General features: G+C 38.8%; 3 protein-coding genes across 9 annotated transcripts; 1 reads left to right on the top strand and 2 right to left on the bottom strand.

Moving 5' to 3' along the window:
- Positions 1-1,005: 1,005 nt before the first annotated feature.
- On the bottom strand, positions 1,006-60,037 carry B3GLCT (beta 3-glucosyltransferase). 6 transcript variants are annotated; one of them, XM_062567149.1, is made up of 18 exons: positions 59,834-59,920; positions 54,486-55,162; positions 51,767-51,828; positions 51,114-51,222; positions 49,159-49,198; positions 46,832-46,975; positions 38,152-38,261; positions 25,789-25,865; positions 23,568-23,679; positions 21,265-21,401; positions 19,434-19,497; positions 14,541-14,672; positions 13,557-13,626; positions 9,196-9,309; positions 7,065-7,164; positions 5,538-5,657; positions 3,070-3,214; positions 1,006-2,560 (listed from the first exon to the last, which is right to left on the bottom strand). In XM_062567149.1, the coding sequence occupies exons 5-18, from the start codon at positions 49,175-49,177 to the stop codon at positions 2,393-2,395; spliced, it is 1,512 nt and encodes a 503-aa protein (XP_062423133.1). In that variant the 5' UTR covers positions 49,178-49,198; positions 51,114-51,222; positions 51,767-51,828; positions 54,486-55,162; positions 59,834-59,920; the 3' UTR covers positions 1,006-2,392. The 6 variants fall into 6 exon arrangements, with proteins under 6 accessions (XP_062423133.1, XP_062423127.1, XP_062423129.1 ...); XM_062567143.1 differs by lacking the exon at positions 51,114-51,222; XM_062567145.1 differs by lacking the exons at positions 51,114-51,222; positions 54,486-55,162 and having other exon boundaries at positions 59,834-60,037.
- A 19,462-nt stretch (positions 60,038-79,499) lies between these two features.
- Positions 79,500-104,245, top strand: HSPH1 (heat shock protein family H (Hsp110) member 1). 2 transcript variants are annotated; one of them, XM_062567150.1, is made up of 18 exons: positions 79,500-79,808; positions 81,205-81,262; positions 84,526-84,666; positions 86,488-86,610; positions 87,801-87,900; positions 90,888-91,021; positions 91,514-91,758; positions 92,660-92,888; positions 93,920-94,026; positions 95,425-95,558; positions 98,110-98,315; positions 99,109-99,240; positions 99,981-100,118; positions 100,529-100,654; positions 101,191-101,298; positions 101,416-101,535; positions 102,695-102,856; positions 103,380-104,245. In XM_062567150.1, the coding sequence occupies exons 1-18, from the start codon at positions 79,702-79,704 to the stop codon at positions 103,578-103,580; spliced, it is 2,571 nt and encodes an 856-aa protein (XP_062423134.1). In that variant the 5' UTR covers positions 79,500-79,701; the 3' UTR covers positions 103,581-104,245. The 2 variants fall into 2 exon arrangements, with proteins under 2 accessions (XP_062423134.1, XP_062423135.1); XM_062567151.1 differs by lacking the exon at positions 99,109-99,240 and having other exon boundaries at positions 79,501-79,808.
- Positions 104,246-105,819: 1,574 nt separating this feature from the next.
- On the bottom strand, positions 105,820-125,525 carry LOC134144290 (WD repeat-containing protein 49-like). The gene is made up of 22 exons (XM_062583126.1): positions 125,502-125,525; positions 124,523-124,569; positions 122,577-122,694; positions 122,259-122,328; positions 118,839-119,082; positions 117,929-118,034; positions 117,137-117,288; positions 116,627-116,733; positions 115,455-115,557; positions 115,283-115,362; positions 115,140-115,194; positions 114,066-114,111; positions 112,830-112,889; positions 112,175-112,337; positions 111,388-111,483; positions 110,623-110,681; positions 110,265-110,406; positions 109,638-109,677; positions 108,907-108,995; positions 107,580-107,770; positions 106,087-106,187; positions 105,820-105,994 (listed from the first exon to the last, which is right to left on the bottom strand). The coding sequence occupies exons 1-22, from the start codon at positions 125,523-125,525 to the stop codon at positions 105,820-105,822; spliced, it is 2,268 nt and encodes a 755-aa protein (XP_062439110.1).
- Positions 125,526-144,179: the final 18,654 nt, after the last annotated feature.

A 144,179-nucleotide genomic window follows, 5' to 3' on the forward strand; every position in this document is an offset into this window, starting at 1 on the left:
CCTTTCTCTTGCTTTGCCTTAAATTATACCATTTACACGCCCATTGATTTTTATTAGAAACATTTATACTGTTGTCCAGGGCTGAGTTGAGCATGAACAGAATAATTTCATCATTAGGTTTCAGATAATAACAGCTTTGCTCTGCCTTCTAAAAGTAAATGTAATACAGAAAGTCTCGCAGCTTGTTTTCAGAAACTTTCTGCAAATCAAGGTTTCAAAATCTCATTTTTTGTCCATGGAATAAAAGGTCATTTCTGTCATGTTGCTGCTGGGGCTAGGGTTGTATATTATTAATTATGTCTCTCAAGTTACATTGAGTTTTCAGGACAGAGAAAAGTCAATTATTGCTTCACTGTTTTCAAAACTATTAAGGCCACAATCGGAAGTCTGCTTTAACTCTACTTTCCCTAATATCTACACATTCGTCCAAAATTCCTGCAGTAAAAAACCAGGAATAATGGTAGCAGAAAAGATGGACTTTAACCAGCTACTGTATTGGTTGTGTCAGAAGAAAACATCTAAGGAAGCAAACAAGCAAGCAAGCAATGTAAAACTGAGTCAATAGCTCCCAGCCTCTACATAAAGACGGAATCACACAAGAGCAACACAGTATGGATCCCAAACTAATCAGCTTTGCCTGAGCTATTCTGCCTCCACAGAGCCCAAAGAGATGCGAAGTATCACCAGTTTTCAAGTTGGAAGTGTTTCAACTACATGACAAAACCTTTGGAGAACTTGATAATGATATATATTTGTGAGAGCATCAAGATTCCCAATCACATATGAGGAGCCCACTATAAAAACATTTTTCATTTGCACAAAACCAGAGACTAAAAAATTTATCTTATCTGGGGAAATACGCCAGGACAATGTATGGAAAAAAATAAAATGCTTAAACTAGCTTTTAGCACCACTGACCTTAGAATATTATTCATCTGACAAAATTATGATATGGGTGCTTAAAGAACTCTGTACTGTTTGCAAAGAGGAAGAAGGCAAGAAACATTAAACAAGTACGTTTTTATTCAGCTTTCAGCTCTCACAGTTCTAAACAGCAAACACAGTTAATGATACATCCATGGTACCAGAGAACAAAGCCCTAGTATCAGCAAAATGTCTACTGTTTAAGGCACTGATAGTGGGAAGAAAGAAGAAAAAACATGACATGGATTACTCCTCTTTAATCAGTATTTGACTCTATTGTGAATACGTGCTTGCTATTCAACGGCTTAAAATTCAACAAGCTCCATTCACAAACAAACATTTATATAACTTCAGCTATTACTGAAAGAAGAATCAGTGACTCCCCTATTTAGATCTGAAACAAGTATTGCATTACATTGGAATGGAATCAAATTCTAACCTACTGATAAAACAACACAAACCACAAATGACTTCAGCTGTATGGCTTTAAGACCCTGTATTTGGTTACAATATAGCAAGCAAAGTTAGATAACAGTATACAAATGTCATATACTGTTGTCTTAAAAGGAACAGTTTTACAGTATAAAAATTAGTTTAGAACATACTAAAGAGATTTTGTACAGTTTTACAAGACTGAATTACACAAAGAAAAAATCAAGAACATTTTAAATATGAATCCCTCTTTACATGTTCTGTGCATAAAATTACTCAACGATATAAATTAGGAATATTGCAAACTTTTTAAAGTTGGCATCCACATACTATGGAAATGCACACAGAAATACTGAAGTGTTAGTTCTTCAAAAATCCTTAACAGTTACATTCATATTTGCCAAACAGATACACAGTGACATAGGTTTCTAAAGGAGCCACAGTGACCTCTTATGGCCACTTGAAAAAAAAAAATCTCAGTCCTTTACCTTTTTTAGATTTTGAATGTCACTTTCCTCACAGATGCTAATCCACTTCAAGGTACAGTGGTGCATGCTTGGTCCATCTATCCCATGAAACTATAGCATTTCTGTTTGAAATGAGTATTCAAGGAACATAGCCTTCAGTCTAGCTCCTAGTCACATCTCCTTTCTGAATTACCAAGAATCTGGTCCAGAATAGTTTAGAGAACTGTTTTCTGAAGCAAGAGCCATGTTCAATATTAGGCAATGAAGAACTTCAGCTTTTCAAACAAGGAGAAAGAAAATGTAAATTGATGATGTCTGACTCAAAGTTCAAAACTGAACATAGATAATGTTGTATGAGACATTTTAAAAAGAAATCAAGCTTAACGAAAGAAATTGAAAAATCAGTTAGGTGCCTTCTTCCATTGCTCTGAATCAATGTTTTGTTCCTGTTCGTTATAGTATCTTCTATGTCATAAACAGTGAACAATATGAGAAGAACACAAAGAAATCATAGTTAGTGACTGTCTCTCATCTGCAGTACATTAATCAAAAGTTAAATTCTCTGCTGCTTATAAATCCTCCCTGTTATATCCAGCTTTCTTTCCATGAAGGGAATTTTTTGTGTTTGGTGCCAGCCATGTGAAATATACCTTCACTGGATCAATATTCCAATGCTTGTGAAATGATACTGGAACTTGGTGAGAAAGGTAGTCTTTTGGATAGTCCATTGGCCGTGCCTAAAATAGAAGGATAAACCAAAAACACAACTACTCAGTGCTGAAAAATGATTTTCAGAGCAAAGTATCACCACTCACTATCACAACGCAAGTTGGGTAAGTAGAGATGATTGATAAAATATGTCACAGACAATACTCCATTATCTGAAGGAAAAAAAAGATTGTTGTGTATTTTTCCCCCTGCTCCTCAGAGGCTGTGTCACAAGTATTTAAAGAGGTGGCTCCTAATTACATCTGATACCCGAAGTGCCACCTGTCTGTTTTTTGCAATATGCATTCATAGGGGAGTTGAAACATAAATGTACTGAAGCATTGTCATAATCCATGCTTTGAAAATATATTTATTTGCTTGATCATACATGCTCTGGAAAAAGATGAGGTACAGCAGCAGTATCTTGGCTACAATTATTAAACATTAGTTTACTTCATAGTATTTACAAGTCCAATTTTAAGTGTATACTTAAGAGAATGAAATATATTTTAAATACTACTGAAAATAACACTCTGACCTGATGGAAGAGTGGACTATGTGTTATCGGGATTCCTAAGCCACTGAAGCACATCCCAAGGACCATATCATCAGGAGCATCCATGCTATAACAGCGGCATTTACTAGCAAGCAGTTTCTGGACAGCTATTCTGCTGAAAACCATCCTGAAAAATAAAAGCAAATGAAAAATAAAAGACAACAACTAACACAGCAGCCAGAAAGCTCTAAGTGATATCGCCAGGCTGAATATTGCTAAATGACAGAAAAATGCAAGATGAAATACAGCCCTCTGGTGCAACATATCTGACATTTCAGAATTTGACCATTACCGTTAGAAGCATTTTTTGAAATCTAAGTGCTTTATATAATGAAAATTAATTATGCTGTTAACAATCACATAGCTAGTCACCATGTTTACTGCAGCTAACTATTCCTAGATCTGTTCAGGACTTCTAAAGGGAGGTTCTCCTCTATCTTACTCAAATATATTGTCTGGTTAGTTATCATGTGCAATTAAACATGATCATGATCTTAAATTCAAGAGCTGAGGGAATACACTCTTGTCTAGTATTCTGTAGCCACCTCTTTTCTGAAGCTTGAAGGCATCACCCACCCAGTCCAATCAGAATATAGAGATTAGATTAGAGATTTGAATGTTGGGGGCAGCTGGGCCTGTTTAGCCTGGGGAAGAGAAGACTGAGGGGGGATCTTACCAATGTGTGCAAGTACCTGAGGGGAGGGTGTCAAGGGGATGGGGACAAACTCTTTTCAGCTGTCCCATGTGACAGGACAAGAGGCAATGGGCAGAAACTGAAGCACAGGAAATTCCACCTGAAGGAGAGGAGGAATTTCTTCCCTGTGAGAGTGATGGAGCACTGGCACAGGTTGCCCAGAGAGGTTGTGGCGTCACCTTCTCTGAAGATCTTCAAGGCCCGCCTGGATGCAACCCTGTCTACCATGCTCTAGGTGACTCTGCTTGAGCAGGGGTGTTGGACTAGATGATCTCCAGAGGTCCCTTCCAACCTTACTGATTCTATGATTCTATGATACGGTAATCTAGCTATTACAAATTAAACTGATGACATCAATACTCTGAAATCACTACACAGCTTCATAAACTCATTTACTACATGATAATCCTTCAGTTGAAACCGGGACACAGCACAACTTGTATAAATACCAAAGCTAAGGGAAAAAAGACTGATCAAAGAATATTGTTAGATTAATATTCTAAAAGACTTTATAACCAGCACTGCAACTTTGAAGACTATTTACTGCAAATATCATTAAAAAAAGAAAGCACAAAGGAAAGTCATATTTCAGTATTCAGATCAAAAACAGAGAGAATTAGCTAGAGCCTTGAAAAAAAGGTTAGAACTAGTGACCAGCATGTGTTGTTACACACAATATATAATGTATATTGCACACCTTTGGGAAATACAATTGCTACTTTATTATCTGCACTGTGTCCTTTCAGCTAAATGGAATTTTTAACTTAAAACTAATTTTGAAGCAAGTTAAAATTAACTTTGAAGCAAGATGGAAGCAGATGTCTTTATCTGCTTAAACCTGAGAATGAAAATAATCACCCAAATTCCACATCTATAAAACAGAATAGAAACTAAGAGATAAACACTAAAAAAATTACAGAAATATACAACTGGTAACTGGCAAACATACCAGCACAAAAGAAAGGTTTATTTCTTAACCCAAGTGTAAATGTTAGCTTAAAATACTTAAGATCTTGTGCAACTATGCGTAAGATAATGAGAAGACTAGTCAATTCGTCTTAATTTATTCATGGATGGATAAGAAAACTAATGAATTATTATAGTCATTACTTTTCATGTAGGAGGAGAGTAAGGATATTGAGATCAGGTAGTTCCAAAGCCATACCACTTGTTTTAGACACACAAGATAGATCAAAATGATCACTTTTATCCATACTTGGACAAAGACAGGAAACAGAGAAGTATTCTTATGACAAAATTTGTATCTCTAGGTATGTGTTGCTGGTTGCTTCTCCACCTTCACTGCAGATCAGAAGATTTTTTTTAAGCAAATAGGCTAATTGTCTCCCCTTATCATACTTTGATTCACATTGAAAGGTGGTCTCTGACTATACAAAATGAACTTTCTCAGATGAAACAAAGCTGTGTGGTGTGCTTCAAGAGAGCTTGTGGTGTGCTTGCTACTGTTAAAAGGTACTCAGTCCACATGGTTGGCCAAGCCAAAGTAGGACCTCTGACACTTGCATAATTCAGATGCTGGATCCTCAGCAGCAACTGCTTTGTTCTACAAATCTGTTTCCATTGGACTGTACAACTTCTTACATTTGATTCTTAGACCATCACTACATTTTAATCATATTAGGAAACAACACTATTTCTCTTGCATCTTATTTGTATCTTAATTCAAAATATTTTCTATCAAAACAATGACTGAGTAATACAGATCTCGGTATTTAAAAAAGTTTTAAAAAATTACCCTCCTCCTCCAGTGATGTAACTATATCCTCCTGTTCCCAAGCCATAACCATAACGCTCTCCAAGAAATACTGGTTCATTTGGGTCATAGCAGCTGAGCAGTTTTCGGAGTCTGAAGATGCTATAATATGAAAGCATATTAATTTAAAAAAAATAGTTCATGTAGACATGTATTTTTAAATAGATTTGAAAATCCTTACATTGCTAGCCTAAATGGCATTATAGTACACAACACAAAAATGAGGAGAAATTCAGAAATTCTACAAAAAAAATAAAATAAATTAACATAAACTTACTATGAGAAATGATTTTTTTAATTTAGTCAAATGATGAATCAATTAGCTTATAATTATTTCTCAGAAGAAGCAGACAAGTTTCTCAGTAAAAGTGAGTTTCATCTCAAAGCATGCAATGATTTTTCCAACGAATGGTAAGAACTTTGCAAATGATTTTTTCTCCCCAGAAATTGAAAAACAAAAAGGCAGATTGAATTCTAAGAATCTTGCTTTATCTATAGTTACAGGCTCCTCCAAATTCTTCCCTTATGTGATTTAATCAAAATACTATCTTGAACAACTTCTCATGTTCTTGAATATGTGATCCTACTGGGTTGATTACTCTGCCTTATTTCTCTTACACTGCTGTGTCACAGAATACACATTCATTTATCTTAGTTAAGTGCCAACTTTGTTATACAGTCACCATCTTTGTTTTCACTGATCCAATCTTCTGACACAACAAATGTACCTGATCCATTTTTTTTTAACAGTTTTTGATTCAGGTTTTTTAATTTGCTCTAAGTTCTCTTGACTGTCTTGCCTGAGAGGTAATTAATTGCATGTTGATGCATGTTCTGGCTAACCTTAACATAACTAAGCATTCATTCTTTGGTGAACAATGCTGCTTCACAGATTTTCTGAAATATTATGCCCTTTTAAAGAGTTCACTTCAAGGAACTCGATTAAAGCTAAAATTTGATTTTTTTCTATTTCTCTAGTATGGTTCACATTTTTGTGTTCATTTCTTGAAAGCAATGACAAATATATATTCAATCTACTCTGAAGAGAGACTGAAAACTTTGTGAGTTTCTCCTCACAAAAAGTTATTTTTTATCTGAACATGGTCTCATTTTCTGAGAAAGGCAAGTCCCTAGACACAGTGCCAGATGGCTCTGAGAATCGACCCTAGCTTATGGAACCCTTTTGGGGGCACTTTTATGCAAGGAATACATGTTAGAATGTGTATTAACAAATGACTAAATAATCAGCTTGTATATGCTCCAAAGAAACACATGAGACCTTCACATATTTGGACTATATGATTACATAATAACACTATATGCATAGTTTTTATCTAATTGTTCTTAATATCAGTCAAGGAATGCTGAAGGAAAAATGACAAATTTTCTTGATAGAAATCTGCATAACTAATAAAAAAGATGTACATTTTAAATACAGAATAGGAAGTGACTATTTCTAAGACTCCTATCAGGATGAACAGAGACACTGTGAAATATTGCAATTTATACCTTATCAATGTGTCATCATCCACAATGACTAACCAAGGAGTTCTGGAAGAGCTCTGATTCAAAAACCTTTCCAAAATGGCAAAAGTTTTCCCACAGTGACCTTAATGAAGATGAATAACAGAAAATATTCATTTAAATAAAAAGAGATTTTGTAATAAAGTTATACATGACCTAGAAATGTATTTTGCTGCACTCTGCAAAACGTTTTGGAAATGACTAGCAGAATATTGGAAGATGCAAGTTTAAATTACATCTTTCTTCATGCTGAACAGTGTTTGTAGAGACACTTCCAACACAATCATTGTAGGAAGGATGTTGAACTATGGAAATTATTTAAATTATGGAGACCTGGACATCAAGTTTTATTTCCAGCTATTTTATTAAGCTGCTGGACAGTTTTGGAAAACTGCTTCTCTTACTTTCACAAACTGTAAAAAGAAGAGACTACTATAGAAACATCTTTTGCAAAGTACCCTGAGATCTAAGAATGTGAAGTGATATTTAAGTATTGCTTATACAGATCCACCCACCCGCAGGATTTCACAATGCATCAGATCAATATGGATCCAAGCAATGGATCAACCATATTCATAACTGTCAGCTCAGGTCCTGGTAAATTCCTCAAAGAAAAGATCTTAATATTTAACATAGAAACTATAAATAAGTTGAGAGGTAAAATATCCTTGATTAGAATGAGCAGGACAACAGAAATAAGAAGCTCCATTCAGACTTCTATAGATTTTTTTCTAAGGAAATGAAAATCCAACTGCAAATATTTTCTTCATCTAAATAACAGACAATTATCTAAAGCAATTATCAATTTCAATGTAGCTATTACTAAATAAGCATTAAAAAATAAAGATGACACACTATATTTGAAGCTAGTTCCAATTTAAATTATTTTTGAGAAAACATTGTATTTCTCTGCTTAAGAAATTAAGGAAATCTTGGCGTTGCTTATTTTGTGAAACCATGAACCTAATGCAGATTGATATACAAAAATTTACAAAATTAGGACAAATATTTCTATACTGTACTCCATAATGAAAGACGGACGTAAATAATATTACAACAGATTCAGCACAATTTATTTAGTTTAGAATACTAGTACCCCCCCCCCACCCAGGTCCCATCAGTTCCCCCAACAATGCTCAAAGGCCGGAAGCAGAAGATCCATCCCATCGTGTGACCAGATCTCCTGGGCATCTGTGACCAGAACTTCTGGACTTCTACAAATGACCTACGCAGGCATAGGAGGCCTGCTGCTTCCTGAAAACACTCACTGATTGCATGTGTGCTACACCACAGTTGTACAAACAGAAATCCTTGCCTATTCCTGCCTGCCCCTGATAAGCCCTTTGAAAAAAAAGGACACCTGGAAACAAGGCAAAGATCAGAACAATTGATCTAGTGGGTCAGATAAAGCTGAGAAGCCACAGCTTGGACACCTCCAATAGAGAAGGTAATACGCTTGTAGACTCTACAGGCTTAGAGAAATAGATCAAATTTAAGAAAAAAACATTAAAAGGACATTAAAAAAATCTAACTGACTGAAGCCATCTTATCCGCAGACCTTCTTCTATCTGAAGGTGAAGCAAGTTACTACTTTAAACCTACTACATTGTCATAAAACAAAAATCTTTCAATGTTAGCATGTAGTTTTTATGCTTAAATAAGCCATACTGGATATAAACACTGAATATGCAAATATCATATGGCAAGCAGTTTATGATCAGTATCCAGCTGGCACTATCTGAGGTCTTCAGCCCTAAACTTATGACATACTGTTAGCATTAACAAATCTTATGAAAAACAGTTAGGAAGACAGCAGTAACACAATTTTTTCTCTCCTGGAGTAGGACCAGCATACCCTGCTTTTATACGTACAATATACAGGTTTCTACTTAAAATAAAATAAAAAAAAAAATCTGTCTAAATAGGGAAATTATACTCTCCACACACTTCTTGAGTGCCAAAAGTATTCTTTCAGTTTTAACTGCAAGAATGTGTACTACAGAAATACAGAATTTCTAAATGCTATGCTGTACATGAAATATACATACTATCCTGAAAACTTACCAACTTTATACAGTAATTTATGCAAAATGGAGAAGAACAGCCAGAAGCTCACCTCTGTCAGTATTAGGTACTCCTAAATCTATAGTAGGAATGGAGATTTCTGCATAATCACTGTAGTATTCAATAAGGGCAGCCTCTCTTTCCCAAGTCTGCTTTACAACTGGTACTGCAAAACAATCATCAATACTGTAAAGCAACTACTTGATTAAAATGTTTATGTCTTTGTTAACTGACATGTTCCTTCATGTGGTAATGAAAACACTGTTTGAAATAAGAGAATCCTGATTATAAACATTCATTCTATTTTCTTCCTGACAATACTTAGAGAGAGGTCATTTTACATTTTTATGTATAGTCAGTCAGGACAGTTTCATATAGTGATAAATTTATTTTAAAATATGACTATAATTTCATATTATATTGAAAACTGTGATGTTTACATGTATGCTAACCAAAGTACGAAATTCATCAGTTTTATACTTCCTATGTTAGACTTTTTAGCATGTAACAGCATGAACACTAATTATTAGAGTTCAATCACTCTTTCAGTAGTGAAACTGTCTTATTTTAAAAACAGCACATCCAATAGTATGGCATAATATTTTTATTCCAAGAACAGTATTTGAAGGCAACTTCATGTTAATGTTCAAAAGTACCTACCTCTGGAAACACAGCTACAGAATGACATTTATAAATATCATGCAATCAATTTTTACCTAATGGAGACTCTATTCAAAGCAAGGACTGCTTAACACTTTTCTACAACAGTAATTCTTTTATCAGTTTGCCATTTGACATAAACATTTAAAATTGATCATAAAAAAATCTAATAATGATGCTGCAAACATAATTCTATCCTGAGGTGAGTAAATCATGATTAACACAAAAAAGCAGAATGGTGGGAACACTTGCAGGATATTTGGAAAAGAAAAATCCAATTAAAACTTAATCCTTTTCCCATTTTAAAAATTAAGTGTTCAAAACTTAGATGAGCAGCTACTTTGAAACATTTTGCATTCTGGTCTCACTATCTGCTTTATGTTCTCTGATACCATATAATAAGTCTTGTTAGTAGTATATTGTTCTTTGAATGATCACCAAAAAACTGTATGTTTTATACACATGTAATTCTGAATAATCCTCTATACACTCAAAAAACTACTGTATAAGAAGAGCAAATATTGATGTAACCTCCTTTTGTCACTACATAACCCTGATCCACGTGAATATATAAGTCACAGGTTTTACCCCTTCCTGGATTCATCCTTCAATTATTCTTGTTTGACCAATAGTCAGTTTAACAAGACTAAAATGAACAGAAGTTAACTGTTAGACTAGAGTAATGCACTGATGCACTTATGAACATAGCTGCAGTATTTGGAAAAAATGATTCTACTCCTACAGCACTGTGCTGCTTCCAGAAGTTTTAGACACTTAAAACTGCGCTCAATTTTTTGTGCAAAATTTTGAAAGGAAATTATATACAAAAAATATATTAATACAACTTTAAAGTTGACATTTGAAATGCAAAGTCAGGAATTTCACAATATATGAACTCCGCCTTCTGTGTACTAAGAAGTCACAATCACTACATCACACAACACTACATTATCATGCGTTAAGTGGCAGAGAATACCATCTATGTTTCTCATTTCAATTAGAAAAAAAAATGCAGTAGGCAGGAAATTATTTTCTGATTTTATGGGAATGTTTTATTTCAAAAATGTGCTTGTTTCTCAAAAGAACAAAACCAGAACCTTTTTCAGAAACTAAGGATGCGATACAGAAGTGTCATAGACACTCAACACTTCCAACATTCACCTGCAACAGGAGAGAGGCTCCTGTAAGGCTCTTTTTCACCTTTCTCCAATCTATGACCTAAATCTCAGTAGGATGTTTAACATAAATAACTACTTGCTATTATGGACTGTGCCTCTCAGTTTCAGTGGAGTTCCCTTTCTTTGCATATATGAAAAGAAAAAAGAAAAAAAAAGTTAACTGAAGCAAAGACCCGAGTCTCAGCCTAGTTCAGTGGTCTAACCAGGGTGCTACTAGCTAAAGTGCTTTTCCTTCTGTTTTCCTTGCTTGTTTCTACTGTGTTATCATCCAGGTTAATGTTTACTGTAAACAGAATCCCACAATAGTTTGCAAATTCTAGATAACTCATATTTTCCAAAGCAGTAACAATTATTTGAAAGCTCCTGACCAGCTCTTCCACATGCTGTCGAAGCATTTACCAATATGCATTTCTACTTTTGATCACAAGTTTTAATACTACCCTAGAGAGATACTTATAGAAGGTCAACTCTGCATTCTTGATTATGATTTAGTTGTCATTTCTAGAACGTTGATTCATATTTTCTGTATAATCATATGAAGTATATGTAAGAAGGAGAGTTAAATCTATAGTAAATTCTTAAGCTTAGCTGTTCTTGCACATCAAATTCTAAGCCTTGATGTTGCACTAATGTAGTTTTTGGCATACAACAAAAGAAGACTTACCAGGTAAAAGGAGCTCTCTGAAGCTGACATCCATTAATCTTTCAAAATCTTGAGTAAGATTATTCTCCATTGCATAACACTGAAAGCTGTGAGGAAAGTTCAAGAATTTTCCTCAGTCTTCAACATGTGTTTCTTGAAGGATGGTTATGCTATCTTTTTAAAGCCATATGTTCCTTTCTGACTTTTTGATAATCTTTAATAAAAACAGCTTAGTTGTTTATTTTGTTTGTAATTCTGAAGATTAGAAAATAAACATGGATCCAGAAAGACAAATTCTTCAGTGAACTCCAATTACAGGATAGTCAATTTTGTTTTGTCAAAAGCTACTTGCTAAACATATCCAAATGATTAGGTGATTAAAACATTGGAAATGTGCCTTCATCAAGTATGCTAACAACATTAAGAAAAATAAGTTACATAAACCTTATCTGGAGAAAAAAACAGTCAGCAAATAGTCTAAACTTATTTATTAATGACAAAATGATATAACTTATGCTTTTTTAAAGCATTAGTAAGGGGGAACTTAGTTAATAAAAGAGCTTTTAACTTCATCCTGTCTTCTGAAAAAAGGCATGGCAAAACCCACCACAAAATTTGATACAACTACTAGCCATTACTTAATTTGTTTTTTTTTCTCTCCCCAACAATGATCATTTTAACTTAAGCTTATAAACAAAAACAGGCATAATGGCGACAATATTACATCTAGATTATTCAAGAACCCAAAATGCAAGCAAATTCCTGGCAATAAATCAATTCCTGGATTTTCTTTTTTTAAAAAATGCCCAGAAGTAAATGAGAATGCACTGGTAGATGGCATCAGATAGATGGAGTATCCTCCATTAAATTAGTGGACTTGGAATTTTTCCCACCATGCTTCATAAACACTGGTTCTAGCTCAACTTAGCTGACACTTACTATATATTAACTGAGGCAGGCAGCCTCCTCTGTGACTTTGTTTTCCCTACATCTGAGATGGAAGTTAGTATGCACTGCATGTATTTTGCTGGGCTGCATTAGTTGTGTGTATGTGTGTCTGTACATATATAAAGATACATACATACATGCATATAAACACGTATGTATGCATGTATATTTTACCATGGATACCATGATCATATTTTTTATGGTGACTATCATTACTTGTAGGACACAACAATTTCCAGATGAAACACACTGTAGTGAGACATTCTTTGGAAGACTCTAGATCTGGGCCACATCTTGGACTCAACACAAAGTAAAATACTTGGCCAGATTTCTACAGAACAAAATTTCCCATTACAAGCATTACAGAACACCTATACACATCCGACTGCATAGGGTGACACTATATAAAAGAAACACCATGGCTTAAACTACTCACTTCTTTTATGGGGAGAAGGGTAGAACAAAAGGAAGGAGGAGGAAAGATAGCTTTCAGTCTGCTCAAATTTCTGAACCAGCTCACCCTACAGCTGCACAAGTTTCATTACTAGTACAAGGAATGGGACTCAATCACACATCCGGGGCATACAGTGAAGGATATTAAGACAACAACTCCAATTTAGATGAGTGTAAGCTAACTCCAGGCATATTTTTAACTCAGGCATTCAGTTTCAATAATTTTTTGCCAACCAGTCACTAATGATGAAACATCAACTTCACCATAACATTTTGTCTCGAGCATTTCAAACACTCCTGAACAACTTTGAAATACAAAAAAAAAAAAGAAAGAAAGAAAAAGAAAAAAAATCTACCTAAAGAATAATGCTGTTAGAATTCTGAAGCTTTCATCCTTCCCAGTGGATTTTGCAAATATTTATTTCCAAGAGCTACATGGCCAAATAATGCATCAGCTTGCTTTTTTTAAAAAATACTAATTTCCTACACTATATTGTATAGAGATACTTTCTTGAATAATCAAGAACTTACTTCTATCTCCATGGAATTTCTGACATGTTTTTACAGCAACAAATACATCTTCCTTTTTCACTGGCTCTCCCTACAGGAACAGAACAAAAATTAAGTTTGTAATTGCAGGCTCTACCTCTAACACTTTACTGGATATATATGGCCATATCTATAATAAAACAGAAAATATTTTTCAGTGTATAGCTTATCAAGTAGAATACTGTATTCAGTAATACAGTAGAAAGTATATTTTTGTCCCTTGAAAATGTGTCACTAGTGGTTTCAAATTCCTGAAATAACATTATCGAAATACCTTTTCCACTGATGTAGGATTCTAACTTGAACTAAAACCTATATCATTAGGAAAAGAAGGGCAGTAGAATTTGTATTAAGAATGATTTACCTGAAAAAAACATTTTCTTAACTTCTTTGTAATTAAAATAATCACTATGAGAACCTGGTGAACTGTATCACACTGGGTTACATACTAGAAACCTGCAAGCTTCCTCAGCTCTACTGAAATTGTGTTTATTTTCTTTTTTGACACCTAGAACTTTGTTTTTCTCTAAACATGGCAGTCATTTTTTGGCCCCAAGTAACTGTTACTTGTGGTACCTTAAAGGTATTCGCTTAGAGATAGAGATATGGGTTGTACTTTAATGCACTTAAATGCTATAATGCATTTTATCTTTAGATGCATCAAATTTTAGATCCCCATCTCTAGAACAAAATTATATATACCAGAATAATAAGGAGAAATACTTCAAAGATCATGGACTGCTCAAACTTTGTGGTAAAATCATACATGGTAGTTGTTTGCCAGCAAATACTATGTACCACAGAGGGCTGAAAGCAAAACAAAGGAAAACACCACCAGAAATAATTTTTTTGAGTTTGTTGAAAAACATTTTCTTAAGTTCTGAGGGTTTTTTAAGTCAAGTATTATGCATTTTAGTAAGAGTTTTACCTTTACTAAGCAAGTGGTACTTAAAATATGGTACTTACACAAAGTGGCAGAAAACTACTGAATGTTGTTGCACAATGATTAACTGTATATGTGTTCACATCATTTGTACAGAACTCAGGCACTGGAGTAAGATGTGGTCCCTCTCCTTTCTGCCAAATATATAGTGCGATCTAGCAAAATGAAAAACATTTATATCAATGAGTAGAGTAATTGGATAAAAATTCCCATGGCAAGCACAGGAATCATCATATTACAGGATAAACTTAATAGGAAATATTTAAAAATATAGGATGCTGTAGAGGATTTGTGCCTTAGTTGATTAGCTTGCTGCATACCTTACTCCTCCACATTTCTAGAGCCAAAATCTAATTAAAGGATTAAAATTGGTTTCATATATTTAAGCATGTGAAAACAACTCTTCATTTGTAGAAGAAGGGCTGAAATGAGTATTGGCATCTTCTTTTAATTAAAATAAAATCCTTATTTTGTTGCTCTTCAAAAATATTTTGATAATTTGGAATAGCTATTGCTATTTCCTCCTAGGTGGCAGACCCACTCTCTGGTGACAATTTTAAATCATTTAAAATCAATAAAGAAACTCAGAAGTTGTGAAACAGACTGATGGATAACGTTGGAGATTCTTGTCCATCTTAAATCTTAAAAAACCCCAGCAAATATTTACAGTGAAAAGGGAAGAAGCAAACCAGTGATGTCAAAAGACAACAAAAAAAAAAGAACCTTTATATTTACCTTTACTTAATTCATAATAAAATTAATAATATTTCAATTTATATTTCACTACAGATCAGTAACACTTACGACTTGCCCAATGTTTCCGTTACAGGCCTCTGTTATTGCTTATTGGCCAGACTGTTTTTAGTTAAGAATCGTCTGTGTTGGCTACCTACCTCAGACTAGTTAAGAAATAAACCTCATTTCATACAAAATTGTTCAGGCACTTAAAAAACCAAAATGAAGTTCTTAAAATTTTAAAAGGAAGAAAAGACTGTCTCAGTAAGTATGTGGTGGATTCAGGATTTCCCAGCTGCACTTTGGATTCTGAATCCTCAGTCTCTTTTCACATACTTCACATACTTCAAAGATGTGAAAGTACTTTCCTTTTCTATAAAAACTGTTTGAGTATATGCTCAAGATGCAGATATGTATTTGAGGCTTGTTTCTGTTAACTCAGAAGTTACAGCTTCTACTTTTCAAAAGGGTGCCCAAACCAACAAACCAGATCCTACGGCACAGGGGCTCTCCATTCTTTCTCATGAAGCTGAGTTATCGTGTAAAAATTAAGATTCATGGAACCAACAAGATAGTATGGCAAAGAGGAGCCTGACTCTAGAGCACAGGGGACAGGGGTGTCCTCCAAGGGAGGAAAATCTATCTTGGGTTCTAGTTGTTGTTTCCAGTGCTACTTTTACGTATTATCAATGACTCTTCCATGGAAAACAAATACTCCACTGAAAATGGAACTAGAACCAGCACACACTAAAGACAATGAAAAAAGAAGTTTCTTTTTCACTGCTTTATGCCTACTTGGGAGTAGGAACTGGTAGGTTCAAACCTCTTCAGATTATGTAAGGGCCAGAATGCAGATCATACCCTTTGTAGAGAGTAGGTTTTCACTAAGCTATTATTAAAAGAGCAAGATATTTCCTCCCCCGATCCCCACAGAGTTCAGAAAACACTTGGTGCAAACTAAGTGCATTATGTATTGTCTGGACATAGCTGGGAAGCCAAACCATTTACAGATTAAGCTAGAGATTAGTACCTGCTTGCCCATCTCATTCATATCAACATCATCAAAACCTCAACAACCTACACAGAGCCATTTCTGGGACCTAATGGGAATGCAACAGATGCCTGTTTATTTCAGGCACTGTCAGGGCTGGGAGGTAGGCCTGAGAATAGAATCATTTTCTTGAAACTTAAGCTCATAGCTTTGGTAGATTTTAGATGTCAAAGAGCTACCATACAGTCACATAATAGAATACAACCAGCTGATGGCATTTTTTAACAAGCTGCTGGTTGTAACTGAACTGTCAAAATTACACAGGCACTTCTAGCCCACCTCAATTGCAAAGTAGAACATATTTAGTTTAATTGCACTGAAAACAGTTTAAATTACTGTATTTTTCTTGTAATTGAGGGGGAACACAGATGACTGGGAGCTGTGCATGCAAACATGGTATTACTGCTGCTGAGTTGATAGTGGTGTTTTTAGCTATTTGCAACTCAGCTGCAGGTTCCTGCTATACCACGATGAGTTTTGTAGTTTGCAAATAAATTCTAACTTCTCTTAGCCTTGCATTGGTAAGTGGTGGTCTGTTTCTTTGTTGTTTTAGCAGTGCTTCTGAAGACACAAATGATCTTAGCTTTACAGGTGAGTTCAAAGAACTAATGGGGAAGAACACTCCATACAGAAGCAAATGCAGAAGCACATGAATGGCAATCAACCCTAACATCATTCACAGTGCTTGGAGCAGAGGGGAATATGGAAATGAGATGTTATAGACACTTGCAAGTGGTAAGGAGTAGACAGTAAGCATACATACATTCCCAAAGTTTTTACCTTATTGTCATATTCACCTTATGGCATGTAAACTGCTCTTGACCCTGCCTTGATTAGAAGGCTACATAACAGCAAAGGATGTGATTTTATAAAGAGCTTCTAGCAGATTTTAAGATCGTATTATCTCAAAACTCAGTTACTCAGAATGAACATCTAACACATGAATCAACAAAAAAGCAGCGCTCATGCTTCACAAAGACTATTTAACTGTAACTTAACATGAATAATTCATTATTGTTTCTGAAAGTTCATCATATGCTAAGAAAGCAGATTTCTCATAGAATAATCACACCTTCAATAGAAACCCTCTGTATAGTTCTGAAATACGGCAGCCTCACACTAATAGTGCCATTTTGGTGGCTGTAGAACAAGAGGATAGACAATTCCTAAGATAACAGGAATAGCTTGACAATAAAAAGACATAAAATACATTAGTTTTTTGTTCATATCTAACAATAGGTAAACAAAAAATAAATTATCTACTTCTAGTTTTGAGTAACCATCAGTGTGAAGAGAATATGATGTATTACTTATATTTTAAAAATTCTAGAAGAAAATCTACAAATGAAAATTAGTATGGCAAAAACTTTTTATCGTATTTGTAAGCTTGGTCTTCCAGATGGAAGGTCATATAAACATGAGGGATGTAAGAATTAGGGATTTGAAAAGCAGTCCGAAAAAAAATGATAGAGTACAGTAAAATACCAAGGACTAGAGGCACATGTTATTAGGGCTCTGTCAACCCAAGATATTTCTTAAGACATTTATCATCTTTTATAAATTTAAACATTACACACAGCCATTAAAGATCTCAGATTATATCCTTTGATTTGTTGTCATTCACGACTCATGCAAAAAGGGTGTAGCAAGATAAAAAAAGACTGAAGAAAGAGGAGATAATGACTTATAAAACAAATGAGGGAGAATGGTACTGTCTCCAGGGAGAGATGACAATAGATTGTGTAGAGAGAATAACTGCAGGGCTTGAAGTAAGTTAGCAACAGTAATGAATTTGAAATGGAACATAGGCAAGGAATTGCTAACAGAATATGAAGGAGGATAGAAGTCTTTTTTTGCCAGTCAAGTGATCAATTGGTCTTCATTAATCAACACAGCACACAAATTAAGAGCCTGCTAATGACATTTTTTGATGACACTACATTTAGAGGTTTTGTCAGCACTGAGGTAAACTGGAATACTGGAAATATATGAATGACTTCGAGATAACACAAGATGATAAATAGTGTGAAGTACAAGGTCTTGCATTTAGAAAAATGAACAAGGGGAAAGTAAAACAGCTTGCTGGCTTGTTTCATGGAGCAAAATGAAGGCTGATGGATCCAATTGCCTTCTAGAAATACCTCAGGTGAGGAGGGAAAACTAAGTGAAAGAATACTGTTGGCACAAAGACAAATGCATTTAAATAGACTACTGATTATATACTATAAGCACACTATAAATTTATGTGAAATGAGAAAGTTTGTAATCATTAAAGAATAAGGATCTGGAATATTTAAGTAAGGTTTTTAATATGGGTCAGAACCAGAATTTATAGCTGAATTTTAAGAGTTTTTAAAAAATGAAATAAAATCAAAATCATTCATAATTTCAGGCCAAAATCTAATAGCCTACCCCAGGCTCATCCTCCCCTTCCCTCTAGTTCTGATGTTCATTTTGGTGACACTACAAAACCCTAGGTTGCATGAGCATTTTGGAGGCAGAAAAAAATATGTTTCAGAAAGGGTAGCACTGGACTTGCTTCAGATCCCCACTCCTTTTTTTAAAAGTTTCTTTGAATCAACTCCCTTATTCTCTGAAACATCCAGTAGCTGCCTTTTGGAACTGCTGCAAACCAGTGGCAATAAATAAATAAATAAATAAATAAAAATCCAAACTTCATCATACAAGTTGCAGTATTAATTGTTCACACTGACACAACAGTCACAACAGTTAAGTTCCTCAAACCCATCATGTCTAGCTCTTATACATTAACTTAAAATATGAGTGTGGCTGTCTAGTATTTGAGATACCATTCATGTCAGTTTAAACTTCATGAGCTGGAAGCTCTTTCCCTCTCTATAGAACAAGCCTTAGAAGGTACCTCACTGTATACAATCATGTAATGTTAATACAAATGTAATTTTCTTCATGAATTGTTCTATGCTTATGGCATAATTTTGAAGCACCACAGGTTAAAATATTCTAAAGGAAGGTAAAGAAATTAAACACACCACTGTATTCAAAATTTTTAACCCCTAAAAGCATTGTTATTTCTTCTTTATGAAGATTCAAGTATACAGTTTTGAGAGAATTCTTCTTACTCACATCACAGGAATAACCCACTGCTTACCTCATGTTTTAAATCTATTGTGAAGTCTGACTTGAGTGGTTCACTTTTCAACTTGTTCGCAAGCCTACACAATAAAGACGATGAAACTTTCTTCAAAAAGCATGAACAAGGGAAACGTAAGATTGGCATCAACTGACCCTTTTTATATATAATTTTTATATATATATAATTTATATAATTGAATAAACTTGAAATTCTTACATCTATGAATTATACAAAAATTTCCTAACAGTTTCTAAAATCAGCAATTCTTAACCACAGCTTTTGTGGCCATGATAAGAAATCTGTAGCTGATAAGAAATCTGTAGCTGATCAACAAAACCAAAAGTATTTTCCAAAAACATTTCATAGGTAGGCTGCATAGCAATCAGAGAAACACCGACCAACAGTAGACAACTGGCACAAAGGTTTATGGAAATGGTACTCTAGATAAAGAGCTACCTATAGATAATTTACAAAAATGTATCTGATATATTTTCTTGCACATTTAAAAAATATTTTAAAATACTTTGAGTGTCTTCTAATGCCATGCTCCTACCATATTACAAAATAAATCACTAGCAGTATGCAATGAAGCATGATTAGTATTTTTGACAATCATCTTCAAAAAACTCACTTCTGTATTTATCGTCCCAAAAAGCAACTTGCATTTTTTTCGTATCAAATTTTCTTGCATCTGAGCACAGTGTGATGATGATAATATTCATTTTCAGCACACATTTCAACACATTCTTCCTGCCCAAGAAGAAAGTTCTCATCTAGAGTGGATCAACAGTCTGGCATAACATTTTCAATAGATTAAAGGCAGCCGTGTGTTTGAAGCTGCATACTGATCAGCACTTCAAACTTCGGACAACATTCTCTTTTTGTGTATTCCAAAGCACAATATTTAGGCACCTTCAATTTATGAAAATACCAATTATTGCTACAACAAGATGCATTTAACTTCTGAAGTCTATGAACTTTTCAAATTTCATCTAAAAATTAAGCATCTAATCTGAGCTACATATCTCTGTTCTCTCTATAGGATGAGCACTTACAAAGGGCAATGCAGTCATCCTAAGATCCAGGAATAAATCTGCTGCCTAGTATTCCTCCTTCCTGGAGGAAATTACTTTTTTAAAATCACAAAGAGTATCAACAACTAGTTAACATGATGTTAACTTCTAGATATGCAGAGCTAATAAAAATAAATCATACCTAAAGGGTACAGCAATGATACAGAATTATATATGGAAATATATTTCTGTGTATGTGTATTAAAAAATTCTTAAGTCCTTATTTATGGTAATTATGATTGAATATGTGTCATAAGGAGGAAACAGAATTTTGTTTTTTCAGGGTAAATTTATAGTGCGAGTATAAATCTATGTAGACATACTCAGAGGTAGCTGCAAATTAGTAAGCATTTGCGCAGTATTTGAATGTCTTGCCACACACCTTAGATCCTCAAACCAAAGGCCTCAGCATGATAATATAAACGCAGCACAAGCAAGAGCTTAGTGTACAAAACCCATCTATGAAGTCAAATAAAATAATTGAGTGATCAGCCTGCACCGATGGAGTACACACCAAGTTGTGTGCCAGAGCAAGCTACAATTGCTGTTCAATGATCAGTCAAAACTAAAATTTGACTGCGTATCTACATGAGCGGTACTAAAATATTCAGCTGCACTGCAGGCGTACTTTCAACTTTTAAGGAAAACAGTAATCCCTAAAAAATCATAAATCATTAAAACAATACTGATTAGCATCGGGAAAAAAAGATACACATTCAGCACTCTTAATTACTCTCAATAAACAATTAAGTGATTAAAAATTCAACTCTTACTTGTTAACAAGTGGAATGCTAAGTGCCCAACCAGCTGCAAAATCTGGAAATTTAAAGACTGTAGGATTTTCAGCAAAGGCATAGTGGTGAATTATCGTAGATTCTTCATCATACAATGCTTTACCTAAAAACCACTCCTGTAAAAAACATAGAAAGCAATTTTATTCATCTATAGCATCCTCTTAGTGAAGATGACGACTTCATTCATGCTAAATAAAGCAAGCCTGAAAACAAGAATAAGGGAAGCGTAATATTCCAAATAAGACAGGTAAAAATTTTGCTTGATAAGAAATGAAACAAAAGGCAGTTCTCTAAATGTTCTGATGTATATTGTATCTTCAGACTCCATCATTAGCCCTGCAATTCACTGGTGCAAAGAGCACTGAATAAATCAGAGATTATTGGCTACTGATTAGACAGAACACTCAAAAGTACTGCACGTTTAGGGTTTGAATCTGTCTTGGATTTCCATCTGTTTAACCTACAGTTATTTTCCACTATGGAATCTGAAAAGCAAACACATTTTAAATAACTTGATCCTCTGAATCACCTTAATGGTCGTATTAAATATGTCAGGATTGGAGTTGTACTTTGCACTATGACAGTCATTCTGAAGACTGTGCTTTTTCTTTTTCTTTTCTAATAGTTTCTGAGCCCACCATTAAACCAGATTCAAAATTGTGGTAATTTTTTCTCACAAATTAGTCCCATTCATTACAGACACATTCAGACCAAACACTGCTACATCTCCTGTAATGTTTAGAACAGTCTCCATTTTCCAGGACTTTTTAAAAATATTAATTGTTGGGCTTCTGCTCTCTTCCTTCACACTTCTGGCCATATTTGATTCTTCCCCTCCTTTCAGGGGGCAGCTCTCAGCAACAATGAAAAATACCTTCATGGCATTAACACAGCTCATGCACTTGCCATACCGTAAACAAACAATTTACACATTCAGCAGCAGATTCACCAGCTATTTATATGCTCCTTGTACATATTTTATTGTGATTAATGTGTGACAGCTTCTTATCATGCAGACTGCTGACATGATGAAATTAATTACAAGTGAGTTCATTCTTGTCTAACTCAACATCTTAAATTATATAACTGATGGACTATTACCTTATACAAGGAATTGGTTGTGCACTGTTATATTAAGATGATCATTACTCTATATAAAAGTAAAACATTTTATTTCCCTTTCAATGCAGGCTGGAACATAATTTGTTATTACTGTAGGATTTACATGTACTGCAAAGGAGGAATTAAAACTGACATGTAGACAGCATCCAAAACAAAAATTTCTATGAATTCTCAGGACATCAATTTGAAGTACGTGCTTCTGAAACAGAAATGACTGTATCTTCCAAAGGCCTGAAAATATTTAGTAGTCCATCTTGAAGACAGTATTTAAAAAAAATAAGATCTCTAAATTACTCTAGTTATCATTTTAGAAAAGAATTGTGTGGAAACATGACAAGGCAAGTGCCTGCAAAAGAAGTCAATATGCTAAACTGAGATCAAAAGTAGGGTTCGATACTTGATCAAGGTAACAATAAAGAGGAGAAGCACATTCTTGACAGGAGATTTTAGCTTCTTTTAGTCCAGGTAATGAAAGATGTCAGGCTGAGTGTCTTCAGAACATTTAGAATTCTAAATATTAACAGCTTATCATCTGCGTTGACAAGTTTACCTTATCTTTTGGTGACTGGTTTTCTCTTTCGTTGTGTGAGTTTTTTGGTGGTCTTGCTTTTCCAGTAGGTAAAGATTTTACTTCTTTCTTACTACCAAGACAGTTCAGAAACAGAATGCAATAAATGCCCTTCTCTATTAGGAGAGAGCTAATGAATCATCCTGCCTGATGATAATAAGAACTCATGGTGGACAGGAAAAAGACACAGAGCAGACTATATACATCCTTTTACTGCCGCTACAGCATTTTCAGGAGATCCACAAGAAGAAATCTTTTTATTCAGTTTTAATAGCTCTTCAACAGTTATACATGGCATTTTACTGCTTCGTGTTCATTACCTTGCTCACTCCCAGCTTCACATCCGGACTATATCCCCCTATTTTATGCTGTTTGAATATTTCTTTCCAAAAGCTGATGGCTGAACCATACAGGCAATGTTGTAACACAAAATTCTGGACAACAGAAATTGTTCCATAATTAAGAATTCCAAAGTTCTGTATTTATAATTCTGTAGTTAAAAAAGGATCTTAAATGATCCCATGTTTCATCCCCACATCAAAAAAATTAAGCACATGCTAAAGCGAATTAAATATCTAAATTTTTATTTCACCTTAGACTTGTCAAATCTTCGAAGTGTTTCCAGAAGCTTTACAACTTGTACTCTTGTATCTTCTTCACAGAAGAAAATCCATGAGGAGTTCCTACCATAGGTAACAGAGAAGCTAAAAAAAAAAGAAATTAATATTTTACTACAAAACTGGCTTTTGAACAGAATCACAGATTCAACCTCCACTCCCCCAAATATAAGCACTTGGAAATTCACACACAAACAGAAACTTTTTCTGCTGAGAATTACATATCAGAGCACTACAGCAAACAGATGGAGATACTGCCTACATTCCTACCTAATTATATAGAATTAGTTATCCCAGAAAGAAAGGAATATAGATACATAAAAAATATCAGCTCAGAAATACATAAGTACTATAGAAATAGGCACCTATAAAGGCAGAAGTTATAGACAGCAGTTTAAGTTACCTTTCCCTCTGTACCTTAACCTCATTCCATAGAGCCTCACATTAACACTCATTGCAATAATCCTGAAACTGCCCAATGACAGGTTTTATTACAACTGTTTCACATTAACCACATCCTTGAACCAAATCTAAAAACTTCATGAAAACTTTCATTCATTGTCAACCTCAATACAATGATGGAGATCTTAACATTACACTTGATAGAAGTCTTCAGAAAATAAACATTCTCTCCAAGTTAATCTGTGCCCAAGAAGTAAAAATCAAGAATTGTCCTAAGTGTACAGACCGTCTTAAAAATGGTGATACCTAAAGAACTGAGGAAAGCCATTCTACTGAAAACAGTTTTCATATGAGTGTAACTTGCATCACAGTTCCTGGTAACATCTACCACTGCAGAACTGGCTAATCACTTAATCTCACTCTCTTCCTCCTCTTCTGTCCACTGGAAAAAAAAACTCTAAATAGTACAAGCCTCACAACAGTTATTTTTAATCTGCTCTATGTTTTCATTCTGCTCTTTTGCCAAAAATGGTGAACAAATCAGGAGACACAAGGAACTGGTTATTTCAGAATTCTCTTCAAGTTGGAAAACCATTGAGATTCCATTTCTGATTACTGAAGAAATTTCTTTTGCTTTGTGAAATGAACTAGCATCTACATTTTTACTTCTGAGTTTTGCTATCTTGCAAAAGCTCTTTCTGTTAATCTTTATCATTGAGACACAAGTTAATTCAGAAGAGTAGCCATTCAGTCATTGAAAAAGGGGCTAAAAAAGAAAAACAAAGATGATTCTGATCTTCCAGTTTTTCAATTTACTTTTATTCTCATTTTGGGGTTTTTTTGCAACTTATATATATACATTTTATGGATAGGTACTACACAAGCATCATTTTCATGTTTCTGCTCACACAGAAAGTAGAACAAAAGAGTATGAAAATCCTCTCCTGTGACCGGTCTGGTACAAAAAATCCAAATCAAAACAAAAGAATCCTTTTGAGTAACTCTGTTTACATCAGAGGAAAAATAATATTAACTAAACTAAGCCTCAAGAAGCTGCAGAGCCTCTTGTCATCAATTTCAAATGCAAGTTTTAGGCAAAGGACAGCCTTCAGTACCAAGGAGCTTTACAACCTCCTGAAATGGGAATTTTTGTTTCTTGATGGTTTGTAATACAGTATGACGTAAATGCAGCAAGTCTCTCTTGGAACCATCTGCATAAGCTAAGACAAGACATCTGAAATTTGCTGTATTACCAGAGCATAATGAGATGGAAACTGGCCAAACAAGCTTACAAAAAGATGTTGAAACCTATACCTCTTCAATATGGAGGAGGACTACCTCGTAGGAATACTGTAAATAGTATGATAAAAACTCCAGTTTTCATTATCTAGTAAAGATTATCAACTTTATTCAACCAAGTAAACTGAAGAATCAAAATTCATCAAAACTTTAGAGTGTGAGCAACTGGAAAAAATATAAATGCTATTTCTTTTCTCTAGTTTACTTTTCTAATAACTTTAAAACACACAACTATGTAAAGGAAGTACATGTTCAGCTATGTTATACTATTTCTTCTTTAGTTCTTCTAATATTTAAGATAGCTTTCTCTGATTTAATGAAATTTAACAGAAAATTGCTTTGGAAAACTCAAAAATAAAAAGAGTAGAAAGTGAAAAGATAAAAGTTGCAACTCCCATCCAAAAATGTTTGCTTCTGAAAAAAAGTTCAAGTAATTCATATTTACCTTCTGGGTTACACAAAATGATGAAAACAACTGGTATTCAGCACACTTACTCTCTCATTAATGGCAATATGGTCCATGCACCTTCATGTCTGTCCATCTGATGAATAAGCAGAACCGTAGGTAATTCCTTTAAGAAAATAAAAATATTCAAGTTAAAGATGACTAAAATACATATTTTCTTTCTCAAGCACCAACTAGTTTAAAAACAAAATTACTCTGGAAAGACTCTTCAGTGTTTTCACTGGCAAATAGCCCTGCAAAATAGATTTAGGACGTTACAAATCGAGGCGACCTACAACTTAAGGAAAGTGTTTCTTCCAACTCATGGTCTCTAAATTATAGATCAGACATAAAGCTAACATATTTTTAGTGAAGCATCCAGTATAGGTCCCATGTCATTTAAGATACATTTCACATTCTTATCAGATCATAAAACCTCATTATTTCAAAGAAAGCCTTGTAAATAATGTAGTATCTTCTACAAAGCAGCTGTGACAATCACATTACACAGAGGTTATGTAAGGGTTCTAAAACTCATTACTTTGCTAAGTCCAAGTCTGACCTGTCACACTAACATCATGACAAAAAGTCACAGGTTTAAGTAAAAATTAAGAGAAATAGTTCACATTTTTGCTTACTGAAAAACAAAGCAGCTTCCTACGAAGCAATTCTTTTCTATAGACTTCTTTGCTCCTTTTTCTCTTGAAACCTCTTTGATGTGACAGACCAAGATGTCCAGCATGCAACTGATCATTATGGAGGAAGTACCCAAGAAATCACCCTTTAAACACAGCTCTCTGAAAACCCAAATCATGTAATTTTTTCTTTAGTTTATAAATATATATATGTATCTGTGTGTGTACAAACTTTATATAATTCTATATATATACTCTGTGTGTGTATATAGAGAAAGAATGCATACTATAATGTAGTATATTGAAAATAAGTATGAATTATCTATAAAAGCACACTTTCTACATTTACTTTAGCTTTCAGCAAAGACTTATGCTTTCTTAGTAGTGCAATGACCTAAACCAAAAGATTTGGACACGTGGGAAGTAGTTGTGATCCTAATCATGCTGCCAGAGGAGAGCCTCCCCTATCACCTTACAGACTGAGGAGGGTTGCTGCCTACCAGGGTATGGGACTCATTATGGGATTCAGCAGAAGAGCATTTGGGGATTGTGCAAGACTTAATGTAGGATGTTTAGTGGAAGAACCAAAGGCAGGGAAGGAAATGCACCAAGGTGGGTTGGAATCAGCATAGGTAAGCTTGGAGAAGAGGTGATAAAAGGTTGCTTGTACTGTTGGGCAGTACATTTGTCTGGACATGCTCTGCACCTCGTCACTGCAGTCTCTCCTCTCCTCTCATTAAACTCCATTTCTACCTTTTTTCTTGGATGAGGGGGCTCTGTGTATGTTTGTTTGAAGATCTAAGTGCCAGCAACTGAGTAGGACCACAAGTCATGGGGCCCATGTGGCTGCGGTGCTAGCAGCCGGAGAGAGCAGCATGAGCATGCGTGCACGTGTGGGGCATATGTCAGTGTATGTGACTGCTAGTGATCATCAGGCTGGACTATCCATGAGCAGGAGAACAGAGCCTTGGGAGCCAGGGATCAGAATGGCCATAAGTCTGGGCTGAACACTGCAGAGACTAAGGGATCTGACATTTGGCAACTGGAAGGATCAGGAGGTCCCAGTCTGCTACTGGAGACACTCTGGGGTCCAAGGATCTGCTACTGTTAAGGTTACAAGTCTGGTCCAACTACCAGAAAGACTCATTTGCACGTGTGTACCTGCGCATGGGCTAACTGGGAAGCCAGAGGATCTAGGGGCCAGCAACTGGATAGCCTGAGCATCTAAAACCAGCTACTGGAAGGATCCATGGTGTGTGTGCATGCAGGTGTACACAAGGAGGTCTGAGGACGAGCAACTGAAGTGGAGCTGCAGGCCTTGCATGCCTGGGTGGCAGCAACCACAAAGACTAGGGGATCCAGAGACACCTACTGCATAAACCAAGCATCTAAGGCCAGCTACTGTGGGCCTCAATATTGTACATATGTATATAATAAATACACTTCTTCCACAAATGGGCTTTCATCTTGAACAGGCAGAGAGGGGAAACAGGATGAGACCACTGGTGCTGTTTGCGCTTGTGTGAGTGCTGTGGTTTGTGTGTGTGTCGATCTGTATTGTCAGCCATGTATGTATATACACGCATTGTGCATAGGTGCGTAAGTGTGCCTTTTGGCAATACCTGCTCAGCCTCACTTCGGGCTGGACAGTGGGGAACAAGGAGCTGCAGCAGCCTCCCTCTATCAGGCTACTAGATTACACATCTCCCAAGAAAAACAATGTTCCCAACCCTCATGGTCTTTCAAAGTCACAATTCTTTTCTACTCTTAGCATGCATAAGCCAAACATTTCTACTTGATCAATGATTCTAATGAATATGAGATCACATTAATAAAAAAATAGCATTTAAACACAATTTCTTCTGTAAATATAGAGTCCACACTTCCTTCTGACTCCACTAAGACTAATTTAACTTCTTTTTTAAGGGCAGCTAAGCATAGCAACTAGAAATACATACAAACTCCAGACTTCATATACTAAAGAAAATACTTCCATCACACTAGAGAATAACCTTGTCTCTCTGGAGTGAGATAACTATTCAAAAATAATGATCAACTTTTTTTTTTTTAATGTTATATTACTGTGAATGACAAATTAAAAAGAAACTATGCCAAAACTCTGATTTGGAACAGGATGCCTCTTCCCTATCAGTTGCTCTGATTTATGGTTCTAGTTCGGGCCAATTTAAGAAATTCATTTCTGGCTACAGTTACAATTTATTGCAATTAGATGCAAACCAAAATAGTCCAGAGCTTTTTAGTGGAAGTGGCAAATCTTAGTAATAGCATGATCAAAGTATGGTATTTCACTATAATATAACTACATTCTATGGGGAAAAAAAAAAAACATAAAAATGTGCTCTCTAACAGGGTTGCAGATAGGAAGGTAAAAAGACGACTATCTGTCTTTACAAGCATACAACCCCAAAGTTAAAATGGTATTTCTATGTGGTCACATATTTCACATACAGCAGAAACAAAGAAATTCGTAACTATGTATTTAGTGTTTATATTACTATAAAGGCTGATATATTCATTTTAGATACAAGCAATACCTATACATGTAAAACACATGAAGTAAATTAATTCATTTAAGTAGCTATATCATATACTCCATAATCTGCTCTTAACCAAAAGTCTTTCCTTTTTGAAGGTCAAAGAAATAATGACTCAGAAAAAGAACTCTTTCTTGAACTAATGTTATATCTTTGCGAGGTATGCCTATCTGTGGCATTTCTTGTAAGTCAATTCTCATCTCTCTCCAAATCTCTCTAACAAGAATACATATCTTACATATACCTCTCCTTTTAATTATCTCTAAAAATGTGTCAATTCTGATTAATAAATGATTTAAAAAAATAAGACTCTACAGGCAAAATCATAGAATCAGTAAGTTTGGAAGGGACCTCTGGAGATCATCTAGTCCAACCTAACGCTCAGCATGGTCACCTAGAGCACGTCAGACAGGGTTGCATCCAGGCGGGCCTTGAAGATCTCCAGAGGAGACTCCACAACCTCCCTGGGCAACCTGTGCCAGTGCTCCGTCACTCTCACAGGGAAGAAATTCCCCCTCATGGTCAGGTGAAACTTCCTGTGCTTCAATTTCTGCCCATTGCCTCTTGTCCTGTCACACAGGACAACTGAAAAGAGTTTGTCCCCATCCCCTTGACACCCTCCCTTCAAATACTTATATGCATTGGTAAGATCCCCCCTCAGGCTTCTCTTCCCCAGGCTGAAGAGGCCCAGCTCTCACAGCTGTTCCTCACAGGGCAGGTGCTCCAGCCCTCTCATCATCTTTGCAGCCCTACACTGGACTGTCTCCAGTAGCTCCGTATGTCTCCTGTAGTGGGGAGCCCAGAATTGGACACAGGACTCGAGATGAGGCCTCACGAGGGCTGAGTGGAGGGGCAGGATCACCTCCCTCGACCTGCTGGCACTCTCTTTATTCTCTGTTCTATTCTTTTGAGAATTAATAATCACCAACATCCCCAAGTAAGTTCTATTTTGTAATAAGACAAAAAAAGATGCGGAAAAATCAGGAGAAGGTTTGAGCATTTGCACTGTTATAATAAATGCTACTGAAGATGTGTATAACAAGGCAGTAGCCTAGAACAAAAACAATATACTGCACTAAATCAGCATATGTTTATCACTTGTGTGCATAAAAATGTCACTATCTTCACAGCTCACTATGCAAGAATGATAAATAAAAGCAATCATACAGAGGACAAACACGTGACAGTACATAGCTATTACTCACGCAAGTATTAACAGTGAACCATAATTATATTATCAATTGATCTAAGATTTCCTTTTCTAAGATATTTAGAAAAGCTGTTCAAATAAAGCATGTTTTGTGTTCTGTTGATTCTTTTATTATTACCAAATTACCTTTTCAAAATCTACGAAGTCTATTCTAACATCAGACGGTTTGCAAATACCATGTGTGTCATGCATACAAAAGGAGGACTGTTTACTTCTGTCCTCTGCTGTTCTCTCCCTTTAATGGAGTGTGTAGAATTAATATAAGCTCATTAACCTTCAGTTTTCTTGTAATATTTGATGAAATTCTCAGCCTCACAGAAAGTTTTAAGTATTTCCATTCCTTAGTACATTCATCTGTTCACCAGAAATCTGGTGCATCTTTCACTGACAGTGGTTCAGTGACTTGATATATATCAAGTGCCAGCTCAAAATGTTAAGACTAAGCATGCCTAGAAAAACAGGAAGCAAGGCAACAAATGTATTGACAGACACATAAAAGAGAGCTCTTTTATTTAGTTTCCTGTAGTCATCTCCCTAGCACAAGAGAAAAGCAAGAAGGCAAAAGGCAAGAAGCCTGATAAATGTACTTCAAATACTAATACACAAGCCTGCAGGATGTAGGAGATGCAAATAAAAACATCAGCTATTGATTTTAAGAGTTAATTTCTGTTGATTTTGCAATTCTGGGAGTTCATCACTTCATCTATACTTGAGAGCAGTGAATATGGTGCTCTATTCAGTGAGAACTGAGCAATTCTGACACAGGAATCCACGCAGCAGCCAAAAGGAGGAAACAGAACTTCAGATCAGTTTCTCTTATTCATTCTTTACTAATAAAGACATACCTCAGAAAGACGGCTTTGTTCTCTGAGGTATACACTGTATGCTGTAGAAGAGGCTGAGAGAGGCACCTGTGCTCAAGTCACGTGAATTGCCAATTTCATTTACATATTTTGCCCTGACGTAAGAAGTCATCTCTGCAAAGTCAGCTATAGCATTTCTCAGGATCACAGTCTTTGATTAAACTGATATCATCTGTACTTCAAGAGCGTACAGCTTCATTTTAAGGTATAGAATATACATATATATATATATACACACACACACACACACACAAATAGATATATTGTGCATATCTTCCAATGAAGCAAAAGACTCAAAATGTATCTTTTATTAATAACAGAAGTGAAAAAATTGAGTGGATTTCAGATATACTGGTATAATTTTGAATATACTGGACAGAAATACAAAAATTACTACAGCTTTTCACACTTACCACTGCTTATATAGGAGGCTTTCAAATTCTTAAATTTCTGATTTAATTATATTTAATCATAAACTTCATGATTAAGTTTTAGCAATTTAATTTTCATAAATTATGAATCACAATTTCACTTTAAAAGAAACAGCATTCATTTTATATGTGTAAGGCAGCATATACAAGAACACATTTGAAACAAGATATATATCCTTTAGTCAAAGATAAGGTTCTATCTTTTCATTAACTACTGCTGATATAGACCTATATTCACCCAGCATTTTATTTTCTGTCTAAAAGTCTCATGAAGACTGGAAAAATCTACTCAGTGTATTAGTATGAATGCGATCAACTTAGTTAATTCAACATAATGTCTTTATAGCACTCTAACAGAGGTGCTAATTTGTACATTAAATTCAAGTTATAAACAATACATAACCAATCCTCTCTTATGAGGAACGGCTGCAAGAGCTGGGCCTATTCAGCCTGGAGAAGACTGAGATGGGATTTTATCAATGTCTACAAATGTCTGAAGGGAGGGTGTCAAGAGGATGGTTCGGACTCTTCTCAGTGGTGCCCAGTGACAAGACAAGAGGCAACGGGCAAAAACTGAACCACAGGAAGTTCCATCTGAATATGAGGAAGAACTTCTTTATGGTGAGGGTGGACAGAGCACTGGAATAGGTTGTCCAGAAAGGCTGTGGAGTCTTTCTCCAGAGATAGTCAAAACCTGCCTGGATGCAATCCTGTGCAACATGCTGTAGGCGACCCTGCTTGAGCAGTGGGGTTGGACTAGATGATCTCCAGAGGTCCCTTTCAACCTCAACCACTCTATGAAGATACATTGTAATCTTCCAGGAGTGCTTAATTTAGAAAATAGGTGAACAACATTTTTAATAGAAAATTAACACTTACCAAAATGGCTAGATTTAAATGTGTAATACTCATTTCCTCTATTTATCCACTTAATGCATCAGCTACATGCTTCTCGATCATACAAGCAATACAAAACACAGATACGGTCTTTGTCCAAACGCAGACATTTCTTTCCTTTTGCATTCTCTTCATTAACATCCTGTTTTCAGATGAGTGTCTTTCCATGAGACCACTCCCTGCCTCTACCCCCTAAAGGTACCAAGTACAACATTTTGTTGATGTTGACAGTACACACAACCTGCTAAAAACTAGATAATCAAAGGCATAGGGGGGAAACCTCAAATTCAAGTTTTCTTATTATCAGACTTGGTCTATTATCCAAAACAACACAGAAATGAGAGCTATCTACAATGTCATCATGGATCATCTTAATTCTGCAAGTTGCGACCATTCTTCAGAAGCAGTAAGAGATTTCAGCAGACCCAAGTTTTCCCAAGATTTGACCCACAGATCCACTTTTCTGCAGACTAACGCCAATACAGTTATCACGTATTTGACTAGGGAAAGCAGCAGTCTAGCTAGTCACAGTAAATCAGTACATTCATCAGTTTAGAATTATCCAACTTCTACAATTTCTTCTAATCTACTAATGCCCATTATGGACAGACGATGATAACATTCATCTTCTAGCATTACAGTATCTATAAAGGTTACAATTTCAAGTACAAAGGAGCTAAGGGGCTAGAAACTGATTTTGCTGATAATAAATTCTAGTTATTACCAAAAGGATTTTGGAAGAGGTACCCCTGTTGAACATGAGAAACCAGGATCAGAGTCAGAGATCAAATGATTAAAACAACAACAACGAAAAAGGACAAGGGACCAACTGGAGGAAAAGATAAGCACAAGTCAGTCAAAACTACGAAGTCCTGCAAGATGATCTTTCCAGACAGGTCTGAAATATGTTTTCAAAAGCAAATAGCAATTTCACATATCTTTCCTGAAACATTTCAGAAAGCTTGATTTTCAGAACTGAGACTTTATCCTTCAAAAGATCAGAGTTTAGATACATTTTAGAGGTTGAGCACCCAGATATTCAATTCCAAAAACTGCCAGTTGCTTTTTGAAATGCAACTCCTAAAAAGAAATTAAGCACTATGAAAACACTATGGACTCAACAGGAAAGAAAATAATGAAGAATAGAAGCAATTCTACCATATGTCAGAAAAGAAGATATTCAATCCACCCAACTGCTGGAATTTAATTGCATGAATTGGTTTCCTCCACAGCCTTCAAAAATAAAATGGTTCCTCTCGACAGTAATCCAGAGAACCTCTTCTCTTTCCACCAACTATAGCAATAACCTGGTTGGTTGTCTTCAGTGACTAAAGCTGAGTAGTTTAATATTTCATATAAATTAAGGATATAAACAATTGCTCACTAGTAGAAAACAGCACAGCTTGCTATCCGACAGAAGAAAATCCTTGATTGAAAATTAATTTGTATTGAAGAAAAAAAAGTTATTAGCCACTAATCACACGTGAGATAAAATATTATATAGTAGGTGTATTCCATAATTGAGAATACTGAGGCACAAATCAGCAGTAGCAAAACCAACTGACAAACCTCCAATAAGAAAGTCATCTTTGTAGAGACCTATATAAGCATTTCAATCAAAGAATGCCCTGACTTAAAAAAAAAAAAAAAAAAAAAAAAAAAAAAGGAAAGGAAAAAAGAAAGAAAGAAAGAAAGAAAAGCAGGAAAGAGTGAGAAAGAACGCATGGAACATGTGAGCAACAGAGTGCACGAGAAAGACAGTGCAAGACCAAGTGAGAAAGCATGTGAGAACACACACACAAGAAACAAAAGGCAAGGAAAAGAAAAAAAAAGAAAAAAAAAGCACAAGTGATAAAAGAGACACCCCCTCAAGACTGTGCGCCATATATGTGGCATCCTGCCACCCTCAAAAATAAATAATGAGGAGGAGGATAGGACTATTTCCTCCTCCCTTTGCCAGTTGTAAGAAAGTGTGATGTTTCATCTAGAGGCTGGAGAGAGAGTAAATAATAGGTACATTTGAACATCATGCTGTGCTCATGTTCCATATACCACGACACCAGTACAGTGATGCTTACTCCAATCAGGATCCATATTTGACATGAATGTATCCTTGCAAGAGGAAAGCAAGCTGTTGCTAGAAAGTAAAATAGATCCTTTATACAGATCTGTACACTAATATTTTACCAAAAAAAGGATTCTAGATCTAGTAATATTGGGAAATAAAATAATTAAAAACATATAGATAAAACAGATTTATTGCAATACAAAAATCAAGAGTTTGATGCTGATATTGTGGAAATTCTAGCCATAAAGAGGAAATGCTCTAAATGAGAAGATAGAGACAAGAAATCTGGAAGTTGAAACTACAGGTACATTACAGATTGCATCATACTTATGGTACTAATTGTGAAAGTTCTCCAGCAAATTAAGTCAATGAACAGTCCATTTAAATATACAATTTAGTTTAAACACCTCAGTTGCAATGAATGAGAAATCCTTCCACTAGATTTTATAACCACAGCATTTTTAACATGTGTACTAGCTTATAGTAAGAGTAAGATGAAGAACAGTTCAGACCTACTTCAAGGCTTGGAATCAGCATGTTGCACATCTGCATGAGGAATGGAATGTATTCCACAAATGAACAAGTATTTCTAATAAGCAGTGAAATAAACTATTTTTACATCCCAGGAAGAAGTGAGATATGGGTACCAGCACTCATAGTGAGAATAATAAACTATAAGAGTGCTCCCAATAATCTGAAACAGTCATGGAAGTAGAGTTAGGAACTCCAAAAAACATTCATTCACACAGAACAGAAATACATACTGCAACTGGCAAGTTCAGGGCAGGGGGAAGATACACTCTAGAAATCCCCTTAAAGTAGTCTCTCCCAGCTGACCATAAAGAAATTAATAGCAAAAAATCCAGAGACAGAACATTTCAGATGGGAATATGGTGATGGCTTAACATATATACATGAATATTTAAGCAAGCTAATTAGCTAATAAGCTTCCTCCTCAATATTTTAACACACAAATCTTTCATATTATTAAAATTTAAACTCCAGAGTGCAATGCTGTAACCAGTACAGCTTAAGGAACCAAATATAACAAAATTTTGAAGCACACCAGCTCAACACAAATTGGCACATTTTATATAGTTTAGATCACAGAATCATAGAATCATAGAATGGTAAGGTTGGAAGGAACCTTGGAAGATCATCTAGCCCAACACTCAGTGTAGCCCATACAGGGATTGAACCCATGACCTTGACATTAGCAGCACCACACTCTAACCATCTGAGTAATAGCCATAAAACAAAGCTGAGCTAGGCACCAAGATGCTTTCCCAGGTTGCAGATGCAGGAACTAGGATACTGATTTATGGTCAATGTGTGCTGGAAGTAGAAAACACACATTCTGCAAGCATAAGCCCATATATGAGGTAACAAGATTGAATTTCTGAGGCATGGATCAGTGGCACAGACCAAACGGATTTCTGATCACATTTGTTCCTGCCACACTTCAGGAAACAGGATTCTGCAGAATTATTGTAAATAAACAGAACACAACTAGGATGCTCCTAACATTTTTTTACCTATTTTCACCTCAACCAAAGCATTCCAAGATCCTGAGCTGCAAATGAATAATTGAAAAAAATGACAATATAATAAAAATGTGATCAGCTGTGTCCTCAGTGAAGATGTTAGGGAAGGCAAACATTTACTCAAGCAACATAACATGGATGACTTCTATGTACAGTTCCATCCTTGTGCTTGTATTTATTTATTTTAAATTGGTAATAGTCACCACAGTAATAACCCTCAATGAACTCACAAATCGGGAGTGTTTCCTCCTTTTATATGGAGGACTAATTTAAATCTGTGAAACTTCATTTCTGTTATAGGATACAAAACACATGATTTTGCTCAAAACAATGTAAGTCTACTGGTACAAATACTGCAAACGATAGTTAAAACAATTCAATAAACCAGAGTCCATACATCACTTCATCTATTGTTCATACAGAAGCATGTGATACTCATTTTTCTTTTCTAGTATTACATGGAATCAGTCTTAAAATTATATTCCTGCATTCCTATTTTTAAACTATTAAATAAATATTACTAGGTTCTTAATTTGCTATATTTCTTCTGGTTAATATACACAAGATGTCCTTTAACCTCTAGTCTTTTAAATAAAAGAAAAAAATATGTAAATTTAATGAATTGGTTTAAGGTGTTCCATGGGGGGGGGGGTAGTATTTAATCTACTAGCTTAATCTACCAGACAAGCGTTCTTAGAGAAATATACAGCCCTTCATCTTCAAAATAATCTTATGATCCTAGGCAACTAAACATGAACAACATTACTGCATCAAAAACAAGATTTCAAAAAAAATCCATTTTTCAAAAATAGTTTTTTATTTGTTTTCCAATTGTACATACATCAGCTGAAAAAGCAATCCTGTTGCTGTATTTGTTAAACTGGAAGGAGGACAATGAAAACTACTACAATACTAAAATTTCACACTCTGACAGCTTCCTCATTCTTATCTTATGTTTCCTAGGAAAGTCTAGTTTGCAGAGTTTCTTAAAAGCAGAAAACTCAGAAGAAAATTGGTAAAAAAAAAAAAATATCTTAAGGAATTTTCTTGATTGCTACAGTCCAGCCATTGTTTAATGCATCTCAGAGTTCTGGTTAATACTTCAGAAATATCTTACGTTTTCAATACTGATATCTACTGGTGCCCAGAATTACAGATTAATTTCTCATTAAAATTTATTTTTAAATTGTACAATGAAAGAAAATAAAATGACAAATTAAACATAAAGATTCATGTAAATATGAACGTGACAGAATCCATTTCAAAGAAACTCAGATATTCTACTTCAATTAAAAAAAATGTAGCAGCAGGCTTCCACTGTTCATTCTAAAACAGTGGAAAACAATAACTAGTTAATAGATCCTTCTGGATTAAACATCTACTTTTTGGTTCTGTGTGAACTGACAAGTGCATCTAATGATTTAGTTGATCTAGCCTTTTGCTTCTGTACTGCAGATGTACTTTAAGATGCAATGATTTTGTTTCCTTTGCCAGAAAATAACAACTTCATATGTACTCTTTTTAATGAAAAATGTGAACTTCAGATGCTGATGTGCAGGACTGCAGATATCTTCTGTCTCCCATCAGTAATTAGTACTATTACTTAGAATCTCCAACAAAAATAATGAAGTACTCACCTAAAAATTATTTAAATGTTACTTAGAATCTCTAACCAAAGTAATATTTAGAGGTTCTAAGTAACATTTAAATAATTTTTAGGTGAGTACTTCATTATTTTTGTTAGAGCCAATGAAAATGCTGTAATGTAGATTTTTGTCAAAATTTCATTGTAGCACTGTGGTAGTTGGGCTGTATCGTGGACATTAAAAAAAAATGATTATATGTGTTCACATCATTAAAAAAGCATCTAATCATTTTTTAAAGATATTACAGTGATTTTGGAAAACTTCTTTACAAGTACTTATTCTTCAAAGTATTTCTTTTTATCACTTCTACATCAGCTGTCATCCGAACAAAAGTAGTTGTAATACAGAAAGGTAGATAGTCTAAATTAAAATTATTTGGTTTAAAATCATTGTATATAACTAGTACATTCCCAATGAAACAGTTTTCTCATAAGTACACCCAGAAGACAATTAACCAAAGGAATAAAATGAATCTTAAATGGGCGAAACACCCCCCCCCCTTTTTTTAGTAAAATGTTGTAAAAGCATACATAACAAGATGCAATCTATATTATCTAAACATACCTTTCCAAGATCTGCAGCCTGTTTTAAAATATCTCTTTTTAGATCTTCTGCTCTCTTGGAATGAAAAGAATTACTTTGACTCTGGATGATAAATACAATCGCTTTTAATTCTGTGAACCAGAAAATAAGAAGATTTAAAGACAAAAGGAGTTATTTTAAGTTTTGCTCCAAAGCTATTGAGAACGGGGTATATTGAGAGTGGGGAGGGATGGGGATATGAGGGAAATCTATTATACAGCAAGCTATTTAATTACACAAACATTGCATGAAATAGCAAAAAGAGCTAATTTAACAAACAAAACAAATCCAGTGTAGTCCTTTTAAGAATTAACATGTAAAAGGCACGACATGAGATTTGCAGCAACAAAGAAATTTATACACCCAGTAACAATAACCACATAAGTCATATAATTTCGCGAAATTGCTTTCTAATACACCAGCACTCATTATTACCACAGCATTAAAAGCTACTGGTCATAGAACAGCATTTCACCTAACCAGTCAATGGATGAACATGAAACAAAAGAGATAGCTCCTGACTAAAGAGCTTAAAATCTCAAAGATACGCATTAGATGGAGAGAAAACACACACAGGAGAACAATGAGGTAACAGTCTTTTATACAGTAGAGCAGCATCAACCCCTCAGGTTTTACAGTGTTTAAAGGCACCACAGTTAACAGTTTTCAACAAGAGAAGATACTTGGAGAAATCTAAAAGAAAATAATGAAGTAGCTTTGCAAACATTTATGGACAGAAAAAAGTGCTTATTAGAAAACACAAATGACTGATAAAGGCTGACACTGTAAGGGAACTGAAGATAGTCAAGTTTTCTTAATGGTAACATGTAGAATAATCCCTTAGCAATTTGAAAGCTAGGAAAAGCAGGCAGATTTAATCCAGTGCAGGATTAGAAGACAGCAGAGGACAACAAAGGATGAGAAGGTGAAAGGAGGAGGACAGGACTGACAACCCTTCTAAAATTCTAGGCAAGCTTGACCCAGGCCCTAAGCAACAATCAAGGGATGAGATTAGGGGACACCACACTGCACTTTCAGCTGTTTGGTGGTAGGGAAAGACTGAATTTCACTGATAGTATGCAGAGAGCATGCAAACAAGAAAAAGCAGGCCAGAGCAACTTAGAGGTTCAAGTCATTGACTGACAAGTTAATGGCTAAGTAATAAACAGAGTATTAATGATGTCCAATGTACAAGGAGATAACTAGCGGACTCATGGGAAAGCGACAGACTGAGAACTCTATTTACATCCCAGTAATCTCAAAGTGATAGCTAGATCAAGCATAAGAGATAACAGATGACAAAATAAGGATAGATTCTAAGAACAGTTACTGGTATTTCTGGTAGTAACACCTTCAGTAGGGTATAGGGGATATCAAATTGAAAGGGGTCCAGGATGAATGTCCAGCAGAAAAACTCTGGACAGTGATGGCTGACTGAAAAGCAGCCAGACTTTACTTCACTACTTCGGATGAAGACAAACGTCCCAAGGACAGTGCACCTTACAGGAGGCACATGGAGTTTCTTGTCAGACAGAATACACTTGTAATCTGCAGTTTCAGTGTGATATAAATTCAAACTAATATTGCAGCATGTAAAGTCTACAAAATCAATATTCTTGCATTGTAGATCAAATCAACCTACAAGGTCCTAGTGTCACACTAAGATCCTGACCTCCAGAATAAAAATGCTAACATAGCAACTAGAGTAGAATGAATGGAACAAATGGAACAAAAACGACAGAGAATATATTTCCAAAGAAAGGAAGAAGGAAGTAGTGTCAGGAAAAACTGTAAAACTGAGCACTTGAAGAGTGATCACAAGAAAAACAGTGGCAACAAAAAGAACATTAACACAAAATATCTTTGCGAAGATTACAAGAAAAATATCCAAAGGCTTAACCATCATTACATTCCTTTTGTTCCTCCACACAAATAGTTTCTTGTTTGCTAATTTAGACCTATGACAGCTCAAATACAATTTACCAGTTAAGTTCTTCTACTTCTACCATTGTACAATGGTGAAAATATCCCAAGAGATAAAAAGCAGAAATTAGACTGCTTTGTGTAATTACTGTTTTATTATCACCACATTTATAGACATATGAACATCTGAATTATACTCAGATTCCCATATGATACATTTAACAACTGTGATATCCTAAAATAGTATACTTTCTAGGAGTAATCTAACACCTACTTTGGGGTTACTGCTTTAATCCAATGGAAACACTTTCCTCTGGTGCACACACTTTAATTCATAAAAGAAAACATGCACTGTACTGAAATGGCAACAAAAGGTACATATAATTTTATAACTGTTTTACTGCACATCTATATCAATTTTTTCCTCAAGCTGAGGAACAGTCAACAAAGCAAGACAGAAAATGGAGAGATGGGATCCACCTTACTAAGTGAGGAAGTGTGTCTGCCAACAGGTTAGCCAGTCTGGCAAAGACAGCTTTAAACTAGGAAGGATGGGGGAAGGGGAGAGTTATAAAGACAGGGTAGTCAACAAAACACAGCTCAAGTCAGGAGGCCTCCAGCAGGTGCACGCAGCCAGGGAAGTGCATGAGACATTGCTATGGAGGATCCTCTTGCAACCCTCCTGGGGAACCTGCATGTATGACTACCTCTCTGAAATGCCCATACACTAAGGCATGCAGCATGGTGAATAAACAGAAAGAACTGGAGATCTCTGTGTAGTTGAAGGGCCATGATCTCACTGCAGTTACAGAGATATGGTGGGACAGCTCGCATGACTGGAATGCTGTAATGGATGGTTATATAGTTTTTAGGAAAGACAGGCCAGGAAGATGAGGTGGTGGAGTTGCTCTTTACATGAGAGAGCAGCTGAAATGTACTGAGCTCTGCACAGGGGTGGATGAAGGGCGAGTCAAGAGCTTATGGGTAAAGATTAAAGGACAGGCTAACATGGGGGACACTGTTGTGGGTGTCTACTACAGGCCACCTGATCAGAAAGCTGCCTTCTACAGACAGCTGGAAGTAGCCTCATGATCATAGGCCCTGGTTGTCATGGGGGACTTCAACCATCTTGACATCTGCTGGAAGCAGACAGGACACAGCTAGGCACAAACAGTCCAGGAGGCTTCTGCAGAGCACTGATGATAACATTTTGATACATGTGGTGGAGCAGCCAATGAGGTGGGGTGTCCTGCTAGATCCTGTACTAACAAACAAGGAAGAACTGGTTGGAGATGTGAAGGTTGCGGGCAGCCTTGGCTGCAGTGACCATGAGATGGTGGAGTTCAGGATCCGGTGTGAAGGAAGCAAGGCAATAAGTAGGAGGGCAGCCCTGGACTTCAGGAGAGTGGACTTCGGCCTCTTCAGGGACCTACTTGGAGGAATCCCATGGGTTAGTGACCTAAAAAGAAGGGGGGGTCTGTGAGAGCTGGCTAGTATTCAAGCATCACTTCCTCCAAGCTCAGGAGTGGTGCATCCCAAGGAGAAAAAAGTCCAGCAAAGGGGGCAGGAGACCTGCATGGGTAAGCAAGGAGCTCCTGTCAAAATTCCAACAAAAGAGGAAAGTACACAGAATGTGGAAGAGGGGACAGGCTACCTGGGAGGACTCTAAGAATGTGGTCAAAGTATACATGGATGCAACAAGGAAGCCTAAGGCCCATCTGGAATTAAATATTGCAAGAGATGTTAAGGACAACAAGGGCTTCTTCAAATACATCAGTAGCAAGAGGAAGACTACGGAAAACGTAGGCCCACTGCTGAACGGGGTGGGGGTCCTGGAGACGAAGGATACAGAGAAGGCAGAGTTACTGAATGCGTTCTTTGCTTCTGTCTTTACTGCTAATACTAGCCCCCACGAATGCTAGACCCTGCAGGTGAGAGAGAAAGTATGGAGAAAGGAAGACTTTCCCTTGGTCAGTGAAGATTGGGTTAGAGATTTTTTAGGCAAACCTGACATCCACAAATCCATGGGCCCGGATGGGATGCATCCAGAGGACTAAGGGAGCAGGCAGATGTTATTGCTAGGCAGCTCTCCATCATCTCTGAACGGTCCTGGAGAACTGGAGAGGTGCCTGAGGACTGGAAGAAAGCCAATGTCACTCCAGTCTTGAAAAACGGGGCAAGAAGGAGAACCCAGGCAACTACAGGCCAGTCAGCCGTGGAAGGCTATCAGCTTTCCACTCCTGGTAATGTGATGGAACAGCTCATTCTGGATGTCATCTCCAGACATATGGAGGAAGAGAAGGTGATCAGGAGTAGCCAGCATGGATTCACCAAGGGGAAATCATGCTTCACCAATCTGATAGCCTTCTCGGATGGAAAGGCTGGCAGAGAAGGTGAGGGGAGAGCAGCGGACATTGTGTACCTTGACTTCAGCAAGGCTTTTGACATTGTCTCCCATGACATCCTCCTAAAGAAGCTCAGGAAGTATCTGCTAGATGAGTGGACAGTGAGGTGGCTTGAGAACTGGCTGAAAGGCAGAGCTCAGAGAGTTGTGATCAGCAGTGTAGAGTATAGTTGGAGGCCCATAGCTAGCAGTGTCCCCCAGGGCTCAGTACTGGGGCCAGTCTCGTTCAATTTCTTCCTCAGTGACCTGGATGAAGGGACAGAGTGCCTCCTCAGCAAGTTTGCTGATGATACCAAGCTGGGAGGAGTAGCTGATCCACCAGAGGGCTGTGCTGCCATTCAGAGAGACCTGGACAGGCTAGAGAGTTGGGCCAAGAGGAACCTCATGAGGTTCAACAAGGGCAAGTGCAGGGTCCTGCATCTGGGGAGAAATAATCCTATGCACCAGTACAAGGCGGAGGCTGACCTGCTGGAAAGCAGCTTTACAGAGAAGGACCTGGCAGTTTTAGTGGACAACACGTTGACCATGAGCCAGCAAGGTGCCCGTGTAGCCAGGAAGGCCAATGGTCTCCTGGGGTGCACTAGGAAGAGTATTGCCAGCAGGTCGAGGGAGGTGATCTCTACTCAGCCCTGGTGAGGCCTCATCTCAAGTACTGTGTCCAGTTCTGGGCTCCCCACTACAACAGAGACATGGAGCTACTGGAGAGAGGCCAGCATAGGGCTACAAAGATGATCAGAGGGCTGGAGCACCTGCCCTGCGAGGAACGGCCGCGAGAGCTGGGCCTGTTTAGCCTGGAGAAGAAAAGACTGAGGGAGGATCTTACCAACATCTACAAATATCTGAAGGGAGGGTGTCAAGAGGATGGCGCCAGACTCTTTTCAGTTGTCCAGTGTGAAAGGACAAGAGGCAATGGGCACAACCTGAAACATGGGAAATTCTGCCTGTATATGAGGAAGAACTTTACTGTGAGAGTGGACAGAGCACTGGGTTGTCCAGAAAGGTTATGGATTCTCCTTTTCTGGAGATATTCAAAACCCGCCTGGATGCAACCCTGTCTAACATACTCTAGGTGACCCTGCTGGAGCAGTGGAATTGGACTAGATGACCTCTAGAGGTCCCTTCCAAAGTCAACCATTCTGTGATTCTGTGAACTTTCATAACATTAATATCCAAAAGAGGTACTGATATACTGATACTTTATTTCTCTTGCTGTTGTCTTTTTCTTTTTTGTTTCTCTAAGACATTCCCATATCTGGAAACCATTTTTCATCTAAAACGCTCATTAATTGGAAAGTATTGCAAGGTCTCACACACACAAGAGTTTGGAAATACAATGGCTAAAAGTTCATTAATCTTATCAGGACCATGCCTCATTGCTAAACAGAATGGAGTCTTAAACTATCTGAACAGCAATGTATGCTTTAGAGAATACACAATGACCCTATGAAAATATGTCTTCTCTGGGATCACTGCTAAGTCTATTCAAAAGATGTCAGTGAGAAAATATTGCTGCTTCAAAGATATTCCTTGCAAGATAATGACCTAAATATTTTCTTTCTCTTTTGTTTTTTGGCGGTTTATTCACCACAAAAAGTAGTTTTAGTCAACTCTTAACTGCTGAAGAGTTTATAATGAAGATTTCAGGTAAGCAAAAATAGAGGAAGAAAGCTTCAAACACCAGAAGAATGTAAGATGATGATAATGTTGCCTGATAGCCTTTCTCTTCTAGCCAGTGTTTAGAGCATTCAACCAGAATGCAAGAAATCAAATTCAAAGCTGTTATTCAAGTGAGGCAGAATGGGCCTGACTGCAGATCTTTGGTGTTCCAAGTGAATATCTTAATGACCAAGTTGCAAGTAAACTGAGGTGGGTCTTCCTCATTCTCTCCTACTGAGCTAGATACAGAGAAGAGAAAATGACTCTCTAGCTTCCTAATTACATAACTCACCTGACACAGTGGGCACCTAGAACTGTCTCTGACTCACTGAATATTTAAGCACTTTATTAAAAAGCATGTAGAATAGGCATCAATAGAAAAGACAGAGCATCACATGATGATGATATTTCCTGGGGTATGTGTGATGCAACTTCAAATCCTTTCCAACTATACGTATGTCTCCAGAACAATTACACCAGTGGTTAGAATGCATCATATTAGACGAAAGAAGGCCATTAGTATCTTTGCAGCTCTGTCAAGCTGATATCAAGCTCTTCATTTCTTTAGCGCTTTTCCTAAGAAATGATGGGAAAAAATAATTTGTTTAAACAAAATATCTAAAACAGGGTTTTAGTTCCAGTGAGAAAGTATAAAGTGTCTTTTACTATTTAGTCAGACCCAGCAAAACAAAAATGTAGATACTCTTGTGCTTTAACTCACACACTAGTGACTCTACTAGAATCAGAAAACTCAGCTTCCAATCTGAGTATCTGAAAATTAAGCTAGTTGCCTATTCTGTAGGTTTCCCCTCTGCTACACTAAACCTAAAAACAATCTGAAACTCCAAATCAGGATCTTTCAGTTCTTGTATTTTGAGCAAATTATTACAGCACAGTATAAAGCTTCCATAGTTAAACCCAGAGATAAGCACTGGGATAAGACCAACAATTTCTAAATATGTTTATATAAAAGTTACTGAGATCTTTCTAGATGAAAGGTAGTGTGTGTGTATATATATCTGTGTGGATATGTATATGCATATCTCAAATGTGTATGTATACTTATTTAGCACATATGCAATATGCATCATAATGACTGGTGATCTGTTTATAGCTTGCAGCATGAGAACCAAAAGCCATTCTAACGTCCCTGCCCCTTAACACAATTCGAGTATTTACGATGCTTCTATCTTCGAATTTGACTAAACTATTTGCCTTAGTAACATCTAAAAAACTTCAAAAACAGTTTCAACTGTGCCAAATTGAGTACGCCTGTGCACCTTTTAAAATTAGAAATAAGAAAACAGTATACAGATGTTCTCAAATGATGCATCTTTTATGGCTTTGTATGCATTAAATACATTGTTCACCACTTTAGAACCCAAAATGATGTCTTTACACTTACCTTAAAAAGTACCTCAAGTAAGCATTTGCTCCAATAGCAAAATAAACCTTATTTACAAATAAGTTGTCTGCCTTACTCCTTTGTAGGCTACCTGAGAACTTCAAGATGATTTTTCCACGTGTTTCATGCACATTAAGATCAAACTCTTGGCTGGCAGTCTCTGAACATCTTTCCGTCCAAACTTTCCTTATTAACTCCTAGATGTGCTGCACAAATTGCATAATAGGCCAGGCTGGCTATTAAAACAGTATCACTGAGTAGAATACATTTAATTCTTTCAAGATATTGTGGATATTTGCAGATCATTCTCTTTGCAAGAATCAAATAAAAAAACAAACAAACAAAAAAAAAAAAAAACAAAAAAACTCCTCACTCATTTAACATGTTAAACTTCACTCATTTAACACATGTTAAAACAAACAAAGGAACAAAACAAAACAAGACCTCACTCCACAGTCAAAAGCTAGTAGATTTTCTTGTGGTAAGAGACATGTCTCTAGAGGAAATGATTCCCTCTACCTGGGATCTCAGTCACTCTCTGGAAGTGCCCCTTTCTTCCCACAGACTGCAGAAAAAAAATCCAAGGAATCCATGTTCCCAGGTTCAGTGCTTCTACTAGTTTCCAGAGAAGGTGGCACCATTTTACACTAGCCCTCAATCAACACACTGCTCATATCAGCATCCTGTCCACTCCTCTATCTTTGTATGTCTCCTTAGGTTTCCTAACACCCTGCATTAAACAAATACAAAACAATAACCTTAAGTATTAGCAGCAGAGAATAGTCAATACTACAAAGAATATACAAGCTAATTCAGGGGCTATGTTGAGGCTACACTACAGACTAAAAATTTTTTTAAAGGAAGCTCACAAATCCTGACCAACATAGCTATCCAGTTGTAAATGACTTTACTGATCTTAAATGTCAATATGGCATCTACTTCACTGAAATGATGCATATTCAAGAAACTTTCTCAATTATCTACTTGGTTTATATTCACCTCCAGGGAGTTCTCCTATATTCTCAGAAATTATGGCATACATTAAGCTTACTGGAAAGTTTTCAGTACGAAGCCTTGCTCCAAGAATCCAACATTCATACGTATAAACATAAGATGAGCAGCTACTACACCTGACTGAAACAGTCAGTGCTTCTCTTCAAGAATAGATTTCCCTCTGTATTTCAGACATGCTAAAAGCAAAAAAACCACTGTTGGCCAGCAATCAAGCCTGCCATTAGGGCACAAATACACCTACCATTAGAAGGTATACCCACCTGAAACCTTTTTGCCATGGCCCGGCAATGATGACCCAACATCACTAAGACACACCACCACGATCTTTTGGCTGGACTGTAATACAACATCCCCACACAGGCAGCTCTTTGCACACCAGCCACTGCAGAATGCTACATTGCACTCTGGAAAGACAAAGCTACGATGAATTCATGAAACCAAACTTCACTACACTTGTCCTCCAGTGGCTAGGAAATAAAAATTTCGATTCTTCTCTTCAAAGTTTTTGAAAAGAAAGGCTAGGCTAAGGATACTTAAAAAGATCTCTTATATCTCTGAAGCGAAGACTGGACAACAACTTTGCTTTTTTGGCACAAAGGTGCAGCTTATTTATAAATGAGACAGAATTTGTATAAAAGCCTGAAAAAGAAGAATGAAAAAAATAACTGGAATTAAGAACGATCAAGAATGTCATCATTTTCCATTTCAAGCACTGGCTTGTTTTTCTTTGATTTACCCTCCCCATAGAAATGCTTGATTATGTGCATATTAAAAAGTTTTTTTTTCCAAAGGACACTTTGTCAAGGTGAGCTGGGTAGGCTTTCCATTAAAAAGGATAAGAGCAAATTAAAAGAAAAAGACCTATTTGGTCAGAGCAATGATCCATCTAGCCCAATATCCTCTCCTTGACAGTTGGAATGGGAAGCGTTATTTAGGGAGATCACAAAAACTTCACTTTCTGCACCGCTCCTTGTACTCCACCACCGTTTACAACTATTGCATTAGGAATGCTAGATGTATTGCTTCCTATTTCTTTTAATACACATTCATGGACTAGTCCATGGACATATCTAATCCCCTCTTGAACCTGCTGCTACTGTCTAATTCTACAACCTCCTGTCACAGGAAGCACTTGAATTTCATTATCTACTACACAATCTACACAACCTACTTTCATCTGTCTGCTTTAAACCATTCTCCTACTAAAACAAATAGATGACAGATGCTAGCTATATCGCTAACGTAACACTCTAACGTTCCTAAACAATGAAGTTATATTAAAACCTATAAAACCAGCACTGGCAGAAGTCAAAAAAAAGAGTTGTCTGCAAGTGCATGCCTGTGTGTTCTTTGTAGTAAGACGTAACTGGTCTGCTGTGAGTGATAACAGCAGTAACCAGCACCTTGCTCTGCTAAGAGATTCTAGACAAATAAATAGAAGAATACAGAGAAAGAGGAAATGGATTTTGTTTGACATCACAAAAAGATGAAGAACCAGGAAAGAGAGTATTAAACTTCTATAAAAAGATCCTGATCTCTCAATGGTAAAATTGGAGATTACTGGGACAAGGGATTTAATTATTTTCCACAAGAATTAATCTGTGCTAGGGACAGAGTTTGTATAGTAAGTCAAAATAAAATAACAGATCTTTTCAGTACCATTAGAAGTTCCATTAGCAACTCCAGTAAAAGCATACTAAGTGTTTCTGGTATTGAAATTTGACGCCAGAGTGAATTTACAACTACTCAGAAGCTACTGTAACAGAAATACGATCAGGCCAGCTCCTTTCAAAACAAGCAGGTCTAAGTACTTTGGGTTTAGTAGAGTCAGAAGTACCCTAACAGTCCACATTTCTTTAAAACTCAGATACAAGCTGCTTTAGTGTAATAGGGACAGCACAAGGTTTCACTGCAGATATTGGAAGATCTTATTTGAGATCTGTAAAACTGTTTGCTGAAAGGACAGCAGACCTACTTTCAGACTTTATTAGAACAAACTCCTGCAATCCTTTGAGGTAGAATCTTGCAGTATTTTTATCCTCATAACTTATATCTAGTGAAAATTTATTTTACTACTCAGTATCCTACCAATGTTTGAAATGTTTTTAAAATACTTCTTTCCAGATATTACTAGTCTCCTGCACCTTGAGAGCCTACTGGAATGGCAGCATTCAGTATTACATTAAACCTTCACAAGAACTGCTACTAAGTATCATGAAATTTGATTTAAAACATCATGTACTACAAAAAACAATGCATCAGACTCATAAGGCAAAAGTGTACATTTCCAGAAAAACACCTAACTACAAGAATTACAAATACAAATGAAAATAAAAACATTTCAGTTTGGTGAGAACACATGAGCAAGGGAAAAAATACATACTTAGGAAGTAGCAATTAACTATACTGTTGAGCTGTTGAGCATTTAGGCACCATTTACACAGTTACTTTTCATAAAGTAACTGAATTTTGCACTTAGAAGTAAAACAAATAGATTATGCAGGACCAGTATAGAAAAAAAATCTTGCAGTGTATAAACCTGAGTCCTGGCTTAGTATAAATTTGTACACAAAAAGTTTGTACTTACCTCTGCTTATTTTATCCATTGTTCCACTTTTTTCAGACTTCTAGAAGAAAGTAGGGAAAAGCAAAATTAGGATGCAGGCAAAACCTCAAATATTTCTATAGAGAGATCCAGAGAGTGAAAACATTTACCATCTTGTACACAGATATATAGAGGTTTTAATTCAAGGATTAACAACAACAACAAAAAGCGTAAGGAGTTTTTCATCAAATAGGAAGGATTTCGTATATGCTTGCACACTATTACCTAGATTATATATTAAAAGAACACGAAAAAATGATAGAGCTTTTTCATGAATCAACTTATACTGGAGCTTTTCATGTTAATGCTAGCAATTTTACCCTTTATTATTATTCTCCTTTGTGATCAGAGTACAAAGTTTAGAATACGAAACTCCACGAAGCACACCCATTTGGGGGTATAAAAAACAGAATTATTCATACCAATCAACTATCAAGCACCTATTGAAATATAACTCCTAAAGAAAGCCCCCAAAGCAATTGATATCAAGACAAATAAACATGAAAAGGTTGTTGTACAAACCAGTAAAGTCATGTTATTATATACATTTGTGATGGAATTTTAATAGATTGCTTAGTGACATTACATTTGCATCATTACCCAGGAAACCAAGATACAGAGTTTAAAAATATCTCAGGAATATGTTTAACTCCTTCTGAATAACAGAGGGTGGCTGGAAAAGCTCGTTTAAGAACTGCTGACTGGTGGAGAGACTGGACTGAATAACTACATTTGCACTTTCTACAAACACTGTAGCAAGGAAAGCAGAGCCTGTATTATTTGAACAATTTCTCCTTGGTAATAGCATCTCAGCGCCTTGGATTCTTCATACATAAAATCAAGATAATATTTACTAATTGCACAGGGTTGTTGTAAGATTTATCTTGATTCAAATATTTTGAGACCTTCAGATAAAAATACCATACTTGGTGCTCGTAAGTAATAATTTTATATAGTTATCCTACATTCATGACAATTCCTATTCATAAGCACTTTTATTGTCACCATTTCTCAAATACTATATCCATTTAAACCTATTAGACCTACTTGCATCTTTCCCTTTGTCCAGGTCTGACTTTTACGCTGAAATGCATAATGAGAATGGAAACTACAAGCATGGTGTACTCTATGAGCAGACCAATAACTAAGGTATTGTACAAACTGATGTAGATTTCCCAAACCACTCTCCAGACATGGCACCTAAATCACAGAAAAAACAACACTAAAATTAGTTCCCTCAGCAATAGCTCCAGCAATGAAATCCAGGCTAATGCAATCTGGAAGACTGGTCACCTCTGACAGTCAAGGGGTGAGCCCTCTACACAAGTCTGATGCACATTTAGCTTTAGAATAAAAAGCTAACTGTCCAATTCCTTGTCCCTGTGTTCAAACGAGATGTTTATCGTAATAGTAATTTTCATATCCAAACAATTCAAATAATCATTACACTGTTAACATTAAAATAGCGAATTATACATTTAATACACCAAATGCATCATAGACACCAAATGTAACTGAAAAGGTATCCATCTAATGCTATAAGCACCCTTAACACTTTATTGACATGGTAAAGTAACTAGGATTTAATGTTTACTTGAGTAGACAGCAGAAATCACTTGCACAATGTCCACAGTTCCAGATCTATTTAATCTAGCATGCACTTCCTTACAAACCAGGAAGGAACCGTCCTTGTGCAAAAACACAAACAAAATCAGCTATTCAGTTCCCTCTGCAATCCATGACACTATTTTAAATGCATGGCTCTCCAACCTCCTTGACAGCTCTCTACACAATGTTTTCAGAATGACCATTCTGTAGAAGTGCTTATGACCCCCTTTTGCTGAGTGAATAACTTTTTTTTAAAAAAAAAGTATTTAAAGACTTAAATTATCTGGATGACTATACAGAGTACTGCCAAATTACAGCATAAAACTTACCACATTCTAAATTAACCTATATCCTAGTCAATATAATGAGATTAACTTTTCATGCAGACAAGTTATGTGCTGTGTGGCATACAGAGCACAGGTCATACTTGACAATTACCTTAAAAAAAAAAAAAAAAAGTAATTGTTTACAATTATTGTCTGTTCCATTTCTGTTACACACACACACACACACACAAAGGGATTTCAGCCTTAGGAGTTCTAGGAGGCACTGCTGACTTCATGCAAGAGAAGCTTTCGAAACTAGAAAATAGGAAGGCTTTCATAAAGTGTATCCTATAAGAGTGATAAAATTAAAACATTTATACTGGATTGAAACAGTCAAAATTCTCTTAACACAAACCAACATAAATCAGAAAACCCAACATACGAAAGGAATCAAAGGTGCTAAGTATAGGATCATCTTAATAATTCTAAGAATCTGAAGGATAAATTAAGAAGCTAATAATACTAGAAGAGTAGTGCTATGTATAATGTGTCCCCCATTAAACATGTCTCATGTGCCTCAGAGAAGAAAAAGACATTGCATGACATTTAGACCAAACTAATCAATGTCACAGATGTTAGACTTCCTGCTCTGGTCTCTTTTAGATGATTATAAAATCTCCATAAAATGTGGCTGCTCTGATATTAGAATTTAGTACCTGCAGCACTGGTAGTTCAGTCTTTTCTTCTGCACCTTCAGGAACTATACTTACTGCAAAAGCTGAAAGAAAAAGCAGACAATTTTTTTTCAAATTACAGGAGTTCATTTTCATACTTGACAAAGTTTTGCACACACAGAAAAATACATTTAAGTATTTTTTCACATTAAATGATACTATATTGGTGATAATCTTTTTGAACATAAGACAGCCTGTTCTTATGGACTGTTCTCATGCATCTCTGAAAAGATCACTCTTCAATGCAAAGGCAGTTTATCTTGGCTTCAGGTCAACTTAATCCTATTTAAGAAAAAAAATACATCTGCCCAGTCCAGTGGTTCACTTGACAGCATAACATGCCTCCACATGGGAGACCTGCATTCCACTCTGTCTTTTAGGTTAAAGCTGGGGTTATCAAAGCTTCACTTGGAACTACAGAAACTGACAGCAGCTGTCACAAAATTGTGTCATACTTGAAGGTGGCTGTCATATCTTGGATGTCTTCTTTGAACAACAGTCTGCTGCTAATTTATGAAACCCAAATAAATGTTTGCAAAGAGAACCAACTCCCAAAAGAGCAAATTTGCACAGACTTAATGTTATCTTAAACCTCTTACACTAAAACTGCCATATCCATACACTTCTGGTTTGCATTAGTAAAATAATTATAAAAAACAGCCCTGCAGATTTTTTTTTTCTGTTTTGCTTTCTTGTTGATGTAGTCTTCTAATCAATTTGTCTTAGTTTACTCATTTTTAAAACAGCAATTATATTTAACATAAAGAGCTTTGGTAAGATTCTTTGTAAGTTGTTTTTGTTTTTGTTTTGTTTTTTAGGTACTAAAGAGATGTAAATTAAATCTAATTGCTCTAACTTGGACGGAACTAAAGATACACTCATTGTGGTCAAACAGATGGGCTTTCTTCAAAGCTAAGAAAAAAACCCAACAGATTGGAGGTTCTCACTGCACTTTTAAATTATTTATTGCTTGAAATGGATTTCAAAGTGAATTGCTAACAACTCTCAACTACTTAGGCTAGAAACCAGTAATTTAGGAAAGGGAGAAAACAAGATTGTCCAAAGTCTGTGATGCTTCATCTCTGATTACCTATGCTCCCATGCGCATTCAACTGGAGGCCAAATTTCATTAAGTATACGAGTTGTGTTTCACAGTGACATCTCAGGTGCTGATTAACTGTTTCTCAAATCATACCCCTAACAGTACACATTCTAAGCTTATTCTAATACAGTAGACTCATGTGACCATACTTCCCTTTAGCCGCAGGAAAAAAAAAAAAAAGAAACAAGTAGGAGTCCACCCACAGTGTTGTCCTTCAGAAATACTTTGCACTTCAATTTCAAAAGGGCACAGAAAATATTTAAATCTGCCTATTATATCCATTGCCAATAGCATTTTCTGATCATTTTCCTCCTGCTCTTTCAGCATGATGGTAGTTAGAGATCCAAGTAAGAAATATTTTTCTTTAGGGAAACTAGATCCACATCTTCTACCTGACAGAACCATTATTTCAAGATCAACACAAAACACTCTTCTTCTGGGATATGTATGAATTACATAATATTAAACTGAAGAAGTATCACCTTGTAAATTCAGCTCAATTACAAACTGCAATGTAAGTAGAATTTACAGTATTGTTTTTAAAATGCAACTAGAGAACTGCATTTGGAGATCTGAAATAACTGACTGATTAAATAACCCATGCCACATAGCTTCTAAACTTTATAAAATACTAATGCACATGAACCTGGAAATAAATCAAACATTACTCAGATAACCTGAAAAGAAGACCTAGCTCATACCATATTTTTGAGAGCACAAACACCTTCTGGGATTTTTTTTTAATAGCTTAATTCATATCACTGAATGGCTAAGGTTGGAAGGGAACTCTGGAGATTGTGTAGTCCAATCTCCCTCCTCAAAGCAGGGTCAGCCACAGCAAACTGCTTAGGACTGTATCCAGTCAGATTTTGAGTATCTCCAAGGATGGAGACTCCACATCCTCTCTGGGTAACCTCCTCCGTTCTTGCAATAAAAGATGTATTGGTGCCTAGTTACCCCTCCCTAGGTGCAGGACTTGGCAATTCCCTTTGCTGCGCTTCATGAGGATCCTCTCTGCCCATTTTTCTAGCCTGTCAAGGTCCCTCTGAATGGCCACACAACCATCTGGTATATGATCATTCCTCCCAGTTTTGTATCACCCGCAAACTTGTCAAGAGCGCACTGTCCCACCATCTATGTCATCAACAAAGACGTTAAACAGTACTGGTTCCAGCATCAGCCCCTGTGGTACACCATGCTACTGACTGCAGCCCTTCGAGCCTGGCAGTTCAGTTAGCTTTCAGTCCACCTCACTGCCTATTCATCTTGCCTGTACTTCATCAATTTGACTACGAGGATGTTATAGGAGATGCTCCTTACTAAAGTCAAGATAAGCAACACCTACTGCTCTCACAGTCATTCACCAAACCACTCTTCGCATCACAGAAAGCTATCAGGTTGATCAGGCACAACTTTGCATTCATAAATCTATGCTGACTTCTCCCAGTCACCTTTTTGTCCTTCATGTTTGGAAATGGTTTTCCAAATGTTCGTTAGAGTGTGGTGCTAATAATACCAAGGCTGCGGGTTCGATTCCTATATGGGCCGCTCATTTGAGGGTTGGACTAGATGATCTCCAGAGGTCCCTTCTAACCTTACCAATTCTATGAATGCCAGTCATGGGCACCCTGGAACCAGGCAGGGGTGACACAAGGCAAAGACGGCACCGGTGAGGCTGCCCGAGGGCTCCTGGCATGGGGCGGCCGAATTGCTTGGCGATATGCGGCTTTGCTTCTTCCTACCCTCCGGCCAGGCAGGCGAAGGGCTGTCACAGCAGTGTTCTGATGACAAAAATAATACCCGGCTAAGGCTACACCGATGGGCCTCACCGCAGAGGTGCAGGTACACGGAGAGTTGTGCCAGTCACGTAGAAATGCGTGAGCGAGTTTCGGGGGTAGGTTTAGCTCAGTTGGTTAGAGCATGGTGCTGCTAATGCCACGGTCACAGGTTCAATCCCTGTATGGGCTACGCTGAAGGTTGGACTAGATGATTTCCAGAGGTCCCTTCCAACCTTATGATTCTACGATTCAATGCCTTTCTTGAAGATAGGGGTGACATTTGCTTTCTTCCAGTACTCTGGAAATTCTTCGCAAAGACATTTTCTAGCTCCCTCAGCATTCATGGGTGCCTCCCTATCAGGGCCCAGAGACTTGTATATGTCCAGTTTGTTTAAGCGTTCCCTAATCTGATTCTTCTCCATCAACAGCAAGTCTTCTTTGCTTTCCCATAAGCCCCAGGAAACTGGGATTCCTGATGGCAGGTCTTACCAGTGAAGCCTAAAAAAAAAAAAAAAAAAAGTACTTCATCCTTTTCCATGTCCTTTGTCACCTGGTCCCCTCCCTCATCCTGCAACAGGCCCATATTTCCCTAGTCCTCTTTCTGCTGTTGATACACTTGCAGAAGCCCTTCTTGTTGCCCCTACCAGATTCAACTCCAGGTAAGTTTTGGCTTTCCAAACCCCACCTTTGCACACTCAGACAATATCCCTATATTCCTCCTTGGTCATCTATCCCTGCTTCCACCTCTTATGTGCTTCCTTTTTATTTCTTGAGTTTTGTCAAGAGCTCCTTTCCCATTCAAGCAGGCCTCCTGCCACCCTTGCTTGACCTTCTTCACATGGAACTGGTCATTCCTGGGCTTGGACAAGACGATCCTTAAAAATCAACCAGTCCTCTAGGATGCTTTTTTTCTCCAGGACCATTTCCAAAATAATCTTTTTCGTATTGTTAAGGAAGGTGACAGACTCAATATGCCTGGCTAAAAATGATTTTTGTTGCAGCTCTCCTCAAATGCAATACAACACTTGCACATACCATTTGCTAGACAAACTGAAATCTGAAGTTGGAATGAATATTAGTCTCTCTATAACAACCATTATCCTTATCCCCATGACTTCAGATATGCAGGCCCCTTTTTGTTCCAATAGGTAAACATATTAAGTTGACTTGGCATATTTTACATTAAATATTCTGGAAGAGTTTTTACAGCTAGTACATTTAATGCTGAGACAAAAACAGTTCAGGTTATTTTCAGCTACCAAAGAGCCACTCACCAAGCAGCCTGAATACAGCACAAAAAACTCTGGAGTCTTGACCAGCTTTTCAATCAGGTAGACTATCTGAATTCATTTTTGCAATAAATATACTGCAGTACTCCTACTACCTTACTAGCAAATCTGCTATACTCACACAGTATAATCTGATTTGAGCAAAGCACTCCTCAGAAGTAGACAGGAGCGTACTCATGTGATAAATTCAAGTCCTCCTAGAATGTGGCACAGATGAATTGCTCTAGGTAAAGCAATCTGATCTCTCAGCCTGGAAATAAGTAACATCTAGATTTCTCAGAAGGCCGGAATGAGAAAAATTTGGTGAATCCGGATGGCAAACAACTTGGCAACTAAGCGGATCACAGAGTAGCTAGGAAATCTAGTGCTCGGGAACATGTGGCTACCTCTAGATTAACCCATCCACTCACAATTCACTTCCAAAGGAGCTCTGAAAAAGGTGTGCTTAAGAGGACCACCAATGGAAAAAGAATCTTCTAACTACATGCAGCTGATGACCAGTTCTGCAACAAAGGTAAAAACTGTGAACTCTCTGTGGCAAGGATCTCTTTGTTGTGTGTACAGTACACAAGCACAAAGATGGATCGTCTACGAACTGAGAGCTATCAGATGTGACTATAATTGACCAATTTTCCTTGTCCAAATATCTACTAATTTAGAAAACTGCTACAGATCTCTCAGTATAGAATTCCTTAGAAAAGGCATCTGTCTCCAGAATCGGAGGTACCTTTCCCAAATCCAGAAGTTCTTCCAGTCCCTTTATGTTTGTATTGCATGAAAAAGAAATCACCTCACATGGACTACTGATTTATAGGACATACGCGCACACACACACACACACACATATATATATACAAAGAAACTGGTCAGTTGGTAAACTTTCAAAACTTTGTAGATACTACAGTAACAAAAGTGCTAATCATTAACTCTAGGATTTCCTGCAAATAAAGCTATATAAATAGAAAAAATAAAACCAGAAAGTAACTATTTTAAATGCAACCTATAATGAAGTGACAAAAATAAAATTATTTAGAGAACTGTATACTTAAAGTTTGCAGCCATAAGTAGCTATTCACATCATTCGGCACAAGCATAAAGATGAATGTGTCAATTGCCAGTCCTCATCATCTTTTGCTAACTTCTCAACTGCCGAGGCTAAGTAAGGAAAGATAAGAAGTTTTAGACAGACTGTAAATGTCTGTTTTCATCAATTTGATCTTTAGGTCCTTTGAAATCAGGATTAAAATCAACTGAAAAAGCTAGCCAGTATTTTTTGATCCATTTCCACAGAAACTGGAAACTTGAGAAAAATAGCAATTGGAGCTGCTTGTATTATATTTTCTGACTAAATGTTTCATTATTTCCATTAATATTTTGGTAAGTGGACTTGCTTATTTTATTAGAAAATAAAAATCAATCATTTATTTTCATTGTTCAACTGAACTGCAGGAATAAGGGCCAACAAACTACTAGGTAAGGGGAAGTAAATACTGCAGCACCAAAAACAGAGTAATTGTATAAATGTTCGTTTATAATGTTATAATATCATATTATAAATGTACACGTAACCACTTTTTTCAATACTGCTCTTTCAAATGTAAAGAATTTACAAATATTTATGATTACATAAATATTTTTAGTCCTTTAAGTGCAAAGGACATTAAAAATGGAGGAGTTAATTTTTTTTGCTTTCATAGTTAAAAATCTATTTGAGGCAGAATGATAGCACTTGCAACATCTTCCTCTTTCAAGGTCTGATTCAAGGCTGACTGAACCCAGAGTCATTCCAGTCACCTCATTTGGCCGTGGACTGATTTAAATAAGCTACAAAAAAGTTATACATGCCAAAATCATGATTAATAGCAAACACTTCAGATAACTAAAGCCATTACATCCCACGCATACATTAAACATTCAAAATAGATTTTCCTCATATTTATACTAATTTTTCCTCTGCTCATCTTTTTTGGTCTATTTTTGTTTTGGTGTGGGTTGTTTGGGCTTTTTTCCCAACAAATTTCAAAGAACATTAGTCTATGTATTGACCTGATTCCAGAAAACATCCACACTGCCACTGTCCGTCAAAAAGATAGGATCTTCCATAATGAGACAGCCTGGGAGCACTAACAGGTGAAATTAATCAGTTTTACTTGCAGGTTTTTAAAGCATTTATTTTTCACTGTTGCTACCCTATCTACCTCAAAGACCATGATCTAGCCAGATCTAGCTAAGATGAGGACGTGCAGCTTTATCAAGCACAACAGGGGGAAAGGGGGGGGGAAGCGATGCAAGCATGATTTCCAGCATCTGAAACATTTGGCACAATTAAAGCAACTCATTTTGCTCCTTGAATTAGTATCTTTAAGCTAATGCCACATATGGGAAAAAAAGACAACTGAAATCACCCCTATAAACCGTTTAAATGTTTTAAAATAAGTGTTGTGTATACCAGTATCTTTATAAAAAGGTAAGGAAAGAAAAATATTAAAAAAGCAAGCACCACCATTATCTGTTCTGATGTCTGAAAGGCAGGCCAAACAAAATTATCTGAATATATTTCCCCATTCTACAAGGTGCCACCTCCAAGCTGGAACTGATGAAATGATTTAAACCAACATGTTGTTTTCTTCTGTGAAATGTAATCCAAATGATTTCTGAGTTGATTATTTTGCAAAGTTACTATCTTTGCCATCTCAAAAGCACAGGGTATTTAGGAAAGATGTGATTTTAATATAAATGGATATTAAATAGAGCAGAAGAAAGTCCCCCGACTGCATCAAGCTTCAGCCGAACAAATCTTATGCAATTACTAAGCCAGACCTACTAAACAAGAGACAAGTTCACAAGCAAGAACTCAAGTTTTCCCATTGCTGCCTTCTAAACTTATCTATCTATATATATAAAAGCACATACATGTATGCATATACTGGAAAAGATGGGAGCTGCTCTTCTCTGACCCGATGACAACCTGTTCAAGGTTACAGGTGGTACAGTATCTTGCTGAAACTGAGGTAAAATTATTCATCCCCAGGAGAATGAAACACAGCTTTAGGAAGAACAGCAGGTACTAGGACTCCTCCAAAAATCAAGCTGCATGGGTGAAATGAACTTCTTACAACAGAAAAAACAAAGTATTACTTTTTCTTTTTTTTTCCCACGAAACAGGGTTTTTTATTTGTGTTAGGTTTTGCCTGCATTAGGTTTTGACCCACGTGCATGTTAGTGGAAGGAAATCGGATCCAAAGGCTGAGAACAAACTGGCAAGCCTATGCCGACAGAGATATAAACATTCAGGAATGCAAACAATGAGAAACAGAGTAGATGTAAATATTATTTCCATTTTATGCATTTGCCACAACGGCTCTTAACTCGAAGATCCTGCGGTGATCCCACTGCTGACATGCTTCCATCCCTTCTCTTTTAATCCTCTCTCACCTACCAAAACACCTTAAAAACATCTGTAAAACGCATTAAAAAAACAGGGTGTTTTCTCCTTTAGGCAGACATTTAACCAGGCGGTATCAGCCCTCCCAGGAAGCGCTACTTCCCACACGAGCCCGAGCCGCTCGGCGGTGGGTTTTCAGCCAGTGGAAGGTTTCTCTGACCCCGACGGCGGGACGCAGCTCCCGGCGCGGGCCGTTAACGGCCGCCGCGGCGGGGAGCCCGCGCGGCCCCGCCCGCGCCGCGACAGCGCCCCGAGCCCCAACCGCTAACAAACTTCGGAGGAACGGCCGCCGCCGCCACCCGCTCCGCTCCCGGGGCGGGGCAGGGCGAGAGGCAGCGGCCCCCGCTCCGTCCCGTGCCCTCCTCCCTCCACACAGGGCTCAGCGCCCCGGGCCGCCGCTCGCCGCCGGGCCCGGCCCGGCCCGCGGTCACTCACCCCGGCTGCGCAGCGGCGGGAGAAGGAAGAGGAGGTGGGCGAAAGCAGCGAGAAGGAGCCAGCGGCGGCAGCCGCGCTCCCGAGACATCTTGGCAACGGCCGCAGCGCCGCACGGCGAGCGGAGGAGGAGGAGAGCGGCCCGGCCCGGCCCGGCCGCCCGCCTCTGCCGGAGCAGCGCGGGCAAGCGGCCTCCGGCTGGTGGCGGCGCGGCCGCCGGCCCCTCCGCCTCCCCCGGCAGGGCCCGGCAGCACCGGGCGCCAGCGGCGCGGAGGGGGCGGAGTGCTGGGTGCCGGGCGCCGGCCGCGGCGCCATCTAGCGGGCGGCGGCGCCCGCCGCGCCCCGCGCCGGCAGCCCCCGGCCCGGCCGGCCGCTTGCCCGGCCGCGCCGCCTTCCCCAGCTCGGCCCCGGAGCCCTGCTGCCCGCTCCGCTCTCGCGGCGGCAAGCCCAGTTTCCTGCAGGGATCATCAGGGCAGCACCCCCGTTCTGCCTCCACACGCAAGCCAGGACCCCTGCCCACCATGCCCACCTCCCCGAAAGCCACCACAGGCTCCGCGTGTGTCCCGAGGAGCACATGTAGTACCGCTGCCCCCTGCAGACACCCGGGATCTGCACGCACACCCTTCAGCTTTTTATGCTGCTGCAAAACCTACAACGATCTAATTTAATTTTGAAATTATGAATAATGTAACACATCCCTGTTTATGGCTAAGAACTGAATATTCAATATCAGAACCCCAAATAATCCTCAGTAGCATTGCTCTCCATTATCAAACACCCAGCATCAATTAACAAAAACAATTAATTAATGCCTTAATACTAAATTAATAACTGTACTGCAAGTCCTCAAACAAGGACCTTAGTTTAGACAAAAGAGGGGCTTTTTTATTAGCTTTATCATCCCCTTTTTTATCCCCATCAGATAACATTTGCCAGTCAAATGTTATCCAGCACTTTGACAGGAACTTGATCCTAATTAATAAGTGACTTGGTACACCTATAAAACATACCCCACAACCAGCTATCTAAAAGGACTTCAGAGAGTGAGTTCATAACTACTTGTGTAACATGTAACCAGGACACGCTGTAACACAGTAGAGGTGCTGGCAGTAACAGGCCATTTCCAACAGGCTTTGTAGTTCTGTGCTCAGGACTCAAGCCTGCCAGGCTTGCTCTGTTTGAACTTCCTTTGACCTGCCTTAAGCTTTGTTTCATTTGTTTTAGCTCTGACAGAATTTCTTTAACTGACCAAGTGTATTTTACTTCTGTTTATCTTCGTGTAGTACAATAATTTATGTAGATAGCAGTAACAAGCAGTTATTCTATGTAGAATTAGATATTTACAACTCTAGCACAATGGATGTGTACAGAAATACAGGCCTGGTATGATAGCAGACACCTTAAAAAGTGGCGACACAGGATGCAGCATAGAGGAATACAAGCATGAGATAAGAAATTGGGCAAAGTCTTGGCACTGGAGACTCCATATCTATGCACAACTCACCAATAGTCACTTAAAGAAATGCAGAGCTAGAGCTGGAGAAAACTAATTTTAGCAGTATTATGAAGAGACAAGATAGTATCTCACATAAGTAAAACGCATCATATACAGTAAATTCAAGTGTAATGTGAACCTGCAGACCAATGAATAAAGAGCAAAAGTGTAAAAGCATGTTAGCAAACATACACAAATGACTCCAAGCAGATCCTAGAGTGAGGAAGAATAGGTCATCAGAATGAACATCTTATTCCTCCCGGTGAAGGACTCCAGATGCTGACAAATTGCCCTAACATCCAACCTCCAATGCCAGAATCAAAATCCTGACCTTAGGACTCAGAGGAACAGTCAAAGGGTGAGCATAATACCAGGAAAAGGGGTAGAAACCACAAAGTGTGTATATAATAATCTTAACTGCATTATTATTCTTTTTCTGTAACAATTAGACAAGAAATTCTTGGCATATAATGTATGCTTCCTGTTTGCCCTTAAACAGTATTTAGAGTGTAACACCTACTACCTCTAGGTAATAATTCCTTAGATAGTGGGTATTCATACACATGAATTCCAGTTAGATCTTTATGTGGATGTTTTCCTCTTAAATACCCACAGAAAGTTTCCTGCACACAGTCCCCTCTTTCCAACCCAATCATTCAGTGTGCACCAATTTCTCTCACTGGTGCAATGTACAGGTAAACTACAAACTTCCTATGTTTTAAATCCAGTCAGGCCAGCAGCATGGGACCTAACTCAGAGTTCTCCTAAAAATTCTACAGCTTTTAGGTCAAGTGTCTTTTTTGCCTGGGAGATGAGGTGTTCAACAGGGTACCTTAAGTATGCCAGAGAGGTGAGTGTGAAGATGAACGGAAATCTTTTTACAGTGACAAATATTCACCATCCTTACAAGTTCAGACAAGCACATCTATGTCACTTTAACCTGGTACTAGATTTCACTTTTCTTTAAAACTGTATCAACAGAAATATATTATCCTGATTTCCTTAAGAAATTTTTTAATCTATTCACCTACCTGATTTATATTACAGGGGACTGAACAGAAAGGGAAAACAGGACACAAGTGTGAGTAACCACAGATTGTAATTTGCAGTACAGAACAATTTCTTGTTGCTGATATTCTGATTCACTAAATATGTTACTGGCCTAAAAATAATCATTCTGTTGCAAATTAGGTAGAAACTTTCATACTATCTTTCTCTCTCTTTTTCTGGTAATGAGCATGCACATAGAAAAAGTGTTTAATTAGTTATCATTTCATTTCTATACCTGTAACACAAAAAAAATTGTGAATCCTTCTGAATATCATGTATCATATGTATCATATTGTTTTTCCATATAAATTTCATGAGGGTTTCCTGGCCTTTCTCCTATTTCTCCATTCTGCAGTGGTTTCTGCAAGTATACACATACATTTTAATCAAAGATCATGTCCATAGAAGTTGGGCTAAATTTGAATCTTCTCACTTGAAAATGATTAAAGTATAGATATATCAATGTTTCCCCACTCAGCAAGTCAGTAAGAAAAAAGTCTTTTGTTGAGATATAAACATTGTTTTGGTTTGTCACAAATCTAAGAGAAATTTCATTACACTGACTAGAAATAAGGAACTCTTGCATGAAACCTAATGCTCTCCAACTGCTAAGAAAAATAGTACTAAAATGTTTTGCATCTTATATTTGGTGCTGCAAGAGGGAAGGAAGAAATAATTTTTTCTTGAATTCTACTATGCATACAAACTCAGATTGTGTTTGTTTTTCTAACTACCCTCCCTACTGGGGATTTTCCATTGCGGGCAGGATGAAAATAATGAACTTTTTGATATGGAGTTTCAGAGAAACGTCATACTTCCTTTTCTGCTGGTATTACATAGATCATACGTTAATAAATAATTCAAATGTAGCACTATTGGTATGCCGTCTCTCAAATTTTCTAGGGTGACTGCAAATACCAAAGAGACTCTGTCAGATATATGCATAAAATTATGCATATCAAATTTATTTTGTCCTCATGTTCATATTTTATCAAGTATAATCTTTCACAATATATACATTAACGCGACTTGTATTCTAACAGTGCCATTCAGGCTAATGTTTTGTTCATTCATTCCTTTACATAAATCAAGGGACATAAAACTTTTCTAGCCCTGAACAAAATTTTCTGATGGCCAAAACCCCTCAGAAAGTCTAAAAATATCAAGGGAAGAGCAAGCAGTGGGAGAAGTTCAGAGGCAGAAGATGACAGAATCCTTTTCACAGAATGGTTGAGGTTGGAAGGGACCTCCGGAGATCATCTAGTCCAACCTCCCTGCTCCAGCAGGGTCACCTAGAGCATGTTAGACAGGGTTGCATCCAGACAAGTTTTGAATAACTCCAGAGAAGGAGACTCCACCACCTCTCTGGGCAACCTGTGCCAGTGCTCTGTCACTCTCACAGGGAAGAAGTTCTTCCCCATATTCAGGCAGAACTTCCTGTGGTTCAGTTTGTGCCCATTGCCTCTTGCCCTATTGCATGGCATTACTGAAAAGAGTTTAGCCCCATCCCCTTGACACTCTCCCTTCAGATATTTGTAGACATTGAAAAGATCCCCCCCAGTCTTTTCTTCTCTGGGCTAAACAGGCCCAGGAGCCCAGAACTGGACACAGTATTCAAGATGTGACCTCACCAGGGCTGAGTAGAGGGGCAGGATCACCTCCCTCGACCTGATGGCAACATTCTGCCTAATGCACCCCAGGAGACCATTGGCCTTCCCGGCTACAAGGGCACATTGCTGGCTCATGGTCAACGTGTTGTCCACTAAAACTGCCAGGTCCTTCTCTGCAGAGCTGCTTTCCAGCAGGTCAGCCTTTAGCCTGTACTGGTGCCTATGGTTATTCCTCCCTAGGTGCAGGACTCTGCACTTGCCCTTGATGAACCTCATGAGGATTCTCTCTGCCCAACTCTCCAGCCTGTCCAGGTCTCTCTGTATGGCAGCACAGCCCTCTAGTGGATCAGCTACTCCTCCCAGCTTGGTATCATCAGCAAACTTGCTGAGGAGGCACTCTGTCCCTTCATCCAGGTCACTAATGAGTTAAGCTGAACAAGACTGGCCCCAGTACTGAGCCCTGGGGGACACCACTAGTCACAGGCCTCTAACTGGACTCCACACCACTGATCACAACCCTCTGAGCTCTGCCTTTCAGCCAGTTCTCAAGCCACCTCACTGTCCACTCGTCTAACCCACACTTCCAGAGCTTCTCTAGGAGGATGTTATGGGAGACAGTGTCAAAAGCCTTGCTGAAGTCAAGGTACACAACGTCCGCTGCTCTCCCCTCATCTTCCCTGCCAGTCTTTCCATCCAAGAAGGCTATCAGATTGGTTAAGCATGATTTCCCCTTGGTGAATCCATGCTGACTACTCCTGATCACCCTCTTTTCCTCCACATGCTTGGAGATGATATCCAGGATGAGGTGTTCCATCACATTTCCAGGGACGGAGGTGAGGCTGACCAGAGATTTTTGAGACTGGCTGGTATAACATGTGGTTCATGGGTGATTTGCCCTTGTGAGCAGGCAGCCCAACAGTGGTTTAGATTGGCCAGAAGGCTCTGTCGTAGGCTAAGCCAAGAATTCCTATAGAAAGACTATGTGGGAGAAGCAAAGAGAAAAAGGACAATCAGTGAGTTTGAGGAGCTGACTAGAACTACTTTTCTATGTTAGCTATCTGAAACATGTTGAATTAATCTATGAATGACAGTGTAATTGTATGGTTTCTCAAAATGGATGGGGCAGTAAGGCCTTTTGGCAACGAGATATGTCTATAAATCAGAAGACTCCTATTCCTGCTTTACCTCAAAACAGCTGTTTTGTCCTACTCAGCAAGTTATACAAGCATAGGCCTGACTTTAAGCTTACAAATAGCCTTGCTGGCATCAGCACAGCTACTCAAAATGAGTTCAAAATTGCAGAAATTACTTTTTGTATCACAGTATGCATCTTTACAATACAGCGAGTTTCCCAGCTTTTGGCCACTTGGGAGAATAGTTCAATGACAGTTCCATTCTATTAAAATCATGAATGGTCAGTTAATATTCTTGGAACACATCTACATTTGTTAAATACCAAGCAGTGAGCCTGAGTGTAGGAACTCTGGTAGTCTGCATTGCTCAGCTCTTAACTTCACTCCGTGGTCTTTTTCGACCACTAGCATTTCTCAGGAAAAATCTGCTGTAGAGTGGCAGGTCCTAAATGGTGTAAATGTGACTCAGAGCCACTTGGCCTGGTACTTGCCCCATCTTGTTCAGAAAGATTTATAGCAACCACGGCATGAGCCCAGATGCATAATCTAACCTTACAACCAAACCACTCAAGATCAGCACTTTCTGTGGGCAGCCCACAACATAGTTTGAGCTGCTTAGTCTCTCTCTTTCTTGGACTAATCTAGTAAGCACTTGCTCTTAGTTAAAATTTTGAAGACTCCACATTGAGATTAGTCTCAAGTCATTCAATCCAAGCTTTATAGAGAACCGATCTGGAGATGTAGCAGAGAGTCCCAGGGACACAGAATTCACTTGAGCAATTTCTCTCTAGTTGACCCTCAGGATGTGATTGATATTGCTCTTACTGGATTATACCCTCTTTAGAAAAGACTAGGAAAAACATTGGACATGCTGGAAAGTAATCAGTCCCAGATTCTTAGAGGATTGTAAAAGTGGACCAAGGATGATTCCTTGCATATATGGCAAGCTCCTCTGTTACTTGGCACAAAAGCCCAGAAAAATCTCTCATGTAAAATACTTTGAGACTTGTGATGGCATTGTCCAAGCAGCACAGATAATGGGTACTCAGGGATGGCAGGGCAAGTAGTTTAAAAATCTCTGAAGCATTAAAAGCTAAGCCATGCATGAAAAACAGACCCCTCAGAGTGCCCTGAGACAGCTGCTTAGAAGTCAGTACTTCAGTATCTCTTGCAGACCACATTCTGAAATTTGACTTGACCATTCTCATAAGCATCACTGAAAACCTGTTGCCTCAACAGCCAGATTTCAAACATGTCTTATCTTCTGAAATACACACTCTTAAAGAAACAGCAGCAGGAAAAATGGTTAGCCTTATTCAGCTAACATAAATATAGATTCTGTCTTGCCAAGTTCATGCTTCTTAAATTTGTCATTTAAAATACATAGTAGCTGTAAATCAACAAGTCTTTATGAAAGAGATACAGGTTTGGGATCTGGAATACTTTGGAAGGTGAACCTAAAAACTAAATTCTTTTTTTCCTTTCTTGAAGCCTTCCTTCCCACTCATTTCTCTACTCCAGCCAGTAATCTATGGCTCCTCCTTCCCACAAGCTTATAGGTTAGTTACAGAATCCGATTTTTCTTTTTTTGCTGTACTGATTCAGATTTTTTTTTTTATTATAACTTCCTCAGATACTCTCTGTGGCTCTTTATTCTCTCTGCAAAGTGACTGTGTAGGCTTTGGTCATTCTGCACTCCTAAACTGCTACCTCCTCTTTGGCTTTTCTCTCACTTACTGTAATACCTCTAATCTGCCAAAAAAAAAAAAAAAAAGAAAAAAGAAAAAAGAAAAGCTATTACAAGTTCTATGTAGTCTATCTGAAAATTACAGTACTAAGCTATCATCTAATCTGCCAAAAAAAAAAGTTATTACAAGATCTATGTATGTAGTCTATCTGAAAATTACAGTACTAAGCTATCATATCACAGAAGGGATTCAGACTGCCAGCGTCCTGTGATAAGCATCTGACTATCTCTAAGTTTGTATTAATATTTCATAACATTCAATTATGTGCAACTGTTAAGCTCTTTTCTGATTTTGGAGCTCAGTGTTGTCTCAAATTTTATTTTGAGACCATTTTTAAGATTAAATCATTTGATTTAATCCTAATAAATATTTAAATAAATAAAACATTTGATTATTACTTTCATCTAGGTTCAGAATTTAATGTTTGAAATTATTTTATCTTACGTCATATTGATAGGCAGTTTCAGTGATAAATTATTTGTAACCCAGCATTCCTGAAAAGCTATAACATAAGCTCTTGCAGAATTAGTGTCTGCAGAAAAATATTTGCAGAATTAGTATCTGCAGAAAAATACTGGCAAAGTTAAAATTATGAGAAAATGCATTATTTTGATTTCTTGAGCCTGTCAGGTGATGAGAGGAAGATGATTTATGCATCTTTCTTTGTACTGCCCATAGTCAAAGAGAAACTACAGGCAAAAGAAGACAGAAGACTAAAGCTTTTCAGTCTCAGTAAGCCATGGGCATATTGCCCATTCCTCTGATCAGATTAACAGCTTGCTAAAAAGAACCATCAGACTTGATACTTTCCTCTTTTGTCTCTTGCTGTTTCCATCTGACATGGAATTGCTTCTACTAAGCATATCTGAGCTCTTTATATTTTCCTTGCTAACTGCATCTATTTGAAAAAGGAAAGTATTAATCCTAAATGAATTGATAGTGATTTTTAATTGATATATGAAAATATTACCGTGTCAACTCAAAGAGTACAGATGAACAGCAAAGGATTTAAGAGAGAAAAAAAATACATAGGAAGAGAACTAAAGGCTAGCTTCTTCAGCTGAAGTAGCTCTCCGTGAGCCTGCTGAGATGTGCACAACAATCATGTCCCAGAACAAGCAGGGTTTGGAAATCCCCACTAGTTGCTAAGTGGGAATGAGAAAAATCTCTACACTGTAGAGATTGTAACATAATATTAAGCACAGTTTTCTCACTTTGTTGCTCACATCTCTATAGACTTCGTACCTATAGGATCTATTTCACAAATACTTTTTTTTTTTTCTTAAAGGGTCTTGAGAAAATTCATCTATAGATCTGTAGAAAAAGCACTGACATCAGCTACTCAAACCAGGACACATAGGATATTCTCATAGCACCCCCCAAAAAATGTCATTTGACAATGCTATGACACTTACATTCTGCCACGATATCTGAAGCTGTCTTATACAAAATAATAAAATACAGCAGTTGTCTTCACATCAACAACTATGGGACACACAGACAAGTTTTTGCCTTATTTATCACTATCCTGAACAATGAGATGAAGCAGAGATGCAAACTGGGGTGGGAAGGTGGAGAAAAGCAGTCAACAACTTGAAGGGCAGCGCTGCCATTCAAAAGGACCTTAACAAGCTAAGAATGGGCTGACAGAAATTTCATGAAGTTCAAAGTCCTGCACCTGGGGCAGAATAGACTCATGTAATGGTACAGGCTGGGACTGGCTATGGAGCAGATTTACTGAAAAGGGGTCTAGGAGTCCTCAGGGAGGAGCTGAAAAGAAAGCACTGCCCCTCTGTGATGAAGACCAACTGTAGAGCAAGATGCATTAGTAGGAGTACAGTCAGAAGGTCAAAGAGGTGACTGATTTCCTATGCTTGTTACTTCTGAGGCTGCACCTGGAGTAAAAGATGGTTAACAGCTTGGAGCATATGATATACTAGGAAAGTCTGAGGTAACTGGGTTTGTTCAAACTAGAGGAAAAAAAAATATTATGGGAGATTTTAATTGCTTTTTTCAAGTACTATGGGAGAGAAGCCAGAGGTTCTTCTCAGAAGTGCACAGCAAGAGGATAAGAGGCCACAATTTGCAGTAAGGGAAATTACCATGGATATAAAGGGAGAGAGGCACCACAGAGAGATTATCCCTTCAGACAAGATGTCCAGAAAGGCTGAAGAATCTCCATCCTTGGAGACATTCAAAATTTATTTGGACAGGCACCTGAGCAACCTTATCTAAGTTCAAGGGTAACATCGCTTTGAGCAGGGAGTTGGATCAGATGACTTCCAGAGGTCCTTTCCAACCTAAATTATTTTGTGATTCTAAAATGGTAGAAACAAGAGGGGAAAAAAAAGACACCTATCTGGCACTTATCTACAGACATTATCAATCTACATTTTGGATCTGTAAACTGCCTCCTGGCATAGAAGTTGGTATTTGCCACCTGTTGAGGCCCCAATTTTGGCAAAATATCAGTTTAAATCATTACCTACCAGAAAGACCAGTAATATTAAAATGATTCAATGCTGGGCTGACCAACCATCCTAGCTCATGAGTGAAGTACCATCCCTTGACATGAACAAAACCTTATGCTATGAGAACAGTATTAATTGCATCCAAAAAGCATTTCTACATCCAGATCTTGTTAGTTTAAAGGTGGCTACCTGCCTCTTTATGCTGTGTGAGGTAAGGAGCAATGGAGTTGGGACAGTTAATCAGATGAGCTAAGCTGACAGTAGGGACCACAGCCCTCCATATTCCAGAAATTCTCTGCTATTATATAGCCCATTAGAGCCATTACTGCCTGGTATCACTTAAGAACAGGCTGCACTGAACATAGTTGCATTAGCCTCAAAATTGCTTTACATTATGTCCACCAGCAATTGCTCCCTTTAGACCATTTCATTCTGCTTTTGATATGGAGAGTCAAGTGGAATTGGATCACAAAACCACAAATGTCACATGGGGCACAGAATCATTCATATACAGTAACGTCAAGTGAACATACAGGAAAAAATACCAAAGCCAAAAGATGTTCAGGAGATTGATGGCAAATCCCTAAAAAAATATTGTCAAAAGAAAGCATAGAGTATACAGTTTAAATCAAAAATTAAGACTCTTCAGGAAAATATGCTCTGTGGACATGCCCAGTATGTTATATACTATTTAACTGAAGTAAAAAGACTTCATGTACCATTACAAAAAACATTATAATCCTGAGAAAATGCCTGAGATGCACAGTAAACCTCAGTAACTGGAGCTTTGTATAGACTGTGTGGAAAGCCACTGACTTGAATTTTACCTAAAATATCATAAAGATTTGCCAATGATCTTCTCTAAATCAGTAAGTTTTCTCTTTTCATCACCTTTATTTGACAGTGAAATTACTATAACAAATCAGACATTTTGATCTGAACTAAGTAAGTCTGAAATACAAATTGTTTCCAATAGATTTAGCTACTCCAGAATTTACAATATTAAATTATGGAGGGGAGAGGGCACAGAACTTGGAAGACATCTCAAAAGTTATTAATTCACATGTGCTCCCAGCAGGACCTATGCTGCCTCTCAAGGCAGTAAGACACCACAAATCAAAAGCATCTTTCAGTTTTGCAAGACATTGACTTCCAGTTCATGTTTGAAACCTCATGCTCCATGACAGTCAAGAGGTTTGGTATCAGCTGAGTAGCCAGTAAAATAATAATAATAAAAAAAAGATACAGTCTAGCACACCACTTCTTGAACCACAGTCCCAAGTACTCCTCTTATCTCCTTCTTCCCAGCTCCATTCTGAAGGATCAGTGAACTGGATCTAAATAATTCTAAGCAGATGTTTGAAATCTCCATCATTAGATATTGTTATGCAAAAGATGAGAGATCTACCTCAGTACTTTCCAATATTTGGAAACAATTTCCAAATACTGTATTCCTTTTCACTTGCTCATTCCATCCCACATTAGTAAAAATTAGTTTTCAAAATGCAATCATTGTCAGTTTACTTCACTAATGGAAAAATGCTTCCAGTTTTCTACTATTTGAATATTTTTATCCATACGATTGTTTTAATCATCCCCAGAAAAGATTTATACCAGTAGCTAAATGAGGTATCTGTCATAAGCTTTACAACAGTAACATATTAATTTGAAAGTGGCATACATACAAGCTTCTGATCTGGAACAAATTGCGTGTCTGCCAGCAAAGAGATTAAGATTCAATTAAAAAGACCTAAATACATCTTAAAGGTAAACTGCTTAGAGAAAATTTCTTGTTTACAGAAGCTATAATGGTATTTGGTATGTCAGCCATGTAGGCACCAACACAAAGCAACTCAATTCACAAATCACTTTAAACGAAAGACCAGAATAAACCACACAGGTACAATTCCTGCTTTTTACACTAGAGTACAGCTTCACTACAGGCTGGCTGAGGCACATACACTAAAGCAGACTGGCTGTAAAGTACATCTTCGTTTCTGTCAAGAGCCTCAGAAATTATCTGTAGATTAGAACTTGAAATCAAAAGTAGAGTTCCTTAAACTAAGTAACATCAGTTCTTGGTGAGAAATCCCTTACCGTTTAGAGTAAGAGGATTACTTAAAAGGAAGCTAAAAAAAAAAAAAAAAAAAAAAAAAAAAGAAATGAAACACAATGACTAGTTCTGTTTTTTGACTTGCCTTATATAGTTACACTAGAAGGAAGAAAGAAGCTGGCCCGACACAGTAAAACCTAATCTAAAAGGCATCTATACTGTGGCTTATACGAGGCTATGGTGCCCCCCAATGTCCAGAATTAACATATAAGCTTGGTTTTCTCATGTTATTGATCAAAAAGCATGCAAAAAGTAACCTATATGATGCCTACTGATAATCATTCCTGTATATCATTTCTTACAGGTTTGGCTTAGAAATAAAATTAACAGATGTGACAAATTTCAAAATAGGCGAATATTTCTTACTAACTTTGTTTCAGGCCATTTTGTTTCAGCTTGAATTCTCTACAAAATGGGTACTAGCATAGCCCAGGGGAATTCAGACAAGTTGTCAAAATACATTTACCAGCATTTTCATGATTGCCTCATTATTTTAGTCTCCTCATCTTTTGGGTCCACTCAGTGGGAGCCACTCATCGGAACCAGTCTTGAGCATGTTCCAAACAACGCACAGACTTTCTGTGACGCTGCTTCAGTCCACTCTCCTGCCTGACCACAGAGTTTTCATCCACTGATCTTTGAATCTAGGCCACGTTCAAAGGACAGTAACTTTTTAGAAATGCAACTACTGATTACTATAAATAAAGACTTTAAACTAGAGTTTATCATATTGGAAAAGTTTACCAGGAGTTATTGTTATTGTTAAATGTTTGCATTTCATTCTTTTACTTTGCTCTCATACTCCTTACCAGTGGATAACATCACTTTGTCTAAAATGAAAAATGCTCTATTAAGTGAGATTCAGAATTATCTGCACAAGAAAAAAGTCTGTAAGTAAATCTTAATAATGGATTATTTATACTTCTTACATTCATCTTCCATAGAGTATATTCTCTAAGCTATAAAGCATTACAGAAGTTATCTAAGATATATTCAAGTCTTCCAAAGTCTTTATAAATACCAATACAAGAAACTACACTCAGCAAATCACACTCATATTTACACAGTCTAGATCACATAAAGCAACCTTGTGGTAGTATATATTCCTTTGTAGCAGAGCATCCGGATAAAGTATTTTAAATAAACTATATTACTTCTTTCTTCACACTTGCTAGTCCTTTATACAGCCAAGGATTGCGTCACCTTAATCTCACCATAGATTTATGATTGAATCTTATGGTCACCTAGGAAGAAAGAAAAAAAAAACAGCTTCCTTCATAGGCCATTAGTTTCCAGAATAACTTAATATTCTTTAGTCAAGCATATTCAATCTTTTTCTTCCAAAGAATGATTTTCACAGGTCCTGTATGTACCACCTCAATAACATTTTTGAACAAGGAAACAATTTGACCTGTTTTAATTACTCAGCCTGCTGATTTTTAGTTTATAATATTTAATATTTTATCTGATGGATTTTCTAGATTTTACATGAGGACATTCTAAAGTTTTAAATTTGCAAAATGTATTTTATTGATAGATTTCTATGACAGCATGTTTAAGACGGTCACATATTTATAATAGCTGATTTATTCCAAATATAGCTATAAAAACACTACAAACTTTATAAAGGAACTTTCTTGCCATATTGCATTTAGTGTATTTGTCATGACTGCTTACTTTGTGACAATGCAAGCAGAGAAATAACATACACACTTCCCTTTTAGGAAAAAAAAATATGTAAATGTAAAATATGTAAAAGCACACATACTTTTAAGATTTATTATAACAGAAAGATTAACTACAGATGCAATTAAAACTAGCTCTTTAAAAAAAGCAGGTTTGCTGTAAACTATAGTTTGGCTATATCTGATTATCTATCTTTTTATACTGTTCAGGCCTAACTCTGCTTAGTCATGGCGTACTTTCAGTAATGTATTGAAACTGAGAAAGAAATCCTCATGTCTCTATGAAGATTTTTAAAATAAGAGGGTTTTTTTGTTCCCTTATTTTGATTCACTTAAACAGAAAAATCAAAATGTGGACACTCTTTGAAATGCTTAAGACATTTTCTAGTGAAAAAAATGCTTTGGAGTCAGAAATTCATAGCAATATTAGTGTGACAAGTACTTGCAAGTGTTATTTTTAAAACATTCTACTAATGTTGAAAGCACAAGATGTGCATAATCCCTGCACATCTATTTAGCACTGAATCATATAAATGACACATAATGATTTGGCAGCATATTACCAGATGGCTTGCTATCAGATGAAACAGTAATAGCTTAGCTTCTTTCTTTTCTTCCTCCCTCCCCCAACCTTCACCAATTTTCATTTTTCTTTTCTTCCTCCCTCCCCTAACCTTCAACAATTTTCATTTATATGCATTTTTATATCCATTTCATGTATTTAGCAAATAATGCTCAGTTTATTTGATTTTATATACACAAACTAGTCAAAAATCATTCTTTGAAATATTGTTTTAAATCAGGGCTGTCTCCTTGTTTTGTAATCTTTTTGTATTTACAAGTACATTTATTTCATTAATTACACTCAGGCATGAGAGAATTTATGCAATTTGTGATGCACACCTGGACATCCACATGAGATTTGTTTTGTACTGTAATCAGATCAGTTTTCTTATTCAAAAGACTTCTGGCGTCTAAGCAACAGGTTTTTAAAAAAAAGGTTGTAAGAGAATCATGAACACATAAGCAATCAAGTTAAAGTATTTGCGATTCATGAACACTTATGGCTTAACATATTTAGCTAACATTATTGGAATGCTGCCAAATCCGAAAACCGGTAACTTAAAATATGCATGGTACACTTATTTTGATATAATAAGTAAATAAATATTAGTAAAAAACAAAGTAAATATTAAGTAAATAAAGTTTTGGTGTTCTTTTCCGTAAAAGCTTTACATTTTTTAGTAAGACAATTCAGCTGTTTTTAAGTGAAAGGATTAGAATATCTGTGCTAGATTTAAATGAATAACATTGAAAAGTTGGTACTGTAACTTTTAACGTATCTTCTCCAGTTTTGTACTATTATTTTTAACCCAGAAAATGCTTAAACCGACATTAGACAGTTATGGCAGTTTCTCAGAAATCAAAACAAAAATTCACGATCACTTAATTTTCAAGAAATACAAATTTTTGAGAAATTCAAATTAACCTCAGAAGCAAAGTCTGCTCCATTTTAACCTGTGTTTTATAAGCATACTACTTAGGTCTATTATTAAGTGGAAAATTTAAAGAAATAAGAGTTCAGAAAAAGAATTAAGACAGCCTTGCTTTTTGATTTAAAAGCTACTTTGGAGGATAAGAGTTTTATTTGAGATGTCAGAGAGCAAGATAAAAAGCATCATTCCCCCTTGGTTACACTCAGATTTGGATCCATGCTATGCCATGTCCTAAAGTATGCTAACACATGGGCAGAGCCATGAAGAATCGCATTAGAGTTTGTCAAATGCTGAGGCTTTTATCAAGATGCATGCAAAATGCGGCGAGTGAGGTTTATTTGCCTTACTCAGTGGGCTGTGCATATTATTTAAAATGGATATTCCCCACACTAGGGAAGCTCTGCACAATACAGGTCAGGTGTCAAACCTTTAGAAAGCAGTGCCCATTAGCTGCTGTGCCTCAGACTGCCTGCACTATCACTTTGGTGAGTTATCCTCTTTTCCATTTTGCCTCCAGGATCAGTTGGGAGGGGCAAGGCACTAACAAAGATCGAGCTATAAAGCAAGAGTAACATTAATACTTCCTACACAAACAGAAAAGACAAAAAGCCAAATGGAAACACTTAGCCACTTTACATGCAGAATGTGTTATCTATTTTCTGTTGCTTTGTATAGTTGAATAAGCCCATCTTTTATAAGGAAGTAGAATTATCTGTGCTTGCAAATCTCCATGGCATTTCACTTAATACTAGCATCTTTTTCACAAATTGCAGAATATATATATATCATACAGTGACAACAAATATAGTAATATAAAAATTGGTATTAAAAAAATGCAGTACAACACTGGATGGCAAGGGAGACTATTGGAGCTGTCTAGTGAATTTGTGTTTCCTGAGAACCACGATTTGCTAGGAACTTCAGTCTTGAGAACAAAGAAATGATCTCAAATAGTATCTTTGCTCTTTAAAACTTTGCCTAGAACCCAAGACCAAAAGAACTGTAATCTCATCAGGCTCTCATTAAAGGCCTTCACAAATAAAGAAGGGGGAGAAAAGTGATACAAAAGTTTAGATTGAACAGCACATCCATCATATACAACCCTAAGAGCCAACTGCTTACACTTACAGTATGCCAGCTGCAGCAAAACTGGCATAAGCAACCTCCAAATAGGTTAGAAAGAGATAGCATGGGTTGGAATGCAGCTCACTCCACAAAGTGAAACTGAGAACATACATGAAGTCCCCAAAGAAATGATAGGCCTATTGATTTTTAATTGCAAGGTTTACATATTGCCTGTCTGTGCTGCTTTTTTTTCCTGATTTTTTCTGTTGTATGTAGAAAGAACTCTCACTACTATCCCCAGTAGTTCTTCTGTACATTTCTTTTGGGCAACATAGCAGAAGTTCTGAGAACTCAGCAGATTTGTATGTTATGTTCTGGGATATTTTGGCCTTCCATCTTGCCTTATAACTGTAATATTTCCTGTAGAGCTATTAATGTCATTCTGGTTTTACCACATGACAGTTTACCTACATTAAGCTTGGTGGGCTATGTCATGGTAGAAACCACAACATAGAACATGCTGTACCAAATAAGAAGACAAATTTTAAAGTATAATCAACTCATGAAGATTGTTTTTTTCTCCAAGCCAGTGTATGGCCATGCTTAAAGAGGCCCTTAACTATTACAGACATTAAGAGCACTTAGTTACCTGAAGTTCCTGAAACATTCTGATGAATAAACGAAAAACCACAAGAGATTACTTGTTTGTCACCAAACCATCACCTTAATCACTATAAGCTAAGCACTTACGTAGTTAGGATGAGTATTTGAGTACCCAAATAGTCTAAATAAGGTAACCTTAAAAAGTTGAAAAACACTGGTCAACTATTATATTCTGATAATGAGCTGCAATGGCTGATACTTCGTAAAAACAGAATGGCTGAAATAGCGGATGGAGTATCCATACCTAAGAATCCAATCTCTCACTGAACAGTGAAGCTCTGAAAGCAAACTAGATTTTTTTCTAAACTTTTTTAAGGCTTACTGTCTTACCTGTACAGCCATTGGCTGGTCACAGTTTCAATGATTCCAATTTTCTTGGCTATAACCAGAGCATCATAGTTTAGCTAGACAGACACTAGTCTTCTCACCATCAGGTCTAACCTTAGCTGAACTGATCTGGTATTTGTTGGTTATTGTCAGCAATGAAAACCAGGGTGCTGTTATTCATGACGTAATGGTCAAACCTGTTCCTCCACAGAGCATTCTTCTTCTGGGAATACCTGGGCTGCATCCACAACTACCTAGTCTTAAGCCTCCAGAATGCAGGCAGCATGTAGCTGAGGCTGCACCTTTAGAACGACCCTTACGGCTACCTTGGTTGCCACAGCCTCATTCTTAGCCTTCCTGGGCAAGCACCTTACCACTATTACTGACTTACCTTAGCAGATCTTACCTCCTCTCTATTTCCTCCACCCAGCCCTGACATCACTTAACAGCTCCACAGTGGGAATTCACCTCATAGAGAACACACCACTATCAATAGGTGCTCCTGCTCTAGGCCAAGTGAGATGAGCTGGATTCCTATACAGGGATCCCACTTCTTAGGAGCCACACCTAAGCCACTGCACCACAGCATGCTGTACTATACCATAATACATCAAACAGATGGTGCCAACAGATAACTTCCAAATTCACTACTGAGCTTAATATTTCTCTCTCTTTAGAGATCAGCTACAAATCCAAGCAGTCAAGTTTGTTTATCCTTGAATAGGAATAATGTAATTTACAGCAAAAGGAGGGAGAAAAAAGCAAAAGGAATGTTTGTTACCTACTTTTACCATGTGTGGTGACACTTAAAATTACTGAGTATACGGTGTATTTGTCATTTGCCACAAAAGGATTTTCTAAACAACCACTGAAATCACTAGGCACTAGCTTTGTCAGATAAGGCTTAGGCTGACACACAGATGAACTAGTAACAAGCAGATTAGATTGTCTCCTACAGGTTCCAGAGAAGTATTATCTGGGACACAAGGAATTGGGACAATTGTGAAGAAGGCAGAAGTTTTGGGGGCATTTTCAGTATTATCTAAGAAAAAGCAGGATATTTAAGTACCTAAATACTTTAAAGAAGTCTGCCTCTCTGTTTAAGCTTGAAAGCACAGTACCAGGAATATTCACAGAATGGCTGAAGTTGAAAGAGACCTCTGGAAATCTATTCCCCCCCCCCAAGTCTCCATGTCAAATAGGAATCAGAAATCTCATGAACAGACATGAAATTTAGGGTTTCAGCCACTCTGTCAGCTAATTCCTGGATTATAAATCCAAGCTACAGTAACACAACAATTTCAATGGGTTTTTCAGGTATCTGGCTCCACTGAAACAGGTAAGCATTAAGATACTATCAATGTGCCCTATGGTATTTTAGGGGACCAGTTCCTTCCCTTATATTCTCAAGAAGGCTCCAGATTCAAAAGAGAAGAAACTGAATCTTACTCAGCTCTGACAAGCAGAGAATTGCTGAGTAAATATTAGCAGATATAGACTGCTATAGCACAGCATCTAGAAAAGGAGTAGGAGCAAAATACCGACACTTTATTCCATACAGGACACTCAGGACCCTGAACGCTACCATCTCCCACCATCTATCCCCTCCTGCCTTTCAGGGCAGCCAGGACTGAAGGCCAATGAGGGTAACTCGTGAAACACTGTCAACAGAAATGAAATCTGTGTTCCTGCTAGGCCTCCATATGGGAGGAAGGAGGCGAGTGGCTAAGAAGGCCTGCCTGTACCAGGGGTCTTGAAGAGTTATCTAAAATTGAATAGCTAGGAGAAAAAAACAAATGAACATTATACTATTGTGGATTATGACACTTGACAAAAAAAAAGTCTTCAGAAGCACAAGTGACTGAGAGCATTTTTTTTAATTTGCTCTGTTGCTTTTTCCTAGTATTAACAGTAACTCAACAGGAAGTTCAATAAACAACTAATTATGTGACACCTCAGTCCATAAAAAAAAATAAAAACACACAAACCACAGCCCCCGTGAGCTAGAGGGCTAGGGATATTGTCACAGCTAGCTGCTTAGCTACCATGCTTCCATGCATAGAGGCTCAGCAAAAGGCAAATTCCCTGAAGGGGAAAGTAGAGCTGAGCAATCTGCTTTCTAACAGAGCACTACTCCACTGCATCAGCGGCCCAGTGGATCCCTCAGGCAGCCGCAGCCCGCTGCGCTGAGTGGCTGCCCGGCCCTGTGGCTCCCGCGGCCGGCGGGGCACGGCTCCACACCGCCATGGTTGAAGCACTGCGCACCTGGGCGTCGCCACCTCGGGGGCAGAGGCGGCCGGGGGAGAGGAAGAAAACAAGCTGAGGAGCAAGGAAGGGAAGGCGGCTAGAGAGGCAGAGCAAAGGAGGACGAGGAGACAAGGGGACGACGCTGCGGGCGGCGCCACAACAGTGCTGCTGCTGCTGCTGCTCCTGCTGCGGCGAGCTCTCCCCCCCCCCCCCCCCAGCGCGCGGCGCGGCGCGGCGCGGAAGATCCGTTTAACGTTCGCCACCGCGCGCACGCGCCAAAACCACCCCTAGGCGTTCCGCGCACCTCCCCCCGCCCGCCCTTTCGCTCCTCGGCCACGCCCCTTCCCGCCGTTTGGCCACGCCCCACGGCTTTGACAGCCCCGGTGCAAACCCGCCCCGCCTCCTCCCTTGTCCTCTCAGAGCCGGCGGCGTCCGCGGTCGTCATGAGAACGGCTTACGTCACAGAGCCTCGGCGCCGCTGATTGGCAGGAATTGTTCGAGAATGCCGCCGAAGGCGGAAACGGAAGCCGCACGTGGAGCCGGTGAGTGGTTGCCGCAGTTTCTGGAAACTTCGTCTCATTGTCATATTTAAAGCGGCGGTGCCGGCCTCCTTCCCCCTCACCTCAGCGCCCGGAGACGCCGCGCGCGGGACCGCCACCAGAGCCGGGGCCAGGCGTGGGGCTGGGGCGGCCGTAGTGCCGGGAGCGGGCAAGGGCCACGCGCAACTGCAGTGGGGGTGCGGAGCGGGCAGCCCCTGGCGGCGGGGCCATGGCTGTGGTGGGCTTCGACCTGGGCTTCCAGAGCTGCTACATCGCCGTGGCGCGGGCCGGCGGCATCGAGACCGTCGCCAACGAGTTCAGCGACCGTTGCACGCCGTGAGTGCGGGGTGGGGGCGGGAGCCGTTACCCCGGTGGGGCTCCCCCGCCGGGGGGAATTGGGGGGTGTTAGCGGTCGGCTCCGCGCCGGAAGGTGCTGGAAGCTTCCAGGCTGCCGAGGGAGGGGGCTAGGCCCGCTATGGGGTGTGAGGGGAAGCAGGCGACCCCCGCCGCAGTTAGCCCCGCTCGGCGTGCTGCCCTCAGCCGGCGCCCAGCGCCCGCACCGGGCTCCCTCACAACGGAGGCGGCCGGCTCCGGGGGAACTGAGGCGAGCCGTCCCTCGGGCGCTGCGGCGGCGGAGCCCCGGCAGAGCGCCGCCGCCCCTCGGCGGTGGGGGTATCATGCAGCAGACTGCCCACCTGGAGACATTGCTGAAGCCTGTCTTGAGGGAGCACGTCTTAACTTGGAAAACGAGGGCAGCTCGCAGTGGGAGTGTTTGTAAGCCTAATGGTGCGGCAGGCTGGGAAAGTATGTACTTGCGACGTGGGGACATTCTGCCACCCAGGGAATGTGATGCGGTGCACACAGGTCAGAGGAAAGTCTCTGTTAGCAGGTGGGATCTCCCGTGTGGCTGGCGAGAGGTAGTAATGGAAACGAAATCCTCAGCTTTGTGGTGAATTAACTTTTAAGGTTAGCTTGGGCTTAATTTTCTCGGGGGATAACGGGAGAAGATTCAACTGTAGGATTGCATTGTTTTCTCTTGTGTAAATGTGTATTGCTGCGGGCAGTTAAAACAGTTTACGACTTAGTAATACACACAAGTAAAATCTGTTTTGTAGTCGTTCTGTTGGTGATGAAGTTTAGCAGTCTAGTTTTTATTGAAACCATTCCCCAGAGTATACATGAGAGTATGTTGAATTTGAAAGTTCTAGATTTCATCTATTTTAATTTAGCCACATCAAAAAAAAAAAAAAAAAGGATATTTTAGTGCCTTGCGTGTCCCCCCCCCCCCCAAAAAAAAAAAAAAAAAAAAAAAAAAAAAAAGGCAGTTTCCCTACAGTAGGGTAGTTCAGTTAGCTGAGTGGATTTTCTTATAACTGCCTAGAGCAGTTTACCTTTATTCTGAGGTTAGATATAGAAAGCCTCAGGCTCAAAGCAAGAGTTTTGAAGTTGTGAGCAGCTGAACAGAAATGGGTAGGATGGAATCTGGATGTGACATCTTAACTAATCATCATACTTAACTGTATTTGAATAAGGCATTGTGAAAAGTCCTGGATTCAAGCCAAGACTTTAAAATGGCTAAGACTCTTACTGTAGTGTGTTACCACAAGCTGTAAGAACCTCACTTCAACAGAAACAGTTTCGGGTTTTACACAGTTGTAAAAATGTATCCACAGTGGTTCTCAGTACCATTTATTGTCAGTATGGTATTAATTAAGCTGTTGCTCTTTTTCAGGTCAGTTGTTTCATTTGGATCCAAAAACAGAGCTATTGGTGTCTCAGCTAAAAACCAGGTAGGTCATTTCCTGACATTTGTGAGTGGCAGTAGAACAGTTAGTGCAAACTCTTGTTCAGGTACCAGTGTCACTAAAATCAAATAATTTCTTCTTGTTAGTTAATCACTTTATTTTAGAAATGCTGTGCTATGCTGCCATGCTTCCTGCAAAGAATGCAAGGAGATGCAAGTTGTTTTAGCAAGAACATTACTACTTTCTATTTTATTAATGGTGGTATCTTCTGGTTGAACAATTCTTGTGACAACTTAATCATCAGGTTTCATGTCCTAATGCTTTTCTGCAGGATTTTCTTGCATTTGAGGGAAAGCGTTTTAAATAATGAGTATAATTTCTTAAAATTAGATATGAATCAACACTCCTGACCCAGATTTTTAAAGCTATTTAAGTACCTTTTTACCTTTGGTTTCTTTGGAAGATAAGTGCCTATGTGTTTGGTTTTTTTGTTTGTTTGTTTTTTAATGGTGTAAGTCTTCATTTTTGTTTGATTTAGCTGCCCTACGAGGGGCTTTAAATATTTCAAGTTATTTTGTAGTCATATTTTAATTAAAAAAAAATCTCAATTCTGACACATCTTAAAGTAACTAAATGCAATGATTAAATTCTCAAGTATTTGTAACCCCCTCTTTTGTAGGTTGTTGTATAACTACTGCCAGTATAGACCATGCATGCAGTCTGTGTTGAGCTGTGCAGACCTCTCATGTAGTAAAGGCACTACAATAGACTTACATGGAGAGAGCACTAAAGGAGAGGTTTTTTTCCCCCACTATTAGTTTCCCTTCTTAATTTTCAATAGCCAAGGGAATAAGAATAATTTGCATGTTCGTAAGCACATGTACATCTTCAGTTACAGATTAACATTCAGAACATTCAATGTAATGCAATAAACGTGGGTGGTTTTTCTTCTTGCCTTACAGAAATTTCATTTTTTATCATTACATCTGTTTATCTGTTGGCTTCCACTGTTTTAAGTCATAATTAATTTGTGTACAAAAATAACTTATTAGTCAAAACAAATGACCTAAATTCCACATAGATTCTCATGAGACTAACTGAAAGTTATAACAATATTATTAAATCTCTATTTATTAGGTTCATTCTATAAAATTCTGTCCAGAACTTCAAGTAAACTGAAAGTGGAGTAGATTGCCTCTTAAAATTGCATTTAAAAGTATGTATACTTGTACACAATGGTGTTGGTTTTTGCCTGCTTTGAACAGTTGCCTTCAGACTAGCTAGCCTTTAAGGGATGTTAATATATCAAGTATTTCATGCTTAATTGTCATAGCAGTTGAAACAAAATATTTTTACCAGAAGAAAAAAAATGTGAAACTTCAAAGGATGAAAGATTTCAGAGCATGAATTCCTCTTGTTGTAAGCCATCTAGTTTTATTGAACAGCTGTTGTATAGATCAGGTTTCTTTTGTAAATGTGGAAGTTTCTTGACTTGGACAACGGAGAGTTATATTCTTGGTGACTTGGATGTAGTAGCTGCATATATCAAGGAGGAAAATGATTATTTACTCGATTGAGTAATAAGTTTCTTAATTAAAAAAAAATCCTGACTAATGATTTCAAGAATGACTATATGTGAGAAAGCTCAGAATAAGCAGAGATGGTCTCTTACTTGAGCTAGTGATTTTTTTTTTTTTTAAGAAATTCTGTGACATATTAGGTAAGTCTCAGGAGCGCTGGATGTGAGTAGCAGTGTCTCAGTTAACCAACCATAATCTCAGCTTTCTTAATTATGACTAAGCAAGAAGATACTGAAACATGCTGGAGAGCTAATGTCATAAAACTGCTCTAAAAATATCTTAAGATTGTTCTCTTGGAAAAGGCGTTGTGTTTAATTCTAGATTAGGTTATAAAAAGCCACCAGAATGTTTGTGCTTCTCTGTCCACTCCATAATAATTATTTTTACATCCACATTCTTTCACAGTACAACTGTGAGTTACAGAGCATTCAAGTAGTATGAAGTTATGGCTATACAAATAATGAAACAATGCCAGGAAATGGCTTTGGGCACTAGAACTTAAATACTTTGTTATATTAAAGTATTGAAATAGCTGCTGGTATGATTCTGGCCTGTAGAAACTAGTATTCTCCATTGCAATTGCTGGACACTGTTTGGCAGTTAGAATAGGCTGGGAACTATTTCCGATGGGGAGTTTGTGTGACATCTTTTCCCCACACACATGATCTTGTTTGGAAGTTAGTGTCTAGTAGTATGGATATCGACTGCTTGTCTGTTGTTGGGGTTTTCCTGCTGGAGAACTCTCACAGAAATATAATTTATCAATATAAGATATAGTTTTAGTTCTTCAATCCTGCGATGGATAATTTTGCATGTAAAAAGAAGGTGATAGTTTCCTTTGAGGGTAGTAGAGGCAAGAAGTCTTCCTCAGTGTGTTTGTCCATTGACTTACTGCTGTGGAATCTGTTGATGCCTGCTTGAAATGATGCAAGACAGAACAATATACTTCTGTAGTTTCCATCCAATGGAATAGGCTTCATAACATTCATGATGATCTTTGCATATATATATGAGGTGTATGTCTTTTAGGCTGCTCTAGTCATCTAGAATGCTTCTCTGGGTTAGTTCTAGAGGGAGCTTGCAGTGTATTTCAACGTATACTTTAAACCGGCACTGGTTCCACAGTCTCATGTTTCTGCTTGTTATCATACTGTATCCTCCTTTGGTCTGGCCCAATAGTTTTTGTGGCTGAACAAGGGAACTGGACTGGTTTGAAAGTAACTCAGGAAAAAAGCCAGTAAATGCTGAACTGGATCAGGAGACTGGTCAGCTTGAAACTGAATGACTGAACAAACAATTGCTTGTACATAATGTAATGGGGCAAAAAACCTGACTGGAGGTAAGATGGCTAGGATTGTGGTGCTAATTTGTAGTCATGGGAAGTCAATGATAGCAAAACTGGCTTCTATCTGTAATTATTTGAACTGCAACTAAATTAGGTTTTACAGTATCTACTACTTTAGACACCTGTTACTGCTCACCTGATTGCTTCAAGATTTTAGAGCTACTAGTGTAATGTAGCTCTGACTCATTCAGGTCTCCTGCAATAAAGAGCTAGGATGGAGCTGTGGTACCAGATAGCAATTACATGTGCTGTTGAAATTAATGTAGCAAGTAACCGAAAGGTCATCCTAAAACTTAACTGGTGCTTGGGGTTGTATAGAGCGATGTTGTACATTGGAGGGTGATCAAGAATAGTTTTCAAAATACTCTGTTTTTTCTTTACAGCAAATTACTCATGCCAACAACACAGTATCTAACTTCAAGAGATTTCATGGCCGTGCGTTCAATGATCCTTTTGTTCAGAAGGAAAAAGAAAAGTTGAGCTATGATTTGGTTCCTATGAAGAATGGTGGTGTTGGAGTAAAAGTAAGTTTTGCAGTACAACTTCCCGGTTTTTTTTATAGCCAAATGGAAAATTTTACATTTCAGCATTTAATCATAGAAATCTAGGTTTTGTTTAATTTCTAAAGGTTTTCTTTAACCTTTCTCATACAGAGGAGCTGTTGTATGAATAGCCAACTTCATCTTTAAATGATATATATTAACTGTCAGATAAAACCTCATTGCAAGTACTTGCTCAAATATAAGCTTCCTTGCTGACAAATTGCATGTGTAGATCAAACATTGCAGGGGAAAAACTGCTAAGATAGTTACATGGTTATGTGGCTTTACTTTGAAGTATTAACCTTTTTCTGTCTCTCTTGCATGGAATGCATTGTAACATTCTAATTACATAGTTACATACTCCTCCTCAAGTGGTAGGAACTCTAAAATCTTAGTTACAAGTGAGTGACTACTTTTTAGTGGACTGTCTGGTATCCTGTAAGTTAGTTGCAGCAGGTGTTCAAAAACAGTCTTTACAGCATAATACAGGTTTGTGCCTTGCTCATACTACAAGGAGTTTGTTGGAACAATGTCAGCTCTTTCTAGAAAAGAGATGCAGTTACTAACATTAGATTCATCTAAAGAACTGTATAAAGATACTAGTAATGACAGGTTTGCTGGCATAACAGACTATAATGCTGCTTTCCAAATAAAGGCTCTAGCTTAGGGCTGCAGGCTTATGTTTTCATCTTTTCTCCATGCCTTGAACTGGACTGAACTGAACATGCCTCAGAACTTCAGTTTAAATCAGGCTAAGTAATGAATAGATTGCATAAGAGATTATGCGTTAGACTGCATTTTCTGACTGGAAGTGTAGTCAAGTTTTACAAAGGATGAGACATGTTTTTGATGCAGATTGTGACTTGTGATAACAGTTACACACAAACTAATGTTTTCCTTTAATTGCAATAAGTATAGATGTATTTTATTGCATAAGAAAGTGTGGTATTGAGAGAACAGTGCTACTTGGTATTTCTTTTTGTTCCTCACTTCATTTGGAGAGCAAATGAGTGTGTTTTTCTATTGAACGGGATGAGGGGGGAATAGATTTAGTAAATAGCATTCAGTAGAACTGAGGTATTTTGTGACCAGTTGTTTCAATGAAACTATAATGCCCTGTTGTTGTTTTTCCCAAGTTGAAATGATGTGAATAAAAGGCAAATACTACTTTAAGCATCAATCATAAAATATTCTTTCCCTTCATTATTGGCATTTATTGTAGTACACAGAAAACTAGTGATTCAGTAGTAATTTTTAGGAGGGAGCAAGATGAGAATTAACTTTTTATTGAGCTTTATATCTTAAGCTTACAGTTTTATATGTGTAAGGTGAAGCTTTTATGTGTAGCTCTTCATTTTAAAATTACCATCTTGGTGGTTAGGCTTTTAAGGGAGAAAATTTCAGGGGTGATGATCAGCATGTAATTCCATACTTTTCTGCAGTTGTCAGCAATTTTCAAATGATGGCTGTTTTCGCTTTTTTGGCTTAGTACTGTGGGACCTTGTCTTATTCATGTTTTACACTCATTTCACTTTCTAAATTACTTGAAACATTCAGCCATTTTCTTCATCTACAGAGATAATATTGTTCTTGATGCTTAAGTCTGTGTCAAAATAGTTACTGCTTCTGTAGGCACTCGAGTAGTAAATTAAATTGTAGAAGTTTTATAAAGGGCTAATTAAGCTTTTGGGGATTGAAAGAGTATTAGGCAGCAGCATGTCCAAAGATGTTAAATAAGTTTTTCTCCAGCTGAAATTGTGGAATTGTTTCCCCCCCCCCCCTTTTTTTTTTCTTTCTATCCAGGTCATGTATATGGATGAGGAGCATATCTTCAGTGTGGAGCAAATTTCAGCCATGTTGCTGACTAAATTAAAGGAAACTGCAGAAAGTAACCTGAAGAAGCCAGTAACAGACTGTGTTATTTCAGTAAGTAACTATAATGTAAAGGAACAATATATTTTTGAACTTCAGCTATTGAGGGCATTCTGTTTCTATTTGCATATAGTGAAAAAGAAACAATATAAGCACTTACAAAGAGATTAATCCTAACTAGCTTTAGAGCTTTAGACTTCAAGAAATCCCAGGCCACTTCCCTATTCTAGTCCTTGAACTACTTCATGAACTCATTTTCTTGATGATGTCTGAACTTCAGGGCCCAAGAGCATTTCTTGGATCCACGTGTGTACCCTGCTACAACTAGATTCCATGTCTGAGCACACTATTCAGTAAAGATACTTTTGTTTATCAAAGTATGCCCTCTGGTAGCTGAGAACTTGAATAAAAATAGGACAGAAATTAATCTTTTCAGTAAGGTAATTTTTTTTTTCAATTTATGTCTGCACATGAAGGGACCTCAGATAACGAACAGTCATTCGATTGCAGTGCTTAAGTGTAATTCACCTCTGTGTACCGTGTCACTCAGAAGTTGTTGCATCTAGGAATATTTGGCTCTGTTATTAGAAGAATTTGTTCTCCAGTCAGAAACTGGAAAGTTAGTGTCTTCTAATGATGTGGTTTCAGTCTCTGAGGACATCAGAGGTCACTGTCCAGTACCAAAGCTGTAGCAAGTTTTCAGTTATATACTCCTTCAGAATCTCTTACCATTCTTTCCCCTCCCCCCCAAGTCACTTGGTCACTTCAGCCAAAACAGATTCTCTTTATGCATATTATCCGTTGTTTCTTTATACCTCTCATCTATAATACTGATGTACTTTTTTTTTTTCTTGGACAGGAATATCTGAACTAACTGTGACTGATTCTTCTATGTCTTTCTCCGTAATATCTCTGTAATACCTGTTTGCATACTTTGCACTTGCAATTCAAGTTCTGCTTTCTTGCTCAAGTTCGTACTGTTTGTATAGAATTTCATTTGCTTCTTGCTACTGGTGTACTAGTACTGTTGCACCAGTGTAAATTAGCTGATGTTAGCTTAATTCCATCTGCTATGATTGAATAGAATATTTCAAACCTCGATTCAGTACAGTAGTTACGTTAAAATCTTGTAATGTCTTAAAGATGTAGAACAGACACTATTCTTAAATGAAAATTTTAAAATGAACGGTATTTTGCAAACAGTGTTTTGGAAATAACTTTCTGTTCTTACTGGCTTTTTTCAGGTTCCGTCATTTTTCACAGATGCTGAAAGGAGATCTGTTCTGGATGCAGCTCAGATTGTTGGATTAAACTGTCTTAGATTAATGAATGACATGACAGCAGGTAAGTATGGTAGAATAACAGTTTCTGCAAACTTGTGTATGGTAAAGGTACATTTAAGTACACTAAGAAATAGGACCGGTTTTAAAAATCAGGCACTACGAACAAATTTGTTCAAAACAGTTGTTGCTCTCCTCTTGACTTCATCTTTCACATTAATGTCCTCTGTATGCAAGTGTAGATGACTTGAAGCTTTAGTGATAGTTATCTTGCTGTGTGCTTACTTAAGAGACATCACACATGCCTAGACTATTGATCCATTTAGTTTAGTGTCCAGATTTCAGAGGGAGAAACCTTCTAATGAACAGCTATCAGATTAAACACTTTTGAAAGAAGTTTCTTGAATAATCTTCATAATTTAATATTTTAAGAAGTTTTGTCTGTGTAATTGTGGGTTTAAAAAAAAATTAAATACAACTTTTAATCCTCTTTGCTGATGTGTTCAGGACACTTAAAAATAATTGGTTTAAAAAAAACAGTTTATCTGGTCTTTCTAAAAGCAAGTCTTATCCTAAGTCTTCCCAGGTTTTCTGTATGTGTTTGAATCAGAAAAGTTGGGAGTGTTTTGTTTTGTTTGAAGATACAGGAACTTTCCCTATTACAATTTTTGGTGAACACCAGGTGGATTCATGTTTCTGAATCATTTTTTTTAAGAGTAAAATAATCTTAAACATCCATTGATACATTGATATTTTCATGTTTTCTAGAATTATTTGCAGATACATATTTATGGTAAAGTGTAGAGTTGTTAGTGAACTTTGCCATTTGATCAGTATTAAGATTTTTATATTGAACACACTGTATTTACACTTAATGAGGAGCAAGCCTGACAATATAAAAATCGAAGAGCTTAGTTTCTCATTTGTATAGCAAAAAGTGCTATAGAGAGCATGTGGCAGTTTGATTTCTTGAGCTGGGTAAGTGTGGATCCCACAGTAGATACACTTGTATCTCATGCTTGTGTGTGTAGTCCTCTGAGCTGCAGTATTCAGCAGGACTGCGTGTCTCTTGGATGTAGAAAGAGGAGGAGCAGAGACAAATGTCCAGCTCCCTGCTTTAATGTTCAAATCTCATTTTTAAAGTATTTATAAAGAAATCCATCTCCACAAAAAAACACTTAATTGGGCATTCAAAAAGAACCATTTCAACTTTTCAACTTTTTTTTTTTTTTTTTAAGTGAAAGAGAGGTAACCCTTCATGCCTCCTTTGAAGATGACCTGTCATGATGGACAGTATGGCCAGCTAAAAGCCTTACCACAGGGGTGTTGTCATTTTCTTTTTTGTTTATTTGGCAGAACACTTGCATCAGCTCAGTTTTTGGCCATATGTGAACCTTAAACTTTTCAGGACTTCTTAGCAAGGATCACTAGAATCTTTGCCTTGAGATGCCTTGAGTATGCAGGAATGCAGATAAGCTCTTTTATATCCTTAGCACCACCAGCATATATGTAGCATATCGCACTTCTCATTTTGCTTTCCTGGCTTGAGGGATGAATAAAAAAATGTTTTCTAACATTTTAAATTTAAGAATCTTTGATAATACCTGTGGAAAGAGATCCTGGTTTATAATAGGACAGAAAAGCAAAATAGTTTTCCTTTCCTGTCATAATAAAAGGCAAGTACAGCTGCTGCCTTGTGCTGTGATTATGAAGTTATGCTTGTAAATTCGTTTTAGCCCATATACAAAGGTATTGTATTCAGTCTGAATATAAAGTCAAGAATAAAATCATTAAATGAGTGGTCAGAACAACACACAGTTCCAACCAAATGTAGATCTCAAAGATGTAGCACTTAGATATACTACATAAAATAGAGCTTCTGTTCTTTATTTAAGCACTTGTTCATGACTTGGCCGTAGGAGGGACTACTGTTACACTGAGAGTGGTTTTTTAGATCCCAGAGAATCCACGCAGGTAAAAATGAGTATGCCAACTGCAGGGAGACCTTTATTAAACTCCAGAATTTGAAAAACTCTAACCTTTCCTCAGTGAGAAACCAGGCTGTCCTTGTTCCAGATGGTCTGGAACTACTGGTTTTGATGTGAGAGAGGGGAGCCAGTGTTGCATTCTTGTCACGTAAGAAATTCGCTGACTACAAAACCTTGCTTTTTAGAGCACTTATTCGCAGCCTTCCTTACAAGTTTCTTTAATGCTCTAATTCTCTTGCTTGATAATGTGACCTCTAACCTGGGCTGTTATTTTCCACATGAGATTTTTTTTATCATACTCAAATGTCTTGCACATTCTGTCTGTTATTCCAGAATCTCAGCCTTTCCTACACTGAGGTAGCTGAAACTCTGTAGGCTTTCATTTTTAGTCTGTTACTGCGTCAGCCTCATTCCTAGCTTTGACTTTACTCTCCATCCAGGCTGCTGCTGTAGAGTTTCTGATGTGTCCCTGACTCTGTCATCCTGTGTTTATATGCTCCATTTGCTCCTATTTTATACTTCTGGCGCACTTCATGAGCTGTCATTGCCTGATATTCTCTGCTTAGGCTGAGATTCTTCCCTTTGACAAGCCTCTGCTGCCTGTTCATAGCATTCTCGGACAAAACCTTCATGCCTGTGGTACTCCTTGTAAATGCAAAACTTCTTCTGAACACTGAATTTCTGATACCTAAAAGCTTAAACTGAGCTATTCATAAACTGAGATCAAAGTAAATAGCCCCCCAAGCACCCCAAGCAGGGTCCTTGCTGCTTAGACTTGCAAACTTAAGCATTTGGGGATAGAGCATATACATGATTAAGAGTTTTTTTTTTTTTTTTTCTTTTTTTTTTTTTTTTTTTTTTGCTTCTCAGATTCTAGGGCATATATTAACAGGGTAAAACTTCTGTATAGGTAAGACCTTGCATAGATATATTATGTTAAGTACAAATCTGTTTTTCTCTTGCTTTTTTTTGATACTATAGCTAATATCATCCCATTCTTGTGAACATGTACTTGGAGACTCACTAAAGATTGCAATGATAATATCTGACACTTGTTTTACAGTGGCTCTGAACTATGGAATTTATAAACAAGACCTTCCAGCTCCTGAAGAGAAGCCACGGATAGTAGTGTTTGTTGATATGGGACATTCTGCATTTCAAGTATCAGCCTGTGCATTTAACAAGAGTAAACTAAAGGTAGTAAGACTAGCTGAAAATAAAACTCTTTATGAAACATAAAAATCAAATAATCTGTAATTCTACTTTGCTTAAATAAATTCAGAAATAATCTAATGCATGTGCAGTGGCAAAGATGAAAGATGAAGACAACTTTTATCAATGCCTTCCATTAGAATGGTTTTAAGCAGAGGATGTAAATTGCTCAGTGTATACCAATATAAGGTACACAGTATGGTTGGAATTACTGTTTTATCTAAATGAGTAAGTGTTACTGCTTAGATTGTGGCTGCTTAGGGTTATCATTTAGTTGTTTAGGCTTACATCAGCCAAAAATTGGTCTTCAGTTTAACCATGATGTAGCTGGTTAAAATAGAGCCTGTATGTTGGAATGTAGGCTGACATGTCTCCAACTTCTTTTTGGAAATAAAGGCTTGCTGATGTTGGAAGACTGCTACAACATTTGATTTTTCACTGAGCGTAAGACTAAATAATTGTGTTCTTTCAAACCAGGTACTTGGCACAACATTTGACCCTTTTCTAGGTGGAAGAAACTTTGATGGAAAGTTAGTAGATTACTTCTGTGCGGAAATAAAAGCAAAGTACAAACTGGATCCAAAAGCTAAAGTTCGAGCTCTTCTTCGTCTGTATCAAGAGTGTGAGAAGCTGAAGAAACTGATGAGTTCAAATAGCACAGACATTCCCCTAAATATTGAGTGTTTCATGAATGATACTGATGTATCTGGAAAAATGAACAGGTGAGGTCTAAGCCAGGCAGTTGCTTTGCTGGCCACATTTCTTAAACTGCTTCTTCCCATGTCCTAAAGACTTTTTTGTGATAGAGGTCAGGGCAAACACTGAAGAGCTGTGGCACTTTCTTTTAATGCTAGAATAACTAAGGCTAAAATGTAATGTTCAGCTACCTGAGCAAGAGATGCACTGTTTGAGTGTAGTAATGTGTGCAGGATAAGCATAGATTCTCTTAGTAGAATGACACATTCTTAAAACCATAGACAGATGCGTGCAAACCAGACTGGTGGGATTGATTGGACTTATAGGTGTCCTCTATATTTTGGTAACCTAAATCCCATACCATTAAGATAGCAACAAATGGAACTTTTTCTATTTTTACTGTATTGTGGATATTAACAGAGAAATGGAGGATAGAAACACTACTATTGGAGGATGAGTTGATTATGGTGCAGTGTAGATAAGGTCTTTTTTCTTTTAAAACACATGTACATGCTCATAGCCACAACTTCATTTGTAATTACTGCTAGTCTTGTAACTCATGTCTAGTGACTGTTTAGTTTCCAGTACTTAGGGAATAGGTTTCTATAGTAAAGGAAGCTCCAGTGCTTTTTGTATTCTTACCAGTTACCTCTGTTCAGAGGCAAAAATACAGCCCCTGCCCAAACAATACTTTCATCTTGCAGTTTAATTGATTAACTTCATTGATAACAGCATAGGAAACTCTGTAGATCAGCTGTTCGTGCACTGCTTTGTCTGTTGCTCAGTCTGCTCACAGGTGCTTAATCTTAAGTCTGTTGTTGCAATGTAGTTAACAAATCTGGCCAGAGTCAGTTTAGAAACAAAAACACTAGGAAATCATAGTAGTGAGATAGACATATTTTGATATAATTTTATTCTGTTCCTTAGATCTCAATTTGAAGAACTGTGTGCTGACTTACTGCAAAGGTTAGAGGTGCCTCTACTTTCATTGATGGAACAAACACAACTGAAAGTCGAAGATGTGACTGCTGTAGAGATTGTTGGAGGAGCAACCCGCATTCCTGCTGTCAAAGAGAGGATTGCTAAATTCTTTGGCAAAGATGTCAGTACAACATTGAATGCAGATGAAGCCATAGCTAGAGGCTGTGCTCTGCAGGTACTGTATTGGCAACCCTTGAGAATCTTTACGCTTCTGGGAGAGCTAGTGAAGTGGTTAGGAGAAATGTTAGAAGACCACAGAAAAGAACCACATTAAGAGTGGTTCCTTTAAAAGCAGATAAGGGACAGTTGTTCACTAGTCTGTTTATGGAACTATGCTTTTAGAGTTCATAGTGCTCTTCTATAGTATGTTATTTTGTTTAAAGTACTACTGTTCAGTGTATTCCATAAGCAGGCCACTCTTCTCTTTAAAAGAACAGGATATAGGAATCTTTAAAGAAAAATATAAGTTGTCAACCTAAGAGAAGAATTTCTCATCACCAAAGTGTGTAAAAAGCCTCTATGTAGAGCCAAAGACACTGCAGGCCTGCATTTTCTGGTATCCAACTTTCCATCCATGTAAAACTGACTTTTATTCTACTGTTGTCTTCATGCTTCCCTATTTTTTTTTTTACGGTTTCCAGTCCAAGTGGATTATATAGATGCCTTTTTTTAAAGGCAAAGCATTCCTTTCTCCTTCCTTTTCTGCTTTACTCATTCTCTTATTTCATTCCATCTGCTTTGTCTTGTTTCTTTATCCCATCTTACTAATTGCTTTCCATCACTCGCAGTCAATCCTCAAGAGAGGAAGAAGCAGGACCTGTAAGACAAACACTGTTTCTTTTAGGGCTAAGTAATGCAGCACTTCCATTCTTTGCAGTCCTATTTCTTTAGACTGTTGCATTTTTACAAAGTATAGTAAAAATAAAAACTGACATTCTTAGATTAAACGTTGGAACTAAGAATAATTGGGTTGTCTTGAGAGTGGGCCAAATGTCCCACTAATCCATAGAATGTAAACACTTCTATAGGAGATTTTTGTTTTCTTAACAGATTTCATTAAAATCAAGCAACTCACCTAACTCCATTTTAATAAAGCCAACACCATTCTCATTTTCCCCTGTTTATAGAAAGATGCTCTAATGTATTGTGAGGGGCAGGGAGCGGAAAGAGCAGTTAACCAACTGTAACACGTCTGTTTTCTTTTAGTGTGCAATTCTTTCCCCAGCTTTCAAAGTGAGAGAATTCTCTGTGACAGATGCGACACCATTCCCAATATCTCTATTGTGGAACACAGAAGCTGAAGACACTGAGGGGTAAGTAGCTCAAAATACAGTTCTCGGAAGATTTTTGGCCTTCAGAATTCAAGGATAATGTCCTTGGTTGCATTTAAATTATGATCTTGGCATTCTGATGCAGAGACCGTGTAGGGCCTCTGTCAGAGTCTAATGGCAGGATTCTGTATAAAAGCATAAAATTTTAGCCATAACAATCCTCATATATTTCAAAAATAAATAAATTACAACTTCAGTAAGCTGTCAGTCAATGTCTTGTTTCCTTATCTGCTTGTCTGGTTTTTTGAATACAAAATGATCTATATGAACTGTTAGATTCTGATCACATTTTCCTTCTGTTTTTTATTCAAGGTCGTCTTAACACCTTTCTCAATTACTGCTTTAGTAGGAATGTTATGCATTACATAGCTTCTGTGGATACTGCTTGTCTGGCTGAAAGCAGAAGCAAGGATTTAACTCTTCTGTGATTTCATTGACTTGTAAGAGAAGAGGATTTCCTGCAACTGCAGTGTCTTAAGACACTTAGCTATGGCATTGCGCCACTATTAATTATGCCATGCTTATAGGAAATGTGGTTCTTGCTGTTCAGGATGTACAGAGATCTAAATTCATCTTTTAAGAAGTTATGGAGAGTAATAGAGGGACCTGTCCTTTTCCTGTGTTCTCTGTAGTTCAGCCTTTAGTCTTTTGTCATTTTCTTCTGTGGGGATGCAGAACCTAATGCTTGATAGGTGATAGATTTCTGACTGCACACTGTAGGTTTGCATTTGAAGTGAAGCACTTATTTTCTCACACTTAGGTTACTAGACAAGATCCTGTCATAGCTGGAAGATAAAAAATTAGTTGGAAATTAGAATCAGACTGACATAATGTGGGACAGAGCCTAGAGAAAGAACAGAAAACTGAGATGTGAGATTTCTCTTCCCCCCCCCCCCCACACTTCTCTCTCCTCTCTCTGCTCCCTTGTCATATCAGGGAAGGATTAATAATCTGGTGTCAGGGTTTTCAGCTGAGCTATAGAAGGCAAATAAGTAAGGAATTAGCAGGGCTATAATTATTTTGAGTCTAACTGAGGAAGGGTGCAAATTATGATTTAAATTGTACTCAGAGCTTGGAATAGTAACATCTTCAGAGGAAACAAATTTTGCAATTCTGCTGATAGTCTGTCACTCAACTTTCCATCTACATCTAAACTTACTTGCTTCTGAGACCCAAATCAAAATGAGTGGAGTAGGGTAATTTAGCATTAGTACGCAATGGTAAATCCTCCCCCCCCCCCCCCCCCCGTCTTGCTGAATAGTAGCAAAGACTCTTGGAAATGCCCAGAAGGGTAAATTTGTCAAAGCAGTGTGTTGACCCTAAATCAGAACACTTCAGCTAAAACATTTTGCTAAGACTGATGTTATCCCTTGTTTATAGGGTCCATGAGGTGTTCAGCAGAAATCATGCAGCACCTTTCTCCAAAGTTCTTACCTTCTATAGGAAGGGTCCATTTGAGTTGGAAGCTTTTTATTCTGATCCTAATGGAGTCCCATATCCTGAGACAAAAATTGGTAAGTAATTATTGTGGAAATGTTGCTGTCTCATATTGCTTGGTATCAGTGTTGGTCTTAAATTAACTCTGCAATAGTAACATGCTGCGTTGTGTTACAGTGCAGATGTATGATGGATATATATTTAGTCTTCTATGTCTGGAGGACTATTTTCAGCAGTCCCATTTCATAGGTAACAGTGTGGGTTTTGCCTAGCTTCAGAAGGTGCCTCAGTGTGATGAACAGATGAGGAGGAACTGGAAAAGAATGACAAGACCTAAAATGGGACTATAATTGCAAGAGATGCTTCTTAGCTTCCTTTAATTGTCTTTTCTACCTTTCATTAAAGCAAGCTAGGAACATTTGAAAAATACCTTCTGTATGTAGAAAACTTAAGTATGAATTACTAGTAGCAGTGAAATGATAAAACACTTGAATTATTAGTTACTGCAGTTTTCTGTACATGGATTTCCTTTAATGTTGAGTAAGTTTTAATCAAGACAGCCTGAGCTAGTGGCAACTACAAGACTATAGTAGTGATTTGAATTGCATTGGTAACATTTATGAGCAGCTGTTTCTTATTTTTGGTAAATTAAAAATTAGTTACAGAGTTTAGAATGCAGAGAGATTGTGATGGTAACAGGCCAGTTAAATACTTGCTCTTGAGTTCTAAGCATGGAATCAGATGTTGTATGTTTACACAGTAGGATTAAGATACAAGTTTGTTACTGTCAAGTAATTGCTTGGTTTTGTTAGAAAGCTTAACAGTTATTACACTTTATTTTTTAAGGTTGGTAGAAGGAATGACAAATCTTTCTTCTCAGGAATAAGTTTCTCTTCTGTTTTCTTCTGTTTTGTTTATACCCAAACTACCCACTGGTTAGGTATTTCGCAATACAGCTGTTTTGTTAACAGTACACTTACATTATAGTATATCAGAATGCTAGTATTAAAGATTAGTTTTTACAAATACTTTGGAGGTGATTGGGAGACTACATAGGGCAGAACTATGTCCCTCTGATTTACAGATACTTTGGCTAATATATAATAAACTGCAGTTACCTATAATTATTGTTCTAACAGGAACCATCAATTTTTTTTCCTATTTTGAAGTAAATGATGTGGTTGTTTCACTGATGGTCACAGAAGTCAAATACTCTCTTAGAAACCATCAGGGCATTTTGTAGTCATAGAAACAACAGACTTCCATTTCTGTAACCATTATTGTGAAGACCAATAGTGGGATTTGTCTGTTCAACTTAACATAACTTTAGCAAATGAAAAGATGTGTAACTGCTGGTCTGCAAATTAAGCGTTGAATTTCAAAATCAGATTGGCTTCCACTTGCCCAGCACTAACTCTTTACTCAGAACAGAATTGTTAATAGCTCTAATGAGTGAGTCAGTACTTGAGATGAAGCTGTCAAAAGAGAGGACAGGTCACAACACCACTATTACTGGTGCAAGAAGGGATTACAGTCTTCAGTCTCTAAAGCAGGCAGATAAAAGCTCATACGCATGAAGACCAGATCCATGACAACAAATGATGCATGTGAGAGCACGTATATTCATCCTGTGCTGAAATTAATTGCTACTTAACAGTTACATGAGCACCATAATCTCCAGGTCACTGTTTTGGTGATAAACATAACCATGTAGTAGGCAGAAAAAAAGCTTGCCTACTTCTAAGTTTGTATGAAGGAGATCTGACTTTTCATATGCTTCTGAACTAGTTGTCTGTCTGTTTCTTACTTTCACAACACTTATTTCAAATATTACGGGGGTCACAACTACAAATTCTGCCTCAGCAAAACATAATGACAGATTTATGTGGATATTAGAAGCTGAAAATGAAAAATATTTACGCTTCCAAAATTACTGTTTCTATACTGGATAATAACATGCATTAAAGATATTTGTTAAAACACTTGCATTAAACTAAATCTTCATGTAGTTTTTGTTTTATCCCATTATTGCATTACAGACAGCATGGCTATAGGATGGTGAGCTTTTATGTTTGGTATTTATTCTACATTACTGGTGTCAGGAAAACCTACCCTAGATGAAGAAAAGCATTCTCCATTTTGAGTTGTACACAGAAATGTGCTAGTATTCAGCCAATTTTATGTCTTCAGTAGTATTAATTTCATTTTGGGGACTCAGATTTGCCCAGGTAGTAAGGCATCTTAATGGCTTTTAGAACTTACTCTTGATGTTCAGCTAGATATGAAAAAGCATTCAATTTTGTCTTAGATTTGTGGACTGAACTTTACAAGCCTAAAACCTAAGGTGAAAATGTGTTCTTTAATATTAGGCACAGTTAGCATGGAGCCAGAAATACAGGCTTAAGCTGCAGTGATACTTCTAGATTTCTGTCCCCTCCAATTAGCAGTTTTGCTCCTTGTGGAGTGCCCTGGTGAGAAATTAATGAGCTATGAATTTCTCAGGTTCTATTGGCATGATCAAATACATAGAAAAAGCATTTTTGTATGAAAGAGGGAGGTATTTTCCTAACTCTATAATGTTACATAGTTAATGCTGTTATGTGAATATTTTTTTTTGTTTGTTTGTAGGTAGGTACGTTATACAGAACGTGGCAGCCCAGAAGGATGGAGAAAAGTCTAAAGTCAAAGTGAAAGTCCGTGTCAATACTCACGGAATTTTCAGTGTGTCCACTGCATCCATGGTGGAACCAGTTAAAACTGAGGAAAGTGAAGATGTCACTGTCGAAACAGAAGTAGAATCTCAGGACCAGAGGCCTCCTGAAAATTCTAATGATGTGAGTTGATCTTTTTTGTGCATGAATGTCCTTACTGATGAAAGTGCATTCTGCTGTTAAATACTTAGGAAAAGTGACTTTTTTTTTAAGGAGGAAAAGTGAGGTTAATTGAGATGTACAAAGCTGTCAGGAAAAAGTGTCTTTATAAAAATGGGAGTTTAGTGCTGCTATCCTGAAAGTGTATTTCAAAAATCAATTGTAGGGCCTGCTCAAAAAGTGCCAAGTTAACCTCCAATATAGCCAAAAGCAACAGGGGGGTTACTTGAGGGTGGGCTTACTTGCAGCTGCTGTACTTATTATCCGTGTGCTCCAAATAGGAGGATTCAATTTGGATTATTAGTCATCTGTGCTCTGTGTTGAAGGGGTTTGTTTATAATCCTGCATATTAGTCAAGCTTTGAAACTACTTGTGAAAGGGAAAACTGGATTGTTCTACAGCATTTAAGGAAGGGGGACAGTGGGGGAATAATGCAGTATTGTTATGGTAGACTTTGTTTTAATAACTTTCTGAGGGGATGAGTAAAATAAAAGCTGCTTTCAGTAAGAAAAAGTGGTAACACACACGCAAGGTTTAGTCTGCCAGCTGGGCACTGGCAGCATTTTCACTAATTCTTTCCGGACTTTTGCCTAGTTTGTATCTCTGTTAGTTACAGCACGTGTGTGTCTGCATGTGCACAGGATGCTTTGTAGGGCACATTGTATATAGTATGTGTGTCAGAAGTGAAGTGCCCTATAACTTTTAAATACAAGTGCACATGCCTTCTACATCCTTTGTGCCTGGGCTTTCATTTCAGAAAAATATCCAGCAAGAGAACAGTGAGGCTGGAACACAGTCCCAGGTACAAACTGATGGTCAGCAAACGCCACAGTCTTCCCCTTCATCAGAACCTCCCTCTGAAGAAAACAAAATCCCAGATGTCAAGAAAGTGAGTGACCCTTTAACTCTGTTGAAAATGTTATACTCTATAATGGTGGCATTTAAAATGGTAACATACTCCAGAAAAGTAAGGAATGTGGTGCTCAGGACCTCTTTCATTTCTGTTCTTGTATTATGAAAAATGATCTGTATAGCTTCTAATGATTCCCCCCCCCACCAGAGTTTGAAAAAAATCCTACATGGAATTTCCTCTCTATCACATCCCTGTCTTTATGCAGTGTTACACAACTAGTTGGTCTGGGTTGCAGAAATTTCAGTTTGTTCAAAAGATGTTAGAGGCCAAGCATACTAGACCTGCTGAGAGATGGTGGAATTGGGGATTCTTAAACCTAAGAGGAAATAATCTATGTGAAAATACGAATCTGCATGATATTGCTGCTAGTTTGCTTTTATATGGATGGAAAATGCTTTTGTCTAAAGTCCTGCCACTGTCACCATCATTAGTGAAGTGCTAAGCTACCAATGGGCACTTCTGTAAAAACTGCAGATAGGCCATATATCTGGGAAATGCCCTTCCTGTTGCTCAATACTGTCCATTAATGGGCTGTAAACAGGCTAGAATGAGATGTAATCCTTGAAAGGGAAAATGACTTAAAAGCGTATATTGAAAATTATGAAAGAACACAGAAGATCTGTGCATGTTCTACCCAGGAATGTTTCTACCCATCCAAGTGTTACATCATCAGAAAAGTCAGGAATCTTACCTTATTTTTCTTCTCTCCAACTCAGACAAATGAGAAGAAAGGTGATCAGCCTCCAGAAGCTAAAAAACCCAAGATAAAAGTGAAAAATGTGGAACTGCCTATTGAAGCTAACTTGGTTTGGCAGTTAGGAAAAGATCTCCTCAATATGTATATTGAAACAGAGGTGAGTTAATGTGGCCTGGCTGCTTTCTTGATCAGTTATTTAACATTTCTCTGCTTTTTATGGCAACCTGTTATTTTTTAATATAACTCCTGAATGTAGACTCTGACACCTAATTTACTGTGAGCTAACGCACTGTCCACATAAATGTAGCTGACAAATGTTAATCAAAAAGAATGAAGCATCATCTATAGCGATAGTCTTATAAACAGCATTCCCTGATCAGATTGCTTCAAGCTATTCAATCTAGAGAAGGACATCCTGTTTTTTTCAGATGAATATCAGGTGTAGCTATCAGAATGTTAGCAGTTACATGAACCAAGGCCTCTGTGGGATTATTAGTTTCACCGAAGCTATGCTTTTTATGATACCATTTGAATGTAGATATTTCACTAAAACTTTCTGTTATGCAGGGTAAGATGATTATGCAAGACAAACTGGAAAAAGAAAGAAATGATGCAAAGAATGCAGTGGAAGAATATGTGTATGAGTTTAGAGACAAGTTGTCTGGACCATATGAAAAATTTGTTTGTGAAAAGGTAGGTTATAGTTTCAAGAGCTTATCTGAAAACATTATCATCAAATATATATTCTGTATTTCTTGATGAAGCTTTATCATATCCATCCTGGAAATAGCTGAAAATGGTTACTTATTTGAATGATGGCTGTGACTGATCAAGGTTCTGGTTTTGCAAATAGTGTATATCCCTGAGAAGAAATTTTGTCACTAGGTAGTGAAGTTATGTTTCCAGATAAAGTTGGTGATTAAAAGTGGAAGCTGCAAAATAGTATCTATAACCAAAGGCATGAATTAAAGCCACACTCCAGGCACTGGCTGAATCCAAGGCGACCAGTTGCAAATAAATGCTACCTATATTGCAGACTTGTATTTCCCAGTTAGGAAGCTGGTAAGAATGTAATTGCCTTAACTAAGCAAAAGCTGCAGTAGAAATGCAGTTTCCCTTCAGGAAGCTAAGAATAATACTTACATTTAACTGTCCTGTCTGTGTAAGACAAGCAGAGTCAATTAGTTTATATTTTGATGCTGAACATATTGAATTATATTGACACATAGGATCTGCAAGGATTCTCTGCACTCCTAACAGAGACAGAAGGCTGGCTGTATGAAGAGGGTGAGGATGAAGCTAAGCAGGTATATGTAGACAAATTGGAGGATTTAAAGGTAGGTCTGTTTGTGTCCCCAAAAACCAAAATTTCCAAAATACCACAAGAAACAGTGTTAATGAATGTTAGTGAACTGTGTAATGCATAGGAAATGCTTTTTTTTTTTTTTTTTTAGAAATTAGGTACTCCAATTGAAATGCGCTATCAAGAAGCAGAAGAACGACCGAGACTGTTAGAAGAACTGGGACGCAGGCTCCAATATTATGCTACAATAGCTGGGGAATTCAGGAATAAAGTAAGTGCCCTGAAATATGTATCTTCTACCACACAATTTCACTGAGGCCCACTAGCTGGCAGAAGTTTCAAATTCACTCTCAGGTAATCTGCATGTACTGTTGTATAGGTTATGAAGTTTAACACCACAAATGTCTCCCAGTACTTGGCTGCAGTTGCTCCATACTTCTGTGGATATTTTCAGGCTCAAAAGGGCATTCTCATAAAAAGTGAAGGCTAGACTGTAGTCCGATTTTTGATCTTTTAAAAACTAATCTGGCTTATTTAAGGTGTATGTTACAGGTGTACATTCCAGTTTTTTCAGGAGCAAGAATGGATCTGGTGCCATGCTGAGAAGCATGAGTATAAAAGACAATTAAGGATAAACTAAAACATACAGTATGTTATATATATGATGTATCCTTTTTTTTGTCAATGCCACATGAAAATCACTTTCTTCACAAGCATGCCTGCCTCTGAATTTAGTCTATGACTTTCAGCTTACCAGTTTAAATAGGGCAAGCTCATAACACTCAAACTAATTAAATTTTACATTGAAACTTGCAATAGAAACAATTGTCTTCACAGCTGTAGATTTTAAAACCGTTTTTATTAACTGAATCATGCAGTAATATTACAGCATCTTGAAATAGCTAACATCACTGAATATAATAGGTTTAATATTCAAATCAATCTTCTGAATTCACAGTCAAAATCATAGGTTGTGTTGCTGGGTAGGTCCTTCCCCCTCTCTGTTAGTTATTTGCATAACTGTTAGTATGGCACAGTGGGGAATGCTCCCAAAGCTGAGTTACTCTAAGTTTCCCGTTTCTGCGTACAGCAGAATGGCACCATCTTAACATAAGATGGCCAAAGAGAGGGCAGGCTTTCCTTTAGCAATTCAGTTACAAATGTCATGTTATCTTATTGCATGACCTGTTCGTGAAGCCTCCATTCCCTTCTGTGAGCTATTTCTCTTGCTTGATTATCAAAGGAAGCTGTATTTTGACGTTTTGATTTCTTGATGTCTCTTGCTGTAACAGATCTGGCTTGTTGCCAACTTCTGTTTATTTTCAATATCAATGAAGATGATAAATTGTAATTAATTGGAATAGCCTTTTCAGCAGAACTTGACGCCAGTGAACTTGACATTAACTAATACAAAACATCTGTATTTTCAGGATGAAAAATACATACATATTGATGAAATGGAAATGATGAAAGTAGAGAAGTGTGTTGGTGAAATGGTGGAGTGGATGAATAACGCTGTAAGTGCACAGGCTAAGAGGAGTTTAGATCAGGATCCAGCTGTGCATTCAAGTGAAATTAAGGCAAAGCTACAGGTAAGTACTGAAAAAAACCTAATTTTAGAGGCTGGTGCTAAAGCTAGACTGACCGGTTGTTTTTTGTTGTTTTGTTGTTTTTCACATTTAATCTTACTGCTGCAGTGTTTTTGAAGTGTAGTTAGAAAGTATGGGTAGCATGCACTTGAATAGAAGGTAGAGGAGTTCATAAAATACTGTATACAATCCCATGGGGCTATAGACAGTATACATGTCTCTGTCACCTTGAAAAGTTGGGTTGTTTTTCAGTACTATTGGCAGGTACAGGATAGTCTTGAAAGACATGCACAAAATGAAATGTTAAATGAAATACTTTGTCTACAGAACTTTTATATAAAGTAAATCAGTTATTAAAAAGTAAATCAGTTAAGTTATTTCAGGCTGCAATCTGTACTTGTCAGTTTGGACTTGGCAAGCAAGTAAAGAGACAAGTTTCAGACAGTAACGAGCACAGGACTCTGCACACTGAAGCCAGTGGGTCCTTAATATTTTTCTGACCATAGGTCTTTCCTCTCTCTTGCAGGAGTTGAACAATATCTGTGAGCCTATTGTAACACAACCAAAACCAAAAGTTGACTCTCCTAAGGAAGAAAATCCATTAAATGAACGGAGTGATTATAAAAATGAAGACATGGGAGAAGATGACAAAAATTCTGAAATGCCTCAACAAAATGGTGAATGTCATCCAAGTGATCAAAACACCATGAGTATGGACTTGGACTAAACCACTGCACTTGCAAGTTATTTCATCCCATGACAGAAGATAGTTTTGCTGTCTTACGTGACAGGGGCAGGGTGGGGGGGATGCATTGTTTCAGGAACTATTTATATTTTTTTTCTTAAAATGTGTCTGGAATATGCTGTATTATGGGAGGAAGAATAATGATAGTGGTAGTCATGACTATCCTAAAAGGAAAATTGCCTTGGTAACTTTCAGATTCCTGTGGAATTGTTAGTTCATACTAAGCTTCTGTGCAGTATTAACCATTTGTATCACTAAAGATGAAAAGAAGCCCTTGCTCTGAAATATACTGCTCCTTCAAGAGGTGGTAAACAAAACCTTCGTAGGCATTTGTAGATGCCAAGGTAGTTTTCTTTCATCTGGTCATCTAATTGGGTATGTCAATAAAAAGCCAGTGTCTATCCCATTCATAAGGACTCTCCAGAAAAAAATCCTTCTGTTCTGAGGTCTTTGATTGCAGTCCAAAGCAGTTAATGGATAATAAGATGGTGAAATGTGTTAGTAGCATGCAGAAACACTTATGTTTCGTCTCTTGCTAAACAATACATTTTTCTTGTGGGGTACATAAAATGAAGGAAATGCTAATCCTGTTAGTGTTATTGTGAAGCCTTTTAATGAGCTTTAAAATAAAGTTCATTTTACTGGTATCTCCTGACTTGCTGCTTTAACTGTTTTCAGTATTTCTGCTATAAGTCAGTACCGTTTTCACTGTTGATGGCAGATAACCAAGGCCACTACTGTGCATTCCTGTGCATGAGTCCTAAAAAACTGTAACTCCCATACTTAGCACAGAACAGTTTGTGTAGGAAGCGGAAAGTAATAAATGCTTAACCAAATAGACAGATCTTTCTCTTCTCTGCCCTAAAGAATGAGGACACCTGAAGGAACCTAGAAACTTTACAAATGTAAGGCATGTGATAAGATGTAGAACCCTGTAGCTTAGAGACCAAAATCTCCCGTTCAGAAGATGATGTTAAAAACTGATTAACATCAGTAACTGGTACAATTTCAGGTGAGCTAAAAGGGCAAAACGAGTTCAGTTCATTTTAAGCAAAGACTCTGGTTAGACCTTGATAAGTCATTTAAGAACTAAAAAATTTTCTCAGCTGAATCTCAAGTCTATCAAAGAAAAGCTTATTTTTAGGTACAGGTAGCAGAAGAATGTGCTGAAAGAGGTAATTCATATGCTCTGATGTAGAAATCAAACTATACTAGGAAATCAGGCAATTGAAGTCAGTAGGAAAGAGATACTTCTATTTGGAAGCATATTCCAAAGTGTGTTTGGAATCTCCACTGATGCGTTGGGAGTATAGAATATGTAAACGTGTAACCAGATGCTGGAAGGCCAGAGTCACTCAATGCAAGGTCTCAGAAAAGGATGTGTGGCTCAGGAGTATCTTGTCTGCAACAACAAAACTTTTTTTTTTTTTTTTTTTTAAGGGGGGGGGGGAAACTTTGCTCTACTAGAGCTACTAAAGTGGGAGTAGAGTTGAGAGGCCTGATCAGTTAGTTTTACTCTTGCCTAGCCTTCCTCTCTTCTCATTACTGCTTTTAGCAGAGTTTTAGCTTTTCAGCCAGGGGCAGGACCAATGCTACAGCACATACAGCTTTCCAAAGCAGCATCCAGTTGTCAGCATTGGCTGTAAGCAACTGGACTACTGAAACACAGATCAATGTTAAAGTCTCCTCGTGCCTGCTCTATTCATGTGCTGATCCATTAGGCAATTGTGTACAGTAGGCAACACCAAATATACTTAGATTCTTCCCCATCCTTTTTCTAGAGCTAGAGAAGTCAGACCGGATTTCAAAACTGTTTGGAGTGTGGAGGAGGTAGTAGTTTACTTCTGTTGGTCTCAATGTAGTGGTAGGATCAAGACTTACTTAAGCATTAAGATTTAAGGTTTTGTGTTGTGCATTTTTGTGTGTTTTTTTTTTTTTTTTTTAATATACATATATATGTATATACACTACTTGCTTAGGTTATTACTTGCTGGAATGGACAGTGTGGCTCTAACCCTGTAAGGATGTTAGAACCTGCATTGCAAATCAGAAGCTTGCTATAGCAGGAAGCCTAGTCTGATCATAGAAAGACAGTGTAGGGACATCTTATTTAAAGTAGAACTCTATTGGAACAGCTAGTCCTGGAGCAACTGGAAAAAGCTTTGTGGCACAGGAGTGATGGATTATCACATGTTCTGTTACTTTTAGAGAAGATATTGCTCTAATTTTCCTCTAATGAACCTTCATAAAAGAAATCTGTACCAAGTACAGACAAATCAAGTTTTTCACGAATTTCTGGAACACTGACTACTTCATAGCAGTTAATGATGTGGTAAGTGCTCAGTCCCTTACAAATAAGTGACTTGCTTAAATTCTTACAGTGCTTGTGCTTCAATCTAAAGAAAAAAATTGAAAGCAGAAATTAGTAATGCAAGCTTCTTATTCTCCTGTTCCTCTGAATTAATGAATTTCTCACTTTCTAATTTACCTTTCACCAGAGATCTGTGAAAGCCACTTGTTCATTGCTGATGCTGAAATCAAAGCAGGAATAGCAATGTGAGGATGTTTGGAATGGTAGCTTTCTTCATGCTGCAACATACCAAAAGAACACCCAGCAGTGCAAGGAATAAACTGATTGTTAATCAGTTTAATCTTAACATAGTAATTCTTTAGTCTTACTGTGCTACTGATTAAATAGTGCACAAAGATGTCTTTCCCCCCACTCTCCCTTTCCAAAGGAAAAAAAAAAACTTGATTGCTCTAAAACAAGGTTTTGAAATTTTTCTGATGAAGTGTTGTGGGTAGTGTGTTGTCATTACATTTACTCACAACATTTGTCTCTAAATTCCCAATTTTATATGAGCCTTTACAACTCTTTTGCTATTACTAATTGCTAATAAGGAGAATATCCAGCAGTATTCATGTATTCCTACTGCTTAGGTGTGGTTTATTCAAGCCGTGTTGTGAGATTCTTTGATCATCTTGAAAAGATCCTAGAAAAGTGTCTAATAAAGCCCAACTTTTTTTTTTTTAATACAAAAATCTGTGTGTGAAATATATAGGGAGATCAAATCCCCCTCCCCCCTCCCCCCCAAAAAAAGGTTGAAGGATGTGAGTCTCAAACAATCAAAAAGCATTTACTCAGACTGCCTTTATGTGTTATTATTAATCTTAGTTAAATGTAAAATATGCCTTAACTGCTGTTGTCTTGCCAACATAATGGACTTACACATTAACTGCTGCTTTACAATGAAGTTTGTATCAAATAGCATGGAATTCAGTCTTTCTGCTGAATTTCAGATGTTTCAAACTTGACTTACTGGAATTGATATGTTTTATAGCTTGCCAATATGTTTTTTCAAAAGACTAATGGAAATAACTCTGAAATTATGCACTGTGTTAGGAGGAATCACCCTGCCCCTGCAGATCTTCTACCACTATGGTAGAGCTAACATCCACAATTGTAAGGGCAAAGCAAACAAAAAATCACAAAGATTGTAAAATCTACAGCGTAACTTCTCACATAAATGCTTGGTCTAGCACATCTTTCTTGACACTTTTGTGGACTAACAATGTACAGACTGGCTATTGTTAAGGTTCAGTTGGTGCATAATAACACTTGATCATGTGTCTGGTCCCTCACTGAAATGTTTTTTTCATTATTTACAACTTTTTCCATTTTTTCAGTATTTTTTTTCCTTCATGAACACCTGATAAAGGAGCTGAAGCCAAACTAAAACAATGTTTCTGAAATGCTAAATGTCAGCTGCACTCACATTGAAGTTTTACCACGTGGTAATCTATTTAATACACCGCAGGTTGAATTTAATTGTTTCTGTTTCTTAAGCTGTTGTACGGCATCTGAAGATGTACCCTAAGTGCACCACCTTGCCTGCATTGCTGGTTTTACTAGAGGACAACAGTGGAGGCAATAGCGGCTTTACTCGTTGCATGGAGAAAAACTGCTGTGTATGCACATACCTTAGGTACAGGCTTCTTCTGGGCTTTGGGATTCTCATCTGAGTTGATGATTTGCAAGACAGAAGATTGTCCTTCTAGCACTGGATGAATGGGCAAGCTTTGGGGGTCTGTCAGGATTTCATAGGGAATTCTAGGGTGTTTCCAGGACGCAGGAGTAAAAACCTCCCATAGTTCCGTCTGGCCAAACGTCCCTGGAGTGGGGAGAGGGGAAAGAAAGAAAGAAAGAAAAATATACACACATAAAGAGGCAGATGTGCTGATTCACAACCTGCTTTTCAAGTGAAGGTCATAGGAAATCTTTGAATAAACTTTTCTTCTGGGGAGAGGAGGGGCAGAAAGCAGGGTGACAACACAGGTGGCAACAAAAAGCACACGCAGAAAGCAGCGTGACTGTTTTAGGCAAGATACCAAGTGAAGAAGGACTTGAAGCATTGCTCTGATTGATTTTTGGCTCCAGGCTATCTATACATGTGAACTAGTGCTGCTTTCCCCTAACTCTGAAATTAAGGGTACTGGACTGCCAGGTACATTACTAGATTTGAGGTGGGGGGTGGGGATTTAAACTTCTCTGTTACAGGTGAACAGCCTGCTTGCCAGGTATCTGCTGCTCTGATACAGATGTGTCATGCATAGTTTGTGGGTTTTGTATCTGTCTGTAATTAAGCTACAGTATAGCTCTTTGAAAACCATTCCATAAATAAACACATTTTATGTACTCTTTAAAGTCAGATGTTATTTATTGCACGATCAATCCCCAAGAACAGCATTGAATTCAGTGGATGTTAGCTCAGAAAATTTTGAGCAATTTTCAAAAGTGATGAAAAGCCAAAAATGCAAAAAGTAATATAGGATCTAAGCATATAATTTCTACACATTAAAAAAATAAAAAAATAAATCCCTCAGCTGTATCTTCAGATTTTAAAATGTCTTAAAAATCTGGCCTTTAGGTCTTCTGGCTGAAGGAGTTCACTTCTAAATATGTTTTGACAATACTCTTCCTCCTCAGAAAGTTAGACGCACACTGGGAATGGGAAAGAAGAGAAAACCCCATAGGTATTCCTTGTGGATATTAACAAAACCCACTCAGTCATTCAAGTGTAGCCCCTAATGATGTAAAACATAAGCTGCATGACTGAAAAGTACAGGTCTAAATCCTAAATCCCTTGCAGCATTCCAAGAATCTGTCACTTTTAGACACTCACTAACTTACGACTCCAGTGGTAGAATAATAAAAGCCTACATCCCCTTCCTGCAGGTATTTCTTTCATGTGCATCTGCTCTTTGGCATCTGGTCCCTTCTGAGGGCTTAGCTGTTAATATTACTCACCAATGTATTCTCCATTCAGACTCCACAGGCGGACTGTGCAATCTATAGATGAGGACAACAGGACTCTGTCTTCATCTATCACTTCTAACCTATCAAAACAGAGAGCAAGACAGAAAGGTATGTGCAGAGGCTCCTCCTAGGAAACTTGTGACAGCATCACCAGCTTGCACTTTCTGTTGCGCTTTACTGCCTCAAATTTCATCTATGGCAGGCAGCTTTACAGGTTAACTTCAACATATGGCTGCTCATCCCTCTTGGCATGTCTCTACAAACACTGTGAGGGAGAGCGATGCCCAAAGAGAGATTCAGAAAGGGAATCTACCTCTTGGGATCGGGTGCCCAGTGGGGTCTCTGCTCCCTCAGATTGTTGAGGGGGCTGATGCAGGTCTGCCAGGTTGTGTGATACCTGCACCTGGGATGTGTGCGACAGCGCTGATGCAACCCTGCCGCTTGTTTCAAGCAACTGAAGCTCCAGGTGGTATCAGATATATCTGAATGACATTGATGTAAAAATGGCACCATAATGGCACATCACGTGATTTGAGAAAATAATTACCACAGGCACCCTCTGAACATTAGCAGAAGAGCAAGCTGAGGTTTCTAGTGTTGCCAGTGTAGATGATGATTAAGTAACCTAAACATGTTTGCACTAAGAAGCAGCTGTTTATACGTCTGTAGATATTTGTAGACATTTACACAACCCAAGCTGCGCTACATAAGACCATACTTACGATACAACCATTTTTATATGTGCTCGCCAATGATGCATATCTACAGCAAAATAAAGAATAAAGCTGTAATATTCCATATGATTCACAGTAATACACAAATACATGTCAATAGCAAAGAATATTTCACTGAGTGTCACTTCAGAGAGGCAATAACATTTTGTGCAAGGCCAAACACGAAGCCTACAAAATAAAAACTAAATATTTCTGCCTCAGTAACATTGTTTTAATGCAACAAAATGTTAAAATAGTTTTCACCCAGAGCATGTTGAACTGATACATGTCTGTTTAGCTTCCACTAAACTGCATGGATTTGAGTGCCACAGGATGATATGCCAACATCCTTTCTGAGATTTTGCTCAATCCTTACCTCCTACTGAATTCAAAGTAGGTTTGTTAGTATTTAGCCAACAGACCATTAAATTGTTTTACTTGAAATGCTACACAGGCAAATTCAGCTGTGCTGAAAGCCGCTAACACTGAAAACAGGTTTTTTGATATAGCCTCAAATCATAAAAGGTACTTTGCTCATTTTAATCCTTATTTTCTCTTATTGCATTTACTCCGATGCACACACATATATATGACTATTCAGTTTATCCATGTAGAAAAAAAATCCATACCACATACTTTGTGGTGGCTCCTGCTCTGGACTCCCAAGGGCATAATCCTTGATGCTGTAGACATACACATAACCATCACTATCGGCCACGTAAAGAAACGTATCATCAGGAGTGACGGCTATGCTGCTGATTGGAGATTTCATTCTAGACTGAAACAGACATTCAAGTATGATTAACCAATAATTTATAATCTGTGACAATACAGTACAGACTATTTTAATAAATAGACTTAAATTGCAACGTACAGGTGATACAACAAATTCAAAGAGGAGGCACACAGAACTGCAATGATACCCAGAACTGCAAGGATAGTGCCAAACAGTTCGGCATGGCTTACTTTTGCCAGCATCAAGGGCCAAACTTACAGGTATGAAGCTTGCTGGAGGTGGGGCTCCGCTGAGCAGACTCCAGAAGTTGAGAGAACCTGTAGAAAACAAACCAGATGATTGATAAAAATATTTCTCAGCAATTGTGGAGCATAAGTCTATCGGGACAGGAACATAGAGGTGATGAAACCAGAATTAGAAGCAACGATCAAACTGTTCTCCACTAATCACTAATTGTCTACAAGATACCACTGATCTGTAATACACTGGCTTTCTTAATAGTGATGTTTCATCATTTTTATTATTCAGTTTAGGTATTTGCCTTCTGAGCAAATGATTATTTTCACTTAACATAAAGCAAAGGAATGATCAATAAAATATCCAAATTTAAGGGAGAAAAGAGCAATTAAAAATCATTAGAGCACATCCTGCTATCAGCAAAAACCAAAGTTCTTCCATAGAATGGATCAACATATTATCCCAGGGCCAGAGCTCCTGCAGATTTTACTGCACAGGAGAGGAGTGTTCAGCAGCCATGGGAACATGTTTTAAGATGCTGACCTCCCTTTATATGCTATAAATCTGTAAATAATCTGAATATACATCCATATGAATTAAAAGCAAAGGGAGAGAAAAGATTAGTTATGCCTGCAATCTGAAAAAACAACTAACTCACAGTTTTCCAAAAAACATAATTAATGTCTCTTCTTTGAAAAACTGTAGTACAGATCATTTAAAAAAACCGCCCTATACATCACCAAGCTGTGACACTGCGGGGACATTCATCACAGTGCTAACTCCTACCTTGAGGCCCATTGGAAATGAGAGTTGCCGCTCCAGATTTAAGTGTAGTCACACGAGTCCTTAGAAATACAACTTGGGTAACACTTGTGTCTACAGCTTAGAAAAGAAAAGGAAGAACAAAATTCACATGTTCACTGAAAGCCTGCTTAAATGCTAAAGAGTTCAGAATTACTTTTCTGAAAAGAATAAAATTGAATCAATACAATAAATTATGTTGGCACAGCAAGATGCCCCCCATTGCTGCACTGAAATTACGATAACTAAAACCAGTACCTTTTTTTCTAACATAGTTGTAATGCGCTGATATGCATTTATTAGAGTTGCCTCTTTAGAGCCTCACAAAACCACCATTGATATTAAATATTATTACTGATTGATAGAACTGATTAGAGAAAGATGGAAACCTTTTAGAGTGGAATGTTTGAGTCTATTGAAATGGAAAGCACTCTGCAGAATCTGTTTACCTCAGTTTTATTTTGGAGTTAAAAAAAGGAAAACTCTGAGTTTCTAAAAGAGGCTGTTTTAGTAGTTTCAGAACAAGACTTTTATTTTTCTTTTAAAAACAGTTTGAATGTTTACTATTTGTTTTATATATGTATACATACATATATATATATATATATATGGTGTGTGTATATATAAAAATATAGTATAAGTAACCTCATAAAAAACAAAACCGCCCATTTTGATCTATCATCTTAAATATTTTTCTGGTCTTCCTTTTGCAAATACTTTCCAAAGCTGAGGTTTATCCATTGTCACTGCATTGCTCCCAAATGGTACTTGCCTCCTCCCTCAGTGCAGTCAGTAGGAAGTGGAGTGTGAAGTTTGCAAAAGACACAGCCAGAGCTCATGTTCCAAACTATAATTTCACCATCGTAACTAGCTGTGGCAAGCAGAGTTGGTGGACAATGAGCAACACACAAGATATCCTCTTTATGACCTTGGATCTGGATGCAAATGGAAAAAAAAAACATGAAGGAAAAATTGTTCATCCTCCCCTTTTATTCAGCAGGCTCTCTCTGGCTGGATCCCACCACATGCAAGAACCTAGAAGAAGCGATCCCTGCTCTCAGTCTAATGTGGTACACACAAAGCATGAGAACAACCTCTCCCTTCTCCATCTTCCCTCCCCCAAAATCTTCTATTTCCCATGACCCTGCCACAGGCTTCGTGGCATCTGCTTTTAAAACCTCTCATCTCAGTTCACAAACATTCAGCTTTATCTGTCTCTTCTTCCCTGAGCTCAGACTATTTTTGTCTCTGACTTCTCCTAGACATGATGAAAACTAGTGACCAAGGCATATGTGCTGCTAAAATTAAATTAACAGCTGATTATAAAAATCTTACTTGTTGAGCCATGCTGACTTACACTGTGCTATAACTTACTGGTCTCCTTAAAAAATGTATTTGATTGAAACAGAGTCGAGGTGGGTTCTTACTATATCATCCTGCCAAAAGGGCTGAGGTTTCTGAACATGATGAAGCTCTTCGGTGGAGTCCTGCACCAAAGAAGACAGATAAGGGAGACACACTGTATCCATGACCGGGAGGGGTTTGCTCTCCCTCTCCGCAGACCCATGTTTGCCTGCTCAGTGCGAGGGAAGACCAGTGCTGTGCACACTGAATGCTCCTACCCTGCAAAAAGAGCTGGCCAGAAAATGTATATTCCACTTTGCAGAAGGTAAAGAAAGTACTTTTTCTTCTAATTTAAGATTAAATTAAGTACCTTTTTTGTTTGTTTGTTTGTTTTGAAGAAAAAGAAAGCAAAAGAATTGTCCCACAATGGCCAAAAGCTAATTACAAGCTTTGTCTATCCCTCTCAGTCCTATTCGCAACATTGCCCTGTTTTTTGAAGGCAATAACATTCGGTTTCAACAAATGTCCATTTTATGATGAAAACTTCTTCATACTAGGATGCCTAGTATGTAATACCTGCTGGCAATTCCCAAGGGCACAGAAGGAAATCCTGCATCTTATGAGGAGAGAATAAGCCTGTCATATCAATTGAAGTAATACGTTTCCTCTTTACATTTAAAATCTAACTTTGATAGAGGCCACCACGATTTGGCTATCTGACAACAATAACTGCATGGTTCTCTGATCACTGCCAGACAGAGCTTTACATAGATTTTTTCCATATAAACAGCCCAAAATTCTGATGAAAACATTGTGGTATTTACTGTGCAAAGATGTAGAGATGCACCCAATGACATTCTGCACTGGTTAGTCAAGCTGAGCTCAAGGAAATTGTTCCCAGCCCCCAAAGTCAATCCAAACCCAAGCCACCAGGGTTTTACCAGGCAGTTCAGAGTTTCATCCATACAGCACACACACAAGCCTTGGAAGAAGCCTTAGAATTGTGCCTGCTTTCTGAGTTGAGCACCATCGCAGTCTAGAGAGGGGGAGGCCTAGTTTAACACCACTTGCCCTGCGGAATGATCCATCAAGATTTGTGTACACATTTGTGTACACAGTGTTGGACACATGTTTTGTTTCAGGGCAAGACAGAAGGTTTTAATAGTAGTAATTTTTTTTTTTTTTTTTTTTTTTTTGTTCCTGTTCGATTTTTAAAGAGATCAAAACACTGAGTTCTCTTTTTCACTTAAAATAGGAATTTTATAGCAGTATTTTTATGCTAATAGATCATCTCTTTTAGATCCAGTGTTTCTACTTACAAAGTACACGTTTATTCTTCTGTCCCATCCAACAGCTACAATACACCTAGGAGAACATTCAGGACACAACTCAGGATATATTTGTTTTATCAACAAACATTTCCAAAATTAAAAAGAGAGGAAGTATTTAAATATGGCTAGTTCAGATATTCATACAAGGGCAAATTTACCCACTGGTCACCAAAGGATGAAGCAGTTACTAGCAATCTTCCGCTCTGATTTTACTCATCCTCTTGGAAACTACAGAGCTTTTCATTAATGTGCTTGGCACTATGCTTAATGCAATAGGCTCTGCCTCACCTGTGTTGCTATAAGACAAATAGCACAGGTACATTGTCTGTGATGTAGCAGAGCAATGGCACAGATAGCTTTTCTTTTAGAGCACCATCTGATTTGCACATATGTATCTAAATGTGTGTGTAAAAGGGAGGGAAGGGACAGAAAAAACAGTTGACGGGGCAGTTGAAAAATGTAAAATCCAACCAATACAGTTTTCGGTTAAGCCCTTAGCTCAGGACCAGCTCTGTCACTGCTAAGGGACCCGATCCTGACCAAGACAGCTCACAGTGCTTGGTCTTGTCCGTGTGAGAGGCAGGACATGTCCTCCCCAAGGGGATCTGAGGAGGGGTAGGGACCTTCCCCTGGGATCCCTGCCTTTGCAGGTGGTATGGAGATGTGCATGACACAGGGGAGCCCCTGGGACAGACCCTTCCCCAGCTAACCTCTTTCCATCCTGCAGCTTCTCTGGAGGTGCTGGGTTCCCTGCACATTGCTCCACTGTAGATGCGCAGACCGAGCCTGCCTTTACGGGCAATCACCAACAACCTCCTGAGCCTGCTTGGTCAGACTAGGCAGTTGTTTGTCTGTATTACAACTCTGCTTGGTTCTATTTTATTTTATTTCCAGAAGCTGCAATAAATGTTTCTTTCTGAGGCACACAGACCTGACTAATCCTTCAGGAATGTCTCAGGGGAGTACCTTCCCACAGAAAAGCAAGGTTACTTGCTGCATAAACTCCCACCAAATACATCCGCCCCTGGGACAAGGCTCACTCAGTGCTGTGGAAGGCCTTACTTGCTCCTGTTCACCTCCGCATAGGTGCAGTCACAGATCTCGTCACACTTTCCTTCTGCAGGAGAAAAGAAACCAATCCACCACCATTTATACCCTTAAAAATATCTTCCAATCTTTCCTCCAGATATTCCCAAACTGCTTACCCCTCTTCAGAGTATGCAGACAGTGCCCATTATTGTAATTCCATATCTTCAAACATCCATCTCGGCCTCCTGTAACCAGTCTAACACGTGATTCAAATTCATTTTTTTTTTCTTTTTGCATGTAGTAGCTCTAATGCCTACAGAGATCTAATAAACACAGAAAGATATGTACCTTCTTCCACTGTCATCAAAAGTCAAACAGGTGATTGCTGCCTCTCCATGAGCACTGGTGAACTCAAATAACTGCTTTCCTGTTTCAAAATCCCACACTTTAACTGTCTTTAAAGAAAGGAAAAAAAAAAGATCAAAAAAGTTGGAGTCTGAAAAGAAGCTCAAAATTTTCCATTTGAACTGCCACTCTTGGTCTGCACCTTCATCTCCTGGCTTTCTTTTCTGTTGAATAGCAAACAAAAGGCCTGCCCTTCTGTCACCTTTACTGAGATCTCAAATATCTACCTCAGTAATACTACAGTGGGGCCTGGAGGACAGGTTTGAATGGGGTTAGTCCCTAAAGGCTCTTGTACTAACATGGATTTGGGTGTCTAGCACCTGTGTTTTTGCCAATAAAAGCTCCTGTAGTGCAAATACCCACTGCGTGGTGGGCACACAGCTGCCTACATCCAGGCTGCTCCACTCTGTACATTGCCATGCTCATGGGGTCACTGGACAGGTCCACCTACACTGGCCTTGTCTGCAGGACCTGCCCTGTGACTATGTTCAGAGCACATCTCACTTCCTTTAGAAGACTGACAGAGATCGTCAGCCCTGTTTTAACCCAACATTCAGTGATTTTGGTACCCATAATCCCTCCTACAGTGGGAGCTGCACTGGTTTATGTAGAAGATGCCTGGACATGTCAGAGCAGAAGGGCTGAAAGTCAAGCGGCTTCAGATCAATGGATTGAGGCCACCTGCCTGAAGGGACACAAGAGCCTGGTGAGTGGAGTACCAAAACTAGGTACTGGTCTAGCTTATCATCTTTTTTAGCAGTTTAATGCTGGAGGAAACTGGGATGGGGCAGCATCCAGAACAGCTGCTGGAGTTTATTGCTACTTGAATCTTTACCCAAGGGAAAACCCACCGTAAACTCTAATCAAGCACAATCTGGTGGGATCAGAGAGCAGAAAAGAGAGCAGAATAAATAATAGTTCATGTTCTCAGGAGCAGCTGCTGAGAAGGTGAATGGGATGTGTGTTGCTTTATATCTTCCACAATATTCTCCATGGGGGCTACTAAACACCTTGTAAAGAGAAGGGCATTAAAAATGCACAGGCAGACAGAAAACAGCTAAGACTCACACGAGGATGTCAGAAGTGCTACCTCTTTAGTGCAATTCAATTTTCACTTACAGATCCTTCCGAGCAGCTCACCACCTGCCTGAACACTCTGTTGTACTTGCAGCACAGAACAGGCTCCATGTGAGAAACTACCAAGCGGGGCTCCGGAGGAGGCCTGTTTCACGGAAAATCACTCCAGTCACTTACAAAGCACATCGCATACCCTCCTTACAGCCACCCAACGCTTCCCCAGGGCTCCTGCAACAGGGCTTGGATCAGCTGGGCCACACTCTCTACAAGCGTCACAGAAGGTAAGAACACTTAGAACTGCTGATACATCTGCCAAAGAGGGGAAAGAAGGATGCTGAGTTTAAAAGGCACTAAAAACTGAGATAAGGAGAATGAGGCTTTTAGTCCTTACAAACAATGTGCTTTTTATCTGCCTCCATTATGGCACTCCTGTGTGTCCTTAGCAAACTGCTCTCTCACAGACTCCACATTTACCCAACCACAGACTTCTGAAAAAACACAAAACACAAAATACCCTCCCCCATCCCTTATCCCCAGCCACTCTTTACCTCAGTTTCAGGTAAAGGAGAGCGAGTGCATCTGCAGCTACATAAAGTGATTGTGTGCCAGCTGCATAGAGGCAAGCAGAGAGCTCACCCTTGATTCCACTTGCTTTTGAACAAGCTGTAAACAAGCAGCTCTGGTCCTCAGCATCCCAAATCTATGGTGAGAACAGAAAGAAGAGAAGGGAATGTGTTTCGCTCTAAATCCTGGTGCATCTCAGTGTGCAGGTGAGCATCCTGCCCAGGCTGCACTTAGCATGCTTGCAGGAGGATGGCAGAAAGCCTGGAAAGAAGTGTTCAACTATTTTGGAGCATTTAATTGAAAGGATCAAAGGTTCAGTAGCAAAAAGACTGCTGGAAGTTTCTACAAATGCACCAATAGGAAAATTCTGCTCTCATTTCTGGCCTGTTTATAGCTGTGCACCTCCCTTGTGGAGCCACTGCAACTTAGTGAAGGGGGAAGGGAGACCTGAAGCAGAATTTCTCATGTGGTCTTTGATCACAAGCAAAGCACTGGCTCAGGCCTTGCTTTGGCTGGGATGGATGCCCTGGGCACCACTGTGTGTGTGGCAATACCAATGCTCAAAGGAGCCAAGTTAAACTTAGAGCAATAACCCAATGTCCCCAAAGCTGAGCATTCAACTTCAGAATTGCAAATGTTCTTCCAATACAGGCAAAGGGTATATGTTTATTTTGTGCAGATTATATACTAGTTACACATTCAGAAGTTGGAAAGTTTCAGCAAATTTACATCTTTAAACTCTAAACAAGAGTACTATATCAGTACCCTCTACAAACCTTAACTGTGTTATCTGTGGACACAGATATTATTTTAGCATCTTCTTCAGATATGTGGAGGTAAAAGATCGGTGCTGTGTGGCTTCTGAGCGTGCCTGTGCATTGGCTGAAATTTAAATAAGAACAGCTCAGTATTAAGCAGTTTCAATCTATGAGTTTCTTATTAAGCCAAGTAAAATATAATGGCCCTAAATCTATTAATGCTCATATTTTGGAGTGCTGTACTGCAAGATTTCTCATGAAAATTTTAGCAATAACAACTCTTCCCTAAAATGAAGGCAGAGGTACTGCAAACATCTAACTGAAGAAAGCAGCTTTTCCTGCTAATTAGTATTGTTTCACAGCTTTTTTGTGCTCCCCACCTCTGCCTGCTTCCATCTTTACTGCAGACTCCAATTCTGTTGTGCTCCTGGCATTTCCTCTCTGTGCAATATGCAACACAGTGGCCTTCTGGCCTGTAATTAGATTTCCAAGAGTCTTGGTGATGTACTATGATGTGACAAAGCCGTGACTGGGAATCTAAGGCTCTCCTCCTCCTGAAGGCATCTGTTTCAGCAGAAAATGATGCAGGACTGTGAGCTTTGTGATGAGGAATAGCTCCAGCCAAGCCTTCATTTAAAACAGTTTGGTTTTCTGCAACACATCTATTTATAGAAGTTGTCTTTCACTGGGGTTTGAACGAACTAATGGGGTGTAGTACTCTTAAGAATAAAGACCTGCAATACTGTGCTCCTGAGTGTCTGGTTGTATCAGAAGTAACACCATGCAGCTGTGTTCCTGAGCTCACAGACTTGCCTCCTTCACCCACAGGTAGGGACATAGGCAGCTGGTGGGAACAGTGCATCCGCCACACGAGGCGCTGTGACCCAGCCCACCCTAGCCCTCTGGCAGGTGTTGCAAGCCCCCTCACCTGGGCACATAGGGGTTCCACAGCCGGATGGTTCGATCCATTCCTCCCGTCACAAGGAGATTGTTCCTCTTACTGAATGCAAATGTTTTTACCCCCTTGTGGACTCGGAACACAGTTTGATCCCCTTTGGCTCTCCTTGGAGGAGATCCCATCGTCAGCTGCCCTTTCCTTCCTTTTGAACCTTTCCCAGGTTCCTGTATTTCTTTCATCTGCTGCTCAACATTGGTAGCTCCAACAGTGCACCCTGGAAAAACAAAGAAGCCTTGCTCAGCAAAGCCAGGCAGCTGGAAGGAGTGTAAGCCCCCAGACTACCTACCACCTTTTGTGAATTAGGCATTAAGATCCTGACTCATTAGATTTTCATCTTTCTTAATTTTAGAAGTAGTTAACTCATACCCTTTTTTATCATATTGATGTATTCCTCCTCTCATACCTTGTCCTTTACGACAGTTACTCAGTCTCTCATTAACTGACACAGAGCTGTTTTGATCTTCTCTAGTAAGTGAACCCACCCCACCTACCTAGCTGTTTGTTTGTTTTTTACCCTTCCTTGAATTTCTTCCAGCTTGTTTTACCAAGGAGCAATGTGGACTGACAGCAGCTTTGCTGGTGTCCTGCATATGCTGTTCATTCCAAGGCACAGGCACAAACACAGCTTGCACCTGTACCTGGAACATGATTTCCAGGCAGGAGAGAGCAAAGGAAAACCCCAGCAGGACTAAGTGACAGGCCAAAATTAGACATCAGGAGAAAAGCAAACACTTCTGTCATCTCCCTCCCAAAAGCACAATTGTTTTTCTAAAGCAAGGCAGTAGAAAAGGAGTAAGAAAAGGCCAGAAGAGACAGGAATCAGCACCACAAAGGGAGTTCAGGTCCTTTCTTCCCCTTCAATATTCCATGTTCCTTTTTATACAAACTGGAAGTAACACAAAATTAGCAGTATTTATACAGTGGGGTTGTGATCTGTTGCTACTGAGAGGGTTGCAGCTAAAGTTGCCAAAGAGTTTCAGAGCAGAACCGTTATCTATTGCTAATTTAATAACCTTAAGTTAAGCACATTGTCCAGTGATGATCTACCCAGGAAAAAATGAACTTTGTGAAATTGAAAAACAATGTGTGTTTATAGTCAGATCATGAACTAGGAGAATAATTATCATTGTGCCAGTGTCAGCTATTTCAGATAACCATGTGTCTGCCTATTTTCTGGTGAGATGAAACCACAGACAATGTGGTATCAGCTTTGTCTGAAGCTACCACATTTAGGCTGGGGAAAAAAAAACACCTTCTTGACATTTATTGGATTTGCAGTTTAGATGGGCCATTAACCTTGGGCATGTTCTTCATACTGCATGGGTAATAACATTTGACTAACTCACAGTGTTGCTGTTAAATAATAACTGTACTTTGTGCTGAGGATACTGGAGGGGAGGTGCTATTCTTGCAAATTATTACTGTAAGTGATTTAGGGTAACAAAAGTGCACCACTTCTCTCTGGGAAAGACAGATATAGGGGCGTGAACTAGGAAGGGAAAGACCGAACTTCAGAGGCTTCAGGTTTTCATGTTCCTCAGGAAAATGATGATTTTAAGATGCATTGCTCATGTGGTCAGATGACAAAGAGGAGCTCTAACTATCACGAACACAAGGACAGAAGTCTCATCTTAAGTGTTGTTCTGGATGACAGTAAAGGATAGCTTAAAGAAAAAAAAGAGAGAGGGAGAAAAAGAGAAAAATACTGTACCAGAAGTTAATTTGCACTTTTGCCAACAATTCAGCAAAGACTAGAGAAAACAAATATATGGGTTTAAATATGGTTGCTATAGAAACCAAAAGAGATTTTATAGTTGCTTATGGAAGTAAAGTAGGTTCTGATTGATAAGACAATTACATTTAAATAGTCACTATGGAAACCAAAGGTGACCTTGAGGAGACATGAGTTCTCTCACTCTGTTCCTGTGGGCAGATGAAGACAGACTGGATAGGGGGAAGGTCTGGGCTGGGCGATAAAGCAAGCTGTAGCAAAGCCACGCACTGCTTACTGTGTTGTTTGAAACGTTCAGTGTTTCACAGCTCAAAGCTGCATGAGTGCTGATCTATATATTGACGACATGTATTTATTTGCTTACCCTCAGAAGAGGGGATTTCTCTCATTGAAGTCGATAGGAGCTTTGCAATTGGGAGTGAAACAGATTTTAGAGACCTTCCTATGTCTTTAAGGCATCAAAGCAAGGAAGTACATTTGCATGTCTCCCATTGAGCTCAGTATTTAGCAGCTGCTCATGTGCTTTGCTAAAATGAGGCCATGGAGTTGCTGAGCACTTTTCACCTTCACTAACAAGAGCTGTGCACACACAGTGGTCCCAGAAATAGGAAATGAACTGAATATGTAAGTCCTTTTCTTGTGGACTGGTTATTTAAAGGCTGAACAAAGTTAGGCAGCCCATATGTGACACAAACTAGAAACCTAGCACCATGATAGTTCCTCAGTAACCATTTAGCATTCGTTTCAGATATCCATTTGTTTAAATCATAGGCAGGTGCTCAGCAGTCTTGGATACAAGCTGAAAACTGAAAAATTATTCCATGTGCCTACTTTTATGTTATCACTTTAATTAATGCAAAGTTTCTCCTCCAGGCATTTGAAACACACTGACTCGCCACTAAGGGTTCAGACTGTGACAGCTCCCCCAAGGCCATACCCTGCAGCTAGTTCCTCTGCCCAACTTAGACACACACTTCTGTATCGCTTAGAAAATCTTTAGTTCAAATACGCTAACAAATCAAACAGTTATTAATCAGTCAGGGATTTTTATCTTGCATTATTTCCAATTATGTAAAAAGAACTAGATGGCAGTCTCAGAAACACATTTATATTAGATTTCATCAAGTTTTCAGTGTAAGCATGCAGGCAGGAGAAAACAAGGTATCTGGAGAGAACCTGAGGGGCAAGTCCTTGTCAGAGATACTTTCAGACAATAAGAATAGATCATCAAGTAGCACATATTCTTTGTGACTCTTGTTCTCCTGCATTAGCTCCCAAAGTTGGGAGCTAAGTAGCTTCCAAAGAAAGACTGGTCAGGAAACCAGTTCAGCTCAAATTCAAGGCTGCTGCCTTTTCTAACTAGCCTTGGATGGGCTTATAGATTGTCCTCCCGTGTAGAAAACCTACCTGTGCCTGTAAAGTAGGTAATTTGGGGAGGGGGGGGGAACAATTCTACTTCCAATATGTTCCCAGAACATGGATCCCTTCCGTCATCAAAGGAAACGTTTACACTTCAGGCCACTACTAGAAATGAAGGTAGCAATGACATTGTGATAGGGCTACAGTAACCTGGAAAAGCTGCAGGCTTGGAAGCACAGAGAGCACATATTATCTTGAAATAATTTCCTACTGGTTTTAAAGATAAGCAAAATTGTTACCTATTACTAAAGCTGTCAACTCATGGCTGGAGGCAGAAATCACGGCTTTTATGGAGTCATAGTAATTCAGCTACAAAGAATGACAGAGAATGATATTTAATACAAAATTGTGCTCACAAGAAGGTACAGTCTGCTGGGCTATTTTTTTATTGTGCTTTTTGTGTCTGTAGAAAGGAAAAAAACACAGAAGAACAGAATAAATTAAAATCTTCATGAGATTGAATTGGATAAATACATAGCAGAGCTGCTTCTTCTCAGCACACTGCAGCTTACACTCTAGTCAAAGCAGCAGCTCTGCCATATTTTTTATTTTTTTACCTGTGTAACCCAGTCCTCATGCACTTTCCAGCGGATGTAAGTCACAGTGGGAGAGAGAATAGCGCTCTCAAGGCAAATGCTTGGCAGATTTTCAGCTTTCGGTAGTTTCTTCCATGTTCTGGAAAAAAAAAATTAAAGCCAAGGGTGTAAAGGTGGGGAGAAAGAAAACAACCCTTTGGGAATGCCGGAAGCCAGTATTTGATCCCCTACATCCATGGACAGCAGGGACTAGTACCTGCATGAGAATTCCCACCTGAGCCTTGTTGTGTGGGATTGCCTCAATCTATGCTGCCTTTCATGAGCAGCTGCCATGTCAGTCCTGGATGGCAGCCTGCTCCAGGAGACACACAGCTAGCAAAGAAACCAGTGGGAGAGCCAATGAGGTCTATCTGAGCAAGGGTCCAAGGTGTCATAGTGAACAGAAGTGGCAGGCAAGACATTCTTGCAGAGTCACTCTCAAGAAGGAGTTGTGTTATGGAGACATTTTCCTATGTCCACAGCAAATTGGGTTCTGGTTTTCTAAGCTCCCCAGTGAAAGGAGCTGTATCCCCTGAGCTGCCTGAGGCAGGAAGGAGACCATGTCCAGAGCAATGAGGGTTGACTACACCATGGCTTCTCCTGGCCTCAGATCACTGACAGAAAATAAGGGCTGGTACCTAAAGCTTCCCTACTTATTTCACACAAATAAGCCTGCACAGTTCTCTGAAGGTGGTATCTATGACCCCTCCTCTGATATTTCATCATAGAGATGAAACAACTATCTCAAATGCTTGATTGCAATAATTAAAACCAGCACCATTACCACTATATCCTCTGCAGCTTCTCAGCACTGGGTTACCTTTGCCTCATAGGGTTAAGTCTTGCTTGTTGGATAGGAAGAGCTAGAAGTTTTGTTTTTTGCTTATTTAAGTGAGATCTGAGTTTGTTCAGAAATACTGAACAACTTGATAGGAGTCATAGCATGCTTTCCACCAGGCACTGAATCAATCCCCAAATGCAGGGATGGGAATCCAACAGCTTTCTTCCCTTAGCAGTGAGAATGGATAGCACTTCTTTATCAGTGCTTGGAACAGCTCAGAAAGGTACTTTTCTGAGACATTTACCATCCTTTTCTTCCAGGCTGAAATGGTCTCAGAACATGCCTCCTGTAAGAACACACTATTCAATACTGACTTCAAATCATCCCAATTTGTACAGGCTCCCCTGGGCCTCGACAAGCTTATACAAGAGGCATAAGCTGTCTCTCATGGACTGTTTCTGCAAGCTGCATTTGGAAAGCTGTCCAAAGAGATGATACAAATTGCTCTCCTCCTCCCACCTTTCAATTTTAAAGAAAAAAAATGATTATGATGACAGCCAAGCAACATTTTGAGAAAACAGACCATGAAACAGTCAAAATCATAGGGGTTTGAAATCCTGTGGGACATGTATTGCTTCAGTGTCCAATCCTTCAGCTCTCTGAAAAGGGACAAGTGGCCATGAGCATTATAGTTTTCCCCTGGTAATACCATAAAACCTAGTGGATAGTGCAGGAGCAAACTGATCTGGATACACACTGCAGTAGGGTTTCTCTGAGAAATGTGTAAAGACAGTAAGCACCATCTGCTGGCTTGATCATGAAAAAGTATCACAAAAATTTTTCATCTGGTTGCATGTCTCCACATCTGTTCTGCTATTCTGCTTCCAGTTTTAGGGCAAACACAAATAAATTTATGCAACAGCACCAGAATGGAGCACCCCAGGTGGGTAATTCTAGCCAAAGCTAGACTGGGAAGCATCAGTTACTCTCTTGATAAACCAAGATAATACAGCACAATATAAAATCGAAAGAAAGTTAAACTTGGTAAAAATTCACAAAGATTTTATCAGCATTCAAACTGAGCAGCACTGAAGACTCTCACTTTTTTTACCTGGTTTTGCCTTATATTTGAAACATAGATGCTTACCTTAAGAGTTCTCCCACAGAGGACATGACCAAAATATTGACACAGCCCTAGAAAAAATGGAAAAACAGAAATAGCCAAGAAATGTTTTGTAAGAAAATTGTAGGCACACACTCATTTTCCCCCTCAGTCCCTGATCTCAAAGGCCAATTTGCACAAATGAGGATTTCAGGATTTGGCACAAATATAACAGGGCAGTGTTTAGCAGATGGCTAATTCATGTCGTAGATATTTGTTATCAAAGGACCCGCGATTAAGCCAGCAAGAGCTGAAGGCACACATCAGCTTCACAAAGCTGCTCAGCAATTTGCAAAAATTGAGCCCAGAGTACCAATAAAAGTAATGAATACATGAGAATTGCCAGTTTTCAAATGAAGAGGAGAGCCAGCCCCAGCCTTCTGCATTCAGAATGAGACAGAAAATGCCACATCCTTAATCCTAGCAATCCTAGTTAATTCATTGGAAGGCCTAATCGTGCGAGTTGCTGGGAGCCTTCAGCTCATGATTGCCTGCTGAATCCAGCATGAAGTGTAGCCCAGGTTTTTGGGGGATAACTAAATGAGCTAGTTAACAAAATGACTCAAGGAGCTCAAGGGCAGGTGTTGGGGCCTGAGGCTTGGAGACCACACACTTGCACAGCCGTGTCTCCAGAACTGAGTGTACAGAGAGCTTCTGGCCCTTCCTCCTTTACCTGGCCAGCGACGAAGTGCTAACAGTATCAGGGCTCACCAGCATAAGGGACTGGCCCTTGCTCCCACAGGAAAGGCATTTGGCTTCTCTGAACAGGCAGAACAATTCACCTGCCACAGCTACATATTGGTTGCACTGGCTAATCTACCATTTCCATGTGTTCTTTTTTCCTTTTTCTTTTCCCCCAGTCTATCCCATTCCCTGGCTAAGCAGAAGGGCATTGGACAACACTGGCTAATCAGAATTTGAGATTTGGAAAGAACCCAAAAGGAAGACTTTTTCAAGTGCGTACCTGATCGTCTCCGTAGAGAATCATACACTCGTCATGATCAGTGTAACTAAACAGAAGAGAAGAGCAGTAAACAAGACCTTTCACTGCAGCTCTGCTTAGGCTTGACATGCTCAGCAGCTGAGTGCTGCCTCCCTGGCGAAAGGCGTGTTGTTCCCGCTGCTGCAGGGTTTCTGCAGACCAGCCAGGCCTGGTGCGCAACGGCTCCAGGAGGATGAAGGGTATCTATGTGTACTGGGGGGAGTTTTCCCACTCTGTCCCTCCCCCAGAACTGGTTGGGTTTCTGTGAGGAAGAGCTAATGGAAGGAAATTTACTTCATCTTGCAGTTTCTCTGTAGGGTTCAGGCTGGAGTTACCTGAATCCTAGGACGGTGAGATTGATAGCAATTCTTCCCAGAGGCTGTGCAGCTCCCATCCCAAAGGCAGGGTGTCAACATGGCCTGTGGCCCTTTGCCACTCCCTACTGCTGGTCGTAGCCCATAGCTCCGTGCTATCAGCCACATGCAATGGTGCTGCCACTGGCCACATGTAATTTCTTCTCTTTCCCCTCCAAGAGCATGAATTGCATATAAAGATGTTAGTCACCTAATTGAAGCCCTACAGTGTGGCCAGACTGCCGGCTCCTTAGTTACATGCAGTTCTGCAGCACAGGGGAAGGCTGCTTTGCAGGATTTCAGTTATCCAAATCCCCAGCTGCGGGAGGAAATGAGCCAGTGGGAGAGCTGAACATGGCATGGACAGGTTGTCCGCCCAACGCTGTCAGAAACGGAGGCAGTGAGACTCTCTGGGAGCTGTCAGCAGTGGCTTGTGCAGCTCCTCTTCAGTTAATGTCTTTTGGCTCTCAACCACATGGCAACTGCAGTAAGCACCTCTCAGACTCAGTAGGTTGCTCACCCCCACAGTGCTTGAAGCTGTTCATATCACAGTGATGGAGGCTGTGAAAGAGCCTGGATACACTCGATTAGGCTTCTTCCTCCCTTGTTCAGTGTGTGTTGCTTTTAGGTTTTTACAGAAAACTAAAATGGTCTAAGAATGCCTCACCACTGCCACCCACCACATAATCAGCTCCCAAGACATGCCCCAGGGGAACCTGACCTAACATTTCAGGGAAGCTGGGCCATTTCCAATGTGCTGCATTTGCCAAGGCTTTCTACAGCCTTTCAGCTGCAAAGTTTGATGTCCCAAATCAGAACCTGGTTCATGCAGGAGAAGGTGTAGACAGTTCTTTATGAGGAAAAGGTATGGCTTAGCCTCCTCCTACAACAACGGTCAAAGAAAAAAGATCAGCCAAAATCCTGTGGTTAATACTTCCTGGGGGGAATGGGCCTGGGTGAGGAAAAAAAAAAGAATTTGTAATAGCCTGAGTGCTGTATGCCATGCTTATTCTGTCAGGCAGGAATAGAAGAGGAAAGATACATATCACGCTAACTCTAGCCAAGGAATTTTTTTTCCCCAGAAGATGCTTTAATAAGCATTTGGAGCTGCCTCCTCAGACTACTTCACTATACGAAAAATCTAAGGTTTAATTATTTTGCGTCTGCATTTGCTTTACTGACTGCAAGATGAAGTCCTGTTAATAACCTCTTCATGATTAGGTTTGTCCTGACAGACACTGATGTGAAATTTAATATAGTGGATATTCCACGCTTGCACAGCAGAAATAAATAAGAGAGAACTTAACACTCTTGACTGCTGTGATCAAGAGAATGAACTAACAAAGTCACATCTGTCACAGTTCCTTATGCTCACAACCTCTGGCTAGGTGAGAACAATACGAATGACAGATATCAGAGGTTTCATTTTGGGAAAACAGCTCAGAACAAACCCCTCAAGCCTGTTCTTTTAGTCTGCAGTGTGCAAATTGGACAGTTTTAATGGTAAATGCCAGCTATGTTCCTGTAACCAAAATACACCGAGGATTCCTTAAGCATGGACTTAAGGATTGGACTTAAGCAAGACTTAAGGACTCTAAGCATGAGACATTATTTCAACACTAATGTCAGTATTCCGGTCACTAATGCATCATTAAGTACTGTTTGACCCTACAAGCATCTTTAAACATTTGATGTGAAAAAATCTGATTTAATTAAAGTCTGTGCTAAAACATCCCCATTACTGTACCTCCACAATAACATGTTCATGCATTACAAGGTTTATTGCTTTATCATCCCATTAACCCAACCTTTTGTTTGGCAAAGGGCATACCCTTATACCTGTTTTACAAACTAATAACACGAAGCTTCCTAGGAGCCTAATTGCTTTTTGTTTGCAATACTCCAGCTTAATATAGGCAACTGTTTGTTGCTACTTATTATATCCTTGTTGTACCTGATAATAAGCTGTGAAACATCATGTGCAAAATTAATTGTAACATGGCTTGTTAATTATAAAAGCTGCATTAAAGTACATATTTCATTTAACAAAGCGATTAGTTATAAATATTTTATGACAACAGCAGGATGTTTGGTACAGTACACAGTAGTTAACAGGGACATTTATTGCACTGGAGGCAGCCTGCTTTTAGTCACTTGAAAAGAAGCAGGATTAAACCCGTTCAGCCAGTGCTGTCCTCAGAACAATAGCCTCTGACTCCTGCAGACGGCAGGATTCGGCAGAGCATAGTGTGGCTTGCTGGGGAATATCAGCTGCCTGGACAGCAGACAGGGCAGAAACTGAATCCTAGAAGTGTTTCAGAAAGAAGTGGCCCAATTCAGTCTCACGCAAGAGAGCAAGAACTCTCTCTAGAAGTTTGTTTGTCACTCAGCCTCACCACAGACCCCTCAGAGGGTCTCTTAATTATTGATATGTTCTAGCAACTACCCCATGAGGGATACCAACCCAAGAGGTTGTTAGCTCAACTAACAAGGCTAAGCCAACACACACAATATCCCTGATTCACCATTTTGTCCACTCTGTTAGGATATAAGCCTAACTAGACACAGGCTTAAGGCCCCAAGAAAAATACACAGCGAGTCAGATCCGACCTTGTGCAGTGCCAGCCCAAGAGAGGGAGAGCAATATTTTCCCAAGCAGCAATGAGAGCTAGAGGTCAAGGGCATGTCTGTATCAGCACTGTTGCCTGTGTCAGGGTCATAGCTGGTGCCGACAGCCCTAGCAGCTTGCCCTGGCTGCATTCCTGTGTGGCATCAGCCAGCACAAACTGGATTCACTTTGAAACTGCATCCGATGGGGTTTACCATGAGAGCCCAACTGGCCCCATGGACTGAGGAAAAACCACTGGGAATGTGCTCTGTGGATGCTGGACCTGAGCACCAGTGTTTGGCTCCACCAAACTGCTTATTGCCTATGTAGATAGGCATATCTTCATTGGCATATCAGCCTTTGTCAACTTACATGGCTAGAAATTTTACCTTGAGTGACTTAAGTTCACAGAGCAAATACATACACATGCTTTAATAAAAAGACAGTTGGACTATTCTGTGCTTCTATAATATTCTGAAAAGTGGGAGAAGTAATATATTTTCCTTCATAATCATCCACAATCTAAGGTAGCTAATGACTGGGACCTCATGAAGAAGCTTTGAGGTCATTTACCTAAGCTGGCTAATGCATGGCATAGTCAGTCATCATCATGTCCCATTTATACAGAATATTTCTTAGTGCCAAGTATTTTGGAGGCAGATTTTCAAAAGGCATTAGCTGTATTTCACATTTACTCGCCATCAGTGGCAGGATGCATCCATATACTATTGCTTATCATTCAGTTGGACTTCAAGCTGAAAAAACACCCAAACATAAAATGTGGATAGAGTAATATAATTACGACTATAATTAAGAGAGATAAAATAGCCTATGTGACAATAAAGCTTTGTATTTCTAACAGGATATTATGAAGAAGTATCACATGAAACTATAATTGCTATCAAGACCAGACAGATCTGACAGTGCAAACAGTGAAACAGAAAATGCAGACTACTGAGTATTGATGCTGAACTGGGAATGACAGCAGGAACAGAGTATTGCTTACCAGTAGTCCAATCTCAAAGGGACGGCTTCCAAGGCACTGATCTGGCAGTATGGCTCGAAGTTGGAAAGTTCATACAACTGGATTTCACGATCACTGTCAGACAAATTTTAAACAGGTATCAGATTTCTCCTGTCACTTGGCAGTGAATTACATTTTTTGTTTTAAACATTTCTAAGGTATAGTTTTTAGAGTGTCTACAATGGAATTTATTTAAGGTGGCTACCTGGATTACCTACTCATTTTTGTTTTTTTATGAACATAGAATTTGATCCAATGTCATTGAAGAAGCTCACAGAAGACATTGTATAATTATCTTTCCCACATATTTGTGTGCATTTATCAAGCTGTGATTTCAAGCAACTAAAATCATGTTTGTTATATTCTTGGCCCTTGAGCAGAGAGTGACTCACAAGCTTGTCACTGAAATCATTTTGGAAAAGGGTCCTCAACCCACTAGTACCTGGCTTGAGGCCATTTAAAGTCTCTTCTGCCCTTTCCCCAGATATGGTGACAGGCAATTACTACAGTTAAATGTTTACTTCTGAGGAATATTTCTTGCCAGAGACGACTCACGCTGTTCCCAGGAGGAGTTTGTTGTACTGTGTCATGACAGTGAGATCCAACACCCACTTAGGTTTCTTCTTGGCGGATTTCTCCTAAAATGCAAAAGAGATTGTTGCCATTCCCATGCAGCATGAAAAGACAAGATGGTGCTGCCAAGTCTGAGTTCTACTTTGGCTGTACTCTAACGCATCCAGTGACCTCAAACACTTTGCAGAGATGAAAGCTGATTATCTGCCCTCAGCCAGACTGAGCAAACTGTAGAGACTGCTTCCTATTAAATATAAAGCAAAACGAAGACCAATCCTGTCCCACTCAGGATGAGGCTTTTGCTCACTACGTGTAACACTGACATATCAATCAACATGCAGCATCTTTTTTTTTGTTGGTGGGGCTGACTCTTGGCTCATAGTTTCACAAAGTATGGCTGCTGTGATCAAGCATATGAACATGGGCTTACAGGGACTTCCTCTGGGCACTTGTTTAAACATGAGCTTACACTCCTCATTATTTGCATTTTTGTGGGGTCTTCCCCCTCAGGAAATCTTCTGTTTTTGCTAAAGTCTTGATGTACCTCACATATCTGGATGCAGAGGAAGTGCATTTGGTTTCCCAACCACTAACTGCTACTTTTTAAATCAACAGGCTCCTGTAACTCTCCACTGTTTGACAATGACAGCGACAACCCTGCAGCAATGACACACCCAGAGCAATGGAAACTCCTATACTGTCATGAACCTTAGTGGAGTATGTCATCTTTCCACAAGGACTACTTTTCAGCTAGGAGCTGCTGGAGCAAATGAAAGGAACAGCCATTTTCACCAAAATAAAATGCATCGAGGATTTCAGGTCCCCATGCAAGCAAATGTAGCTAAAAGGATCTTGGGGATTAAAATGACAGCTAGTTGTTCCTGGAGTATTACACTGTATACACAATACATTTCAATGTGCTTCCTGCACACTAAGACACAGCTCTACAAATATTTTTTATCGCTCTTAATTTGTTATTAAATAGATCTGTAATTTTTGTGGCTTACATGCACTGAAGTTAAACTACCTAAAGGTTCAAATTACGAGACCGTGATCATGATATTGCCACATTTTTTTAAAAAAGTCTTTTTGTAATGCCACATTATGCTTATAATTTGTAAGCCTTCCTGAGGTCCTGGATCATTCTAGAACTTTCTTGTTCCCACTCATTTTCAGTTAAACTCACTTTCTTTAACATCTTGATCATTTACTTCTTTTTCAAGCCAGACTGGTAAAGCCAATAATGTTAGGAGGGCTTAGTCACTGATAGTTCTGCAACTTCACAGCCTTTATCTCTCACAATAGCATATAAGGAAATATTTCTACTTTAAATCACCACACACTGAGGGAACTAATAAAAAGCTGCATTTTAAGTGCAATTCTCTATTCCTGCAGAGCAGAATCACTTATGAGCATCATAATTTAGACTTGCGTATTGAACAGAAGAATGCAGCATGAAACATGAAGAGCTTATAAGAAAACAAAATGCACCTACAAAAATCATCTTGCGTCGTTTCAGTTTCAGCTGTGAAGACCACAAGGATACAACACCATCTTCCTGAGCTGTCACGAGCGTGTGGTCCGCCAGGGAACAAATGCGCAGGATGGGTTCGCCATGAGGGAGCTGCTGCCTTGTGGCAGGGAGCGAGAAGGCCATCTGCTTCAGCTGGGCAGAGGACCTGTCCTGTTCGGCATACTCCAGCTGCATGTATGTGCAGAAGTCATTCTGTCATAGAAGAGATTCGGTCATTTGGGAGCATGGCAGTAAAACACTGATGTGCTTGTGCTAGGCTGGGCAGCAATGGCCCCTCTCAATACTAGGCAGGGTCTCACCAGCAGGTTTTGCCCTGCGAGCTGAGGCTGTGTGGCTCCCTTGCTCCCCTTGGGGCTTGGCCCCTGTCAGCTCTGGGCCATGAGGTGTCCCCAGGTGAATGGCACAGCCCTAGCTTACACCTCGCTGGAGGAGGGCAAGGACCTGGGGAGCTGGCGGGCAAGATGTGGGACACCATCGCCAGGATATGTGCCCCCCAGGAGCCTGGTGTGAAGCACTGGTGTGGGGCACTTCCATAGGCAGGGCTGAAGCCAACCCCTGGATGTGGCTGGCACTGCCAGGCTGGCACAGGCAGTGGCTGTGGGCAGCCAGGAGAACTGCGGGGTGATAGACCTTCAGAGCTAAAGCCCCAGCTGGCGAGAGGCCACGGACTGAGAGACGTGCTGCCCTGCTCCTTGTCTCCAACTGTGTTTGAAGAGACAGGACTTTGCGCTCATTCCTTGTGAATAAAACCTTTATCATAGAAATAGTCTGCTCCCTTATCAAAAGCAATATCAAATTTGGTAATGATATCATGAGGCTTGGGCATTTATTGGAAGAGTGTTCAGCTGTTGCTGTGCACGGAGAGGAGCTGGACACATGTGGAATGTGCCCTGGTACAAGTTTGAACTGGATAAGGATTTCAGGATCATGTGTCCAACTTCTGGTTCAATTTGTGCAAAACTCAAAAAGGAAACTTGGATGCTCACCCAAGAAAACTGCAGTCTAAAATAGAATGAAAAAGTGCATTTTACAGAATAATTTCAATATGAAATTTATACTTTTAAATTTAATACTTTTTCTCTTTAATATATTGTGAACCCTGACTTAAAGGTCAATTCTACTGCTGAATTTGTGAGGCTGCAGTTCTCACTCTCATTCCTATCTGACTAAAATTTTGTTTTCCAGGTTAGGAAAACAAATTAAAAGCCCCCCCCAAGCTGTCCCACATGCACACTCACCCACTGAATACTTCCTGTTGCAGCATAGTCTATTTTCATGAAAAGCTTTTCAACTTGCTCATCATGCTGAAAAGTGTATATGATAAGACTTTGAGACAAACATGTTATGTGAGAAGTATTTGAATTAATAATGCATTATTTTCATAACAGATTTTTATTCAGCCAGCAATAATTGGGCTCTGCAATCTCAGCTTCCATGCCGCTTTCTAAATGAGTATCAGAATTTCAGTAATACATTATTTTCCAAACATGGATCAGATTAATCCAATTATGGAATCATTTCACATAAAAATGTTAACTTCTTGATGACTGAACAAAAAAGATAGTGGCCTAGCTATTGTTCAATTCTTCTTTCAGAGCTACCCTACAATCCTACAGTTTTCACTTAAGACAAACAATCATTCTCAATCCTTCTTTCCACAACCACAAACAAGTAACCAATTTGGACACAAGGAGAAACTATATATTTTCCCATGTTCCATATTTTATTTTTAATGCCTAATATTCTGGGTTTCTAGGAAAATTCAGAGGCTTCAACAGCACAGAGCTCAAATGGTCTCATATCTGCATGGTTAACAAAACGTAGTGTTCCTTTTCAGGCTTTTTAAAACCTGTAGTTCACTTACTGTACTACATGGACTCATGCACTTTTTCATTATCTGCTTAAATTTCTCTAAATCCAGTGATTTGTAGCCATCCTTTTCCAGCTCCTAGGAGTACAAGAAACAATAGAGAACTGCTGAAAAAAGTTACTTTTGGTTTGATTAAAGATTATTCATTAACAAGCATGTTAATGTGAACCTACACTTCTGGACAATTTAGTCTAAAAATGTAATTATTTTCTTTAATCTTTCATGGGCCACTCAACCTGAATTCTTTCCTTCAGTAGTCAGAAAACATATCTTGATTCTACTTTACCGTAGCACCTCAGGATGGATGTTGTCATTTGACTTTAGTGACAATTGGACTTAAATCTCTTGCGTTTTTTTCAGTCTAGTGATACTATTTAATAAACAAAATAAAACCATTTTTACCTACTTTCAGCCATCTGGATGCAATGGTATCATTATTCTTAGATAACAAAGGAAAACAAAAGGGCAGGAAATAAATCCAAGTACTTTATTTGCACCAGTAAACAAAATATGGTAATCTCAAGCTCCACAGACATATAGCTATTTTTCAGAAAAGCATACTTTGCAACTTTTGAATTGTCTATACAAATATAGCAAAGTGCTTTTAAAACACATACACTATAGATCAGGTTAAATTATTGATCCTGTTAGCACCAAGTGGGACAACATTTTCTGGATACCCAAAAGTGGCCCTCTCGCCATCTCCAGAATAGATGGCGCTAAGCTCCTTCATCACTCCTACTTGACAGGCCAGAGTGGATCTCCCCAAACAGACCTGTGGGATCAAGATTGTTGCTCAAAGTTGCGGTAAGACATACTCAAAGTGGTAAGTTCATCCATATCCTGGTCTTAAGGCAACTCTAGTATGTTCTCCTGAGGAGGATGGAGAAGGAGGTCAAGACAGAGATGGCTGGTGCTGTTTAACATTTGCCTAGGCAGTGGATAGTGCAGGAGGACAGTAATTCCTTCTAAGACTCAGCAGTAAGTGATGTCCCCCTTGGCCTTTCAGGGATTATTGGATGAGGGAATAGAGCAACTTTTGGATGGTGGAGGGCAGGAAGACCAGATGCTCTGCCAGGCTGGGAATGCAGCCCAGGCACCTCGACTGCAGCCATAGCTCTAATCTCACCCCTCCCCAGCCTCCTTTGAAAATGAAGAAAATGTGTTTACTGGTAGACTCTGAATCTGAAAGCGGCCAACTCATTCATGCTTTTCCTCCTTCCTGCCATGTCTAAAGCTTGTTATCTGACTTGGGTGATTTTCCTCCATCCTGCAGATCTTTCGCTGCCTCTTACACTTCCTACTCCCTGGCTCTTTTGTCCTGCTCTCTTTTCTAGTCTCTGTTCCACTTTATCCCCATTCAGGTCCACATTTCCTCCCTCTTTCTTCTCCTTCCTGAGGTTCAGTCCCCTTCAGAGTCAGGATCATAGATCAATTCCTATGAAAAGGGTGGAGAACTCAGAAGAGAACTGTTTTCCTTTCCCGCAGCCCTGCTTTCTGCCTGATTGATATCATCTTCTCACATACCATTTTTTCCCTCTTTCTTTGCTGTCCTTCATGGCTATCAGGGCAGCCTGAGCCAGGTAGCTATGCTGGATGCGGTTTCAGCCAGGGCCTGAGGTGTGATCACATCCGGTCATATGGAAAACAATGCTGTTTATTCATTATTTAAAGTGTTTCAGCACTATTTCCAGGAGTTAAATTCAGCCAGCCAGGAATTTTTACTGCTCTGACAGCATTGATTACTGCACCAGCCAGCTTAGCAGCCTCCCCACAAACAATTGGCAGCATCTGCCCAGAAGCTGGGATGCTTCTGGCAGAGTGCTTAGTCTGCAAATCCACCCCTTCTGCAGCTGGATCATTGACTCCATGGCAAGCAATTTGCCCATTAATAAAACTATTATGTTTACTGCCAAAATTCCCAAGCTTTCTGGTGTGAATCACCTCAGTTCCAAGTTTTGAAAACCTCATTACTCTAAGTATCTCATGGTCATGCTGGAGAGGTAAGGAAACACTCATTTTTACTGAGAGGTGCAGACTGGAGGCACAGAAGCTGAACCTAGTCAGATGTGTTTAGAGAGCACTAGCGTCCTGCCGGCTCACACACCTCAGCCTCCATGCTCTGGAAGCAGCGTGCCATGAAGGGAAATGCTGACGGTGTGCTTGGGGTTCATCCCAGTGCTAGACTGAAGACAACTGAGCACACCCAGTATGGGGGCTGAGAGGAGCCCCCGGGCCTGAGTACGGCTGTAGATCACAGGCTCAGCAACTTGCTTGTTTCAGATGAGTGCTGGAGCCAGGTGAGTGAAAGTCAGAGCAAGACCACAGCTTGGACACCTCCATCACCTCACCTCTCTAGACTGCTCATCCTCCATTCACAGCCATGACAAAGATCTCCCAGGGACTACTCCAGCTGCTTATCTCATGAACAGCAGCAGCACAATTTTAGCCCCTTGATTACAAATATTTTACAGCTGCTTATTTTGCTGTACTCTGTCCCTGTTGGTTTAGATTGTCCAACCTACAGCTGCTTCTTTTTTTCTGTCTAGGTGCCATGTTTACTCCTCTGTCAAAAAGATCTTTCCCTTTTGACAACTCTTGGCTTCTTCCCTGTTACTAACTTGCAAAAGCAGCAAGTGGCTCTAATCTTAGAGCACCGTTGCCATCTCCCTTCCTCTTCCAAAGTAGATAAGCTTCCAAAATAGCTAAGCTATTTCCTCCTTGAGTGCCAGACAGCACAAATCATTGTGAAGAAGAGTAAATTTATCACCAGCAAAACTGACACGCCATGGGCAACTGCTACATATTGACAAGCCTTACTTCCCTCTCTTCCTAAGCTGTGTGCCAGTTAAGGAGATTCCCCCTGACTGCTGGTACTTAGGGAAGCTCTGCAGTAGCACAGGCCGCTTTTGTAGGGGTGTGCACAGCTCTGGCTGCCGTAGCAGATCTACCCAGAAATGTTGTTCTTGTTACCTCTAGGTGTTCGTTTCCATGATTGTGGGAGGACCCCACATTGCAGGGTGTTTGATGTCATGTGCAGATGACAACAGGAGAGATTCTCAATGCTGGGGATTTTGCAATCCCAGAATAGTCTTCCCTGTTGATTACAAAGCTCTGATCCTGAAGCATTTGCGTGAGCAGCCACATGGAAATGAACTACCTCTGTAATGAACATGCTCTGAGGACACTGCTCAAGCCAATGTATCAGGAATTGCACACATTTCAGAGAGCACAAATGACTCTGTCAAAGTTGGTACAGATCATAATTTCATCACAGATGTTCTTATCCCAAAGCAAATCAGATGTGATGATCACTCTGGGAAGGAAACATCAATTAGAAGCATTAAATAGAAATACAACACACAAAATAAGTAAGATATTTTCCCTGCTCTAAAGCTTCTCTCAAGCTGAGCTTCTCTCTCACCAATCAACATGTGGTTTTGGACAGTCTTCATGTAATTTATGGGAGGGGGAGGGGGTTCTGATTAGTGCTACACTGAGAGATAAAAATTTCACTGGTAAAGCCATACCTGAAATGCAGAATTCAGTCTCTGAAGTTCTTCAAGAGTCATTTGTTGTTCAATCTTGTGAAGTAATAAAAGAAAACAAGTGTTAAAAATAATAAGTCACTTATAGTGCTATTAGGCTCACATGCAGTAATGCTTCACAGTAAATTATTTAGGTGCCTGGAGTGCCTGCTTTTAGAAGGGGCAAGATCTGAATTAATTAGCAGACACATTTCTTCTCCTCTCAGACTGTTTTTTTTAACATATTTACTGTATCTGTAAAAAGAAGGTCCCGTTTGTACATCATACCTTCTAAATAAGAAAATTTCCTGCACCTACTGAATACAATGAGGATTCAACATTAATTTTGAAGGGAGCAGCACCATCCCATTTTTTTTTCCATTGTCTTCTCATGCAAACTAAGAATCTGTTCCTGATAGCTGCTGAAAGCTCGCTACATTCCTTAAATTGTATATAATTCCTAGTAAAATCAAATATGTTTCAGGAGAAGCAAGATATTTTCTGTACCTCTTCAAGTCATTCAGGGAGACTATATTTATCTGTTTTTTCTCCCCCTTCATCTGGATCAGGGAGACACAATGTTTGCTGCATAGTCCTCCATGTACTATTATTTATTCAGCAGAATAACACACAACAGTTTCAAATTTTCACAGAGCTGCATTCATCAATAATTTACTGCATAAATAATGTTTCTTGAGCGGTGGTAATCAACAAGGTACTGAGATGGTAAGTAATGGGACAGAGGAACACTTCATTATGAGGATAGATATTCCTGATGGCATCAGCCAGGGATCAGTCCAGAGTGGTGCTTTCATATTACCGGCACTGTAAAAACAGACCAAAGCCAGGATCTAGCCTGGCAAACCAGTCATTGGGCAGATCCTACAAGAGAAACAGTAGTGTGAGAGAAGCAAGTGGAATAGCAGAGCCACTGTGGACATACTTGCCTTAAGCACAAGAAAGCTTTGGGAAGGGAATGAGTTGAGAAGAGGACAGAATAGGAAAGCAGAGAATGAGAGGGACATACTGGAAGAGATGCAAGTCTGCTTCCAACTCTCCCCCTTCCTCACAGTCAGCATAGGGGCAGAGAAAGTCCTAGCAGAGCTGTACAGATATCTCCGAATGACTGGCAGCTCCAGCCATTGCTCCTGTTAGCCGGGCCATGGCTTCCCTGTCAGCTTTTTCCAGGCCCTGTGTCCCCACCACCACATGGGAGGGAGAGGAAGTGGGGAGCTCATTGTTCCAGTCTCCCAGAGGATGCAGAGGAAGAGGAATCTCCTCTGCAGTACTCTCAGCCTGGAAGGGCAATCTCAGCCAGACTTGACTTTAACTCTATTTTAGCCCCATGGTATTAGCCATCACTGCCTTGTGTGCTTCTGTTGCTGATGTTCTGAGCTGGAATCGCTGGCTAGCTTGCTTACAGCTCATTCCTGCACACCCAGACTATGGCAAAGCAAATGAACAACCCAACAGACTCCACATGCCAGCAGCGACAATGCATATTTATGCAGTCATCATAATAAGAATATGCAATACTTAGCATTTATATTGAGACTTTTGCTTTCCAAGCAGCAGACATATATTAAGATACTGATTTTGCTCTTGAACACCAATATCTGCCTCTAGTCTCTCTCTCTCTCTCTCTCTCAGTTCCCATCCTGCTTTCCTGAAAGTGAATAAATAACAAGTGGCTGATTAGAAAGAAGGCATTTCTTTATTCAAAGTGATCAGTCTTATTCACACCACACATGCTGGATCCTGAACACAGTCAGGATTATCATTCACCTAGAAGCAGTTCATGTTGCTGTGTCTTCCTAGAGACCCAGACCTGCTCAGAAGACAAAGCAGCCTACATCCATGGGCAAAAATTTCCTCTGACTAATTGAACTTCATATTTGTTCTGTATGTGTCTATCAGTATCTGCTCCCAGACCTTTCTCACCCTATTAGTTTTTCTTCTGTTCTGGCAATCTTATAGTCTCCATCATTCCAACTTCTCCTTCTTGAAGTGCTACCTATCATTCACATGTTTTTGAATTTTCAACTCCACCACTTAGAGACTTAGCTCAATCAGAGAAAAGAGAGTTTCTCTCAGCTCCAACTCGAGGGAGTTCAGTGTAGGCTTTCAGTCTGGCTGAGACAGGCAGGTGTCTGGAAATGATTGCCTGAGCAGCAAACTTCAGTTTGGACAGCTCACACTATGAAGATAAAAAGGTTTCTCTGTCTCTGGATCAGATCTGCCTGTTGCAGTGCCAATAACCAGGACTATATAAAGTTTGAATTGCATAACCACTCAGATATGTTTTTGGCTGGCTTATAGACTCCCATCTTCCCCCTGAATAGGTACCCATCTAACTCAGCTTGCCATAACCAGTTCTTTACACATTACTGCGGAATTAAGTTCTCCCAAACAGCTATTGCCAGCTTTATGTCTGGCTTCCCAGCTCCTCTTTGTCAAATACTATTCACAACAGGGACAGTTAGAGGTTGAGAGATGCACACTGTAATGTTCACAGTACCTTTCCCTTCCAGAGGTTCTTTGCAGGGTTGAAGTGACGTTGAACATTTGTGCTCTCTGACATGTTTTCCATGAGCCCGACTGAGTAACTTCTCTGCTGCCTTTTCAGCATTTCCTTTGCCAGCCACTCTGGGAGAGGAGAGTCATCTTCCCAGGCTTCTTCTGTAAAGTTGCTGACGCTAACAGGAGATTTAGCCTGCAGCCTGAGGCCTCTCTGTGAAGTCTCTGAGTGCTGACATGCAGGACCTCCAGCTGCAGGTGGCCCTTGGAGCTCAGTCAGTATGCTGCCAAAGTCAATAACAGCAGAGAGTGACAGGTGAGTGATGGTGAGGGTGGTTCAACTTGTAAGGCTTGGCACTGTACTTCTGCCCACAGCTTGCAAAGAGTTCATGGAGATGCAGAAGCTTTACCACAGAGGTGGCATTTGAGAGCAGGGCCCCATTTTGCTGCTTGCACTTTGAGTCTGAGGCTGGGCAAAGAGCTAGGAAACCTAAAACTGTTGCCTATCTCCTGGACTAATTCCCAACCTGCCTTCTTCAACTAACCTGGAAAGATGTCATATATTTTACTGAAGATCAGTAAAGACAGACATTTATGGTATATCTAAAATACCAGGTCTGCCTGGAAGGCCAGGTACAGATCAAGCATGGGAACTTCCTGATCACCCCATTCACTCCACTACTAGCCCTCTCCTGGCTACGCTCTGGACCAGTCCAACCACCTCTCTCCAGGATGATGGCCTTGTGGACAGTCCAAAAGAGAACTATTCTGAAAAGGGAATATGGACACAATGTACCATGTTTGTCTTCTGCTGTTCTATACAGTCCTTCAATACCATTTTAGCATGCTTTACACCTTCAGACATCCCTACATGCCCTCCTGCAATACTTCAGGACATGCAAAGCACATTATGGGCTGCAAAACTTCCTTATTATTTCAGACACTTTGAACCGAAAAAAATCTCCTACAAACAGTAATCAGGTCTTACGGCCATAGCGGTATTGTATGGAGTCCAGATGAGACACAAGGCCCAGTGTTACATGGTAGGTATGCACCCAGAAGAGACTATTTGAAAGCAATGGAGATAGGAGACTGTCTGTGCCACTTGGCACAGATCCCTAACCAATCCCTGAGCCAGGGATTGGTCTCTAGCCTTCATTTATTTAGCAGTAGAGACATGATGTGAGAGAAGCGATAGAAAATCTATACGCACCACTGGTTTGGAAAGGGATGGTGAGGCAGATCATTCTCTATATCAGTAGTAGGTGCTAGTGCAGCTAAGTTATTATTTTACAGCTCTGGGTACAACCAGAGTATGGCTGCCGCTGAAAGCAGGACCATTATAAAAGCTAGATCAGGCCTGCCTTGGCTTTGTTTATCCAAATCTCAAAATCCTTCAGGATGGAGATTCCCCCTCTCCGGGTAGCTCTTCCAGTAGTGCTGCAACACTCTCTTAGTGAAACTTTTACATCCTACGTAAAACTCCCAAGCCACAGTTTGTGGCTGTTTCCCATTTCTATATCATCTAGTATTACCAAGAAGAGCTTGGCTCCGTGATCTTTTCAAGTGCCCTTTGGGCAACTGCAGGCCCTGGCTATCTTGGTAACTTGCTGCTGGATGAAGATTGCTTGCCCCATAGTTCTCTTGAACTGGGAGGCCCCAAACTAGACACAGTATAATACTGAATATTATCCTTCAGCCTTTACTCTGATACCACCTTCCTGCATCCAAACATCTCCTCTTTTGCCACCCTTCAGACAGGAGGGCTACGCCCTGTTCCCAGTTGCTGAGCTACTTCCTTGCTCTTCTTTTTGCTTCTTAGCCACAATGACTATACAGTACAGACATGAAAAAGGTCAGTACATCCAAAGAGCTTACATCTGTTTCCATAGCTCTATATGCCAGTATTATCCCTCCTTACAACCCTGTCACACTTAAAAAAAAAGGTTGACAAACAGTGTTAGTCTGCTCATGCGCTAAGAACACGCTAATGCCACATTCATTAACACTGTCCTATTTCCTCTTTTATCTTATTACATATATTTCCTTGTGTTTGTATCCCTCATGCATACCTATTAGAAATACTTCAGCTATAAACTCCCATGGCATAGCTTATTGCTTTCTGGGCTTGGATAGTCCCTAGCTCAGTGGGAATCTAGTCCAGAGTTAGGGCTCCTGAATATCACTGTTAACAGCAGCTACTGTTAACAGGAACATACTTAATACTGAAAGCAACAGAATGATGCTTTGGTTGTACTTTCTGAACCTTGCTCTACCTGCATCTGTGAAAAACACAGAAGAAAGCTAATTTAAGAGAAGACAATTGTGTTATAAAATGCAAGCCTGCTGAAGTCATTTTCAGATGACAACAATGTTTATGCTGCTACATTACAGAAAAGAATCTTCTGTGCCAGAAGAGTCTGCAATTTCCAGAATGTTAGTAATTAAATACATTATGTAACTGAGAATAATATGTGTATAACTCAGATCCCTATAATCAGAAAACAGCTTGTTTCCTCCATGCTCTGGCATGAAAAAAAAAACAAAAAACACTGATTCATACTTGAGTAGAGTTTACAACTGGCACAACGCTAACAATCCTTCTCTGCTGTAAATCATGTCTTTAAGAAATTATGCAACAGAGCAGCGATCCATATGCCAGGTGGTTTTCTAGGTCACCTGAGAAACCATCCTGTATCAGGAAGTCATGGTTCATCAGCATGTATGGGCTGGAAAGGTGGGGGTGTTGCCTGGTTCACGCATTACTGAGATTTTTTGTTATCTTTGCAGTCACAGTGAGAATTATTTCTTCTAACACACCACCAGTGGGGGAGGAGTATGGGGGAAGGCTGTATGTGACTACCACACTGAGCTGTTAGCAACGAAATACAAGCATAAACCTACTGAAATTTGTCATGTCTGCATAGACACTCAGTTTCCAGAAACTGCTGGAACAAAGACTGAGTGGGACCAGGAGATAGTATTTTATCTGTAATGGTCTGTATCACTCTACAGCGTTAAGTGCCACGAAGAGCTTGCAAGATAGAAACAGAGAGAGCAGGAATGACTGCTTTCTCAGCGTCTTTATGGCTGGGGACAGAAAAGTGAAAAACAAGAGAGGAGAGAGGAAATGACTACTGACAATAACTCAGGACACGTAAGCTGCAGTCTGGTTACTGGGGCTTGGTATGTTACCGTCCACCAACTGAGCTGTCAGGTGATGAAACTGTCAGGGCAGGGTTCAGCTCCAGATTTGGACACCTTGGGTTGGGGTCTGCAATGAGCTGCGTGTATGAGTGCTTGCTGTAGCCTAGTCAATGTACTCATCCCCTGCACCCAGTGCACTACTCCACAGATTGTCGGATTGTCTTAACAGTCTACTCAGTTGTCCAATTACAGGTTTCTGACACCATCTGAGATCCCCTAGGGTATCCCAGACATCTATTTGGGAAGATAAATACAACAGAGGACCTGAATCAAGACCCCAGTGAAATACAGTCAGTGAAGCCTAGGGAGCTATTCAGCTGACCGTGAAGTGGGCACCTCCCTTTGGTCAGCTGAATCCCTCTCCACAGTATGCCAACTCTACCAGTTAGGTCTCCAAAGACTAGAAAGGGAGCTTGCACAACCATATCACATGGAGACTTTTATATTTAGGTATCTGAGTCTTCCACTCTATTTGTGGGACCATGGAGCTGAATCTCATTCTATTTACGTTCTCTTACCAAGCTGCAATTGCTAGATAATGTAATTTAGCCTAGACCACTCTCAATGAGACACTTGGAAAGGTATGGGGCAGGCTAAGAGAGTAGAAATATACAGTTATGGCACACTAATTAATAGCTTAAAATTTGTTAAATTGACATTACTTGGGTATCCATCTGATCTACAGCAAAGGAAAAAGAACCAAAACAAATCCCTGTTTTTACAAAATTGACTTTTTCTTCCCAGTTCCTTATTTCTGGTTTTGAACTCATTAAAAAGCCAACAATTAAATAAGTAAAGCTTAAGTAAATACACCAACTATAAAAGATTATATATGTTAACAATCATATACATTCATATGTATATATGTAGCAGACTAAGTCTGCTTTCCCTAGTTTAGAGGAAGAACTGAATTTCAACTGACTTTGCAGAACACTTCTCCAGGCATGCTAAAACATTGCTTTTGTGAAAATTTGATTATTTTGAAGTGGTAGAGACCTGGCATTCCATGCCACATTGCTTATTCCTGGGCAAATACAAATACAATGCTGTTCAAATAAACTGGATTTTTATGTGTGATAAATGACAAAACCTTTCCTTGCTCTGTCACCATATGACATTATTGAGACCAGAAGGGCCAGAGATGAAGTCAATTTTGGGGCAAAATTCAGCAAAATATTTTTTCACAGTAAGCAAATACTGCTTGTGCAGAAAAGGACTAAATTCTAAACACTCGGTACTGTTCTATGTTGTTTCAGAGAAAACCCCTTCCAAACCTAGTGTCTTCTTTCCACAATGGCTCTCTCACATTGCAATCAAATCATCTGTTTTTTTTTCCAGCTAACCAGGTTGAGCTTTTGAAGAGCACCAATCCTCATACGAGGATGAGGCAGAAAAGCTGTCCTGAATTATGCCAACTCTGCTTCTGGATCAGAACCTTGAGTCTTTT

Source organism: Rhea pennata, chromosome 1, assembly GCF_028389875.1.
Source record: "Rhea pennata isolate bPtePen1 chromosome 1, bPtePen1.pri, whole genome shotgun sequence".
Lineage (NCBI taxonomy): Eukaryota > Metazoa > Chordata > Aves > Rheiformes > Rheidae > Rhea > Rhea pennata.

Bases quoted from the DNA above. Each gene is read 5' to 3' on its own strand.
- B3GLCT (XM_062567143.1), bottom strand. From the start codon at position 54,582: ATGCCAGGAGCCCTCGGGCAGCCTCACCGGTGCCGTCTTTGCCTTGTG. The intron at 46,976-49,158 runs GTAAGTACAAAC...TTGTCTTTCCAG, and splicing joins AATGGATAAAATAAGCAGAG to AGTGCAATGTAGCATTCTGC. The intron at 7,165-9,195 runs GTGAGCTTCTGG...ATCTTCATTAAG, and splicing joins AGTACCTAATACTGACAGAG to GTCACTGTGGGAAAACTTTT.
- HSPH1 (XM_062567150.1), top strand. From the start codon at position 79,702: ATGGCTGTGGTGGGCTTCGACCTGGGCTTCCAGAGCTGCTACATCGCC. The intron at 91,022-91,513 runs GTAGTAAGACTA...CTTTCAAACCAG, and splicing joins TTAACAAGAGTAAACTAAAG to GTACTTGGCACAACATTTGA. The intron at 91,759-92,659 runs GTGAGGTCTAAG...TCTGTTCCTTAG, and splicing joins GTATCTGGAAAAATGAACAG to ATCTCAATTTGAAGAACTGT.
- LOC134144290 (XM_062583126.1), bottom strand. From the start codon at position 125,525: ATGATTCTCTACGGAGACGATCAG. The intron at 122,695-124,522 runs GTAAGCATCTAT...TTTTTTTTCCAG, and splicing joins TCTGTGGGAGAACTCTTAAG to AACATGGAAGAAACTACCGA. The intron at 114,112-115,139 runs GTAAGGCCTTCC...ATGTTCTCCTAG, and splicing joins GCGGAGGTGAACAGGAGCAA to GTGTATTGTAGCTGTTGGAT.